At 50.4% G+C, this 143816-nt stretch overlaps 1 protein-coding gene and 1 long non-coding RNA gene across 4 annotated transcripts; one reads left to right on the plus strand and one right to left on the minus strand.

Annotated features, from left to right (window-relative positions):
* Window positions 1-5794: 5794 nt before the first annotated feature.
* On the minus strand, window positions 5795-103471 carry STOX2 (storkhead box 2). 3 transcript variants are annotated; one of them, XM_036011767.1, is made up of 6 exons: window positions 100459-100576; window positions 39551-39855; window positions 39325-39444; window positions 27647-27799; window positions 17712-19980; window positions 5795-12337 (listed from the first exon to the last, which is right to left on the minus strand). In XM_036011767.1, exons 3-6 carry the CDS (start codon window positions 39347-39349, stop codon window positions 12142-12144), a joined length of 2643 nt encoding a protein of 880 aa, XP_035867660.1. In that variant the 5' UTR covers window positions 39350-39444; window positions 39551-39855; window positions 100459-100576; the 3' UTR covers window positions 5795-12141. The 3 variants fall into 3 exon arrangements, with proteins under 3 accessions (XP_035867660.1, XP_035867659.1, XP_028382763.1); XM_036011766.1 differs by having other exon boundaries at window positions 39325-39855; XM_028526962.2 differs by lacking the exons at window positions 39325-39444; window positions 39551-39855 and having other exon boundaries at window positions 100459-103471.
* A 23467-nt stretch (window positions 103472-126938) lies between these two features.
* LOC118497457 lies at window positions 126939-128581 on the plus strand. The gene is made up of 2 exons (XR_004899983.1): window positions 126939-128270; window positions 128327-128581. It is a non-coding gene; the product is annotated as an uncharacterized LOC118497457 (long non-coding RNA).
* Window positions 128582-143816: the final 15235 nt, after the last annotated feature.

Genomic DNA, 143816 nt, shown 5'->3' on the forward strand with positions numbered 1-143816 from the left:
GTGTGTGACCACCAGCAAGCTGAGCCCCAGGGTCACTGCGGGAGGCTGGCTGCCAAACCCCACACCCGGTGAGCGGTGGGGAGAGTCCTGGGGCTGGCGGCCGCGCCCGGCAGGAGCCCTTTCCCACGCCATCTTCGGCACTTAGCATCCTGGCTGCATCGCTACTTTCCTGGGCACAGGTGTCACATTTCCCCTGGCGTCCCCTGGGGAACAATGAAGGTGACTTTTACTCTGTGTCCCCAGAACCTACCAGGATGCCGAACAGTCAGAAGCAGAGCACTCAACATTTACTGCCTAGAACACCTATTGCATCAGACGAATACCCACATGTACTACCGCCCGTGTGGGTGTAGGTGTGCATAATCTTTTCACTGACTTCAGTTCCTTGCTGGAAGGGTATGTCGCTAATTTCTGAATTTAGAAAAGCAGTAGTCCGGGTACTATCAAATTTAAACTTCATTTACTTATCTAGCTTTTTAAAAACCTAGTCTACAATAACAAGGTGTGAGCTTTTAAAAATGCATCACCTTTCATGGACTACCTTTTTGGGGTGATATTTTCTGAAGTCCATGATTTAGGCGTATTTATTGCAAATTGTGATAAAGATGAACTCACCACACTATGAACTGGCAAGCACTGGACTCCAGGGCACGGTAGGCTGTCCCTGAAGCTTCTCCGTTCAATTCGGAGGGGGACGGAGCTGGCTGTGATGAACGGTTTGGGAGGAATGGCTAAGCAACAAAGTAAGGAATAAGAAGACACCAAGCACCAGGTTGTCCTGGCTACAAGGGACTCATTTGTCTCCCACACGCTGGCGTTCGCTCTGCGCCTAAACAAGGAACCCATCCTTACCTGTAATCCTTTTCCCCTCTGAGTCCTGCCTCGCGTGACAAAACTCTGGACTGCACTGCGTTGAGACCAGGAGGACACCTTTGCTCTGGAAAGCAGGACGCATGCCGATCTGCAACTTTAAAAAAGGAACGAGGCTTTTTGTACTCAAGAGAGATCTGCGGACTTTGGAGTCCGGTCCCCGTCAGGGTGGAGTGGTCTGCAGGCGCCGCAGCGGAAGGCGGGGCTGACTCACCAGGGAGGATTCACACAGACCGCGTGCACCGTCACCTCTGTGGCCTTGCTTCTGTGAACTGTATTCATAAACTTTTTTCATAAATGGCGTTCGGAGTTTTCGGTAATACAGGCTTATTGTAAAAAAAAGTTGGCACATAGAGGAAGCTAAAAGGCATAGGTGTCTTTTCATGGAGCCAAGAATTTCAAGAAACGGGAATTTGGAAGCCCCTGTTCAGCTTACCTGCGACGCCCTGCCTCCCTTTGGGAACTTGACCTAGGGTCCATTCAGCTCACCCCCACCCACGGTCACACCCCAGGGCAGGACCCCGGCCCCGGTTTCTGAACCTTGCCGTCACGGAGAATAACTTCATTCTAGCGCTACTGCTGAATACAGCAGTCCCGACACCGCAGGTAAACCAGAGCTTTGCCGGCTCTGGGGGCATTACGTCAACCCAGAGCAAGGCTTGACCATTTTTTACTTTATTTTCTTATTTTATTTTTAGTGAACCTGAATATTTGGGTGTCATCGCAAGCAGCCCGTTAACTAGAACTCCCTGGTTACGCTTTTTAAATACTCACATCACAGCTCCAGAATGACCTAGCCGTAGCTGGCGACCCTGTTGTAGGAAGAGATGTAAAAAAACGGTTATCAGGAAATCAAAATCAAGAACTTGTTTTAACAGTGCGTGACGGGGCTGGGGAAGAGAAATGAGAACATTAAAATGAAAAATTAGCTGTAGCCAAAATCTCACAGATGCAAAAAGTGAAGGAGCAGGAGTTTGGGGGAAGAAATGACAAGAAACAGAAAGAAAAACATGTGGCTGAGATAGAGAGGGGAAAAAAAACCGAAATAGAGAGAGAGAGAAAGTAAATTTTTGGTTACACTGTTATGAAAAGTTTGCATAAATAATCATCAGCCTGTCTGTCGATTTCAGATACGGGTAAAAGGAAACACATTGTGATCTCGGGCACAGATGCTCCCACCACTGCGGGAAGAAGCCCCGGCTGCCGTGCCCTTCCCCACGCGTGAACCCCGCTCCCGCGCCCCCAGCTTCTCCTGACCCGGACCCAGCGGCCTGTGACCTCCATTTCCGTCGTCCGCCACCTCATGCCCCACACACGCCGAGGAGTCCTGAGCAGAAACCGGGTCCTGCCTGACCCAGGGACCCAGGGCTTCCTGTCTTCTTCTCTCTCAACCTTTTAACAACTTTCTGACATTCTCAAAGCCACGCCCGGGTCTCCGGCTTTCTTTTGTAATAAGGGAGGCACGTTTCCAGTGGTGTGGCGAGCACATCTCATAAACGGCGGGCTTATTGTAAAAAAATAAAAAAAAAATTGGCACATACAGAAAGCTAACAGGCGCCGGTGTCTTTTCATAGGTGGCTGCTTAGGTTAGAAGCGGGTGAAGGCTCCACCTGTTTGAAATCCGGCTCGTGGCCTTCCACCCAGGCCCCTTTCGAGACAGCGAGGAGAGGGAGTGCCCCCCGGAAACCCAGTGGGCAGAACAAAAGTGGTATAAGTTGTTTAGCCGAGGTCCTGGTCTCGGGCAGGAGTCCGCACTCTAGACTCTGAGACAAAAATGGCAAGCACAGTCGGAAACAACGGGGGTGAGGCAGGTAGAGGGACCTACCGTGCCAGGGCAGGAAAGTGGACAGGGGCGCCCAGAGAAGCCCCTGGGAGAGGAAGGCATGGGAGCTGGACCTTGAAACACGGCTAACATCCAGATATGCCGCAGTGGGAAGTGGGGAGGAGGAAAGGGGGCTCCCTAAAAACACGGTGTAGCACTCTGAAGTCGATATAGCACGTCCCAAGTGCCAGTAGTGTGACTCGAGGGCGGGTCACATTAGCTAATGTTCCTTGTGACCTCTTTCCTCTGAGCCTTACCACTCTTCAGCACAATCCAATTGGGATGGGATAAGTCCATTAACAAGTGTACGGTCTTCTCCATTCTGTCTCACTAAGTAAGCCGCCTGCTTGGGAGAAACTAGGAAATCTCTCCACTTTTTCCACTTCCCGTGCATCCCTATTTGTCTAGGCAGTTCTGTAAACTACAGGGGAGGCGGCACCACACGCGTGTGCTGCAGGGGAGCGTGAAGCACCTGCGTGGCAGGTGTCGGGAGCCACGTCTCTCGCTGCTGGACAGGGCGGCTACAGACACGCACGGGGGAGGAGGTTGGAATGATCCACGTGGTGTGGACTCTTGGGGGAGCCAGCAGCAGGAACTCACGTGGAGCTTAACCAGAGATGCAGGTGTTACCTGTGCAAATCCTTACAGGCAGGCATGTGTACTACGCAGGCCAGCGTACTCACATGTACGTCCGGGCTCTATCAGCTGAAGGGCTAGCAGTAACGGCTCTCCAGGAGCCGTGGGCTTACCAGCACCTAGGTCTCGGTGTCTAGCACCAAGGTGAGAGGAAGTAAGATCGAAGGAACATAGTGTTGTGGGCACAAAGAAGGCAAGGCAACAGAACTGTGAAACTTAAAGCACCAGTAACCAGTGGCAATTAGATACATAGTTACCGAGGATATAGATTATATAGCACATATTCCGATATTATTAATATGTATTAATATGGTAAGAAATATTATGTGTCATCATATATGTGTAACTGAGACCAGGAACAAGTCCAAGTATTATTCATAGACCAGACAGCATAACAACAAACAAACAAAAGTTGTTGGTTTTATGCAGACAAAAGAGTCAAGTAAAAAAAACAACCCTAGGTAACAGAAGGGAAAAATACTGCGCGGAACTTAACACAGAGAAGAAAGGGGGACGTGAAGGAAGGTGGCCCGGGAGGAACGGGGTGTGACAGAACCCGGAGGCTGCCCGACTGGTCACCCAGTGGTCACCCTGTGGTCCCCCAGTGGCCGCCCGGACAAGCCCATGCTGGCTCACCATGCAGGCCGTTCACGCGGCTGGACACTAGCCTCGCAGTCCTAGACCTGCCTGAGCAGGACAGACTGTCCCCTTCCCTGAGCACCCGTTCAAGTCCACCCTTTGCGCTCCAGCCTAGCCCGGGGGTGGGGGGGGGGCCCGCTGCTCTCCTCCAAGGCACCGAATCTCCCTCCCTGAGGCTCACCGTCACACGTCGGATGCCATGCTTTCACGGTCCACCAGGAACCCTGCCCAGCCTGACTGGAGAGCAGGTGCCTTGATCTGTCTTGAAATTCCTGCAGGGTGCGTGCGGCACGTGCTCTGTGAATATTCGTGACGCACACGTACCCCATGTGTCACGTGACTGACTATCTGCTTTGCAGGAGGAGTCTGGAGCCACGGAGCCCAAAGAGGGGGGCTGTCCCGAAATCCAAGTGTTCCCACAGTAGGGACAAGCTTTCGTACTTAAATGAACTCTTAGGGTCAGGCGAATAACTTCTTTTTATCCTTCAGTGGCTCTCAGTTTCCCGTCTGGAACAGGGTGGGGGCAAATACGGAGTCCTCTGCTTGGGTTGTCCTCATGGAAGAAAAAAACTCCCACCACTCCAAACACTGAAAAACAAGTTAAAGCCACGCCATTCCTTTGGAAAAAAAGATTTCTACCAACTGAGACCCTTCCGTCAAAGGAGTCAGAGCCTGCCTTCCATCCCCATCGTACGTAAGTCACCACATCCCGTCTCTGCGTCCAATGGTCTGGATCTTTCTGGAAGGCACACACTGTGAACTCTCTCCCCTGAGCACCGCAGCCCCTGAGCACCGCAGCGTTTGGTCCGAGCGTGAAACTCACGATACGCCCTCCCTGTCCTTGCCCGTCCTGACTCCATTCTGGAAAAACGGAGTGTCCGTATTGAGACAGTTTGGAGTATAGAGAGCAAGCTCTTTCCACTAAAACAAGCCCCGGCCTTCAGAGCTGTGGCTGTGGGCTCCACGCACGTGTCGGGACGACACTGCCGTCGTTCAGAGCAGCTCTGGGAAGTCTGCTCGCGGCATCGCCTTTCCGAGAAGGTCAGGCTCCACGTGAGAGCTCCATATTGGGTCTGGTTAAGAATGCTGTTTCCCTAGCCCTGGCTGGCGTAGCTCAGTGGATTGAGCTCAGGCTGCAAACCAAAGTGTCGCAGGTTCAATTCCCAGCCAGGGCACATGCCTGGGTTGCAGACCACGGCCCCCAGCAACCGCACATTGATGTTTCTCTCTCTTTCTCCCTCCCTTCCCTCTCTAAAAATAAATAAAAATCTTAAAGAAAAAAAGAATGCTGTTTCCTGGCTTAATCGTCTGAATAGGTCCTTTTGGGTTTGAGAAAACGGGAGTTCATTCTCCCAGGCCAAAGATTTGCAGCCACTGAGAAGTAAAAAGAACATGTGATAAATTCAGAAGAACTTCTGTACTTGTGCAAGTGCCTCATCAGAAGATTGAGTGTCACTGGAGGTTTACTGGAGAGGGGGTCACATCTATTTGGGGGTAGAAGTTGTGATGTGAGCACTAACAAAATAGAACAAAACAAGACCCAAAACAACCCCGTTTCTTTCTAATTTCATATAGAAAGCTTAATTATATGCAGCTCTAAGTCTCACTGTTTTAAATTTGAAGAACTAGCTAAAAACGTGATTTTTTCAACATTCCTGGAAAAAGATTTTGATCAGAAATGTCCATTTTTAGTTGTTTTCACTCAACAGCGCTAATCAAGAGTGTGCGCTAAAAATTTGTCCTGAAACTGTGTTAACTGGGGAGAGAAATAAATTGATCTCGCCTGAAGTATTCTCTCTCAGGTACCAAAAAAAATCCACTTAGACATATAACCAAATGTTATTTAATATCTTAAAAAGTAACACAATCCAAAATGGATATTTCACACAACACTACATAAACAACATGAACACAATATTACCATATGGAGGGACTTTCAAATATAGACTTACAAAAATCCCTGTGCTTTTTTTGTCTTTTAAGTTATTATACTAAGCATGACAAGTAATCATCATTTACAATATGGCACACTGACACGATAAAAACCATGTTACAAATGTGCTGTTATAAATCAGTAACATTAGGGAAGACATTTCATGAACTGTAATTATTTCATATGAAATACTATACAATATAAACAGAACATCCATCTTGGATGACCTTTACAGCAACCAGAGACCAAGTAATTTAAATTTTTTTTTCAGTGCAAACACATTTTTTTTCAAGGCAGTCTTGGCTGCAAAACTCCGTTCTAACATACAGTAAATCCCACTTGCACTTCTTAATTCATGTACCCTAATGCAATAGTCACATTCAGTCACTCAGAGAAAGATACCTGCAGAATTATGATCCCTTTAAACTGAACGCTGAAATTTAATTCTCTGCTAGAAAGTCGTATCTATGTCAACTACTCTAAGGACCTTAATTCGTAGCTGTCGATACTTACAGGAAGGCGGCCCGAGGTTAGCGCTGGGGCTAACCCAGCCCGTGTGCACAATACCTCACACTGTTTCGCCCTTCCAATGTGGAAACCACGGCGGTGGACCGGTATCTGGGCGGGGACACGGGGAGGAGGGGGCAGAGGCCTTGGAGGGCAGGAAGGCGAGGAGCTGCGGAGCGTGTCTTGTTCATGATAAGTTTCCAGGAACTGCAGAGGACTGATATCGGAGGAGATCTCGGATCTCAGATTTGGTACCCCTTTCGGGTGGGAGCCAAGGAACGGGGTGGGGGGGGTGCCAAGGTCAACCTTTGGACAGGGAGGTAGGCGGCGGTCTGTGGACCAGCCCAGCTTCTAGCCTTGCACGGGCTTTCTGTCGTCACTGCCTCACCTGGGAAGCAGCAGCCCCGTCCCTTGTTGGCAGGGTGTGTGCGTGTGTGTGTGTGTGTGTGTGTGTGTGTTCGCATTTGAAGCCAACAGGAGCAATTTAAAGCCCGGTAACTGATAACATACAGTCGTTAAGAAGGAGGCTGAGCCCCCCTTTGAGCCTTGGGGGATTCTGAACCTTGCAGATCAGCAACTGGGAGCCACAGACAACACGACTGTGCAAACTCGGGGTCTCGGGCCGGGGGCCCGCCCCCGGGGGCGCTCTGGGATGCGGCTGCAAGAGATGCGGAGCGGAACGCAACCCAGGAGATGCCGCCGTCTGTCTCAAACACACCAGGACATCTAATCATGAGTGTTTCATGTTATGAAATGTCTCCTATGCAAAAATCTCCGGGAAAATCTTGGGTGTTGCCTTAATACTGTACACCCTTCTGGGAGGGTCACAGAGTGACGGCGGACTCTTTTATCGTACTTGGCGAAGACCAGACCGACGGCGATCCCTTTCCTGCCCCTATCTCACTACCTCAAAGCGAAACAGTGTTTTCCGTGGTGTTTGCATTTGTGTCTCCCGTCCTCCTGCTTCTCTGGCACTAAATGCACACAGGAGAGTCACTGAGGAACAGAAGGGGACTGGCGGCCTTGACCGTGGGCAGGACGGGACTGGGGGCCGGGGAGAGGGAAGGAAAGGGCCACCTCTGCTGGGGTCCACTGTCGACCGCCAGCACGCCGCCAGCTGGTCCTATGGCTGGCCTGTGGCAAGACGGAAGGCCGCCCCTTGAGGATCTTCTATCTCCTAATTTGAGAAAATACGCAGGACCAGATCAGCTCCCTCGGAAACCCAGGTTCCTCAGCGCAGGGCTGGACAACGGCCCTGAGTTCCTGTCGCGCTAAGAAGCACTGTGAAGAGCACTCGTGAGAACGTCTGCCTCAGCACCTCCCACTGCCAGGAGCACTCGTGTTCCTGAAAGACGGTGTTTCAGCGCGGGGGTGACAGAAGCCCGATGTGAACCTGCGAACAGGGTGTAGGTCCAGATCTACTTCTGACCACCACCGCACGTGAGGGGACACGTTGCCCCTCCCACCCCCACTTCCTGAATCCACCCAGGGAGGGGCACCGGGGTGTGAAATTCCAAACACCCTGAACTTTTTGAATGAAAATGGACAAAGGTGTCAAGTTGTGTTTGTTTTCTTTGACTTTATTAGCACACATCAGAAAAAATAGCATCGTACTGAGTGATTTCTCACGAGATGGCCTATCAAACAGATAGAAAAGAGATCGTCGGTAGCTGCCGCTGTGTTCTGGGTAATCTTGTCACTCCTTCTGTTCATGCGTTTCAAGTTTGGGCATTACGAATCGGACCTGCTGGGTGGGTTGTTTGCGAATCTGAATGCTTTGGAAGCACTTTGAGGTCCCCCAATGAACTTGTAAAGTCATTACAGGTTGTCGTTGGTTTTGAACCAAGCGCCAAATACTGCCCACGTTATAAACAATGAGACTTTTCCAAATGTGATCACTATTGTATTGCGAGCAATAGGCCTATCACTGAAATTAAAAACTTTATTTTCAAGTACACTTTGTGGTGGTAAGTGGTTTATCCTGGGTAGAAATTTTGCAAAGCTGTGCCAACCTAAAAAAAAAAAAAAGGAACTTTTGTTTCCATTGAAGAGTTGTTTTCTTTTCTTTTCTTTTTTTTTTTTTTGTTCCCAAGGTGACTGCAATATAATTGAAACTCGCATTTTAGAAAAGCTGGCTGGGTTATGGAAAAGGGAGATTTGGGAACAGCTGGTGTTCAGATCATTGTTACTCCAGGTTCACTTTCAATTTCTGCTTCCTGACCTTGAGCTTCCCAAGGTCAGAGAAGCAATGGTTTGTTTTCTTTCTCCAGCTAGTCCCCTTTCCGCCCTCCGATTTATTTTCTCGATTTGCTAGCCTCCCCCGCCTTTTCACATGCTCACCAAGGTCCCCTGAGGTGTGCAAAAGACACAGAGTGGAACGCCAACTACGTAACAGGAGTTGCGACTACACAGCACAGCTCTGATCACTGGAGTGGGGTGCGGGTCTGCTGTGGGGGCACGCGCGTGGGGGCGGAGAGGACCAAAGTGCTCCACAGGGGGCAGTCCAGATTTCCTGTGTGTCGTCTGCTACTGAGATTCTAGGACTGACATCGGAGTTTTCCAGAAGCCAATAGCTCGCCAGGTTATGTCTACCAATTGGCTCTTCGCCAGGGGGAACTTTTGGCGGGAACCGGGATGGGGAGAGGGGGAGACAAGAAACTGAAACTCCCTATCACTCATAACGAAGTCAAGTGCGCCTCTGTGGGCAAGAGAGGGGAGACGGGTGTGCATCTGAAGGTGAAACAATGCCGTCAAAGGAAACCGTGGCCACGAAGAGGTCACAAGTCCACGCAGACAATCGCCGACACGCACGCAGCACGCCGTGGCCTAACGACACGCGAGCCTTAAACTTCGCTTTTCTGAACAACACACTTCAACGCACTGCGGCCACTTCATCGAATTTATGGAGGTAGTTATATGTAAAAATAAAAATTACCATAAAGTAATATGCTGTATCATAATAATACATAAGTGTGCAAAATGCTGACAGATGGGTTGACCCTTTCAAGTTGAACGCTACACAGAGATTCGTCCAGATTCAGTTCTGTAAACCTTTCAGGTGATACGCTCTAAGTGGGGGCCAGCTAAGCATCCGTGTAGCACAAGGCTCTCCTTTCACGGGAGGACAAGGATGTCGGCGAAGCTGGGAGTGGCCCGAGGGCTGGGTCACTGAGAACCTCACCACAGACCGTCTCGGGTGACGTTTGTGATGCACCTCCTGCCACCCTCCTTCCCCACTCGGGAACCCCAGATAGATCAGCGGAGGCTCTTTCTACAGGGAACGTCTGCTTACATGGTATCATCTTCGAAGTCCATTGTTTCTATGCTAATGGCTGCTGGTCTGAGGGAATTCTTTTTTTTTTTTTTCCTTCTTCAAATCACGTGCCCAATAGCATCAGGCAAACAGTGTACACGTTTCATTTGAATAACGTCTGTAAACCTACTTCTTGTGAAATATTGATGAATTCCTATTTTAAAGCTTCTAAAGGTAATGCTTTCCTTTCCTGTTCGCACAGCATTTGATTATTATAATGGCTACTTTCAGAGGATCAACTGGAGGCTGATGAGCTGTTTCAATGGTTATATTATTTATGAACTGATAGCATGATAAACACTCGAGAGCAGGTTTTGGGGGGGAGGGGAACGAATTTAGACAGAAGAATTTAGTAACTGTATGGTATACAACTCCCCAAGGAAACAGACTCTGAATCTAGTCTCTCAGATATGTTATCTAAGAGATGTTTAAGCAGATCTGGACATATTTGAGCAGTGAGACAATAGCGCATTTCTGAGCAATCAAGGCATGCCTTGGAGGAAATAAGGCATGACACTGCTCGCCAGCTGACTTACGCATTTCAGTGGTGTGGGAGTTTACCAAGCAGCGGGCCGCGGGGTCGCTCTAAGCACACGAAATGAGCCTGCCCCGAACTCCACACGTCCAGTCTCTCGTGCCCCTTCCAGATGTCTGATAAAGCAAAGGTACACGACTGCATTCTTTAAACAGGTCGCCAGGGCTGAACCTCATACAGGGGCAGAGGGGTTCCGCAGATTTTATGCCGTTGATCGAAATCTGAGGAAGGGACATTTCAGATTTATTTTTGGAGCTGTACTTTACGGTATATGGTTCCAAACGTCACGTGCCACGAAACTAAATAAACTTGTGGTCAGACCATCTACTCGTGTCCTAGGTAACCCTTTTGCGAATAGTTTTCCATTCTCTCCGGATTCATTCTGCTGTTCTCGTAAAGTGAAACAAGGGGACTTTGGAAAGTCTCTCTCCTAGAAGGCCGAAGCTGATTTGTCGTCCCTCCACTGCTGACTGGCTTCTTGGTATTCAATGTGACAGTGTGAAGTAAAGCCACATGTTAACAGGCCGTTTTGAAATACGTTGGGCTAATAACCATACAGCCACCTAAAAATGCCTCCTGAAATTGGTTACAAAGTATCTGTAAACATTACTCTGGCATAGTTCATGTATGCATAATTGTCATTCTGGTCAATTTTGGGGGAGTACAAGTTAGAATTATACCACTGCTTGCAGAATGAGCACATTCTGTTGTTAACTACACGGGCACGTGTCTATTTCTGGTCAAAAGTTACGTTAAAGTTTTCTCTATAGATATCTTCCCAGGAATAAAAGGCCTGAAGTTCAACTTTCCCTAAATCTGCTCTTTCCTCTAACCACTAAAAATTCTCTCCCACAGCCTAATTTAGGCATTCTATTTAAAACTACATAAAATAGATTTATGTCCTTCCATTAGAAAGAATAACATCCCCAGGCCGTACTCTTCATTTGTATCACAAAGAACATTTTGCTTTTCAACAAACTAATTACCGCATCTATTCTCGTAAGCTAGGATCTCTGCAAGTACCCCAAAGAGGAGGCACTCCCCCTTACATCTCTGACGGACACCGCTCAGAAGTCCGCACGACCTCTCCCGCCACTGAGCGCTGCGCCCCCGCCAGGCTGGGGGCCCCTTCCTTTTTATCCACTCCAGATTCAGAGGCCTATCTATTCCTGTGGGCAATGACGGAAGGTTCAAACTCAGACAAGCATCTGTGACCTTAAACACAAACTCCGGCACACACACACACACACACACACACTCCCGGCGCGGCCGTCACGGCCCTCCCGACACGCTCCCCCGTGCGCCCGCAGAGCCGCTTCACGCACACTCACAGTGACACATGACAGGTGCCTACACGCTTCACACACGGAGGGCTGGGGTCCCTTCCCGGCAGGGTGGCCCTGGCGGCCCTCGCGGTGGGCCCTTGCCTTGGACGTTTGGTGGTGGCTTAGTGTTGTTTTGCTGTTGCTGTTGTTGTGTTTGGGGGAAGTGTCAAGAATCAGTTCTGCGGCACCGTCTGCCCACGGACCCGGGCTACGCGCGCACCTGTGGCATCGAAACGTGGAACTGGCAAACTGCATGACATCGAAAATGCGCATCACACTGACAGCATCTAGACGCTCCTATGGGTGCTCGGGTACAGTTAGTGAAGCAAAAGTGTACACATCACCCCTACTGCTATTCTGCTGCTACAGAGCCATACATGTGAGAAGCAGTACTCTGAAAGAAAGACGTGTGTGTTCGCTCTAGCCTACTTAGCAGCACAGTTTAAGTAAACACGAAAACTGCGGTTGAGATGCTTGTCTTCCCGAAGATGTAAACATCAGTCCCAGTGTCGTAAACGTGGCTGCATCGGACGAGACAGGAGATCGGAGGCGGGACGGCCCTCACACGCTAGTCACCGAAGCCTGCAAGCAGCTGGAAGGCTTCTGCAGCTTCTCCGCGTCGCTGGTCGGGGCGTCTGTGCTCGCGCGGAAGCTGAAGGCCGGGCCGGCTCCACCGTGGGCCGGGCTCAAGGTGGGGTTCTGCCGACGGTTACTTTCCACAATGCTTGACGTGTTGGAAGCCAGGCTCTCCCGAGTGCTAGAAGAGTAAAAAGGTTGTGTTTTGTTTTGTTTGGAACATACGTGATCACAGAGTGCGTTCCAGGGGAAGAGCAAATGATGGAGGCAATGGGTTTGCTTTGTTGGCGCATAACGCCACACACAGACCCTCTCCTACTGACTGTTCACACACGGCTCCCGGAGTCTGTGTGACACACCCAGCTGCACACACGGCCCCGGGAGTGTGTGTGACACACCCAGCTGCACACACAGCTCCGGGAGCCCGAGTGACAGCCCAGCTGCACACACGGCTCCGGGAGCCCGAGAGATACACCCAGCTGGCAGCACCCCGAATAAAGGTTTTTTTTCACAGCTCAAGACCTTTCAAGGGCTCCCCCTCCACAAGGAAACTACTTCAAACTTGGATGTGATCTACAGCCACCACACCAGGTTTTAAACACACTCACTCACACACACACATATGGAATGGTTTCATGTCAGGCTGAAACCTCACTCAGGCTGAAAGTCTGCTCCTGAGTGAGGAAACTCAGTGAGCGTGTGCTAGCGATTCTGTTTTCACTCCTGATTAGCGGACTCTGACTGTGGCGGACGTCAGGCGCGCCGCTGGCTAATCCGCCACGCCGATGGGAAGGAAATCCTTTTCCAGACACCTGCACGCCTGTGTCCAACTCTGCCCCCTCAGTGGAAACACATCACACGTTGCAGTTTCAGGTGAGGAATCTTAGATGTTGCCCATTCAGCTGCGAAGTCTGCATTATCCGCACACCCCACCCGAAACACTCTCTGGTGGGAATTTTCAAGGGTTCTTATAGAGTAAAGAGGACTTAAAGACTTGAGTATTTTGATTTCTCTTAATTTTTCTAGGTTAGGAATACGGAAATCTAGTTTATTGCTCCAAGAGACTCAGCGCACTCCACATTTCAGATGTGTAGGGAAATAAAGAAATAAGATCGCTTGGCCGGACTGATAGGAGCTGAATGGGTTTCATGTTCAAGGTCCTCAAAATGGTACCAGCTTCCAGACAGCCTGAAGAGACCCCACTGATGCTCCAAACGCCCATCCTATTGGATAGAGTCAAGGCTTATAAAATGCTTGATGGCAGCTGGTCCCCATAACCGGTGCGAGCCTGCTGAAGCTGGTCTACCCAAGTACGACCGTGGACACCCTCACTGACCCTCAGTCCCATCCAAAAGTGATGACACTTTTGTCTGCACCCCGGACCCCGGCAGCCCTTACTAACGGTTTCTTCCATCCGAACCCCTTGTGGCCTTGAATCTGCTTCCCATCAAAGGGCCAAGGGTTCATTGTTCCGAAGAGAGTGTGTTTACTGACGACCAGAGAGACAACTGGACAGTTCCTGACAGCAGCGGGCACCTCCGGAAGGTCAACACCTCTACAGAAATAAGTCGAGCTCCTCCATTGTGCCCACGGTGCATCTGGGCACACCTACAGAACGTTCAATGCATCACCACGAACGGTGTGGGAAGGACCGGACTTACCTGCTTGCCTGACCTCTTCCCTAAGGAAAAGCGTCAGCGGCTGCCCAGCCCCACCACGGAGGGCTGGGAAGGTGAGGGAAGGAGAGAAAGGTGATAAATGCGCAGGCCCCAGAGACCCCGTGCCACGTTCCTTCCGTTTCACTCCTAATCCTGCCAGTACTTCTCCTCCCTGGTACGTGACTCCCTCCTTTTTAAAATCGGGATGGTCTCATGATTGACCTACTCACAGCGTGACTGTGAAGAAGAAACGGGTGTCGGTGAAGAATTTGTACACAGAGCAGCCGGGCAGATGTACATTATTTCTGTTCGAGATCTGGCACGTCATGAAGAGAGCAGTGACCCTGGGCTGGCTTGGGAATCTACACCTTCCTGATGTCATCTTTTCTACGGGAAAACACACGGGACCATCCCAGGAACCCACTTCTAAACCGGCTTTCAAGGCACGGGCTCCACACGGACCCGCCGAAGGCCAGGCGCTGGGCGGGGCGCTGCAGGCACACGCGGCTGCGAAGGGCGGTCTGTGCGGGCCCCTGTCGAAGCTCCTCTCTGCCACGGCCCCCGCAGTCACCGTGGAAAACGGGTGCGGGGCTCCGGTTTCCCCAAAGGATGCACTTCGTGACAGCGGTAACTCATCACGAGTGGGGGGGGTGACAGGGACAGTGAGGGCTCTGCGCGTGAGGGTGAAAAAGTTCATGTCGATGGAGGGTGAGCGGGAAAAATACCCCGAGAATGTAAACGTTCTTACTTTTTAAAGGAGAGTGCTGATGGGGTGCCGCCTTAAAAGGAAGACCTCGGGGTGTCATAGGCAGGAGGCCCGAACCCGGCTGCCCTGTGGTTCGTCCTCCCGGTGCCCGTGTTCCGTGCGGCCCCTGGCTTCACACGCTACACGCATCACACGGCACGGACAGCAGATGCGTCCCTGGCAGCCTCGGTCCCTCTGGTTTTCATATTAACGTTACCCACCGGTGTTGGCCTCAGACTTGGAACAGCAGGCTTTTAGGGTCAAGGAATTTCAGTTTCAATATTCGATCTATGGCAGAGCTCAAGTTTCTACCTTTTTTCCTTCTCCATACCCTTTAAGTTCCCCCAGAAAGGGACTGAAGAATTTTAGCAATGTGGCTGAACTTGACTCCTGAGCCAGCACTGAAAGCTGAGAGTGTGGGGATCACCATTTTTGGTCTTTTTTTTCAGAGTTGGATCTTAGTTGGTCAGTGAACTATTTACTGAGAGACCTGAACAAATGGCCCACTTAAGATTTCCGTATCTCACGTCCGTGGGGAGACGCCAGCAGGATGGTGCCATTTGGCTGCAACACTCCTCATGCTCGCCAGTGAAACTCCCTGCAACTCGCGTAGTCTCCTGTGTAGGCTCCCCCCATACACTGGTTAGGAAGGCAGCTTAGTGAATTCACCGAGGTATACAGAACACACAGCTCACATACAGGGATAGAAAGTGCATTCATCAAGAAGGGGGGAGGTAAGGAGTTGTTACATAAATCCTCCAACTGCATGGCATCTGTGGGTAAGCTCTGTATTCCTACGGAGACAACTCTGCCTAGTGCGCATGGACAGACACACAGCTGACCCGCGAAGGCTGTCTCCTCAGAACAACCTCCACCTTCTTCTACCATGACAAGACACTTCAAGACATGCAAACAAACTGACTTCAAAAAATAACCCCATTCACATCCTGTGTTCCGAACCCCCAGTTTAGAGATAACATATATCCTGTGGAGAGCTGGTTCAACTCGCTCATGAGTGTTTCTGTTTCTGTGCCCCCACACAAACCAAAAACCTCCAGTGTCATGCAGTGGTAGGTTCTCAAGGTAGAACCAGTAAGAACTCTCAACGTCTCCTTAGCAACCATCTCTGGAGCACTAAAGCCTTCTCTCAGCAGAGGCCCGGGGGCCCAGGGCAACACGAAGGGTCCAAGGCTGCTGTGTGGAAAGCATCCGGTGGGAGGAGTCTACGTTACACGGAACAGCAGAGCGCAAGGACGGGCAAATGAACCACACCTTCCATAAGCGGTGGTTCTGAACTTCCACCATCGGTGACAGACCTTCCATTTTGCCCACAAAGTATTCCCTGTAAGGACTTCAAGAGGAGAAAAAAGCACAGAAGAAAGAAATACAAAGGGAAGGAAACACAACAAAATACCTGGTAAACAAAGTTAAGATTTGATTTGCAAATTATGCAGGAAAAGTTATTTCTTAGAAAAGTCGTTTAAGAGGCTGGCAGTTTGCAGACCGAGTGCCATGCTCCTTGAGGCCCCGTAGGGCTCCTCAAGGGACAGGCAGCAAAGACCTGAGACCCCTTGTCTCTCACCCACTTGAACCGGAGTGCCAGCGCTCTAGTCTGTTTAGATACTGGACTTCTGCACACATTAACTTGGAAAAATGGTTACATGACAATGATGATGATGATGACGACGACGACAAAAGCCTAATAACGTGACAGACAGATTAACGATTCCCAGTTCTAACCTTGGGATGTTACGTTCCCAAATTATCTAGAGATACAGTGAAGTGATCACAATGGAACTGATGAGGATTCTTCATATTAAAATAAACATACGAAGTGCATAATTGTATCTGAACACTCGTTAAAATTATAAACACGGTAGAACCTTGGGAATCACAGCCAATGAGGATTGTCAGCCTCTCCACAGTATTTCTGCATCTCAGAGTCACCAATCTGGAGTAGAGTTCAGAAGGAAAATGAGGGCCAGAGTTGCTCTTTGAAGAGAAGGAGGAGGAAAGGAGGGAAAAAAGGAAGTTGTATGGATTCTCTTTTGCCTTCCTAACCCCCGAACCACTTCACTGCCCTGAGCGTGACCTTCGGGCCCTGCATGCTCCCAGCTGTCAGCCCTTTGCCGAATCGCCGGCACCCACTAGAAGGGAGGGACTGTGATTAGAGGACCCGGATTAGGTCGCGCCAGTCCTGCGGGGGGAGAGACGACAGCCCCGGCACAGGCTTTATCTAACGGAGCAGAGGCCCCCGATCTTCCCGTGGGCAGAACAGGGCCCACTTCTCTGCAGACACGCGAGTGGTGGGTGAGAGGAAGGCGCATGAGCAAGAAGGGGCGGGCCACACAGGAAGTCGGGGATATGATGGCAACTAGCCTCCAGGCCCACTGGGAAGGTTTTGAGATCCGCTTTTACAGTTGACCCTCGAACATCACAGGGGTTGGGGGTTTTGACCCACCCGCGGGCGGATGTCCACGGATGACTTTTGACTCCCCCGACACTTAACCAAGAATAGCCTACTGCTGACGGGAAGCATTACAGATAACATAATCAGTCAGTTACCACTTATTTGTGTATGTATTAATACTGTATTCTTACAATGAAGCACGTTAGAGAAAATCATGAGAGAGAATGCATTTACAGTATTTATTGGGGAAAAAATCTGTCCTTAATTGACCCGCACAGTTCAAACCTGTGTTGTTCAAGAGTCAACTGTACATCCTCACTAGAGGGACCGCAGTGCTTGGGTCAATCAATTCACCCCCAGCCCCTACCCCACCCCCACTACCTACTCAATGTTTGAAAGACTTAAAAAAAAAAACACCTTTCTTTATCAGTATGGTGGCAATATAAACGCAGGAAAAAATACTGGGAAATGTTGGTCTCATTTAGTGTGGACTGATGCGCGTTTGAGGGAGGGAGCCAACCCACCAGTCCAGATTGGTGATCTCTACAGCTGCAGAAACACGTTTCAATTCCTGAAAGAGAAGCCAGAAACAGGGGGTTAACAACGCCACTCACACAACGCGTAACCCTCGCTCACAGAACCGACACGGTGAAACCAGGAGCTCGTGGAGTTCTCTGCGTAAAGCCCCAGGCCCCGGTAGGTGTGTGTGTGTGTGTGTGTGCAGAACGACGCCTCTCCCTACCGTGGGGAGTTGAATCCGCTGTCCACAGTGATGCTGCTGCTGTCCATGCTGTCCAGGCGTGCCGAATGGGTGGTCCTCTGGTGGCTGCCGCTGTCGCTTTCTTTGGGGGCGAGGAGGGTGAGGTTCTTCTCGAATTTCCTCTGCAAGTCCCTTTCCTTCTCCCGCTCCAGGAGCCACTGCATGGTGCCCACGTCGTCCCTGTTCTTCTCCTCCTCGGCGGTCTTGTTGGCCCCTTCCTCGGAGTCGTCGTCGTCGGAGACGTTGTAATAGTCAAACGAGGCCTCCTGGTTCCCGCCGGGCTCCTGCTGGCGCTGGAGGGCCGGCAGCACTTGGGCCCCCGAGCTCCCCAGGGGTGACGGCTCCAGCTTCTCGCAGCGGCCTGGCAGTGCGTCGGCAGGTGTCTTCGGGTGAGATTTGAGGAGGGACAGGCTGGGCTTGTGATAGCTGTTGACAGACAGGGTGCTGTGGAGAGGCTTGAACAGCGTGTCTTTGCTGAATATCTCTTTCCTCTTGTCCAGGCTGCTGGGCTCGGCGCCGTGGTGCTGCAGGAGGCGCCCGTTGGCCATCCCTTCGGCCATGGCACCGGGGGTGGCCGGGCCCCCGCCGGGCCCCTTGGGCGACTCCTCCTTGTGCCCCACAGGCTCCCTGGAGGGGTGTGGGGCCGGCCTATCGGAGAGGGGCAGCTTCTTCACGCCTTCTGCCAGGGCCAGAGCGTCATGGTCCTCTTTGCTCTTCCCCAGAGGCGCCGGCGCCGTGAGCACTGTCTCGCCGGAGGTGTTGCACTGGAAATAGTCGTCCGTGGCTGCTTTCGTCGGACAGGAGTTGAGCTCGCCGAAGGGCGGCAGGCTCTCGGGCGGTTTGCCCGGCTCCAAGAGGCTACAGGCGCTGGAGGGTTCCTTGCCGCCACCGACTTTTTCTGGAAGACACACCTCTTTATAGCTGGTGGACAAAAGGTGAGCCCTTTGATGGCCGGCGGTCTGCGCAGGCCTCAGAGTACTGTCGTCGATGTAGGACTGGATGGGCGTCTGGTCGTCCTGGCTGCAGCCTTCGGCCAGGTCGTCCGGCGTCCCCAGGGAGGAGGCGCCCAGTGGGCCTTTGGAGTTGTCCATGGACCTGGACCGCTCCTTGGCTTTGCTGGACCTCTCGTTCCTGGACCGCCGGTCCTGGGTATGGCTGTGGCTTCGGTGCACTTTCGAGTGGGAGCTCCCCCTGGAAGGTTCGGGAAAAGGCATCTCAGTCCTCCTCTTGGCCAGCTCCCCCGACACGTCCCATTCCGGCGTCATGGGGAAGTGAGGCTCGATCACGTTGGCGTTGCTGTGCATGATGAAGTTCTCTCCTTTGTGTTCGATGATGAAGCAGCCCTCCCTGGGGGCCCTGGTGAGGGGGTCGCAGAAGTCATACTCTCTGTCGCCTGGGACGTCCAGGTGGGAGCCTTCCGACGGGTCCCCTTTAGAGACCCGCGTCTTGCTGTGCGACCGGGACTTCCCGTGGGACTTGCGGTGAGTCCTGCTCTTTTTACTCCTCCCGCTGTGGTGGGCGGAGGACCCGGCTTTGCTCCTGTGCGCCTTTTCCTCCTCCAGCTTCTTCATTAGTGCGGTGTGCCTCATGACGTTCTCCACGGTCAAGTCCGGGTTGATGCGCCGAATGATCTCCATCTCCACCTCCCGAGGGATGGTGGTCGGCGTGTCCTCGTCGCGCAGCGGCCACTCCTCGGGAGGGAACTGGGCGGAGAAATTGGCTAGCTGCTTGGTCTTGTCCTTCTTGAAGCTCAGCCGGAATAACTTGAGCCCAAACTTCTTGGACTGCTTTTCGCTGTCCTTCGGTTTGGAGAGAGTGTCTGTCTTGTAGGAGAAGTTTACAGTACTTTTGCTCTTTTCGGTGGGGGGCACCTGGCAGAGGGGAGGAGGGCAGTAGGGGTCTTTGCAGTCCTTGGCGGGCTTCCTCTGCAGAGTGGACGCGTGCATGCTGTGCATGTCTTCTCGGCAGCAGTGGCAGGAGTCGCAGTGGTTTCTGGGTAATGTCCTTTCCCTGACGCAGCCCGAGGCGGAGGGCGTGATGGTTCCGGGTTGTGGGGAGGTGCACTGAGACCTGTCAGGTATCCTCTCGTCCAAATGGTACCACTTACTGTTAGTTCTTATGAGGGAGGGCGTGATGAAGTAGGTCTGCGGGGTCACGATGAAGTAGCCGTCCGGGGTCGGGTAGATCTTCCTCTCCCGCACCAGCGTGCTCAGCGTGTGCCGCAGGATGTCCTGGCTTGGGGTGGGGACACCTGGAACCCAGAGAACACGCTCGTGAGCGGGGCGGGGGAACGGGCTTCCGGTCCCGATGGCTCAGGATCTGCCACGGTCTGAACGTTTGCGTTCCCCCAAGACTCACAGAGTCAAGCCCCAAGCCCCAGTACGACGGTATGGGGGGACGGGACCGTAGGGTTAGATGAGGTCATGAGACGGAGCCCTCAGGACGTGACTTTAGGAGACGAGGGGACCAGAGCCCTCCTGCTCTGCCAGGTGAGGGCACAGCAAGAGGATCCTCACTCGACACCCAATGTGCAGGCGCCTGGACCCGGGACCCACTTCCCAGCCCCCGGAACCGGGAGAAATAAACGTCCATTGTGGAAGCTCCCCTGCCTCCGGTCTCCTGTCACAGCAGCACAAACCGACTGCGACAAAACCCTGCTACTGCGGCCGAGCTTCAAAGTCTCGTCAAAGAGGGAGGGCACAGCAGTCTAAGGCGTTCCTTAGGCTCCGAGGGAATCCTAGCTTTCTCTGATGACGCTTACGAGCATTACCACCGGCAGAACGCGAACGTAGAAGGGGTGGGCAGAGAGAGGGGGGTGTGATGACGTTAGGTCCCTGCTGCTGTAACAAGCCTTCACTGAACTGAATCTTTAAAGATAGAATATTTTTAAATAAGGGGCGAAATGAAAGATGTTTTCCATGATACGATACACATGAACAAAAAAGACTTTTTTTTTTCCACCAAAGCAACTAGGGAAACAGGGTTGAGAAGCTTTTTGGGTATTGACCAATAAAGCTAAAACATGTAGAGTCTGCCTTATATGCTTGGAACTGCTCCATACATTTTTAAAGGTTAAGTTGACTTAATAAACGGAATTTTATAAATTATATAATAAAAGGGCAATTGGTCTTGACCATGGTTCACAATGCAGTGCTGGTCAACTGTCATGGTCCGTTTTGAATGTGAGGATGGCCCTGGGGGAATTCGGGGCAGATCCTTCTTGGCACAAGTCGGCAGGACAGGGGTGGTTTCCCCAACTCGTAACCAGGAGCCCTAAGAAACACGCTGATGAAAGCTTAGATGTTCTACATCTGTCTGGTCCCCGGTCCAAAGCTGCTGTATTTGCCAGAACAGAAATTTCAGAAGGAAGTCCTAGATCGCTCCTCTGTAGAGCAACGGACCCTGTTTCCAAAGGGTCCTGTGTGCACGTGTATGCCCTGGCTACCTTAAGAGACAGAATTAGGAGTATCCACACTTAAGGGAGTGCACCTTCTCCAGACTGTAGCGCATTTACTTTCGCTCTTGGGTGTTCTCCATCCGTCATTGCCAGGCACGCTGATGGTTACAATATTTATAACATTGACCTGAATGATACATGGTCACGTGTCACGTAACTACAAGGACACATCCAGAGAAATGTAGTTTAGGTGACCTGGACGCCGTGCGAACGTTTGTAGAGGGCACGCACTCAAACCTAGACGGTCTGGCCCCTCCACGCCTCGGCTAGACGGTAGACGTTGCCCATTGCTCCCAGGACACAGACCCGTACGGTCCGTTACTAAAGTGAACACTGCAGACAAGTGTAGCACAATGATAAGAATTCACTTACCCAAACACGGAGCAGGTACCGTAAAATTATCATATAAAAGATAGAGATGGGGAGGAGGCTGAGGGGCTGGGTGAGAGGTGGGTGGGGCTGGGGGAACGAGTGAATAAAATGAAGGCGTTGAGAAGTGTACAAACTGGCAGTTACAGAACAGTCACGGGGATGTAAAGTACGACATGGGGAATGCAGTCGAGAAAACTGTAATGACTATGCACGTCGTCCGATAGGTGCTAGACGCATCCAGGTGACCACTTAGGAAGATACATGATGTCCAATCACTGGGTTACGCACCTGAAACTAGTAGGATATTGAATGTCAACTATAACTGAAAAATAAAAAATTATTTAAAAACAACGGCACACCTGTACAGGACATTCCCCGGGAAGGGAGCTCACAGGACTCGCTGTCGCTCTGGGCGCGTCAGGGAGCCAGTGGCGAGCGGGTGTGAAGGCCTGGGACACTACTGTCCCCCACTGCAGGCTCTGTGAGCACTGCCCCCCAAGTCCCTCTGCCTGCTTCCTTCCCACGGGGTCGGAAAGAACATCGAAGCTGTCAACGCTGCTCCGTGAACAGGGCTGTGGGCCGGGCTGACTGGGGACACCGAGGAGCAAGGGGCTGGGTGGGGCAGAGATCACCAACACAGTGACAGTCAGGAGGGAGTGAGAGGTGGCCCGAGGGTCAGTAGGGATAGGAAATTGAGGAGGAGAGATAAAGGGACACGGGGGATCGTCCTGGCCATGCGGTTCTGCCTACTGCATGTCGGAGCAGTGTCAGACTGAGGAACTCGGTGGCAGTCATAAACAAAACAGCATGTAATGTGGAGAGGGTGTAGAACTGAGGGCTCCGTATTTTGACTCTGGAAATTTGTTTTCAGTTCCATTGACCCTCTGGCACTGAAGTGATAGAAGAAAGAAAGCTCATCTATGTTTTAGGTCATTACAATACTTCCCAAGTCCAGCGACAGGCCGGCCCCCCCCCAACCACAGAAAGCTTTTACTAAATTGGCAGTGGCCCTTAACACCCGTTCAGGTAGCTCCTGTGGGCCTGTGTCCTTGTACAGGGTCGTAGGTCCCCTGTGGCATGACTACAAGAACGTCCAACCATGGCCTCTGAGCCCGTCAGACGGGGTCTGGGGGGGCTGCGGCGCCCTCTGAGTGTGCGGTGCTGGGGGACGGGCTCCTCCCCACTGAGACGGGGGATGATGTACCGGGACATCACCTGTGCGCTCAACACGGAGGGGCTGGGAGTGAGAGGGATCTACTGCCAAGCCCCACAGATACCGACCCCGTCAGAGGAAAACAAATCCTCCCGAACCACACGTCCGTCCGTGTCTTACAGGAAAGCCAGTTCCATTAAAATCTCCTGGACCACCATCGTACACACGGTCTGTCGTCGAACAAAACGTCACGCAAGGTGCATGAGGGTAGTTTGGAAACAGGTCAGGTTGAATCACACGGCCAGTGCATGACCGTGTCCGACCCACGGAAACGACGGTCTCCGTGCAGACTGAAGGCGTGGGCTCCGGGGCCGGGTGCCGGGTGGAAACCCATCGCTGTTCCTGGATGTTGCTGGTGGGTTCACGCCCCTCTGTCCCCACCCCCCACCATTGTAGGCTCACGTCCCAGCCCTGGTGCCTCGGGACGTGACCTTAGGGGGAGGCAGAGTCTTTATAAAGGGAAGTGAGTTAAAAGGAGGTCATTAGGGGGGCCTAAGCTGATACGACTGGTGTCATTTTAAAGGGGGAAATTCGAACACAGAGATGGGCAGAGAGAGAAGACAGTGAGGAGAGACACCGGGAGAAGTCAGCCGTCTACCCGCCACGGAGACAGCCCTGGGACAGACTGGCCCTCAGAGCCTTCAGGAGGAGCCCGCCAACTCCAGGGGCACCTCGGCTTGGACTTCTAGCCTCCAGAACCGCAAGACGACACATTTCTGTTGTTTAAGCCACATGTACGATGGGATGGTTGCTCTAGAACACTTAACCCGGCTTGTATCATCTTAGGCAACCTACTTACCCTCCCTGAGCCTCTACTCACTGTCACCAAAATGTGGGTCTTCATAGCACCCACCCACACAGGGTTGCTGTGAGTTTAAATGAATTTAATGTATTGGGTTGGCCAAAAAGTTCATTTTTTCCCCATAAGATGACTCTAGTAGTGCTTAGTTGTCTTTAACTCGATTTGAAACAATTTTGTGAAGATTGTGTATTAGCGTGCATTTTTTAAAAAGTCGTCAAAATTGGTGAAGTTTTGTGTAGCCATTTTAATACTGAAGATGGAGGAAAATACACAATATTTAGGGCATATTATGCTTTATTATTTCAAGAAAGGTAAAAACACGACGGAAATGCAAAAACAAAATTGGGCAGTGTATGGAGAAGGAGCTGTGATTGACCAAATATGTCAAAAGGGGTTGAGAAGTTTCGTGCTGGAGATTTCTGGATGATGCTCCATGGTCAGGTAGACCAGTTGAAGTTGACAGCGATCAAATCGCGACATTAATTGAGAACAATCAATGTTCTACCACATGGGAGAGAGCTGAGGTGCTTAAAATACCCAAACCAATAGTTATTGGTAAAAATGAAAAACATGTGTTTTATTTTACAGAGAAAAACTAAATGGACTTTTTGGCCAACCCAGTGTGTACAACAGCGCCTAACACATCGTGAGGTCTCAATGCACAGTAGCTGTTAGTGGTCTCAGCTCTGAGCCGGGGCCCGTGGAAACCCAGGTCACCGTCAGAGAACACCGCGCAGCAACCTGGAACGGCTGGGTAGGCTCCCCCCATCCTTCCAAAACTGTGTAGGTGGGCTACGAAAGCACTGGAAACAGCTGGCAGTGCTCCAGCGAAACGAGGCCTTGACTATGGTGTGACACAGACACCCGTGTCACCTTCTCCAGGAGGCATCCTTGGTGACCAAGGCAGGAGAGGTGACATGGCCCGTGAAGAAGGTATTGCTGTACGTAATCACTCCGTGTTTGACCTGCGTGCTCTCCTCTCACTCTAAGCTCTGCTCTTGAGAGACAGGGAACCGGTTTTCACGCGAGGGACTTCAAGGCCAGGACAATCGCGATTTTTTTCCTTCAATTTTATGGGAGTTTCTACCCCAAATAAAAGCGAATTCCAATAGAATTAGTGACATAATCCAAACCATATCAATGCAATTCTTGAGAGATGGTATACAACAAAAAAATGCTTTCGACTTAAAACAGCTGCTGAGCCCTACGAACAACCTCCCGCTGAACCACCGCAGGGGGTGCTGTTCACACAGAACGCAACTCCCGAGAGGGGACACCACGCACAGCGCCCTCCCCCCCCCGCCCAGCCCCCGGAGCTGCGCAGCTCGGCCGTCCAGGTGACAAACCACACCTAAAACTCAGGGGGTCCTACACGGTAACATGCGTTCGGTCAAAATCAAAACAAACTTTTCCAAAAACGGTAAGGCTCATTTATAAGACTTCAGGGTTGAGGTTACTGTGCTGCTAGACTAAAAGAAAGGGCTCAATTCATTAAAAAATAGCTATTACTATATGATAAAAACTCAGCCATATTCTAGAGTCTGCTGACTGTGGGCCCTCCAGGTGATGACCTTAGAACCCTTACAAAACTGGGTAGAATCCTGACTCCACTGTAAGCATTCCTTACCTTTGAGACTAAGCTCTCTGATTATTCCCAAATGAAGGAATAAGAGCTTCCAGGGAAAATTTACATCTAAAGTGTTTATGTTTTGTATTTACAAGTATATCAACCAAATAATGTTTAATTTGGAAAAAAAAACAAAATAGAAACATTCCCTGTTCAACCCATTTTCCATCCTTCTACCCGTGCGTTTGCAAAAGCTTTATGTGATAGCCACTGATATCCATGATGATTATTTTATTAGGAAGCCCTAGTATAATAACTGATATTTTCAATTGTCTACAAAATTCAGGGTTCCACTAGAAATCCGTCGGGGTCGCCTAAAAGAGATGCGGTTGTGAATTTTAACATTTGCACATTCCGTCACTTCCAGATTCTACCCCCAGAGTTTGTTTATCACGGATTCAGATTTTAAGAGCTTCAAGAACACAGATAAACCTTCCACCCAAGCTGACCCTTCCCTTACCTGACTACTGAAAGGAAAAGGTTTGCCTGGAAGTTAACAAGGAGAGACAAACAATTAGTGAAGAACATTCAGAGAGCAGAAAATGTTATAAAACGTAAGGTGATTTGTAGGTTGCACGGGTGGGCTCCTATAGGGCAGGGGTGTCCAACCTTTTGGCGTCTCTGGGCCACACAAGAAGAAAAAGGGTTGTCTTCCACCACATGTTAAATACACAAACACTAACAAAAACTGATGAGCAAAAAAACCAAGGTTTTAAATAAATTTATGATTTTGTGTTGGGCCACATTTGTAGCCACCCTGTGCCTCATGCGGCCCGTGGGCCTCGGGTTGTACACCCCTGTTAGAGTACTCTAAACAGTACACATGACTTCAAACACATCAACTGGGAAATGGAAAGAGGAAAAATCACCAGGAAAAGTGGGGGGACTCAACATCGTACGTTACTGCTTAGTTTAGGAGCAGTCTCTCTGTCTTCTCCCCAGGCCGGGGGTGCATCTCCCCACACCATGACCTTGAGTTTGGCCAATGAAGTGTTAGTGGGTGTGGCCCTACCAAAGGGCTGCCGGGCCCTCGGGCAGCCGAGCTGGTCCTCTGGCGCCTTTGCCATCGCCACACCCGGAGCAGGACTCTGCGTGCCCCCTTTTCCAGAGGGGATGGCGTGCAGGTGACGCAGAGCCACCTGGCTAGGACCCATCTGAATCAGCTGAGTCCTGGAGAACCCACGACACCTGAGCTACGTAAATGTCTACTGGCGTGTGCCCCTGAGGTTCTGTATTGGCTTGTTACCCAGCGTTTCTGGAGCACACGCTAACTGATACAGCCAACAGCTTATGTTTACCAAGGTCTCCTCTTGGTTGAATGAACTATGGGACGCGCTGGTGTTCAACACAAGCTCTACTTCAACCCAGGTAGAGGCCGCATGCAGACCACGCTGGCAAACTGGGGCCTGAAAATGTGTTTTATTTGACCTGCGTGTCATTGGCATACTCATGTTAAATGCACATGCACAAACATACTCATGTTAAATTTTTCCAGATTCTCTTGGAAAAATAGGAGATTTTGGAACTCTGGCAGGGTCCTACTTTTGTTTGGAGAAAAGGAGTGGCAGACTGCAGCTGAGGAGGGCTGCCTCTCTTCCGACGGGGCGGGCACCCTTTAGCTCACCCCCCCACACCCCCACACCCCGTTCCTAGCAGCTTCCAGCATGGGGGGGTGTTCAAGGGCCTTTCGCACAGCAGCTGGGCTATTGTCTTCTTTTTATAACAGTTAAGAGAAAACATTTTATTGTTCTTAAACAATCTTTATTATATTTTATTGTTTTTACAGTGAGAGCTTCACTAATTTACCAAATATCATTTTTAAAAAATATTTTTTATCCTCACCTGAGAACATTATTTTCCTTGCTCTTAGAGAGAGAGGAAGGAAGAGAGGGGACCGAGAGAGGTGCTGATGTGAGAGAAACATCTAGCGGTTGCCTCCTGAGTGTGCCCCGACAGGGGACCAAACCCACACCCTGGGTGAGTGTCCTGACCGGGAATGGAACTCGTGACCTGTGGAAGGACGCTCCGACCAACTGAGCCACACTGGCCAGGGCCCAAACACCATATTCCTAACACTCCCTGGGCCATGACATAGGCATGCAAGACGTGTTCAGTTTGCTATCATCCTTTTTGTAGCTTAGCCCCGAAGGACTGAAATGGCCAGCTGGTTTCTGACTCGCGCCCCGGAACTGCGGCGCCGGCAAACTTAAAGAAAGCTGCGCAGCAGGGCTGGAAGGGAATCTCGTTGGTCTGGGCCAGAATTCTGCACGGATTCCAGTGTAATTTCTCTTTCTCAGTGCCAGTTTAAAATAAAGTCTTCCAGCCAAAGAAGGCACGCTATTATTGAAGTAACGCAGGCGCCTTCATGTTTAGTGACAAAACTAAGGGAAGTTTCTGGCCCATCGTGGCAGACACTGAACACGAGGGGAACCGCCCGTCCCGTTACCTGGGAAGCACGTGGTCAGGTGCTCCATCAGTGCTTCTTGGGTGACAGGTTTGCGCGCCGAGTTCATCGCTGAGATGGCCAAGCAAAGGATCTCCCCGAGCGGAATAAACTGAGACTGACTGATGGGAGACATACTGATGGGTGACACATCACCTGCAGAAAGACAATGGTCAAGTGAGCGGTTCAGGAAGAGGCCCGGCCGTGTGTCCCCCCCCGCCACACGCCCCTCGCATGTACACGACCCTCCCGTGACTCCCTCCGTGTCCCCGTGTTAGGTGTGTGGTCACCCCCCGACCCTGACCTCGTCCGCACAAGCACGGCCCATCCCTTCCGGGGCAGAGACGGCCCCCACAAACAAAACCTGCCTTCGGACCCCAGCGCCCGCTTAAACAGACACATTACGGAAAGGCCGCAACCACGGGACTTTGGGAAACGGTCTCTGTTCTGTCCACCTGGCGCTTACTGGTTTGTTCCCGGCCCTCTGCACCTTGACGGAGGCGCGTGTGGTCACTGGGGCGTTCATTCGTTCAAATGGGGGGGCTCGTGAGGGTCAGGTATCGGCTGGGGGCTGGGGGCCATGACTAAGGAAGGCCCTTTCCCCAGAACATCTCTGCTCTCAAGGAATTTCTATTCAAGTGGGGGAAACAGACAAGGAGACCCAAGTTCATGGTGCCCCAGAGAGGGCAGAGTACCCGGGGCAGAGCAGGGAGGTGGGGTGGGGCTGAGAGGCAGGGAGTCAGTGCCGTAGGAGGGTGTGTGTGTGTGTGTGTGTGTCTGTGTCAGTGGCTGGGATGCTTGGGAGGTGGGGCTGTGAGGAAGGGGGTGGTAGGGCCCACCAGCAAGGGGTTCTGGGGAGGAGCAGGGAAGGCCCACAGGTTACGCAGGCGCAGCGGGAGAAAAGAGCTGTGGGGTCAAGGCCTTCGTCCTAGGAGGGAGGGTGAGCCATAGGGGGAACCTGAGGAATGACAAAGTCAGAAGTGAATGCAGAAAGAGGGCTGTTGCCCACGGAAGGAATGGGCTGGAGGAACTGGAGGAGCAGGAGAGGGCGCACGGGGGACTTCCAGGAGGGGCTGAGCCCTCCCGCACAGATTTGCATCTAAAAGGGCGGTGGAGGGGGTGGCAGGGGTGGGGGTGGAGGGGGTGGGGGTGGAGAGGCAGGTGGGGGGGGCCGGAGGCCTGCAGGCAGGAGGCCTGCAGGCAGGAGAGGCTGAAGACCCAGCAGCCTGGGGGCCAACTGGCTGTGGCTCTGGGGGTGGTGTCAAGAGGCAATGCAAATACACCTTCTTTACATCACAGTGTGGTGATTTTCAAGTTCAAGTTCTGCTCTGAGAATCCCCAGCCCCCAACACAGGGCGAGTCTGGGAAAGCAGGAAAGTCCGCTCCTGACACCTGGTGCCCCTTGTTTCGCTGGAAAAAAAAAAAAAGGCCCCATCGAAAGAGGGTGCAAGCTCTCAGCAGAGGGGAATCCCGGTGAGCATTTTCTAAGTTTACTTCCCACTTGTGCTCACATCACCATCTTTCCTGTCTCGTTTCCTAGGCACGATTTCTCTCTCATGATAAGTACCACGGCCCGCGGAACCGAGACTCGGGTCTGCCAGTGGCATGAAGCAACACCTTCCTGGGAGGTGCCTAGGGGCGCGGGAGTGGACCTGCCTCCTCACTGCCGGGCACTTGGAGCTGTGCCCAGAGCAGCCCTAGTCCGGTGGGAGTCCGGCGTCCCTCTGGGAAAGAACTTGAACCTGGGTTGATGGACTGAATGGGAAAGAGCTGGATGGATGAAACCAGGCAGCAGGGCTTGGGAATGAAAACCACCGGATGAGGGGTGAGTCTAACAGGAGAGCCAGATGGAGCAGCAGGACCCTGGGGTCAAAGGCCTGACGCCCCCTGTAAGCCCAGATCTGCTCAATGCTCCCCTCTCGCCTGCACCCCTTGGGGTTCCTTCCAATCAGCGCTGCTCAGGTGCCATTCCCTGCGAGACGGCTATGAGGAGAGTAAGACATTTCCCCCAAAACCGGAGAGAGCGAGGAGCACTCAGATCTGGGCCAGGATAAAGGCCCGCGGAGATAGAAATCAGCAGGAACCAGGAACTGACCCAACTTAAAACCCACGAACTCCTGGGGCCCACAGGATGTAAGTGCCAGAGAGAGACGGCCTCTGAGGGGTTCTTGCAAATCCTGGAGGGGGTCTCAGGGGCGGAAGCTAGAACATGGAATTTTGGGCTGTTATTGTGGACGCGAGCTTCCCTCACTGGCTGGGGATGCTCAGCTCATGTTGGGGACCTAAAAAATGGCAGAATTCTGCGGGCTGGGACCACCTCAGGGGGCAAGAATGCTACTTCCTGGAAGAGGAGATTTAAATCTTTTAAAACACAAAATGTTGTACCCCTACATTCGAATGAAATCTTATTCTAAAGCCTAGTGTGTAAAAGATGAACCGGGGTGCTAATGAGTGAGTGGAGGTGAGAGTTTGGAGCTACACCTGGTCACTCTCCCCTCCCCTCCCCTCGGCGTGGGGTAGCTCAGCCACAGCCACCCCCCCCCCCCCCCCCCCCGAGGTGCCCCCTGGGGTTCCTTCTCCCCCTCTGCCTCCCACAGGAGAGGACAAGGACTCTGAGGCCCGGTTTCTTGATGTGTCTAGGTTGGCCACGTGGACCTCAACGTCACCTGGAAGGGTTTTGTAAATCAGATGAACAGAAAGGCGAGGTCAGCTGGCGGGGGGTGGGGGGGGGGGGAGTCGGAGGATTCCTCAGTGCCTTCCGCCTGTGTGCCCCTGGGAAGGTGGCACCTTCTAATGTTTGCCCGTCGTAACTCAGGGCTGCTCAGATCAAAAAATATAAAATGACTAAAGATGATTTTCTTAAATGCAGGCCTGTTTTCTGATTTTTGTATATGTTACAGACGACTTGATCTCTCTGTAGAAAAGAAATAACTATTAGCAAAATAAACTAATTTAGGCCGTGCTTCTCCTTGTGCTTTTAGCTGAAAGTATTTGTTTAGTTTAAATGCCATCTTCTAAGCTAATTCCTTTTCATCCACCGCAGCCAAATATAAGAGGCAGCATACTTTAAGTGTCTGAACTGCATTTGCTTCCAAAAAGCTCAGTTCCACTACAATAAAGACTGTGTGCAGTAACTTTTAACTCGGGATAGAGGACAAAATGGAATTTGGAGGCTCTAAGCGACTATCTCCACGTCATCTTACTTTTCTTCTGCACTAAAATATATTAATCTCCCACTTTCTTCCCACCCCAAGCCGCACTGGCAGTCCTGGGGAGCCGGGACCTTTCCCTTCCCCTCTGCCCCTACCCTAAACCGCCGTCACCTCTCACCTGGCCCATCAGAGTGGCCGGATGACTGAGATCTCCCTCCTGCCCCAACGCTCCCTTCTTCACAGAGCGACCTGGCCTTCTCGGGAAAGCATAAAGCACACCACGCCCCTGCGTAAAATGCAGCAGTGACCGCCAGTGGGCACCTGGGAGATCAGAACTCCTCACCAGGCCTGCAATGACCCCCAGGGTCTGAGCCTGTCAGCGCCCCCTTGTGGCCGCCCCCCCCCCCCCCCCCCCCCCGCTGCTCACCACCTGGTGTCAGCGAGGGTGACACAGGTGGGAAGGAAGCAGCACACCCGTGTCTACCACGGGGACCCGACTCTGACCCAGCCCCTGTCTTCCCTGTCTGAGCGTGTCTGTGTGCGGCCTGGTGTGCGGTCTGCCTCCCCCACGGGAACACAAGCTCCTGGACAGAAGGATGCGTGAACACCAGGTTCCCGCCACATTTCCAGTGCCTGGAATAATCCAGAGCTTACTCCAGGCACCCAGTAACTGTTTGTTGAGTGAATGAATATCCCTTTATAACATGATAATCCAAGGGGTTTCTCAGGGTAGTAAAGGGTTGTGATTTCATTCATACTTTTTGCTCAATAATTACAAAGCAAATTTAACAAGGGACTGAATAGACCTAATTCATATGCAATTTCTAAGGCTCCCCTATTAATAATAATAATCATCATCATCATCCCCCCAAATGTAGCAGTTACCATAGCAAAATAATCACCTATAAGTGATAGTTAGGACATGCATTTCACATCTACACTAAAGAAACCACAGGTATCTCTCAAACAACATAACACAGTACTCAAGTTTACTACGATTTTCCATGGATCTTATATTGGACCTGCTTAATGAGTCAACTAGTCATTGTTAAAATGTATTACTAGAAAATTCTTCCAACTGGACCACATTTGTGGTAAAAAAAAACAAAAAACAAGGAATGTGAATACCACTAAAATACTGCTGGTCATCATCATCTACAGAATCTGCCCCTTTTCGCATAAACCCCGAATCGCTACATGTCGATAATTTATACGTTCAATTTTTCTACCGTCAGAAGTGGTTCTGAACATATTCATAAAGACGACTCATCTAAACACTCACAGCTACTTTGTAGGCCCACAAATTCTTTCTGAGCTGCGATAATTCTGTCCTGTTGTTCCAACAAGAAGGGGTAAACAGGTTTCGTTTCAGCTTTATTTTCTTACAAACATCCATGCAGGTGCAGCCCTCAGGGAAGATTCGTCAAGTCCAGGACGATTCAGACCAAGCCAAGCTCAGTGCCTTGGACAGAGGAAGCATTCAACAAATTTCCGGTAAGCGAACTTAAGATGGGAGAAGACATGAAAATATTACCATTGTAAGGAAACGTCTTTGATTTTAAGAGCATTTAACATCCAATTTAAAACACCTCGGTGAACGTTTGGACATTGCTTTCATCTAAGGGACTAATCAGCTGAGAAGCGTGAGGACAAAGGAATCTGCCTGGTGGTGACGATGGGGTGGAGGCTGGAGACCACGCCAGAGGCGGGAGGAGCGCGCATGCGCGGAGCACCGTGCTGGAGGCGGGAGGATCGCGCATGTGCGGAGCACCAAGCAGCGTGCTGAGCTGGGGGAGCTGGGCCTAGTGGGGCGCGCTGGGCCGGGCTGGGGGTGAGAGGGGGAGGAAAGTAGAAGCCAGATGGTGGTTGACCAGAAGGCTTCAGACCCATTGTTGATCCTATTGAGGAGCCACTGCTTGCATTTACATGGAGGAACTACAGGACACAGTTGTGCTAGAAAATCGCTGTCTGCACGTGTGGAGAGGGCACGGGTGACGAGGACAGCCAGCCAGGCCACTGACAAGGAGGGTCTGGGCGACATCACACACATGCTGACGTTCTCTGTCTTACTGTCTACGGCTAGCTACCACCTCAGAACGAACTTTATCATGCACACGTATTTTTACTACTTAAACTCCTCTATCTGTTCTCTCATCCAACTCTTGGCCAGTTACTTTAGCTAGAATTAGTTCAAAACATCCTCTCTCACGTAATTCATCCTTTCAAGAAATATACCTGAGTGCCTACTCTATACCCAATGCCCTCGGGTACTCGAGTTCCGAAACTGTTCCTACCTAGGTTCTGTTTGAGGCGGGAACCCCACGAACCACAGTGCAGTAAAGCTCTGTCCTTCACAAACGCCACTTCCTTTCCCAGTCATTAACCTGGGCTCCCTGTACCCAACCGTTGCACACGAGGGAGGACAATACAACTCCTAGGAAGATGTGACTTTTCTGACAACTTACACTCATCCCCTCCCAGAAGATACCGTAGCTTTCCACAAGTACCTACTAGAAAACAAACACACATCCATTTTCTTCCACCGCAAGTGCCTGTCCTCGTACTCATGCATAAGGAAGAGAAAGCCGTGATTTTCCCGGGTGAACCACGTCATAATCAACTACAAGCCTGGAAGTACCCCGAAGTCCGTCACCTATTTTAACCTTCTTTAAATAATATATTTTTTTCAAGCACCAGCATTCCTGTTTACTTTTAAATACTATTTGTTATCATAAATGTCAAGGTTTATTCTCTCCTCTGGATTGAACAGTTACTTTGACCCTAATGAAGTTCATAAACCAAAGCAGCTTTCCTGGACTTGCACACAGAGTTCTGAAACTGTGCTGACTTGTAACCGGGAAACTCCCCACGCAAAGAGGCACGCAGGGGTGCCAGTCTCTTACAGCAAAACACGATGACCGCTCTGCGTCTGGCTCCTTATCTGGAAGATGACAGTCTGGATGACATGATTTCAAAAATGCCATCAGGCTCTCAAATGCTCAGATTCTGCATCAGGGCCGCAGAGTTTTGGCATAAAAACACAACATGGAATTCTTGTCTAGCTGTATTTCTGCCTTGCTAGAGAAGCTATTTTAATGGTCATCCAATCAGAGAAAGTAGGTGTTAATTTTTACAACAATAGCAAAATGTATTGGCTATTAATTTCCCCCCTTTAATAAAAGGCTTTATAATTCACTCTAATTCAAAATCTTGCTCCGCTTTGCTCCTCGGGACCAAAGTGAGGCTGTTTTTGTTCTCCGAACTGCCAAAATTAACACTAAAATTAAAATTATAGGTGCCAATAAAATTACCACGTGCAGTAGATACTGCGACTCATAAAAATGGTCCAACTTCCCTGTAAAATGTATAGGGGCACGGCGATAATGCAACTCTGTTCCCTTAAAAAAACCGTCACCGAACTAGTCACGGGCCAAGCGTTACCTTTAATACCCTTGGGCCTGGGGAAGCCACAAGCTCTTTGAGGTTAAGAAAACACCTTCTCTGAAGCAAAGCATCAGACAAAGCTTGTGTTTTACAATGTAGTTCAGTTTTTATTAACCCCAAATTTATGTATCAGTGTTGCTCGGCTCCTTTAGCAGATGGTCTACTGCAATATATTTTTTAAGTTGTTCTGAGGAACACACACACGCCCTCCCTATGCGGCGCCCTGCAAGGAGGCGGGGCGGACAGAGCCCATTGGCCCACGTGTCGCCAGGTGGCACTCGGCTCTCCTGTGAAACCACATGACTGGGCCTGACTTTCACAGGTTCGTATCTGAGATGTAAAAGAAAACTGTTGTTGGAAAAAAGGCACTTTCACCAGTTTACGGTATTCGGTTTAAACGCCACTGATTTCAGAAATGCAAGTCTGAGCCCTCCTTGCGGCAGTCCAGCAGGGGAGAGTGGACACAAAAAGGGACTTTAGAACATTGAGAAGTTCTCTAAGAGCTTTTCTAAAGTTTGTGGATGTGTTATTTCAACATTTGATGGGTCTCCTAAAAGCAGGGCCAATTCCTAAGCCATTATTTGCATACATTATTTTAATTCAAAGGAGAATGTAAATAGGAAGCTCTTGTTAATAATACTCCGGTTGATGACATCTGTCCTTAGCTCTGACTTACTGAGAAACTTCTGATGAGGGTGGGGTGAAAGAAGAGCCAGCAAGGCGGCTCTCACACACACGGGCAATGCCCTCCGAATCCCCCGAATCCTTCTGCTTATCCGCCTGTCTGATGCAGAGAGGTGTCTCACGCAGCCAGGTGACAAGACAGGTCAGTTGGCTCATCGGTTTACAAAAGAAACCCATCATCTTCCGCACTCCACAAGTTTCCATGAGTCCTATTAGCTGTTGCTGTTGTTTCTGTGATTTGACCCCTGATACGCAGCTGTCATGGATAAGCAGAGACCGACGAGCCAGAACGAGTGGAGGCTCAGGTAGACGGGGCAGTCCGTGGCCAGTGACGCGTGCAACCTCCTTACCGGAGCACCTGCTCCACCCCCCACCCCCGGGAGGATGCCTGACATCTTCTCCAATCAACTGCTGACACTACTGGACCATTCCGCTACTGCAGTTGACTGGTAGCTTCAAAGTTAGAATGGAAAGAGGGGCCGCCAGGCCAATGACGTGCTTCAAACTTTGGCTGAGGTTCCACATTTAAAGCCAAGCGGGGGGTTGCGGTAGGCACTATGGGATCAAACCCAGCAGAGTGCTGGGCACAAAGCAGACACTCACGTCTCATGAATAAATGGCACTGCACACGCAGACGAGGCGGGCTGAAGCCTTGCTACCTGTCAAGGTGTTTGTCCATCACCAGCTGCCACTTTGCTCTCTAGTCTCTCATCCAGGACCAAGTGAAAGTCATTTACAACCAAGGTAAAATCGTGATGAAATACCAGTCCTCGTTGACAACAATTAATAAGATCTCTCAGATACCACACCACTCTGTAAGGCACTGGCTAACGAGTTCCTATGTAGTGTGGTGTCTTCCTCCACTATGTTCAAAGTACACCGTGTAGAAGGAAATCTGAATTCCTGCTTTACTTCTCTTCCATCTCCTTTGGATGTCAGAACCCAGCCTAGCACTAGGGACACGTGAGATGCTCCAGTTCCCGGGGATGGTGTTTCTCCGCTATAGTTTAACAAATCAGTTTAGAATCTCCAGGGTCATTCACGTCCCCTCTTAATAAGTACGAATCGCCACGGCTGTTTCTCAAAATTGTGTTCTTTGCTTCATCGGTTTAGGGATCACAAGTTTACTGTGAATGATTTCTGTAAAATGCAGCCGGAACACAACGAGAAGGCCTCATTAAACGCAGTTCGAATGTGTCTATGGTGACGGCTCCCAAATGACAACAAAATTATACTGAATGGCTGCGGCCGACTCCTCAACAACTGAACACCCTCCCGCCCCTTCCCAAGCACCGCGGAGGCTGGCGAGAAAGAGCTGTGCGGGGAGCTCAGGGGGTGTGCAGGTGGAAGGGGCGGAGGGCGGAGCAGGCGTGCAGAGGGCGCGCCCGACGCCCTGCACGGGAAGCGCCTTTTCTCGCCAAAGCCCGGCGCCGTGAGACCGTGGTACAGGCCGCGGACTTTGCCTCCAAACCCTTAGGTTCAAAGCCGGGCTCTGCTCCTCATGAGTTGTGTGAATTGAGGCAAATGATTTAATGTTTTGAGCCTCAATTTCTTCTTTTACTAAGTATACATAGTAATGTTCATCTCATAGAGTTATCGAGGGGGTTAAGTGCTTACACTGTCCCTGAGACCTAGTAAACGGTTAGTGAATAGGGGGTTAGGATTAAAATTGTCTTTCCCAAGCCTATCTGAACTTATTCGATACACTTGTTTATGGTGTTTGAATTTCTATCAATAGGAAAATCATCTGGTTCTAAACAGAAACCTTAAAAAAAAACCAGCTGTGGGAAGGCTAAGGGGAAAATGGTCTTTCTTACACTAGAATTAACGGGCTTAGTCCGATTGCTCGCCTCTGGATTCTTACCTGTGAGCCTGCGCACTGAGTGAACGGAACATTCGGACTGGGGGGCAGCGAAGTATACAGATGGCATTTGGGCTGTTTGCCGGGCAGGGAGAGGGTGGTCTCAAAGCAAGGGAGAGACCTGCACTCTATGGCAACTTTGGGGAGAGAAGGGCACCCGGAGATGGGAAAAATGTGAATAAAGGGGTACAAGACTGTCAAAAATATCAAAGAGAGTTGTCCTCTTTCAAAATTTTGGCTGGCTCACTCCTTCACCTGAAAAAGCAAAAGGAAACTCGGCACTTAGGTGGGGACCCTTCGTGCTAAAAGTCAGTGCACCAGGAGTTACCATATTTTGCCGCGTATACTGTGCATCCACATTTTTGGCCCAAACTTTCAGGAAAAAAAATCTTGCATTTTGATTTTTTCATTCAATGTTTTATTTATATATAAAACCAATTATTGTATTCCAGGGCATTATTTTGCATATGGATATCATTATTGCTTTCTAGAGTTACACTTTTAACCCATAAGCAAAATAAAAGAATGAAAAACATTTCTACAGATACTGAATTAGTACTACCCATGAATAATGCGCATCCTTATTTTTTCCAAAAAAATTTGGGCAAAAAAGGGCGCATTATACATGGCAAAATACGGTCATTTCCACTGGACCCTGGGATGCTAATTGCCACTGTGGTTCTCTCTTCTAAGGAAAACATTCTGTGTGGGAAATCTCCCACACAAAATTTTGGAACTTCACATATTCCTTACTTAAGGGTGGTTTGTCCAATAATATTATTATGCCTCCTCATTAAGAAAACCATAATCAATGTTCATAGTTAAGGGCTCACCTTTGTATTTTTCTCAACCATAACAATGCTGTAGAGGCGGAGGGGGGCACCGCCTGGGACCCCGTCTCAGGGTAGAACACGCTGCATCTCGACAGTCACGTGCGCAACCCCTGAGGTCTACCCTAGCATCCGTCTACCGGCGAAGACGCTTGAAACGAACACGATAGACCAGGCTCACCCTTCATGACAACCCAGCACTTTTTAAGTGGCCTCTCTTCTCACTCAGCTATTTACAAGCGGCTTCCATGGGCAGGGAACTCTGGATGTGAATTGCAGAGAAAGGCATACATCCTGATGCCTGCCCTCGGCGAGTTTACGACTTGGGTGGGGAAATGGGATATCCGTGTGTGAGAACAGAAGCAATTGTACCATGTGTGAATTACTGTTTGAAATACCTTGAGAGGAGATACCACAAGAGAGTACATGAATGACTAGCAAGTTAATTCTGTCATAGGAATTTATTAATATAGAATTATATATATATATATGCGCATACACACAGGGAAAGAAATTAATAGCGTAAGAGGGCTGAAAAAGGACCTTCAGTTGGGAGTAGTCAAGGAGAGCTTTGTGTGGGAAGGAGACTTTGAGTAGGGTCATTAAGGGTGAGTAGCATGGATGGGTACGGGGCCATTATATAATTACATGTTCAGCATACTATGCTTATATCCTCCTGACCAAACATCCTTGCAAACTGACTCAGCATCTTCCACTTTGCTTCGAAGATGCCGAGCGCTGGACCCCCAGACGAGCCGCCATGGACAGTGAGGGAGGGAGGGCACAGGCCTTCTTTCCTTCCTTCCCTCCGTGAAAGGGTGAATTATGGGATGGGTGTGGGTGGAGAGAGAAAAGAGATGATCACGGAGCTCAGTACACAGTCGGCATTATTTTTAAATGGCCTCGTTATGATTAGACATCACATAAGGGATTTAACACTCTCAGAAATGTCTACTGAAAAGGCGCCAAAGCTATAAACCTGATAAAGTGGTAAAACCATGCTTTTCGATGTGCCAAGTTTCACTTTGGAAATGGAGCCTGTAATCTACTTTTGAGGACCAAACTTGAGCACCTCCCTATTTTTTAAGAAAAAATTTGTAAATGTTTTAAAAAGGCTCTTACAGGAAAAGCACATGGATGTTGTAAGAGAACAGCCGTGGCCTCATCTGAATCCTCCAGCAGACGAGGGCACAAAACACAAAACACGCCCACTTCCTCTGTGGTTAACAGCAGCCTCCAAGCGAGGGGAGTAATGTCGGACACAGCCTCGAGCAGATAAATCAGGCTTTCTTGGATTTCAGTGCGCTGCGTGTAAGTCCACGGGCCAAATAACACACTGAGTTCCAGAGGCTAGATTAATGGAGAAGAAAAAGTTTCCAATAATATTTACGGAATGCCTCCCTCAGAGGAGCGAAGAGACAGAGGCTAGCCAATGGGAATCCGAGGCAGTTTGTCTCCGATTCGAACATCCTACGGCTGTCCGACTTTGCAGTTTCGAGGTGACGCTTGGGGACGACTCTCGCTGGCAAGGTGGCATCTGGAGGGCAGCCAACAGGGGGCGCTGGGGCTGCTCCAGATGGAGGCCACTGGAGGTGACAGGAGCGAGACCACTTTTCAGAGGGTGGGGTGCCGCATCCAAGGGGGCGTGGGCAACGTTACCGTATTTCTTCGCACACAACAACTCTTGAAAGAAAAGCAGGGGCAACCTACCTGACCCTTTCTGGACTGGCTCCATCCCTCAGGTAGCTTTGGCGCTAAAGCCTGGTGCATGCTAGGGGTTTGCATCCAGGCACAAGAAGGAGCCAGTAACAGAAACGGACGTCCTAGAATCTGGAATAAGAAGACAGAGTAAACTTTCGAGTAACAACACCCACAATGAGCATCTCAGATCGGCTGCTGAGGGCACGGGGAACACGACAGGAATCTGGTACTTTACCTTGGCGGGTCTACTTCTAAAAACGAGTCCCAGAACTCTCAGTTCTTCTCACAAGTCAGGGCTTGAGGGACGGGTACCAGGCCAGGTCAAAAGCACCTTTAAAAGGGCTCTGAGCATGGACTTGGCTGGTGGCAGTGTTAGGGGAGAAAACAGTCCTCTTGGCCGTTCTCTTTATCCTATTTGCACGCACGGAACAGCGGGAGTCCTGTCCCGCGCCTACGCCACAGACCACAGCCACTCGCACGAGCCACCATCCCACTGCAGAGCCTCGGGAGTCTGCAGTCACTCCTCTTCTGCCTGGTTCTCTGCAAAGTGAAGTCACAGGGACGGATCAGCCAACCTGGCTCCTCACTACCCTGCCCAGAATCCTTTGTGAACTGAAATGAGTCATCGCTCCCAGAAAAGCTCCAGCCTCTGGTGTGTGCAGGCTCCTTTGTCTGCACGCTGCTGCGGTGAAGGCGCTGCTGGGCTGGGAGCGCACCCCGGGCCCAGGGCCGCCAGGGACCCATCCTCCTGTCCAGGGCGCCAGGGTCCCCCTCGCATGCATTAGCACCAACGCTGACTGTTTTAATCACAAAAACAGGAAGAAGGGCACATACCTCTGGATGCTTGAAGAAAAAAGACACATTAAAATTGATCTAGCGTCATATACTCACCAGTCCATAATTATAAACCTGACACATTCTCTCTCTCTCTCTCTTTTTTTTTGTTTAAGGCTGTCTTTTCATTGTGATGAAGGACAAATCTCCCTCCTGTGTGTACCAGGCCGTTCTACCGCACCCCGGATCAAAGTTTAGCTGCAGTGAGCTACTGGTCCTAAATTCCAGCTGCATGCAAGTCCTTGCAAGCCTGGGTCTCATCACAGCCGACAGAGCCGGCCGGCAGGCTCCAGCACAGGCAGCCCGCAGCCCGCCGGCAGGGCAGCTTCCGCTGCCGCCCAGAGAGAGAGAGGAAGAGAGAGAGAGAGGGAGAGAGAGAGAGAGAGGGAGAGAGAGGGAGAGGGAGAGAGAGGGGGAGAGAGAGGGAGAGAGAGAGAGAGAGAGAGAGAGAGAGAGAGAGAGAGAGAGAGGGAGAGAGAGGGAGAGGGAGAGAGAGGGGGAGAGAGAGGCAGCGTTGGGAATGAGGTCACTATGTCAGGAACTCGTTCGCAGCGTGAGGCTCTCCTGAGCTCACAACACAACTGAAGTCCACAGTGGTATGATTCATAGGATTTTTTTATATCACTGCTTCACCGGCCTTAAAAAAAAGGTCTCTAAGATCCATAAGGTAAAACAAAGCATCACATATCTGTAAAAACGTCCCTTCTCTGCACTGTTTGTACCACGCCGCACTCATTATTTCCTCCACAGTGAAAAACTCCTGCACACACACGTGCACACATATTTACACACACACATCGACACATGTACACATGGGGGAGTCTACGTCAGCCAAACCACGGAGAAAATCATTTGTCTCCATTGAGAGTACAAGAATCACACAAACGTCTCAAGAGGAAAGAGGGGGTGGGGGTTGGAGAGAACACCAGAGACCTCAGCAATCGCATTAGAACTGGGGAAAACGGAGTCCGGGAGGGAGAGAGTCGTCCAGAAAACAGTGAATGCTGCTGGGGCACTAGTAACACTGCCCCGACTGCCCCCAAGAAACGGCACCAAAGCAGGCGGCTCTCGCCGTCTCCACTCAGGAACCAAGAGATGCTGGTAACTTAGCCCACACTCGGAGACCAAACCCATCTGGGCAGCAGACGATATTTATGCAGCCAGTTCTCTCACGTCCTCAGGATGCAGTAGCAAAGTTCCAAGGAGTACAAAGCGCAGGGCACAGCCGGAGCTGGGAAGAGCACAAATTACCGGACCTCTTATCCTAAGACCACCCCAAACCTCCCTCGGGGTGAAATCCCACCGGAACCCCATCTTCCGTCAACTCCCGGGACCCAGCCGGTCTCAGGCACCTCCTCCCGCAGAGCACTCTGGCCTTACCCGAGCCAGCGCCCAGCCTCTGGTGTGGTCCTACACGGTGAGTCCCATGCTATCCCCAGAAAACTGAAAAATGTGTAACTCTCTCCTGGTCACAACTCACCCAGTACCCATGAATACTAGCCCAGTCCCTCCGTTCCAAATCGCCTCTTCCATAGTTGAACACGGTTTGGGACCCTTACTCAGCATGCACCCTCTGTGTTCATTCACTGATCATTGATACCTTGGGTCTCAGCATTACTGATAAAGCTTCTTCAGCGCCTGCAACCGTCTGACACTTTCAACGCCTCTGCCCTCGTGGTTTCCACGGCTGGCTCCCGCTCTGGCGCGTCAACTCCCCTCTTCAAATGCTGTATGAAGAGCCATGGGGACTCCAGCTGAGTTCTACCAGCGGCCCTGCCCCCTCCCTGGCTCTGGACTCTACAGCCACGAGGTCTAAGACAACAGTAGGTTATAGGCTATCGTGCCGAACTGTCAGACCCCTGGGGAACTTCTTCACAAGAACTGCTGAAGCCCTGGCTGGCGTAGCTCAGTGGATTGAGCACGGGCTGCGAACCAAAGTGTTGCAGGTTCGATTCCCAGTCAGGGTACATGCCTGGGTTGCAGGCCACAGCCCCCAGCAACCGCACATTGATGTTTCTCTCTCTCTCTCCCTCCCTCTCTCTCTCTCTCTTTCTCCCTCCATTCCCTCTCTAAAAATAAATAAAATCTTCAAAAATGTATATATTAAAAAAAGAACTGCTGTGAGATCAGGTCTCGACGCACTTAAAACAGAAAAACCTCATCAACCATGCCTTGTATATTTTATCAGAAATGGTTTGTTTTTTTATTTTCCCTGCGGACATATGATTTTCTCTCCTTTGCCGGGCCACCCCGGTTCCTGTCCATTCCATACACTGAGGTTCCTGTCCATTCTGTACCCTGAGCCTGTGGCCCAGCACCCAGGCCTCCCACCCCGGCAGCTCACTGTGACCCCGCTCTCTCTGAGTTCGGGTGTGTTGTTAGTTGTAACTCCACCTAACTCAGCCCGCCCCTGCCAGGCACAGCCTGGCGGCTCTCAGGCCAGGAAGCATGCCTCACAGACACCGGCACCTCCAGAACACAGTGATGCGACCACATAACAAACGGACTCAAAACGGACGTCTAACTGGAGATACCTCGGGCTCTAGCGATGCAAGGGCCTCTGGGAAACTCTAGGTTACTAGGCCACGTCTCAACAGCTAAAAACTAAAGTTCCCTCTGTGATATAGAAAAGGTTAGTTAAGTGGATAAAGAAAAAAAAACAAAGAAAGATGGAAAGATACAAAGAAAAATGCATTCAGATTTTCTAATATCCAAACATGTAGGCTATTTATGGGCCTCCCGTGCCCATGCACAGAAACTCATCTGTGTCTGACAAGGACCCCTTAAGGGAGGTACAGTCATTAGTCCCACTTTGAAATGAGATTCACTGCCTTCTCAGGCTCCCACGGCTGGTAAGTGGCAGGATTTGAATCTGGGGCAGGAGGCCCTTAATAAAACCCTTAATAAAATACATACCCTTAAATCCATTAAAATTACCCACTGGGTGCTTTTAACCACCATACACTCTGCCTTTGAACTAAAATCTGCCTTATGATAAAACAGCCATTAGAAACGATTTTGGGGGGAAAACCCTGTAGCTCAGTTTTTACGTTTAGGTTGAAGCCCATTCACCTCGCTGGTGTCTGAGGTCTGTGAGCTTCGGTTCACAGGCCCTGTCCCTGTAGTGGCAGCTTACCCAGTTCCACACCCCCCGGTGGGCTGCCCTCCAGCCCCAGGCTACAGACCACGGCTGAACGACCATGCATCTGAGTGAGACTGATGGTCAACACTGTATCCATAAGCTCACGGTGTGGTCCTACCAACACCGAGATGGATTTGATGATGGACACCCATCAGCCTCAACACAGCCGTAAAGGTGAGAACGATACTCTGAAATTGTAGATATCGGTCTTTGATGGAGAGATAAATCCAAGAATCAATGACGGACGTAATTAGCAGTCCTCCTCCTCTCCCCGGTGCCTCGTGCTCCTTTTGACAACAGCTTCCGTGTGACCGTAAAGATTTACAAACATCACGCAGCGTATCGCGGGGGTGATCTGCTCAGTTGACGAGGTGTGGGCAGCGGTTGTGCTTGGCACTTGGCTGGTCCCTCGGCAAAAGGTTAAAGAGTAGCACCACACAGTGACACGGCTGTCCTGGGCCCTTTAAAAAAATGCTTTGATGACTAATGCCATAGCACAATCTCAGAGCTGCTGTACTTGATAAAGCAGAAGGCAATACGTACTCTTAAATCAATTAAAATACTCACTGGGTGCCTAACTGCACGTGTGTAAGGTAGTCTGGATAATGCAGAGCATGTGCACTGGTACATACAAACTGTCCCGTGAACCAGTGATGCACACGGTCTCTACTGCCATGAAGCTTACACTGCGAGTGAGGAGATAAGATATTCACCACTGAAAAGCACAAAGAATACAAGACGGATGTTTCTCAAAAGAGAGAATCGGGTAACAGGCACCCCTAAGAATTCAGGAGAGAGAACCTGGGCTGGAACAGTGAGGAGCGGCTTCCAGGGAAAGGCACACTTGACCTAGAACCTGGAGAGGTGAGAGAAAAGAGTAAAGGCGTGCCCTAGGTTAGAACAGGAGAGAAGCGAAAGGTTTTTGCATGCTCTGTGTTTACACAGGTGTTCCTGACAAGTGCCTGGCCCGTGGTAGGCACCAAATAAATACATACAGAATGAATGAATGAGTGAATGAGCGAACTGGACAAAGAAAGAATGAACCCAGGTATGGGGGTACTGATGCGAGGGAGGTGAGGAAGCAGGAGGTGGGCCTGCCTGGGGCAGAGGGTTCATACTGGGGAGTGGAGGGAAAGGAGGTAAGAAGGGTGGTTTAATAGCGGATCACGAACAGTGTTCAATGGATAAGAAAAGGACCCACCTCATATGTGCAATGAGTTTCACGTGGCATTTGTGATAGCCATTAGTAAGTCCCCTCCCTAAGAAGCATTACCCCCCATGAACCCCATGTTCTCCAAAAGCAAGTATTTATAAACTCATGGAAGCTCACGTTGACTGTATGGTCAGATGCTCTTTCACCAGGGATTTCTCTGCCCCCCATCAGCATGCACAAGTCTGCAATGCCAAGACCCTCTCTCTCCTCTGCAAAACTATTAGCAATAGAGGAGGGGAAAAAACCCTACTCTGTAGCAATCTTATGCTAAACCACCCTCATTCAATGCAGTTCAAGTCAACAAACACGAACTAAATGCAACGCTGAAGACGCTCTGCTTGCTGCTGAGGTCAGAGCAGAGATGAGGACGTTACAGCATCTCTCCTCCGTTTTGCATCAGCGTCTGAGCCATCGTGTGAGTCATTCGAGGGAAAGACAGCATGAGGACAACCACCAAAAAAAGATGATGATTTCTCCTGTAAGAGAGAGATGGTGAGGAAGCGTGGCAGGAACTGGCCAGTGCTCCAGGGAGGACGCGGCAGTGAGTGAGTACAGGAGGAAGGAGAGAAAAGGAGGGGATGTCGTTCCCGCCGGCGAAGCAGTGTGCACAGAGACCACGTGGGTTAGAGTGCGGACGCTCTGGAGACTGCCCGGCAGCCACCCAGACTGGCTAGCGTGGTAAGACACACGAGGGAGATGGGTAGAGATTAAGCCAAAGAGTCAGGCAGGCTGACAGGAGATTTGGGACCAGATGCAATGATAGGAGAAAGGCATTTGGGGTTTTTACAGGGGCGTTTACCGCTGAGGCCGAAAGTTCAGGTCGCTCTGGCAACAGGGTATAGGATGCATCCAGAGGGAGGAGAGAAGTAATTACTGGGACGAGGAAAGGGCCTATTGTGAGATCCTTATCAAGGTGCGGCGGGAGAGCTTCAACCAGAACGGAGAGGGGTGCAGAGACAGGAAGTCCATTTCTGTTTCACAGAGGAACTGTCCAAAATTTCCAGCATGCTAGGACACTGTCAGAAATCCACTTGCAGAAGTATCCCGTACCCCTAACGCTACTTGCCCGCAATCCATCCAAAAGACTGTCTGTGCTCTGGGGACAGTCTGACATTCAGAGTAGCGCCCGGGGTAGAACAGCAGTTCAAGGGAAGAAATCAGAGGAGGAGAAGTCCTCTGAACAGAACCCCTGGGCCCCAGTAACAGACCAGACTTCCCCCGTTGCACGAAAGCTGATAAAAAGACACAAATTAAAAATTCAAGCCCTGGCTGGCGTAGCTCAGTGGATTGAGCGCGGGCTGGGAACCAAAGTGTCCCAGGTTCGATTCCTAGCCAGGGTACATTCCTGGGTTGCAGGCCATAATCCCCAGCAACCGCACATTGATGTTTCTCTCTATCTCTCTCTCTCTGTCTCTATCTTCCTCCCTTCCCTCCCTAAAAAATAAATACATAAAATCTTTAAAAAAAAATTCAACGGAAGTGGTTTAAAAAAAAAACCCCAGAAAGTTCCAAAGTTTGCAAGACCCATAGAGCCCAGGATTTACGCAGTTCAGTGCTTTTCTGTTATGGTGGAAGAAACAGCTTCAATTAGTTGAGTGAGACGCAACAGGATAGGCCAGGAAACTACATATGCGAAGACCGAATACCGTGGTGTCCCTACAAGCATGAGGGAGCATCCGTAGGAACCCGGAGTGAAGACCTGGGCTGTTCTGTGTCACTCCCTAAAGTTCTCAACAGAAGTCTTTAGCTCAGGCCAACTCTCGTAGATCAAGGAACATAGAGTAACGACATTTCAGAGCTGCAGGGGACACCGGAAGTCATCTAGTGTGTTATTGTCCAACTGAAGATAACCCTAGGGTCCAAGTGAGGAAGATGACTTGCCCAAGGCTCCAAGGAGCTGTCGCAAAGCCAGAACTGGCACCCAGGTCTCCAGGGTCTCAGCGCAGACACCTCTCTGCCACTCCACAACACCTTGTCGAGTCTCCTGGGAGAACATGAAACTCAAGGCCTCCCCAGACGCACGGTGGGTGAGATACTACAAATGGAGTAGGCAGGTGTCCAAGTTCCCATGCTGTCCTCACCACAGTATACATTCTTTTCTGCTCTTAGTTCTTCTAATCCGTGTCCGAAGAAGACAAGGAAGGGAAAGGTGAAAGGGGGAGCCCGTTGAGTTTTCATTTAAAAAGACAGATTTTAAATGTGAAGTTTTGATGGTGACTGGTGAGGAAACCGTGGGAAAGCACAGGAGAATGAGATGTTACTCGTCTCCATTATAATTTCACTGCAGCAGCATTCGGGTTTGTGGACTGGTCATTTCTGACCTGCTGGCCGAAAACACAGCTGCGCATTTCTGAGACGTTTCTCCTTAGTACTTTCCACCGCGGAGGGTGGTGAGGTGTGTCCACGGAAGCCCATGACAGGCAAGAGGAAAAAAGATTCTATCTTAAAGGGTCCCTGAAATTCCTGCAGCTATGTATCTTCTGCAATACACTGCTTTTTGTCTTAACAGCAAAAATTTTAAAAACTGTTGAACATCGTTCAACATTCCTCTCCAAATTTTCCAAGTGAACCAACCCTCCAGGTGGACCGTCCTCATTGAGTGTGAGGTTGTGTAAATGAACCTACAGTATGGGCCCTGGTCCCGGGGGGCAAATATGCCCCCAGTGTGTCAAGCAACGCTACATCTGAAAACACACCTGAAAGTGGCATTTCCCAATTAGCTCTCCAAGTTACTCTCAGTGTTGCTGCAGCTTTAAAGATATATATCACTACGGAGTCCTATGAGCTGTTCTAGCTGGAATTAGTTAGAAAGCCAAAGGCCCGAGAAAGGGAATTACTTTATCACCGGCTTATTTAATTATGGCCAAGTGACCCTCTCTGTGGCTTGCATTCCTCCTCTGTGAGATGAAATCAAGAAAAAAAATATGAAAGTTGCCAAGGCTGCCATATTTTTATGAAGGAGACCTACCTATAGAACTAACCTCTGACCTCAAGGTGCTTCCAATTAACTAAGGGATGAAAAGTAAACATACATGAAAAGGCAGTATCACAATATTTTCCCAAAAAAACGGTGAGTAAGGGGGGAAACTCACTGCAGACCAAGTCCAGACGGAGTGTAAAGCGAAGGAACACCGGCGGAACACTTACTTCCAGCACAGCGCGGCGTGCCTGGGCTGCCCCCGCAGTGCCCGGTAGGAGGGGCGAGCGGCCCGACTCACGCTTCGGGGACGCCGGGGGCCTTCCACCTGCCGCGCCCCGGACCGTCCCATTGACCTGGACGGACTCCAAACGTCCCCTCTGTTTCCATTTCCACGGACCGGAAAGTGACCAGGGTCCAGACTCTATTTTCAGTACCCAAAACAGTGGTTTCAGCACGCACACGGTCAAAGGAGGGTTGACTCCAAAGACCCGCATCAGCGGGGCTTTAGTGTCCTCCGCACATTCGCCGTCAGGAGCGTCCACTCCTCCGCGGCCTTCCGCAGCCACGTGACGTCAGCCTGCGGAGGGGGGACCGTCCCCCTGTGCTCACAGAGTGCTTGCAAAACCAGGGGCGGGGCGGGGCGGGGGGGGGGGTGGGAATCATGACATCCGCATGTCAAAGAATACAAAGCAGTCACATTGTCTTTCATCTCTCTATAGTAAATGGGTGAAACTGAACTTTCCGTGCTGTCCAGGATCACAGTGATTACACAACCACCAATATGTGCTCTATCCAATACAGTAGCTCTTGGCCACTCGTGGCTATTCAACTTGCAGTTAATGTACATCAAATCCAATTAAAAATTTGGTTCCTCTGTTTCAAGTGCTCAGTAGCTACCCAGGTATTCACCACAATGGGCACCGCATATACAGGGTGGGGCAAAAGTAGGCTTACAGTTTTATTTCTATGGAAAATAATACAATCACTAAAAATTAATGCAAGAATAAACTGCTTTGTGTACTCACAACTGTAAACCTACTTCTGCCCCACCCAGTGTGGACCATTCCCATCACCCCAGAAAGTTCTGTTGGACAGCACTGAACTAGTTCATCAATAAGCAATCACAAGAACCTCCGACACCACTTTCACCTTGAAAACCTATCACTTTTCAGCGTAATTTTAGAAATTAGCATGTACAAAATCAAGGCCTTGCTGGGTGCACAAGCTCTGTGAGTTTTAACATGTATGTAGGCTTGTGTGACCACCATCTCGATCAGGGAAGGGTGAGAGAGAACACTTCCCCGCCCCCAGGAGTGCATGGCACTCCTTACACACCCTAACCCCCACAGGTGCATGGCACTCCTTACACACCCTAACCCGAGGAGAAAACCCAGACGTTCCTCGTCCCTGCTGTTTCGTCTTTTCCAGAGCGTCATGTAAATGGAATCATGCAGTATGTAACCTTTGGAGACTGGCTCCTTTCACTGAGCACGAAGCTACTGAAACTCATCATGTTGCACATACTTGGAGCAGGACAGCTGGGTCATACATACAGTACAGGTAGGCTTACCATTATATACCTTTAGAAATTAAATGTATTTAAAAGATACAGGACTATTCAGGCACTCTATCTCTTCTTGAGTGAGTTTTGATAGGATGTTTTCTCTAGGATTTGGTCCATTTGATCTGAATCGCTGAATTTATGTGCATAGGACTGTTTGTGGCGGACACTTATTATACTTTTAATCTCTGTGGAGTCTATAGAGACATGCCCTTTTTTACACCTAATATTTATAATTTGCATCTTCTTATTTCCTGGTCAATTTGGCTACAGGTTTATCAATTTTCTTGCTATTTTTAAAGAACCAGCTTTTGACTTCATTGGTTTTCTGCATTGATTTTGTTTCCAAGTTCACTGATATCTACTCTTTATTATTTCATTCCTCCTGCTTGCTTTGGATTTATTTTGTGCTTCTTTCTCTAGTTCCTTTCGATGAAAGCTTACTATTCATTACAGATCTCTTTCCCCTTTCTAACATAAGTGTTTAATCTATATATTTCCCTCTAAGCCCGGCTTTGTCTGCTTCATCCGAGTTGTGGGGGGTTGTATTTCCATTTTTGTCCACCTCACAATACTTTCTACTTTCCCTGAGACTTCCTCTTTGATCCATGGATTACTTAGAAACACACTGTCTAATTTCTTGGTATTTGGGGATTTATTGGCTATCTTTCTGTTGTTGATTTCCAGATAAATTCCACTGTGGTGAAATAACATACTTTGGATTATTTCAATTCTTTTAACCGCTTTTAGGTTTGTTTGATGTCTCAGGCTCTCATCTGTCTTTGAGAATGATCTCTGAGGATTTGAAAGGAATGTATATTCTGCTATTTTGAGGAGGAATATTTTATAAAGGCCAATTAGATCTCTTTGAGAGTCTTGTTCAGTTCTTTATCTTTATGGTTTTCTCCTGCTTGTTCTATCGATGACTAAGAGAGACGTGTCGAAGTCCGCAACCATAATTACCCATTTCTCCTTTCAGTTCTATGTTTACCTCATATACTTTGAAGCTTTGTTGTTAGGTACACACATTTTTAATAGTCTCCTTTTGAAAAAAAAGTATTTTTATAAGAGCACTCAACATGAGGTCTATCCTCTTAACAGATCTTTAAGTATGCAGTAAATACAGCACTGTTATCTGTAGGTACGACGTCGGATATCAGAACTCCAGAGCTCATTCAACTCGTATGACTGAAAGTTGATGCATGTTGATTAGCAACTGACTTCCCTCTCCCCCCAGCCTCTGGCGACCACCACTCTGTTCTTGGCCTCCACGAGTCTGACCTTCTAGCCGTCTCATATAGACAGAATCCTGCAGTATTCCTCTTTGTGTGACTGGCTTATTTCACTTAGCATGATATCCTCCAGGTTCATCCATGGTGCCGCCTATTTATTGCAAGATTTCTCTCTGTTTTAAGGCTCAACAGACTCCACGGTATGCACATACCATGTTTTCTTTACCCATTTAGCTGCCAAAAGACTACTGTGGATGGTGCTGCAGGGAACACGGGAATGTGGACAGCTCTCAAAGGTCCTGCTTCCAACTCTTCCAGATCAATACCCGGGAGTGGGATTTCTGGCTCAGAGTGTAGCTCTACGTTTAATTTTTTGAGAAACTTTCACTCTGTTTTCCATAGCTGCTGCACCATTTTGCATTCCCAGTGACAGTGCACAAGAATTTTAATTTCTCCACATCCTTGCCAACCCTTGACTTTCTTTCTTTCTCTCTTGTTCCTTCCTTTCTTTCTCTTTCTTCTTTCTTTCTTTCATTCTTTCTTTCTTTCTTTTCTTTCTTTTTTCTCTCTCTCTCTTTCTAGAGCTACCCTAACAAGTACAAGGTGATAACTCATTGTGGTTTTGATTTGCATTTCCTTGACATGGAGCATCTTTTCAAATACCTATGGGCCATTTGTCTATGTCTATTCACATCAGCCCATTTTTTAATCAGGTTATTACCTTTGGGGTTTTATTTTGTTTTGGTGTCTTTTTGCTATTGAGTTATAGGAATCCTTTATATTTTGGAAGTTAACCCCCCTTACCAGATACATGGTTTACATAGATTTTCTCCCACTCTGTAGGTTGCCGTTTCACTCTGTTGATTTATTTCTTTCTCTGTGTGGAAGCTTTTTAGTTCTATTTAGTCCAACTTGTCTAATTTCGCTTTCGCTGTCACCTGTGCTTTCAGTGTCATAGCCAATGACAGTCACTGAAGTCACTGCCAAGACCAACGTCACGAAGCTTTTCCTCTACATTTTCTTCTCAGAGTTTTAGAGTTCTGGGTCTTACGTTTTCATCTTTCATTCCGTTTTCTGTACAACATCAGAGGTACGTACACATTTTAAGTGTCACCTTGCTGAACTTACCCACTGATTTTGATGAATGCTCCTCTTTATCCCTGGTCATCTTTCTTGCTCCGAAGTCTACTTTTTCTGACATTGATATGGCCCCTCAAGCTTTCTTTTAATTAGTGATGGTGTGGTATATCTTTTTATCTTTTACTTTTAACCTACACATGTCACTGTACTTAAAATGTATTACTTGCAGACAATGTATCTTTTTGCCATTTTTTAAAAATCCTCACCCGAGGACATGTTTTTATTTTAGAGAGTGAGGAAGGGAAAGAGAGAGAGAAACATAAATATGGGAGAGAAACATCAAAAGGTTGCCTTCAACCAACGATCAAACCAGCAACCTAGGTATGTGCCCTGACCAGGATTCAAACCCCCACTTTATGGTGTATGAGACGACACTCCAGCCAACTGACCCACCCAGCCAGGGCCTTTTGCCATTTTTAAAAACTCCATTCTGACAATCTGTTATTTGTCATGTTTAGATGACTTATATTCAATGTACTTTTAAGATGTTGGGCTTTAGAGTGACCACTCTATTATTTGTTTTATGTTTCTGCCATCATTTTGTTCTTCTGTCTTCTTTTCCTACTTTCCCTTGGACTAACTGAATGTTTTTAATATTCTATCTGATTTATTGAGCCTTTAACATATTTCTTTATATAGTGTTTTCAGCATTTCAGCATACATACATCTTCACAATCTACTTAGAATTAATACTTTACTACCTCAAGTGATTAACCTTATATTATATTGGCCCTTTACCCTCCTCTTTCTTTATGCTATAGTTGTCATACGTGTTGTTCTACATACACTGAAAACTCCCTTACATCACGTGTGTTTGCCATCGTTACACACGAAGAGGAGAATGGTTAATCATATGGATTGAGATCTTCCCCATTCTCGCTTCCCTCTCACTCCCGATGCCCTAAGTGTTCCTCTGCCCATCATCTTCTGTCCGTCCGCATTCCTTTGGGGACAGATCTGGCAGCGCACGTTTTTGTTTCATTTTATCTGAAATTGTCATTACTTCGCCTTCTTATCTGAAAGATATATTCACTGGATACTTTAAAAATACTGTTCCACGTCACAGTGGCTTTTGGGGTTTCTAATTAAAAATCTGCATTCAACCTGCTCTACTGTGTGGTATGTACACCGTTTCTTCTCCAGCTGCTTTCGAGATTTTTCTCCTTTTAGTTTTCAGCAGCTTATGATGTGTCTGAGTATGAATTTCTTTGTTATCCTGCTTAGGAATAGTAGGCTTCTTGGGCCTAAAAGTTTGTATCTTTTGCCAAATTTAGGAAGTTTTAGCCATTACTTCTTCATACTTTTTCAAATCACGCCAGAGCTTTTGATGACACAAATGTGAGACATTTTTGGTGTTGTCTCATACACCCTGAGGCTCTGTTTACTATATTTTTTCAATCTTCTATTCTCTGTTGTCGATATTAGATAATTTCTATTGATCTATCTTCAAGTCCACTGACTTCATTCTGTGACTGAGCCCACCCATACCCTTTAAATTTTGGTTACTGTGTATTTCAGCTCCAAAATTCCAACTTGGCTGTACATTATATCCTCTGTTTCATTCCAGTCTACGTTCCCATTCTTTTCACTAGTGTTTAAGCACACTTCTTGGTCCATAATGGTAACAGCTGATTTAAAGTCTTTCTAGTAATCCCAGCACATGGCATCTCAGCATTGTCCGCTGGTGACTGACTGTGCTTTTCCCTACGCAAATGGAGATCATCCTGGTCCTTTATATGCTGAGTAATTTGGCATGATGTTGGTTATGTTTCAAAAATCCGGGTTTTTATATCCTAAGGAAAATACTGATTTTTTTTCCCTTTGAAGGAGGCCATCCACTTGGCGAACGAAGTGCAACAGCTCCGATTTCCAAATCACCTGCCATCAGGTGTGACTGGCGTGGCCCTGGGCTCGGAGCCTCCGCAATGCCGTCCAGACCCGTCCCCGGCGTGTGCCGTTCCGGGCTCAGTCCGAGGCCCCTGTGGTGTCTGGTTCGTGTTTCAGATCTCAGAGCGTCTGAAATGCAGCTCGGGGGCAGGTGCGCACGGGCGCGGCTCAGAAGAGGGCTGTGTCTCCCGGGCTCCCCCCCTCTGTGATCCCGGCACTTTTCAGGTCCCTGGGGCCTCCTTTCACGGTCCTTCCGCCAGACAACTGGGGCTTCGGTTTCCTCGCTCAGCCTCCTACTTCCAGCAAAGATGTTCCAGCCTGCTGCCAAGTGGTATGAGCACAGCGACAAAGGGAGAAAATGGAACAGGAATTCACCCGATACACCTGGGACCACAGTTCCTGGCATCAGAGAGGAGGCTCCCCCACCTTCACGGTCTGGGACGACTGCGCGGACCGGATGCCACTGCACGCTGCAGACCTGGACCTGGACGGGAGGGGATGCAAAAAGAGGACACAGGACGGGACTTCCCCACACACAGTGAGTGCCGGATGCCGCTTCCCTGCTCCTCGGGCCAGAGGGTGAGCAATTCTCTCCGAGATCCTCCTGGCCACACCAGTGGGCCCTGCTGCGTCTGGGTCCGTGCCAGGTGACCCCAGAGCGGGGAGAACCAGGACATCCCAACCAAAGTGCAGGTGCTTTGATTTCCGGTCTCCTTGCCCAACCTGCCGGCCTCCACCTACTTCCCAGTGTCCTTGGACGGCCGCTCCGTGCCTTCCGTCCGGGGCTCTGCCTACGTTCAGGGGTCAGGACAGGGCGGATGCAGTGCGCTTACTTCATCTCGCTCGGAAGTGGAAACTTCTCTTTATTGCCATTACTTTTCAGTGTTCAAATAACCGTAATAATAATAGTTAGTAAATAATAAACAAGTGCTTTTGATAACAGAAGGGAATATGTTAAGGTTGTTCTTTGCTTTCCTCTTGTAAAGACTTCGTTTTATTTTAGCGAGTATTTCATGGAGATTTAGATTTTTTTATTTTAGTCTCAAAACGATACCATTTCAGTCCACCGCCTTCCCACACACCAAGCCCTGCCCCCTTCCCCATGTCCATTGACGATGGCAGACAGACGCGGTTAGCTAGGGCTTACTTCCTTTTTTGTGGTCCTGGCCTCTTTGGCACTGAGCCTCTGTCTCATCCCCCACCTCCCCAGCCCGCCCTCCGGCGCTCGGACGAACGAGCTTGGTCATCAGCGTTAGATGAACCAGAAACAGGAGGCACCACAGGACCCACAAACCAGACCGCTGGCATTAAGTGTAATTCCGTGTTCAAGGCTTCTTTTCTTGACCCTCCCTCTCTCGTCCACAGTAAACATCGAGGAGCGACCGGTGGAGGACCCCTCCTTAGGCTTGGCTGAGGCCACTACACCTGCGAGGAAAGACAAATGTGGCCTGTGGCTCAGGTACGGCCACTCCTCCCACTTGCACTTCCAACTGTTGGCGCTTGTGGTCCCAGAGATGCATCACTCAAGTATGCTCCGTACTGGAGCGGGACTAACTTCTGTACTCCATTAGCTCCAAAAATCCCACCGAAAGCCAAACTCTCAAACGTTACATCTCAACAGTGACGCTCGCCTCCATCAGTAACTTGACCCCAAGATTCTCATGACCATTTCATGTAGAGGACCATGACCATTATCATTTCGATGATAAACGTATCATCTAAAAACTGCAAACCCTGCAAGTTATAAAACCAGATTAATATACCAGGATAAGTAAATATCAGACTAATTTTCACAAGTAAATGTTTCTGAATGTTACGCTGTTACTATAAAACAATTCTAAATTTATAAAATGTATCAGTAAGTTATTTGTAAGCTTCTTTATAATAATAGAATCATGATGTATTTTTTCTTCCACATTTTAACTTTTATCCTTGTTGACAAATCTCTGCCAAGCCTTTAAAATTTACCATCTTTTTTTTTGTTAATGTCTGTTCTTAAGTAACACATACATTGATAAAGGAGAGTGTACTCTTACTGATCTGTTCAGATTAGGCAATTTTTCTGTTAACAAAACAAATCAGTATGCCCACCATGGTCACATTTTAAATAACGGAGTTGATTCTCAGAAGAATAGCAAACTTGTCCCCTTTCAAGTCCCACACCCCATAAAATGCTTATTTTAAGACCAAACGACTGACGAAGACAGACATCATACTCACGGTGGTACTGTACGCTGCTCACTTGAGGCTGGAATCTAACTCTGGCCCCAGTGGCTTCAAGTCATACGCAGTCCACTGCTGTCAAATGTCACCGGCATCTGCTGGACTACACGCTTCTCCTCCCTCCCTCCCACGCTCGCCGCTCCCCAGCCCGATCTAGTCTCCGTCTCCGGAAAGAAAAACTTCCTCATTCCTCGGCAACAAAGATCCTTTTGTTAGATCGGCTGGGGGGGGGGGGGGGGTGTCACACGGTGGTCTAGGAAAGGCGTCAGTCTTTGGCTCCGCCGAGTTTGTAGCAGAAGTGGCAGGATTTCTGTCTCCCAAGCTGCCCTGGGCTGGTCCCCGGGAAGAGGACAGATGAACCAGCCCTTTGCAAACTCTGATCTCACACATGTGCTCGGGTGAGCAGCTGTTTCAACCGGTCCATGCTGGACCGGCTGATTCTAGCATAAAGGGCAAACATAGAAAAGTTTTCATAAAGATAACTTCGCTTGATTAGAAAAATAACTTTTATTTATATTTTTCCTTTTATTTGTATGTGTGCATGCGTGTGCATGCATGTGTCTGTGTGAAATGTCCTTGCTTTTAATGTTCATAGTCCCCTCTTTTATGATATAGATAGTATTTTTTTAAAATCCTTACTTGCCAGAACTAAAAGTTGGCGATCTTAGGCCGGCCCACACAGACATTATAGAAGTGTTTTGGTTTGTGCAATCCCAGCGTCTGAGAAGCCTTGAACTTGATTTCAGGCAGGCAAGAGGAGGGAGGGCAGCAGTATCTGTAGTCCTGACCCACGTCCCGCAAGCAGCCCCACCCTCTTGGCGAGGTCCAGGGTTTTGAAAGCCTTACTGACCCTGATGACTTCCTGATTAATGAAAGGCATTGTTTTAAGCTATTTCATCAGTACGTACCAATCAATTTATATTTTAACTGGATCGCCTCATTATTTTTCCTTAGGCCGTGTCTTGTTCATTTTATCTTCTGCTTTTGAAAAAATGAACTTTCATATTTCAGTTCCGAAGAGTTACTTTCCTAAGTCACTGTCTTATCAGTTTTAATGTTCCATACCTTTTTTTTTTAGCCTGAATCCTATATAATCCAATGTGGACGGTCTTTTTAATCCAAGACAGGGTTCTAACTACTTTTCTTCTTAGTACCACGGTGTCACCCTACCCTACCACCCAACTGTCTCTGATTTCGGTAAACCAAAAGGAAACAGACAAACCCATCAGCACACCGGGAAACCAATGATGGTTTCCCAATGATGTACCTGTGTCAAGTACAGGCACGCCCCTCGGGTGGCCAGGCTGTGTTCCAGCGTCCTTCCCACCCTTCACTCAAAGGCCATCATGTCCCCTGTTCTTCCTCTTGTGCCACTTACTTTTCCAGTGATGCCACTGTGAGCATTTTCCCTGTGTGCACCCCCTCCACCCCATTAGCTTCACCGCCTTCCTCTCATTATCCATGTCTACCCAGCACCTCTGGCTACTTCCCCCTCCCCACCCCATGAAGAGCAGCGTGTACCCTGTCTGCAGTGCCTGCCTGCACCGAGCATTATCAAAGGGTCTTCAGACGTGCCTCCTCACTTGTTGTCACAAGAACTTTCTGAAACAGGTCCTACTTACTATCTCTGTGATCTGGACGAAATCCAGGACAGTCGGGTAACGCGCCCAAGGACACAGTTAATGACGGAGAATCATAAATAACTCTGATAGTGGTGGAGGTACCCCGAGAGAAGGAAAGTTTTGAAGCAAGTTTTAACAGAGCAGAGAACAATTTGCTTGATGTAATCGCTCTCGAGAGTACTTGGAAGACTAAGTCACAATTTCCACAGGAGTCCTCGGTCATCCCCTCTAATTATGAACTTACGCAGTCCCTCTGAAGGTGGAGAAAACCCTTTTCATCCTCTGCCCCTGTTCTGGAGTTCGGCATCTTCTCTTTTCCACGCTGCCTGTCGCACTCCCACTCCGCGGGAGTCAGAGGGGTGGGTGGGTGGCCTGAGCTCACGGACAGGAGCGAGGCTGCTGCAGAAAGTGAGCTGTGTCACGGGAGGGTTTGGGGTGGTCAAACAGCAAGGTCCCCTGCCTGCTCCGAGACCCACCGGCCTGTCCGTCAAATGCAGATGAGCGGAGCGAGATGACTGAGCTTCTCTCCTGCCTCGGCTTCTTGGTTCCAAACAGTAAACTCATCAGTTTCTCTGGGGAGCCCAGTCATGTGCAAACCATTAAGAGGAAATCTGGATTCCAAATTCTCTGGGAGGGTCTGAGTTTCCGCCACTGGCTTCCGGGGGGGAGAGCTCGGCAAGGGCTCGGACCTTGGTCTCCTCTCTCCTCCGCTCGGTCCCAGTCCCAGCGCAGGCTCGCCCAGCCCCCTCGGCCCCCACCCCCCGGACTTCCAGACCCACCCTTCTCTCCTCACAGACAACTCCATCCAGCTGTCCCCGGGGCCTCAGACTCCCCAGGCCCAAAACGGAATTGCTTAGCTTTCACAGAAGTCCTGCTCTCTCTTGTATCTCTGAGTTGTATTACACCCCGCCATCTAGGCAGCCAGCAACCAGCCACTGTGTCAGCTTCCTGTCTTTTCTTCTCTGTTCACCCCCAACCCCATAATCCACAGAGTCAACAAAGCCAGCCTACTCATTGTCTGAATGTTGCTGCTGGGCTGGTCTCTGCCTCTGGGGTCTTCCTGGACCACTCGGAGACCCCTGCTGGTCCCTTCCACCCACCCTGATCCCTTCCGCCCGCTCTGGTCCCTTCCACCCACCCTAGTCCCTTCCACCCACCATAAGCACGATGCCTGAACAGGCCTCCTGTCTGATGCTCCTACATTGATGTAACAGCCTCAATTTCATCTACTTGAAAATGGGGATGTAATTGATAGCAAATGCTCTAAATACGTTGCTATCAATTACATCCCTATTTTCAAGCAGATACAACCAAGAATATTACATAAACACAAGTGATAAACATGTCTCATTGTATCCGAAAGGTATCTCTCTAAGAACAACGTACCAAAGTTGAAAACAAATCATTTTTCTCCTATCCCAACAGGAGAGCTACCCCATGAAGGCTAGAAGAATATGGTCACTGTAGGAATTCCATGCACACAGAAAATAAAGGGTGCTAACATTTATCGAGCACCCACTGCCTGGCAGGTGTTATACGGCGGACACGTTCGTTGTGCAGGCTACCTTCATCGACGCAAGCCTGCGACGGAGGGTGCACCTCGCTTCACTGGCTGCGACTCAGGAAGTGGTCCCTGTCCCCCAGTGAGTCAGCAGCACATCCGGGACTCGGACGTGATTCTGTTCAGCATCCCAGACCGTCCCCTGTCCCCGCTCTCGGGAAGAAAATGCAGACGCCTACAGGAGCCACGAGTGGCCACAAGGTCCATCTGCACAGTGTGAGGTTTCATTTAAATTCAGCCACATTTCCTTTTTTGTGGTTTAAATTTCAAATTTTTAAAATATTTATTTATTTATTTAGAGAGAGGGGGAGAGAGGGAAAAAGAGAGGGACAGAAACATCAAATGTGTGGCTGCCTCTCATGTGTCAACTGAGGACATGGCCCACAACCCAGGCATGTGCCCTGATTGGGAATCGAACCGGCAACCCTTTGGTTCTCAGGTCCACGCTCCATCCACTGAGCTACACCAGTCAGGGCTCAAATTTTAAGAATATAAGACTTTTGTGTTAAATAAAAGGGGAACTGGGTAAAGATGAGAAACTCTGTTTGATAATAAGAAAATGCAACTGGCAACATAAATAAGATTGCATAGAACCCTCCCATTTCCTGAGGTCAAGAGTCACATTTCCATGTAAAAACCCGCCAGTTCCTTTTTAACAACTAGGTAAGATACCTGTTCTATGGTTAGCACTGGGCAAGGTGCTGTGAGGGAAACAAAGGCCCAGCACCATCCTACAAGTAAACTATCAACTCCGGTTGCCGAGATAAGGAGATAAGGATGTAATAACTGCTAAAGGCAGCATTTGCTACTCCAACGTTACACATTACATACAACCTCACCATACATCTTCACTCTACGCAGTAACAGTTCCACACATAACAGGATCTGACGTATGTTAAAGCACACGCACATGTAAATTACACCATAATAAAGGAGATTCTACATCCTGAAGATCTGAAAAAGATCTCAACATACCATTTGAGTATCAATCAGTGACCCATGGGTACCCAAGGAGACTTGCCAAGGTTATCCTCTGGAGCAGACACTCTGCCCCGTACACGCGTGTGCTCGGGCTTTAGCTCCGCTGGAGGGCCCTGTCCCCGTGACCGGGAGAGGAGTCCGCTTCAGCCCCGCCCCCCCTCAGCTGCGACGTTCTGAATGAGTGCGCTGTGGGTTTGGAAGGTTTTATGTTTATCACATGGGAAACATGGGTGAAATCGACATCCAGCATTGAGTTCCCTAGTCCAAAAAGTTGGGCCACTCACAAAAATTATTTTAAGAGCACCTCACGAATGAAGTTAGGTGTCGTGCCAGGGCGACACACTGACGTCATGAGGAGGCCCCTGAGAACAGAGACCACGTGGAGTTCCCAGGTTTTCCCAGTCGGGGGTAACAATGATCCCTGCTCCTCATGTTTCCACGTGAAGGAGCTCCCCTCGAATAAAGAGCCAGGTGCGTGCCTCACCCCCTCGCTCCCACCCCCAAGGGGCAGCGACTTTTGTGACTGGTGAATGCAGGGAGGGGTCAGCTTAGAGGGGGCACGTGACCAGCAGTTCCACTGGAGGAACCTGGAACAACTAGGGTTTTGTCTTGTTTCAAAGCCTTAGTACCTGGGGTGTTCCACCTCTCAGAGCTCCTAACCGGATTCCCCTTTCACAGTGTTGCTTTTCCTGCAACAACTTCTGCCTCTACTGCTCAATCAACCCCACGTTCTCAGCGTGGGGGGCTTGTGATGTGCTTGTCCAGGGTGAATTTTTAAAGAAAGTATTCTTTACATTTCTTGAATGTCTAAATCTCAAAGCATATCTTTTCCTCTAGACGTCTCCAAAGGGTCAAATCTTTAGAGAACTTTACAAACCATCAGGATTATCAATTGCATGTTATTATCGAGCAAAGCCCTTCACCAAGCTGCGGGCTTCGCTTGGTAACACCAGCGGTGGCAGTGGCCCCGGGCAGCACCGTATCTGCCATTAATCTCTGGGCACGTCAATCAGAAGCCATTTACGGTGGAGCCTGCCACGGCGTATAATAACTCATACTAGTTGGAACTTGCAATTCCTCCTCTTCAAGAGGGCGTTTGAACTAGTAAGAAGCTCGTGAAAGAGTAAATTAAAGAGAAAGTTTCTATACTCTTCATTTTACTTAATCTTTAGCGTGTTAATTTGGCATGTGTTAAAATGCTCCGAAATAACTTAATAATGAAGATTTGGGGAGATTGTAATCAGATCCACGGGGGCGTATTAAATCCCCTCATAAAAGATGAGAATTCTGCTCCTCCATTAAAGGAAACAAGTTAGCGTACAGTTACACGCACAAAATAAAGATCCCTTCCCACAAGGATTAAGAAATAAGATTTCTAAATTTTAAAGTGAGGACCTTTCACAGCCCGCAAGACAACAAAGGTGACCAATCCTGCCAGTGGCAAGTGGACTGTCTTCCCAAGGAGCCAGCCTTACGAAACCAAATCATTCATGGACCTGAACACTGCTTGAATTAGCAAAGTGTGCCCAAGATGTGAAAGCACACCATTAATTTCTCCCCGGAGAAATGAAGGTAACAGAACATCAGATTTTCCATGGAGAAAAAGTGCCTGACTTATCAACAGGTGGATCTTTCCTGCCTTCTTCGCGGGCTGCTGCACCCTGCTTTGTTTCAGACAAAGGACTCTGGCCTCCTCTCCATGCTCCCCCACTCACGGAGCCAGCGCAGCCTGCTGGCCCTGGCGTTCGGGCCACTAGACAGCATCGACAGGGGCGTGGAGAGTCACACCGGAAGATCCTATTTGTGCCCCAAGTCTCTGGACCCGGTCATTGAAAACCTACACACACTATCACATATATTTATCCTCGGCAAGGTCTTCCTTTAGAAAGGCGAATCAACAGACACCACATCAACGAGCCCAATTAAAGCAGCCTGGAAAATCTTTACACCAGCCAGTCAAGCAAACGCGGTCCGCAGCAAGAGCAGGCACAGATGCCAGCTGCGTGGTCCTGTGTTCTGCGATGGTCCCCACCGCACACCCGTGGCCTGACCTCCCGGGGAGCCAGGGAGCGGGCAGAGCTCCCTGGACTGTGCAGCAGCCGCGGCGGGCGGAAACCGTTCGTCATCGTTCGAGGTGTTTTTATTCTCGGTTTATCCATGTAAAGCCTTATAAATGTTTACGAGCTCTCTGCGAGGGAAATACAACAGGGTGGCACGGTGACGGCTCGCGGGCGAGCTCCGTCCGAGGGCCCGCTCACATGCTCTCCCTGGGTGACATGATGACCCGGGTCACCCCCTCGGCTTCGGCCCCGGTGATGCAAACAGCACTCAGAGAGGCTGCCCCGACCTCTCCAGGGCACTAGGTTGCTGCTCACGAATGTGATGACACATCCTCTAGCCACCTGAGAGAGCCCTGGAGAGCAGCCACGTCACCGTCACCGGATCTCAGAGGACCAGCGTCGGGGCTCGGGGCTGAGCTCGTCACACCGGTACCTTGATGCATTTGCTTCATGGACAGCCCATCAACATCCCTAGATCTCTGAATCTGTAAATACAACGTCCCTTTAGAGCTTTAAGTTCTAACTGTCAAATCCATTATTCAGCATATGGTTTCGGAGCAGTCAAATATTATGTTCGATTAATGAACAACTATATCAGATCGATAATAGGATATAAACCAGCCCACTTCAAAGAATCTAAAATGAAATAAACCTCCTGACCAAGCAAATCTGACACTCTTTACAACCCCCTTTCTAGCTATTCAAAGACATCATAAATAAAAGACTTTAGAAAGTAATCAATGGCAAAATAGTCTCTAAAAATGAACGAGTTTGCTTACCCAACACAAATGCCCTTTAATACATCAGTTATCCACCAACAGCTATTGTCACTGATGTCAGCAGTCAAAAGAAATGTTGACTCTGAGCAGAATGACTAATATGGAGGGTTATCTCTTTTTTTAGAATACGCTTGAGATTCTATATGCCACATACACACGTGTTAAGTTGTCTATCATATATACACATGCACGGATAGAGAAGAATGAATACAAGCAGCGGTAAAACTTCTTAACATGTTATAGTCAGTAATTAATGCACACAGGAATGAAAACACTCCAGACTGCAGTCTTTTGGAGGCAGGAGCTCATAATCCCCAAAGATTCAGAAGCATTACCTCATTGCAGCCTTGAGACAAGCTGAGCATTCACTCTAGGTCTTACCCAGCATCCTCCGGTTCACACAAAGACAACAGAGGCGTGACCAATCACATTGTGGCTAGCAGGCACTGTTTCAAAGCCTTCTCCCAGTATTACCCATTGACATGCTCGCTGGCAGCCTGCTGAACTTGTTGTCATGGCAACACATCCCAGCTGCTCACCGAGGCTTGTTATATTACTTTTCCTTTTCATCACTCATTTAGCTAATTAAAAATTTAGGACCATGTTTTGCATGTTGGACGCAAACCGAAACAACGGAAACAATGCGGGGTCCTTTTCCTCTTTTCTTTTCTTTCTTTTTTTTTTCAATGGAGCTTTAAAAAATGCTGGGAAAAGAGATTTGAAGGACACTCCCATGAAGTCCCAATATAACCAATCAATGGAGAGACTGCATGTAGCTCCAGCCAGATAGAATGTGTCGCTAAACCTAATCTGTAGCAAAGCAAAACCAAACCGTGGGCATCGCTAGAGATGTTCTTCCTGTTTTGAAACCTCAAAGCCAATCAGCAGAGGTGATTTATGTCGAACTAGTCGCATTATTCCCGGCCACAACATTCTCTAAATATTTTTTATTTAACGTGATTCAGATGTAAAGCAGCTTTACCCATAATTCCACAATGCAAGCAGAGTAAATAAATAAATAAAAGCTCCCGTAAGACCCGCCAATATGGCAAGTGCTAAAAGGGGTTCCGGCAAAAGGCTCATGTCCGTGAACCTGTCATGTGTTTTCGATTCAAGCACCAAAACGGACCGCTGCGGGGGTGGGAAGAAAATGCCAGCTGTTGTTTACCAAGGCGCAGCGAAATCAATGAACACCTCCCCGGCTGCTTCCAGGATGATGGCGGCCTCGCGTACACCGCCCGGTAGAAACTGCCCCCTTGTCTCCCTAGTGATGCTTGTAACTGGAGTGGGCACCAAAGGCATTCTTAGGATTCGCAGGTGAAAAATTCCTCTCTGGGTTTTTTTTTTTTTAGCTTTCCACTTAACCTATTTCATAGAGTAGAAAGAAAATTAAAATTTAAAACTATGTTCATTGTGAATAAGCAGAGCTGGCCGACATCAAAGGGGTTTTGAGAATCCAAGGGTTGCAGGTGATGGGAAAAGTCTGTGCTGCTTTCAATGAGGTGGGGAAAGCAAGACATCAAAAACGGGCTTGGAGGGGCAGCTTAGCTCCTGCTCCTGCAGGTGGGTCTTCGGAGTCTTCTACCCAAAGACATCCACGACCCAGGAGAGCCTCACTTGTAGCATTCAGTCCTCAGACCCCGTGAAAATACATAATTAGACCGGTGGGCCCTATGCTCGCCAGCACTGCCCACACCTCTGCACTTGCAGGTTTATCACCAAACACCCCTGAAAAGGACCCCCGCCCCTGAGGTGGCTAGAAGTAGAAATGTCACGGAAGTGTATAGAATTCCAACTTGCCCGCGAGGCTGAAGGAGAGGCATGCCAGCCTCCAAAAGCAAAGCAGAGGTGACAGGCAGCGCTACTGGGCGTGTTGGAGGGAAACAGCATGTACTTGGTCCCTGTCTTCTCACTTCATGTCACCCAGAGCTGGAACCTCAATGGTGAGGCTCTCGGGGAATCCTGGGGGATTGTAAACAGTATCCTGACTCCCACAGAAATGGCAGCAAGAGGAAGAGGAGGAGAGAAAGGAGGAAAGCAGAGGAGCCACCAAATAACTCTGGAAGGTGGAAAAGCAGGTGGATGGGAGGGAGCTGAACAAAGAGAGTGAAGAAAGTCAACTGCACATACAAGAGGCAAAGCGAGCCACAGAGGGTGGTGTGGGCAGTGCTTCGGAAACACTTAGGTGCCAGCGGTGAGATCGAGGACACTGGTAAATACGCTGTAGGAGAAGGAATATTCAGATGCACGGGGAAAGGAGACAGAGCCCTTTGACGTCAGCAGGACCTCCTGGCTTGCAGCTCTGTCCACCGAAAAGCTCTGGAAGCAATGGTACCCCGGTGGCCATGGGCCCACACAGCAGACATGACCCTGGGTTCTCAACATTCCTCCTTAGAGAAATTACTGATTCCAGGTCTGACGCACGCAACGCCTAAGTGGGCCAGGCACATCGTTTTGTGCCAGCAAGTAAGAAAAGGCTCGAAACCTGACGGGACACCTCAAAACACGCAGGGACCTGATTTCCGTGGCCAAATCAGGAACAAGTTGACCATCCCACAGCATGGAGGCACAATACTGGAGCACATCAATTAGAAAAAGAGTCCATGAGTGCATCGTGGTACAAAAACAGGGCGCACAGAAAAGGGTAGTGCCTCCCCCCCCACAAACAAACCCCAATTTATAACTTGAGAAGAAAGTGTAGAATCAGAATTCACACTTGTAACCGACATTGCAACAAAAGGGATTTGAACAAGAATTACTGAAGTATGATAAAACACAGGGTAAAAGAGTGTGTCGGCAAACACGCTCCTCGTACATTTCTCAGAATATCAGTAAGAAGATCAGCCTACAGTTACGAAAGGGGGAAGACAGGGGTACAACACAGAACCCAGTGACCACTCAGCCTCACCACTGAGTCCGCGTGCCACCCTGCACCTCCTACTGTCATCCGCTGGAAACAACACAACATACCCTGCGTTTCATCTGAATCTAATCGCAAAGAAATGAACAAACTTCAAAGTGAGGAGTATTTTGCAAAAACAAACAAACAAACAAACAAACAAAAACCCCAGCCTGTACTGCTCAGGGAAGGTTTACATCATAAAAGACGAAACGGAGCCGGGAAACCATCCTGGTGAAAGGAGGCTGCGGACACCCAGCCTGGGGCGCCAGGTCAGAGCTTGGGAGTTACAAATCAGAGTTTAAAAAACAGGGCGTTATTGGGATCATGAAAAAGTTTACACCTGAGCTGTACGCTGCAGAAGAGCATTACATCCACGTTCAACTTTCTGAACCCGGTGATTCTGGCTTCACGATGTAAAACAGTGTCCTGGTCTTGGGATGCCCTTAAAAGTGAAGTGCCGTGACTTGTACCTCCTCTCAGACGGTGCAGAAGACAGACATGTGACGGGTGGACAGATGGATGGATGGAACAAATGTACCAAATGTTGTATATCTAGGTGAAGGACACACCGGTGTTCACTTCATTTACTTTCTCCCTTTTACGTCACAGAAATAAATTAAGAGCCAGAGAGGAGAAAGGAACCTGGCAAGTCTCTGGAACACAGGTGTTGTTAAAGGCGAGGGACGGAACAGCCCGAAAGAGGACTATCGCCTGCAAAACTTCACAAGGAGAAGGCAGGCGGTCAGTCCCGCGCCTCCGTCTGGCGTAGTCACCTCTCAACCCAGGCGGACGACAGAAACTCTACTTTCTGGAGAGGTTAAACCAGACGGCTTTTTAACCTGGGGGCCCAAGCATGGCTGGGAGAGGTAGCCAGATCCTGAATAAACGGGGTTAGGTGAAAAATGCCATGCCACGCTCAGCTTCCAGGGCGCCAGTGGCCGGTCTGCAGGCTGGCATGCCTCCTGGGGGTGCTGCTGGCGGAAGACGAAGACCCGCGGCAGCCCCTCCGGTCTCTCTGCAGGGAGGCCCCGAGGAAGACGAGCTCTAACCCCCAGAGAGCTTCCAAACGGCACCCAGTGCCTCAAGACCTCACAACAGAACAAAAACTAAAGCCCTGGCTGGCGTAGCTCAGTGGATTGAGCGCGGGCTGCGAACCAAAGTGTCACAGGTTCGATTCCCAGTCAGGGCACATGCCTGGGTTGCAGGCCATGGCCCCCAGTGACCGCACATTGATGTTTCTCTCTCTCTTTCTCCCTCCCTTCCCTCTCTAAAAATAAATAAATAAAATCTTTAAAAAAAAAAAAAAGAACAAAAACTAGAAAGGGAACTTTAAAGCAACAGAGACACAAAGCGCCAAGAAGAAGGACCCTCCCAAAGCCCTAACACTAACCTTCCCAGGAAGCTACGGGAGACGTGGCCCAGCAAGACAAGGAAGTCAACCGGGACACGAAGATGCGGAGCCTGGGAACAGTGGGTCCCGCACGGCAGCGGCCAGCCAGCCTGGGAAGCAGCCCGTCTGGGTCGGAGGGGCAAGGGGGCGGCAGAGGAAACACCAAGAAAATAGGAGACTGGACCAGCTATTGGAGACACCAGGCCACTCTGAGAAAGGGAACACTGCTGGGCGTCTTGTACATCCGATGGAGCATTTGGAGAAAGGAGTTAAACAGAGACATATAAAAAGCTACGGAATTTCAACATAAGACAATCACCAACTCCAGGTAAAGCAAACGGTGGTGTAAGAAAGTCAATGTGCTCGTAATACAACACTAGGTCCTTTAAGAGATAAAAGTTATTATATAGTCATCATGATATGAACACTGATTATCAATTTACGTTTAAATTCTTAGGTAGCGACACTGAGAAAATGCGGAGGGGGGAGTGAGTATATAAGAAAAGCTAAGTTTTCATTATTTATCTTACCAGAAAGACAAAAGATGAAGTCCAGAATTAGTAAGTCAGGATACAGCATCACAAGTGCATTGTTTGGAAACTAAGTAAACACCAAAGAAACAAGGAGGAGGGTCTTCAAGGCCTGCTCTGGGAAGTGGGAAGTGGCGGGAGCCACATGGTGACGGGTGACCAGCATTTTCACCACACTAGAGGGGAGAAAGAGCGTGTGTGTGTGTGCACTCGTGTGTGTGTGTAGGTGTGCTCACTGTGAGAGTTGTCTCTCTTCACTTCTTGCAGTATAAACGTGATTACCTCCAAAAACGTAATCTTAACTTATAAGAACAAAACTATGACGAAGAGCACAGGCGGGGGCAGGGCAGAAATCAACCCCTTAGCCCCGCCTTTCCTGAGCCCCGCCTGTGGGCCCAGCACTGACTGGCTTGTGACTCTGGGCAAGTTTCCCACCTGCCGGTGTCTCAGTTTTCCCATCTGTACAAGGGGTTTGATAACAACACACACCTCATTCATAGCACATGGCACAGAGCAAACGCTCAATGAAGCAAACTACTAAACGATTATGAGTAGGGCCCAGGGCTCGTCACTGTGGGACAAGAGGCACAAGAGACAGCCCTGCCTCCCAGGACCCTGGGGAAGGCGACAATAAATAGGCGATCACGACTCGAGGCCCTAAATGGGGAAAGGCACTTGGGGCTGGGAGAGGAGTTCACGCACCCCACTTCCGCTCCGCACCCCGCAGGAAAAGGCCAGCATTTCCAAAGCAAAGTCAGTCCCAGACACTAGTCCCAGTACGCATTTCTCAGAAAAAAGTTTTGTGGTCAAATCAGCCTGGGAAACTATTAGTTATACATCCTTTGGGAGAGCGGCCGCTCATATTAGCATATTTATAGCTCTAAGCTTCCTACAGCAAAGAGAAATGATTTATCTTCGTTTCTCCCCAGCAAATGTGACCGGAGAACGCTTTTTCATTCCAGAGACCCAAGGGCCACAAAGCCGGGCCTCCACTGATACAGGTCCCAGGAGCCTTGGCCGACGATCGTGAAAGGGTCAGGCTGGAGAAATCTCTCCCCCGCCCCTCCCAGCTCGGAGCCTTTCCGTGACCTTGTCAGCTGCCCCGATTACTGCGGCCACTTGAAAAGTTTCCAGATTTTTAAAGCAGTGAAACTGTTATTTAACAGAAGCTCCCCTAACTACGTTACTTTTGTGAAAAGGGTTCTAATTGTGCTGATGAGCTCTCTCTATACATTTAGAAAATGATCATGTAGTTGATTCCAAATCATTCAGAGTCAAGGAAAAGCTCCAATGAAGTTTCTGGAACAAAGGTAAAATCAGTAAGCAATTCCTGACTCTCATGTCTAGAAGAAGAGTATGAATCGTGGGTAATTTGTGAAGCGGAGCGTGCTACAGCTTCTCAAGTACATGTCACGATTCTGTGTCTTCAGGCCTCCGTTAAGACACTTAAAAAAAAAAAGCAGCATGTGGGATCCGCAGCGACATTTCCTGCTTTAAAATATGCATGACTTAGATCACTTCACATCCACTTGATTCTCGAGCCTCTTGGGAAACCTCAGTCCTGAAGTTTCCTGGGGAAGAGCGGCCGGAGACCCAGGGCTGTTTGTCTCCCCGAAAACGAACCTGCTGCCACGAGGGGACAGGCGAGGAGCTCTGGAAGCACTGGACAGCCAGGCGGTCCACCGCCTGCCTTTAAAAAACCGGATGAGAGACCGTCTCCCTCCGAGTCACCGATGGGAACCCGGCGGACTACCGCATGGAACTTCAGCTGGCAGATGCCGCGTGCGTTATTTTCCTCATGACCTCTGAGGGTTAGGGCGTTATTTCCGCAGCACATCAGCTGGGAGAGAGCAGAGATCTGAGACTGACTGAGTGCCACCGTCAGGGACCAGGGACAGCACTCCTCCTGGTCTCCCGTTTCATGGCAACGGCAACCCAGGGACTTACCGTATTTTGCTGTGCATAATGAGCTTCCGCGCACCCATGTTTTTGGCCCAAACTTTCAGGGAAAAAAAAACAACTTCTGTTTTAATTTTTTAATTCAATTATCTATTTATTTGTATCTAGAAACAAAACTGATTATCGTATCCCAGAGTATTATTTTGCAAACAGATATTGTCATTGCTTTCTAGAGTTACAATTTTAATGTATGAGCATTAATAAAAGAATTAGAAACATTCATATAGATACAGCATCAGTACTACCCATGTATAATGTGCTTCCTTATTTTTCCCCTCAAAAGTTTGAGCAAAAAGTGAGCATTAAACGTGGCAAAATACGGTAAGTCTCAGCATCTCCATTTTAAGAGTAAAGCAATACCAAGTTAATGGCTCGTCCAGGGGCACCGGGGTCCCTGCCCAGTGACCAGTCCCCAAACTGTGCTGAACTGACTCATGAAGGTGACGCCAACCTGGAAAACACATAACCTGCCAACCTTAAAATTCTACGTATCAGGTCAAGGGCAAATAATAAATGTGCATCCTAAACACAGTCTATCTACTGGCTTCTACTCTTGAAAGGAAATAAGGCTTGTTAAACATCACTCTTTATTTACCCCAAAATGTAGGCTGTTAACGGCAGAGCCTTGTCATAGCAACTTAGGACAGCAAAGAATCAAGTCAAAAGCCAACGAATGACAATATAGCTAACACACCGGCTGCTATGACATTAGTATGTACAAAGTGGTACCGAGACACGAGAGGGAACATTCAACCCTGCTTGGAAGAACCCTAAAAAAACAAAAACAAAAACAAAAAATGCCACAGAGAAGATACCAACTGAGGTGTCTTTGGGAAGGTTTAGGGGAAAAGGCATTTCAAGCAAAGAGTGTGTGATGCAAAAACGCACCAAGGCAACGATGACTTTATTTCAACCTCACCACAAGCCAGTGCAGGGGTATGCTTATTCCTCACTTTTTTTTAAAGATTTTATTCATTTATTTTTAGAGAGGGAAGGGAGGGAGAAAGAGAGAGAGAGAGAGAGAAACATCAATGTGTGGTTGTTGGGGGCCGTGGCCTGCAACCCAGGCATGTGCCCTGACTGGGAATTGAACCTGCGACACTTTGGTTCGCAGCCCGCGCTCAATCCACTGAGCTATGCCAGCCAGGGCTATTCCTCACTTTTTACAGACTGGGAACAGAAGCACGGAGACAGCAGATAACGCACACAGCCGGTGGACAGCAGGGTTCTGTGTATCCCCACACATCGCAGACAACGGGCCATGTTGGGGGATGTGTAGCGTATGGGACGCAGAGGGCGGGCCTGTCCCGTCGATCCCGCAACGAGCGCACGGGTGAACGCTGAGCCTGGCGGCCCGGCGTTACTGGTTAAGCTCCTGCTCTGTGCTTGGCGCTGCCCACAGAATCTTCCTGAGCCCTCGCAACAGCACTAACCTCTGCAGCAGCACGTCTCACCGCAGTTACCCTACAACGAGGAAATCAAGGCGAAGAGGAGGCACGGAATTTGCCTGCGGTCACACAGCCAGTGAATGCCCGAGTCAGGACCTGCGACCCCACCTGCCTAGAAAGCCCGGTGGTTCTCACCACGGGGCCATCCTGCTGTTTCATCAAACCCTGTGACGCCGTTCCGTATCTCCTATCTGCACGCATGTGCTGCCTCGAGTCCAGCCCACACCTCCACGTGTTTTAGAACAAGACCAGTCATACCTAGGAAACATGACTACGTTCGCACCCAAATCATTTACCCAGAGTGCCCATTTACATAGAAAATATTTTAAATTGTTCCATTAAAAAAAACACACAAAACTATAGTCCTGAGGGAGCAGTGCAGCCGCGTTCAAAACGTAGTATTCGGATTTAGAACGCCGAGCGTTTCACGACTGGAGGTTTTTAAAGAGCTGAGAGAAATGCCTTCTGAGACAGGACCCGCTGGCCACAGCTCTCCGCACGCAGAGGGGGACGACGTGTCCAGCCGAGACGGACCACAGGCACAGGAACCCACCGCCGGCCGGCCGAGCACAGAGGTCACCCCCACGTCTGGACCCGGCTCGGCCGTGCCCGCGAGTCGCCCCGCAGCGCTGCGCTCTGACTCCAGGGGGGCAAAGCAACAGTGCCGCCCCACATGACGTGGTTTTCCTCAGTCCTCCGAGACACTCAGAACCCCCCAAGAAAATTGCACCTTCTCTGTTCTCACAAAACGTACCCCCATCCCCCGCAGAAACGCAATGGGTGTCGTGTTGAACGTGGGCGTACGGGCCCCTTGTGCGCGTCACAACTCACTGGAGCACAAAAGACTTTGGCTCAAAGTACAGGTGCAACCTGGAAATGATCTATGAAAGTTAAAGATAAAATTGCTGCTTATGGTTCTAAATAAATAAAAGGTGTTCTGGTCAATAAATCATCCAAAGGTCACATGGCTTTTGCCTTCTCGCCGATGCAGGGCTGCGCTGCACTAGCGCTCTCCTCGGCCAAGATGGAGTGCCCCCTGTCTCCCCATTTCTACCCCCCAATTCTGCAGAGAGCGCTCCCCTGTGTTTCCCCCTTTTGGAAATACAAAGTGTTTACGTATTCTCCTTTTTTTAAGTTAAAAATACAAGATAATATTTTTTAATCCTCACCTGAGGATGTTTTATTGCTTTTAAAGAGAGAGAGAGGGGTAGAAACATCGACTGGTTGCCTCCTGTATGCACGGGGAATTGAACCTGCAGCCTGGGTATGTGCCCCGACGGGGAATCAACCCCGCAACCTTTTGGTGGACGGCACAATGTTCCACCCACTGGGCCATGCAGCCAGGACCAGAGAAGTTTTTAAAAATAACAAACACCCAGATAGTCACCACCTCAAATTGGCCATTGTTGAAATTTTGTCATCATCCTTTCTATAGAAGGAATTAGAACTTCCAGGTAAAGGTGATGCATTCACTGCGTCCATGCCCAGAGGAACACGTGCTCGTGAACTTGATGTCCATCTTTCCGGTGTACTTAAAACACCTTTACCTGTGCGGATGAATGCTCAGATGACGTTTGGTGTTTTTAGGTGCAAAGTAACAACTGAACGAAACTGCATCATATTGCATCTTGTTCTGCAACCGTGTCCAGCTTCTCTCCTGATGTTCCCAGTATCTGGTAGGAGCTCTCGGCGTGGTCGCTATCAGACAGATATTCACTGAGTGAATGAAGCGCAGGCGTATAATAGACCAGTTCCATTATTTGCTGAGTACGCAAATTCTTCCAAACACTCTTTATTAGCAGACATCTTGGTGCTTAAATGCGAATGAAGAATTCATACTTAAATGACTTTTTCACCCATTCTAAGGGCACGTTCAAGATGCTCCACATCACTAATCATCAGGGAAATGCAGATCAAACCCCACTGGGATGTCACCCCGCACCTGTCGGAACGTGAGGACAGGAGGTAAGTCCGGGCGAGGATGTGGCGAAAAGAGCGCCCTCATGCATTGTTGGTGGGAATGAGGCGCAGCCCCTGCGGAAAGCAGTGTGGGGGCTCCCCAAACGATGGAAAATGGAACCGCCACGTGATCTAGCAACCCCACCTCTAGGTATCTATCGGAGGAAAGCAAACGCACTAATTTAGAAAGATCTCCGTACCTCATTTCCCTGCAGCATTATTCCTGATGGCCACAACCTGGAGACAGTCTAAGTGGCCCATCAGTGAATGCAGGAATAGAGAAAATGCAATATATATGTGTTATTCAGCCATCACAAATAATTACATACTGCCATTGGTGACAACACGGGTGGATCTTGAGGACATTTCGCTAAGGGAAAAGTCACAGAGAAAGACAAATGAGATACGATCTCCCTTATCCGCAAAACCTGAAAAGCCAAGCAAAGGAAACCAAGCTCAAAGATACGGAGAACAGAGCGAGGGACCAGGAGGGGACGAAAGGGTGGGAGAGGGCCACACTTCCAGTAATAAAGTAACCAAGTCACGGGGAAGGGAACGCACAGCGTGGTGACGACAGTTCACGGTGCCGTATCGCATGTCTGAACGTTGCTGAGAGACCCTTTTGCAATGTATGCCCACAGCAAATCACGCTGTACACCTGAAACTAATATAATGTGAGCGCCACTTACACATTCATACAAATAAATGCATTTTAAAAATGAGAAAAATAAATGCACGCTCAGTGAGTAGCTGGCGAGGAAGGAGATCACCTTAAGTGAGCACGCACTCGAGTCGGGAGGGCTCACGGATTAGTGCCACGTGCACTGTTCCGGCCACACGCTGGCGCCCGACGGCCCGTTGGCGGAACGGCAGGGAGGGCCTGTCCTCACCACGCACAGCCTGGCCGAGACTTGGCAGCCGGGATGGGCTCCCACAGGACCGCTGCTTTTCTCTGGTTTAATATTGCCGGCTATCCTTTCATGCCTTCCTCCCACTGCCAGGAAGGTTTAGTTCCCCCCTCTGTGTACACTCCACAGGAGCAGTTTGCACACGAAAGACACAATGCCACTGTCTGTCTTCTGTCCACCAAGCCGGGGGGTTCTCGAGGGTGGCACCGGCGTCTTCGAAGGCAGAGCGTGCCGCTCCCCGCTCAGGAGAGGCCGCAGGCCAGTGAGTCTCCCGGGGAGACTCTCACGGTACCATAAAACTCAGGAACGATCCTGCGCTTCCATTTCTCCTCATCTGCTCTAAATTCCTGATCGTTTTATTTCTCTACATTTTTATTTTAAAAACGCTTTCAGTGTGAAGAATTCCAAACACTTGGAAGTTGGAAGAATGGTACACTGAGGGCCACAGACCCATCGCCCAACTTTGGTAATGGACACGTTTCACTCCTCTCTACGGAAACAAAACCTGGAAATCAGAGATGATGTCTTACAGGTATGATTTAATTCAAGAAAAACCATACAAGTTCACATGCAAAGAAGAGTCCTCAGCCCTACATCAAAATAGCTTTTCAGTTACAATATTTTTTAAGATTTTATTTATTTCTTTTTAGAGAGAGGGGAAGAGACGGAGAAAGAGAGGGAGAGAAACCTCAGTGTGCAAGAGAAATATCGATCAGTTGCCTCTCGCACACCGCCAACTGGGGACCTAGGCATGTGCCCTGACCAGGAATTGAACCGGTGACCCTTTGGTTCTCAGGCCAGCACTCAGTCCACTCAGCCACACCAGCCAGGGCTAAAATAAAATATTTAAATCTTTAAGAGGAAATGACTCCCTGCTTTAGCTAAATTCATCAGTTGAACAACCAGCAGCTGGCCCTGTCCATGAAGAGAGCGTTCTGCATTATCAGCCTGGCCAACCCGGTGTCACTGTCCCGTAATATCCCACACCAACAATTAATGCTGGTTAAGTGACTAAGTACGTTTAATGACGAGAGTTCATTATTCCCTTCCAGCCTCAACTTTCATCTGGAATAATGAGTTGTATTAAATTTGGAATCTCACAGTTTATTTTGTATGTCATTCTGAAAGCTGAATGCATCACAGAGTTTTTTTTCCTAGAAGTTTTTTTCTATAAGCTCTAACTCACCGCTGCCAGAAATGGGATTCATAGCCCCCACACATTAGATGAACTGATGAGTAATGCTCATCAAAAGACAAAGAAAGAGGCCTATTTCTTTAGGAAATAAAAATACATGACTAAGGTAGTAATGATAACTAATTTCAGGTCTATAAGGACTGCTTTCAAAAGGTAACTATTTAGCCCTGGCTGGGTGTTCAGCTGGTTAGCGCACCATCCCAATGCACCAGGGTCACAGGTTCGATCCCCAGTCAGGGCACAGACGAGAATCAACCAGTAAATGCATCAATAAGTGGAACAAGTCAATGTCTCTCTCTCTCTCTCTCTCTCTTTCTTTTCTTCTCTCCCTTTTCCTCTCTCTCTAAAGTCAATGAAAATATTTTTTTAAAAGTTAACTATTTAAAAAGCATTTTCAGAAAACCACATGATAGAGAAAGTTCTTGTCCTCTGTCTCGCCAGTCACACCTGGACCAGCCCTGCAGTTCCGCCAACAGCTGACCTCCCCTTCCCTCCGGTTAAAACAGGAGTCGGCCCACGTTGTACAATGAAGAGCATCCACCCCTCTTTTTGGAATCCCTAAAAAGTCAATATCCAAATGTAAATTATGCAAGACGGATTTTTTTAAGAAGGGTAGAAATAGAATTGAAGGGGTGCTAGAGGAGCAGAGGGGTGTGTGTGGGGGTTACAAAACCGAAGAGTGGGGTGTTAAGCATCTCCTCGGCACGCGGAGGGACCCGTCACTAGGATCTAACAACCCGAATCCGGCCTGATGGAGTGAGTCGTGAGCATTCTGTTCACCATGATCGACCTCTTTTGTTGCTGGTTGTTTGGTTTTTTTTAAAGCAGGAAGCTTTGCACATATGTATATCACAAACAGGTGAGAAGTGTGTTTTACAGATGTCTGACCTACGAGGAAATTAGCCGGTAGATCAATCAATGGTAAATTGGATTGTGCCTGTGTTGACACGTCTGCTCCCAGGGTCAAAGTTTATTTAACTGGTGGCTGCTGATCTGTTAACATCAAAATTACATTGATTGAACCAAATCAGAGTCCTGTGCTGTTTACACATCAGGCATGAAGAACAGCTAATTACTTACTAATCCTTGAGGGCTTTTAACACTTTCAATGCACCGAACATCCCTGAGGGCCATACGTGTTCTTTAATGGGTTCAGGACAGATCCTTCCACACGTGTGCAAGCCAGTAACAGAAGAGCCGTGCTGGTTTCCAGGCATGGCGATTGGACAATAGCAACAAGGGAATCGTTGTCTTGTCCTACAGGCCTCGCTTTCCCTCTCTGGCCCGAGTTGGCAATCAAATATTCACGATCCACTGATTGATGTTTCATCCCCATGTGCCTTCTAGGGGAGCTTCTTAATCCATACAACATAAACTTAATAATACTAGCTCAGCCCTGGCCAGTGTGGCTCAGGCAGTTGGAGCATTGTCCTGTAACCAAAGGTTGAGGGTTCCATCCCTGGTCAGGGCACATACCTAGGTTGCAGGTTAGATTCCCTGGTCCAGGCATATACAGAAGACAACCAGTCGGTGGTTCTCTCTCACATCAATGTCTCTCTGTCTCCCTTCCTCCCTCCATTCCTCTCTCTCTAAGAGTAATGAAAAAATGTCCTTGGATGAGGAAGACAATAGTCATAATAATACTAGTTGCATTTGCTGATGACTTTACTATGTGGCAGGCAACGTGCTAAGTACCTTAAGTGCATCATGTGATCTCCGTCTTGCTTATCGCCACATGCTCCGTCTACTCAGCATGCCAGAGTCCCCAGTGCACAAACACGGGGGTGCTCAAGGAATACTTTTTGAAACAATGAACGCACGGAAGATACCCAGAAGGCTGGGTGAGAGTGATTATTATGACCATATCACTAACGACTCTATCGGTACCTTGAATCCATGGTCCAGTACAGTCACCTAAAAAACAATTAATTTGGTTCATGAAAAGATGAACTAAAGATGATCTAGTGTTTTTTTACTAACTCATCCTCCCTATCTCTGGCCTACGTGAAAAAGAGCCAGATCAGAGCCTGTTCCGTAAAAAGTGGGCTGGTCAGCCACCCCAGACGAGCAAACACAGCCAGCTTTGTGCCCCTGAATGTTTGCTCTCTGTTAGCCTGAGCGAAACGGCATCTCTCTGACACGGTACTCACCAACGAGCACTTATGGAACAACTGTCTTATGCAGGAATGATGAAACAAAATTTTTCAACAAACGGGGTTGGAAATTTATAAGAAGCAGTAAGTTCAGAACACAATGTTATGTGTAAATCACTTGGGGTAACGAGGACAAGGAAACTCTTAAGAACAGAGAGTCAGACCCCTACACGGCTGATCGGGGAGTCAGTTTAGTCCAACCAAGTCAGAAAGCCCTGACTCCGTCCACCATCACGCCCACAAGCCGCTGGGGTGATCGTGGCTCCAGATGCGATTGTGCTGCATCCCCGGTGATGGCCACGTCCCCAGGGAGCTGGCCTTTCGGGGGCCGCTGTGATGAAGGGCAGGGCTGTGTAAAACTCGGTGTGGGACATGAATCCAGGAGCAGTGTCCAACCCCATCCCAGGTTTGAGACGTGGTGCCCAGCACGCGCCCACACCCCCTCAGCCCCGGAGTTCCTGCAGAACAGGCCGGCACTTGAGTCATTTGGGCCTGACTAACCGCTGACTAGTAAACACAACAACAGAAGGTTTGTGGGGATTTGTTGCCCTTCTTTTTGTTTTGCTTTTCTTTGCTTTTCTCTGCTTTTTTTTGCTTTAGGGGTGCCATGAAAAACTCACTGAGGCACGAAAGGGACCCTGAATCCACCAAGTCGGGGAACTAGCGGTTGATTGCAAGGGGCACCTGGCTTTCAGAAATGACAAAAGTGTCCACCTGCAAATGCGGGAATGCCGTGATTGTGATCTCCCGTGACACATCTGTCACACCGTTCGGCCTTCTCAGGAATGGGACCTCTCCTCACCATGTCATTTTGCATATGAGGAAGCTGGGAGGCCGAGCTGGTCGGACACACGTCCGGGAGAACACCGGACCCGAACTCCCACCCCCGGCCGTCCGCCCCACACCGGCCGTCTTCACCCTCCCAGAGCTCACGCTCCTCCCTCTGCAACCACCATCGCCCCTGAGCTACAACACTCAAGAGATGCTCAGTAATTATTAAAAAAAAATCACAACTGTTACGAGCTGTGGTGGATTGGCCCCTAAAAGGGTATGTCTAACACCCAGAACCAGTGGATGCGATCTTATTTTGAAAAGAGTCTTGGTAGATTAAGGATCTTGAGATGAGAAGATCATCCTGGATTTGCCGTGTGAACCACAAATCCAGGGACAAGCGTCCTGGGAAAGACAGAAGAGGAGAACACACCCAGGGAGGAGGCCGTGTGAGCACAGGCGGAGACCAGAGGGGTGCAGCCACGAGCCAAGGCACGCCTGGGGCCACCGGAAGCCGCTAGAGGCAAGAAGGACTCACCCAATGGCCTTCGGAGGGGGTACAACCCTGCCGATACCTTGATTGTAGACTTCTGGCCCCCCAAACTTGAAGAGAATAAAGTGGCTTCATACTGACTTCTGTGGTTGTAAGCCAGCCACTTTATGGTACTTTGCTAGAGAAACGCTAGGAAACTAATCTGTAGGTCCAAGTCACCAAATAACTACGTTTGTTATAGGCCACTTGAAAATCCTTATTACTGTTAGCTTTTACAAGCCCAGAATTTGAAAACAGACTTCCACCCCGCATACACCCCCAGGAGCTGACTCTTTTCATCAATGTTATCACATGGCTCTCGTTTTAAAAAGAATGCATTTAAAGAAAAATATTTATAACTAGTAGCCTATCAAAAGTCCAGTATTCTTCATCAGAGCTGATACAGTATGATGAGTGATACTACAACCCGAAGGCTAGAACATCTAAAATGCATATCCAAACAAACACCCTAAATTTAGGCAGAATGTTGTCTCCAAGGTGATGGTGAACTGCGGAAACTGAAGTTATCATACGGAAGCCACGGCATTTGAAAGAGCAAGCTCTGGGAATGAGATAGGTCCTCACCATCAGCAAACTGATGGGAAAATAATGCGAAAGAAAACCATCCTTTAAAAAACAACAGAAGCCAGGGTGGGGACCCTCTATGTCAGAGCAAACCCACAGGGCGCGGGCATCCCCGAAAAACTGGAAGAAGGAATGCTTGTAAGACGAGGTGCACCAGCACCCCTGAAACAACAAGGGATGGTGTCAGCTGGGAACTGCACTTTGTGGGGGGATCATTTCATAAGTTATAGAAATGTCTGACCACTGTACTGTACTCCCGAAACTAATGTAATACTGAATGTCAGCTGTAATTGAACAAAGGACTTTTTTATGTGCTTATAAACCGAATGAGCGCTCACTCCCTCACCTGCAGGGGGTTCGCTGTGCTAGTGCTTCTCGCGCCGCCTGTGGCAAAGGGTGCTTGTGCCAAAGACAATACAAATGGACGACTGCGGGGATCGATGAGATGAACACCATCAAAAGCAAGCCTCTGTTTTTTCACTCTCCAAACTTTTGTTACATGCAGAGATAAATCACATTTTGGTAAATAAAGTCAGAACAAATCAAACACGGGAGAAGAGAAAAGGCTAATATTACACGCTGTTCATTGAAAGTGTGTCTGTGGCCAGTTCATTTACGGAAATGCTATTGTACTCATAATCCTGTGTCTTTTGTAATTGTAATGAAACAAAATTTATGGGAGAAATCGTAATCCCCGTATTAACTGTCTATGCTCACAACCTGGACAAACTAAGTATATCAATAAAGTTTTTAGTGTGACAAACACGCATGTTGCATGTTTGTTAATTTACTCATTTAACCCGGGCGGGGGGGGTGCAATGTCATCTGTAGGCACAATGTGTGTCTACAATGTCCAGTGTTTTATTTTAGTAACAGTCATGTTTGAGACACCAGTCTCACAAAAGCTGTGTTCACCGGGATAGAAGAAGATGTTGAAGCAATTTCAGCAAGCTTGCAATATTTCTCCTAACTTTTACTCAAAATACAGCCAGGGACGCTCTAGTTTCGAAATTCATTTTTAATCTTTCATCAGTTGTCAATGCCAACACAATTTATCCAGATAAGCCAGAGCTGAGTTTAAATCATCTACTGATGAGATACGTGGCATCCAGATTCCATAGCCTTTGGGGTTACGGAAAGAAATCTAAAAAGGGGCGTGTCCTGATGATGTCCCACGACCTCAGCTGACCCACACCCTGCGTGGACCCGCAAGAGTGTCCACCAACACCGTGTGCAGACGCTGCTCCAACACCAAACTGCTGTCAGCTTTCAGGTGACTCCTTCCACATTCTTCACTATGTTCAATGACTCGATTGAGGTGTGTTAACATACAAAGGCTGCACATATTCATGTGTACACCTTGATGACTTGGGCCTTCAGTATATACTCATGAAACAGAATATTATCTACAGTTAACAACGCTGTTGTTGCAGCTCCAAATGTGCCAGTAGGATAGATCCGACGCTGTGTTTCTGCATCCCCCTCCCCGCCCCCCCCACAAACACTAACGAATAAAGAGGGCCAGAAGGGACGGGTGTTGTTACATTTGTGTAACTTTGATTTCAAGTCTACAGGCAGGTCAGTCACAAGCTAAGGAGTAAAAAAACTTAGGTATGTGGCAAGGGGCAAGATTAGGTTTCAGATGTGACCTTGATAACACAATTTCTAGCCCCGCCTTCAAAGGAAGACTATTTCTTTTTATTCTGTTTCAGCTTTTTTGCGGGGTAATTGACACACATACTCTCGGTGTTTGGATGAAGTCCCCGGGGACCTGTCCCCCAACCCTGAGTGGCTCTCAGCCCAGCACCGACATCCCTAAGCAAGCACCACGGCCTCCCCCGTGGGGGGTGTGGGGGGCTGTGGCTTCCTGTGTTGAAAGTAAGACAAGGAGCCCCTTCTCCCCACTGGAAACTCTCACCTTCGATCAGAGGAAGAGTTTATTACAGCCTCTCAAGAAAGCTGTGTCTACATGGGGAACTGAAATGAACAAGGAGCATTCTGGATTAATAACCTTTTTTAAATGACAGGTTTTTATCTCAGCTGAAGCATCCCACAGGTTAAACAGTGTCAACATATTTGGGATTTTCCTTGCATGTGCTTTCTCTTAGGCAGAGCATGTTTCAGAGAAGAAAACAGCCAATGACTGTCCATCGGGTGGAACCAAGTTCACCTCGGTCCCCTGCAAGGAGGTCTTAACTGTGCGTGAAAGACGCCACGCACCGCTCTGGGTGCATGAAAACACACGCACACGCTCCCTCGAGATGCTGTGGTCATGATTTCCCTCCTCACTCGTGATGCCCACTTCGAAGTTTGTTAAAAGTAATAACATAGCCCCGATCGGTGCGGTTTGGTTGGACATCATCCCGCAAAGCCAAGAGCCAGGGCACAAGCCTGGGTGGCGGGTTAGGTCCCAGTCAGGGCGCGTACAACAGATTGATGTATCTCTCGCACATCAATGTTTCTCTCCCCTTCTTTCTCCCTCCCGTCCCCTCTCTCTAAAAATAAATAAATACAATCTCTAGAACATAGTGAATAATATAATGCTTTTGTAAAGAAAACTCGTAACGCATAAAAACGTCAGTCCTGTGTCCACAACATTACATCTCCCATGGCTGTGAGAACGGCTCACGCTTACAAAGCTCCTGCGGTCCTTGGTTACAATGGGCACAGGCGACAGCGTTAATAAGACACGTCAGTGGTTCCAGGAGATACAACCGCACGACATGATGGCGTAAGACAAACTGTCACGCAGCCCGCAGCCGTCCAACCTGTACCTCCGGCAATATGAGCGGGCTGGTAATTCTGAGCATTAAAGACAGCCACACACCTGTACTTCTTCTTTAAATAAACTTATTTCGGGTTAAGTGCGCTCAGAAAGGTCCTTATTTCTCATCATCTGGTTTCCCCACTCGTGGTCTTCAGACACAGCGTTGCCTCCAAAGACATCACATATAACCACAGTTTCAACACTCCGGTCCAGACTGTCCATTTTTGAGCAACTTTCTTATACCAAAACAAAAAAAAAAAACAGAAGGGCTTCAAATAAAGTAAGACAGTTTATTACAATGAAGCATAACCATTTATTTCATAAACTCACAATCCACTGTGAAAGAAAAAAACATGCCAAACCCTTCCCAGAGAAACATAAAGTGCAGGCACTGGTCCCAGCGCTACGACAAAGAGCCACGCTGGGGCTCATCAGCACGAGTGGAATCAGGTGGGTGTGTGATCCCCGGACGCTTCGGCGGGACAGACGGACGGACAAGAAATGTTCACAGACACAGGGCCGGGGGGATGCAGGTGGAAGGGCCGCCTCTGCCAAGGCCAAGGCCAAGGGGAAGATGGCGGGAGTCCTCCCGTTTACAACCTACTGGCAGTCGGCTCCCCTGAGGCAGCTGGATGGGAGGGGCGAGGGTTTCAGGTTTAATCTTACTGACAAGTGTATTGTTTGAAATTCTTACAACAAACTAAATCTTTTATAATTTTTTTTAAAAAAACAACTTTTTTTCTTCCAAGGAATGCTCTGATGTGTAAATCCAAATCTGAAACTCAGAGGGTTCATGTCAATGAAACCTCAAGATGCTTCCAGGCCCACACAGGATCATACATCAGGTTGTCTATCTTAAAAGATTAAGAACCTAGAAAAAGTTTCACCTAAGGATTAGTGGTGCCCCCCTCCTGGAAATGCCAAGGCCATCATTAGAAACAGAGGGAGCCGACAGTTCTGAAGTCTGTCCCGGGTCCCAGGCACAATGTCAGTTACTGTAATCGGTGACCGACTTGTCAGTCCCCACCACAGCCCTACCCACGAGGCACAGGTGGTGTGTGGCCGGTGAAGAAAGAGGCTCAGACTTTAAAAGGGTTTTTCCAAACCACCAATCTCCCAAGTGCCAGGGCCCGAATTCAGCTTGGTTTGATGGCCCTGAGCCGCCGAACCGCCCTGCCCTTGTGCCCTGCCTCCGGCCACTCACCCCACTTTTTGTCCCTCTCGTCTCAGTTTTCCTTCTATTTTTTTTCTGCAGCAGGGACACAAACTCATCCGCCCTGATCATTCCCTCAGGAGCCGATCCCCAAATGCTGCATTTCGGGCCTCTGGGAAAGATGACCCTACAGATGAACTTGAAATTGCTTCTTTTCATCTTCCTCTTCTTCTCTCTCAGCAGGGTGATCCCAATTAGAGACGTTTTGAACATCTGTGAGGCAATTCCGCTCGCCACGGCGCTGAAGACGGTGCCACTGGACCGCACGGGGACGGCTCGGGGACGCTGCGGGCGCTGCAGGGCAGGGGGCGGACCCCGGCGTGCGCGCACCTGCCTCCCGGTGCCCCGACGGGCATCTGCTCTGGGAAGGACGGATCCGTAATCCCTCTCACTCTGGGAGGAACTCCGTTTCACAGGTGAACACAAGCCCGTTCTGCCCAGCTTTGGAAACACTGCGTTTTCCAGGATCACGGCTGCGCAGGGGACAAACTTCCCTGTGTTGAAAGGTTGCCTGCAGTGGGTGCTCATTTCAGAATGCCGTGTCACCACCGATGGCCGTGGCGGCCCCCGTCGGGGCTCCCCATGCAGCACGCTGGAGCAGCCGTGTCTGCACCTGGTGGGGACGCCCGGACAGGTGCAGGCCTCTGGCCACCCCCGTCTTCTCATGAAGCCCCACCTCACATGCGCTGCTAAAATGCACATTCCTTTATGATAAGTCACGTTCTTCTTCGTTCCCACTTATTTTACAACTAGGTAACACATGGATTTGTTTTTTAATTAGGTGTGCAGGTCAGATTCCATTTCTGGGTGGGAAAGGAAGCATGCCCGGGGTACTTGTTCCTGAACACAGACAGGAGGCCTGCTGAGGCCAAGGCGGTTGCCAAGTACGGCTCTGAATCGAGGTGCTGTTGCATAAAAGAATTCGGATGCTGTATGTGTTTTAATTAACTAATTGCTAATTGCTGTGGAACCACGTAAATCAGTAAAGGAGACGGAAATAAAAGGCAGGCTATCTAAGAAATAAAAGATAATTACATCCTTACATCAACGTGCTTGAATAACGCTTGTGCTGATGTCAGAGAATGGGGTTGGGGCAGCCCACGCAGGACAGGGGAGCAGATCACTCAGCTAAGGATCATAGTTACATTTTCACCTTTGCATGGGTTGGAGTCCGGTTCGGATTTCTCCTCGCTTCCAGCACTGTATCCTCTTCCTGTGAATTCCGAAACACCCTGCCCTCAGGCTACTGTCTCCCTTTTATTCTCCCTCTGTCCATCTTTCCACTTATTTAACTTTTAAAATTATATCACATTTTAAATATCTAGGTAAGACGTCTCAAATCCTGTGTGGGGGGAGGTGGAGGAGGTGTCATACAAATAAATACCAAACGCTTTGCCAGACATGAGATACCCCAAGTTTAACGACAGAAACAAAACAGAAACCGTTATGACACCCAAGTCGGGCGCCATGTGTTATGAACGAAAACTCCCCCGTTTTTTGCACAGATTTTTAGGTAGTCACTTTAATTTCAATAAGATTAAATACCGAAGAAAAGTCGTTCCCAGTGATGTCTTCTGCGAAACCGACAGTATTGGTTCTCACATTAGTCATTTAAAATACGTTGGGGAAAGCTGCACTATTTGTATTTGTCCACAAAGTCAAATACAAATGTGGAAAGATCCGGATAATCTGGATCCGGATAATCTGCTGCTGAAATTACCCAGGAGCTCAAGGAGAAACCTCAACCGATGCACCTAAACAATGTGAAATACCGAACAATACCAACATTAGCCAGGAAAGCGTTCAGAAAGCACTGTCACGGTTGTCACTTTTTTCATTGTCGTTTAGAGTGTCGACCTGCCTCCTGCCACCTCCACGTGTGTGTGCTAGGGCTCCGTGGGAACACACGGGGAAGCTCTCTAGCATAAGAACCTTCCAAATGCGAGGTATGTCTGAGGTCGTGTTCTGCAGGAGGCTGTAAATATTGTTTAGGTGAGGAGCTCTCGTGCGGGACGTTTCTTTAGTTCGAAGGCTGCAAAGACACCCGCGTGTTCTCCCGTCCCGACAGGCAGCTGGGAGACACCTGTTGGAGGGAGCTGGCTTCCCCACGTCCCTGCTAAGTTCACGTCGCTGCAAGGGGAGTGGCCACCCTGTTCTGCACAAGGCTCGGAACAGGAACTGGGTTACTCGAGACGGACGTGAGCCCTCGAGTGAAACAGAGCAAATCTCTGCACGTACGGTCTTTGCGGGGAACTGAAGCCATAAGCAACAATACCAGTCCTGGATTGTGTAGGCTGGTCTTCAGGTAACGCATAAAGGGGAAAATTATCAAACATCTCCACTTGCCGATCTGCGTCAATACCTCAAAGGCAACATATCCAATAGGGAACTCAGGGGCGCCCCGTACCCCAAACCTTCTCCTCCCCCTGCATGCCAACCTCAGTAAATCAGCCCACCTGCGGCCCAGAACAGCACTGACTTGGTCTCCACGCCGCTCCTTTTGCTTTTACAACGCAAAGTTTTATTACATCACTTTCTAGATTAAACGCTTCCCGTGGCTCATTTCCTGCCTCTTGAATAACATGCCAGTCAGTGTCTTACTGGTAGGAGTAGGGTCACCACGTGTCTCAGTTTGGCTGGGGCCGTTGCAGCTGACGGCTGCGAGCCAGGTGGACCGATCAGTAGTGCCCCTTTCACTGGCCCAGGTGACCCCTCTGGATGAAACACGGTGCGTCCCCCCCGCCTGCGAAGCCTCGCTCCCCAGACTCCGTTCTCGCTTCCCCTCGCCTTGCACAGCGCCTCCCAGGCACGGAGAATGTCTCCCGGCTCCCGCCTCTCCCCGCAGCCTGTGACTCTGTGGGGACGGCAGCCTGTGTCCGTCGCTGCCCCGAGACGCCTGGCGCTGCCTGCTGCTGGCAGCCAGACCCCGGAGGTCCCTGAATAAAAGCCAACAGAAGAGGACGCCGGGAACACGGCAGCTCCGTAATAAATACGTTGTAGTCGATGATGCACGGAGGTCTTTTGGTAACTTTGAAGAAAAAGTTACTCCGCAAGCTAGAGTTTGGGTTTAATGCAGTCATTTCCACAGCAAACTCTAGTTTCTAGATGAGTATGTTTAAGGGTTGTTTTGATACTAATCAAGACACTTTCATTACCCCCGACAGAATGTTCTGTTACAGCCGAGGCTCAGTCCCTTTGACCTCAGACATCTACCGAAGCCACATATGTCTCTTAGAATATCACGCGAGAAAAAAAGAAAACACCATAGATCGGAATCAGTATTTGAACCAGATTTTCAGAAATACTGAGTGATGGCATCAGAAGAAAATACGGTTTTTCCTCCATAAAGAACAAGAAATACAGCTTCCTGATATTCTATTACGCTTTAAACTCTTATGTTGAAAACCAATTTCCCTTTTAACAATGAAAGTTCTGTCCCCCGGATAACTCCTCGTAAACGGAGGTGCAAAAACAATCGGAGCGCGGTGCACCTCATGCCGACAGGACAGCCCCTGTCTGGGACACGCATCTAACCGCCAGCTCGCCAGAGCCGCCGGTTCCCGCCGTCAGTCCGCTGCTGCACACGGGGCTCTTTTCTGGGCGCGCGGGGCGGTGGAGCGAGAAGTGAGGGCTACGAATCCGGAGCGAGAGTTTCTTCGTGCAGTCAGTGCTAATGTGTACAAGGGGCTCAGAAGAACCCGGCGCGATCTCAGAAGATCGGTGTTACAGAAGAGCCTTCCCATTGCCTTCTGAGTCTCACCCCGTGTGCTCGAAGTGGGCCCACCCGATGATCGCCAGCCAAGGATTGACACGGGTTGTATCTCAGAGTTACACTCACGGAGGCAATGGCCCGACGTATCTGCACTTGATGTAGTAGAAGGAGGGAATATATTTATACGTCTTCTTCCCAACCCACCATGCTTCTTCTGGAATTCTCATGCCATTTGTATGTAAGTTATAGACCAGATCGTTCCAGAAAAGGCAAATGTCACCAGAGTCAAAAAAAAAAAAAAAAAACAGCACAAAGTATCCGACCTCACTAGAGCTCGTTACTCGACACACGGGTGCGGCTCTATAATCGTATGGTCTCGCCCTCTGCGCTGCACAAAAGAAACCCATCGTTAGTGATGGACAGGCCCCCGACTTCAGCAAATCTCTGCATTTTCAAACACGACTACATGCCACATGATCTTCCAAAGAGCTAAACATTTTAAGTTACCTCTTTAAAGATTATGTGCATGAAACCCAAGACAGCAATTAAAGTATATTTACCTGAGTACCTGTCGAGCCAGTTCCAGGGGCTACTTTTTCTGGGCTTGGGTTACGTCACAGGCCCAAACCGTCGCCCAGTTTGCATTTCACGTGTCAACCCAAACCTGCTTTTTCTCTGGATGAAAGATGGCTTCCTCAGACATCTTCATTTCCTTCAAGCTCCCGTCACTCCAAGGCAGCGGTGGGTGTCCTTGTCAGGACCGTTTCCAAGAAGACACCCAGTCTGCAATTCCCTCCTGCCTCCAGAACTTTGAGAATAGACCCCCAAGGGCCACACGAGCTTGCGCGCCGCTGGGTCAGTGCCCACGCCGCCTTCCTGACCACCCCCCACCAAGAACCAACGTCTCTCATAAACCTCTGAAGACCAAAGCTCTCCTCTAGAAAGCTAGTGCCTCTCCATAGTATTCTCCACCAGAAATACACATTTCTCCCCAGTCTTGAGAGGGCACTGAAGGAGCCTTAGGTGCATGCATTGCTAATCCCAAGAGTTTTTCTTCTGCAAATGAAGGCAGCCACCCAGGCTGTTGGCATTCGGTGGACGGCTGGGGAGACGCAGGGATGAGCAGCAGGGCGACGCCTCCTCCTCGCTCCCGCGGCCCCCTTCCTAGCCCAGGTCAAAGGAGCAAGTGCACCGAGGACAGGCGGCCGGAATTGGAAACCCGCCTGTTAGGAGAAGCCACCACAGAGCCGGGAGGCAAGCAGTGCACACGGAACCCTAAAATAACACACGGCGGCTCCTCGGGTCCTGTCTGTGCAGCCGGAAACAAACCCGTGCTTTCGTCCTCTCTGGGGAGGACCGTGACCGCCAGGCAGGGCCGGTCACACCCTCTGCAGGACAGTCCACCGACAGCAAGAGGAGGCCCAGAGCCATGGGCATTTCTGGGAGACCTGCTGGGAGGCCTGGGTCCCTCGGAGGGTCCCCGACGGGAGCCCCGGGTCAGTCCCAGAAAGGGCAGAAGGAGGCAACAAGGAGGATGTCACACCAGCACATGCCCACACTCCCCGCTCCCTCTCAAAAACATCAGTTGGCAACATCATGACAATTATGTCCTGATTGCTGCTTCCATCTATATTTATTATCATATTCACCAAAATCCCTACCTTATTAACTTCTTGATAACCTGGGACTTAGTCCTATTTTACATCATGCAGGCCCATATGAGTCATCCTTCTTTGCCCCTGACACCACTATTTTAAATTACTGTGCTGGGGCCCTGACCATAGCTCAGTTGGTTGGATATCGCCCCACAAGGCAAAAGGTCACCGGTTCGTTTCCAGTCAGGGCTCACGCCTGGGTAACAGGTTCGGTCCCCAGTTGGGGCACTGCAAGAGGCAAGCAATCAATGTTTCTCTCTCACACTGATGTCTCTCTCCCTCTCTATCTCCCTCCCTCCCCCTCTCTCTAAAATAAATACATTTCTTTTTTTTAGATTTTATTTATTTATTTTTAGAGAGGGAAGGGAAGGAGAAAGAGAGAGAGAGAGAGAGAGAGAGAGCAAGACATCAATGTGCGGTTGCTGGGGGCCGTGGCCTGCAACCCAGGAACGTACCCTGGCTGGGAATCGAACCTGCAATACCTGGTTCCCAGCCCGCGCTCAATCCACTGAGCTATGCCAGCCAGGGCAAATAAACACATTTCTTAAAAAATGTTTAGAACACTGTGTTGGGTGCTGCCGCATTCAGTGATTCGGATCCTGCCCTATTCTTAACTCGGAATACTGTTCCGTCCACACTGCAGCGGGAACAGATGGCGAACGACAGGCTGCACGGAACGGAGCGTCTCCTCCGCGACTTCCCAGAAGGAGAGAGGAGGGCGAGAAAGTGAGTCAGCAGAAGATGACGGTTCACAAATGAATGAGATGATGTGTGTGCGGGGGGGGGGGGGGGGGCTTCTGTCCATTGGAAGTTCCAGATTTTGTTGTCTGCGCCCCGTGCGCCCAACAAGTGAGGCCTTAGGAGCTGGACGACCCCAACGACTTCCACTCCGCAACGAGCCAGCGATGCTCGGGGCGTGACTGACAGCTTCTGAGAACACGGGGCCAGTGAGGACAGCTGAGGGGCTCCAAGGGACAGAGAAGAAACCCACTCTAAGCCCTGGTTGGTGTAGCTCAGTGGATTGAGTGCGGGCTGCAAACCAAAGTGTCGCAGGTTCGATTCCCAGTCAGGGCACATGCCTGGGTTGCAGGCCATGGCCCCCAGCAACCGCACATTGATGTTTCCCTCTCTCTCTATCTCCCTCCCTTCCCTCTCTAAAAATAAATAAATAAAATACTAAAAAAAGAAAGAAAGAAACCCAGTCTAAGGTCACGGAAAGGGAGCAAGAGGCGGTGCAGGGAAACAGCCTAGCAGTTACTCCCCCGATCCTCTGCCAGCTTTAGGGGGCCCCGCTGTTCTGTGGGCAAAGCACGGTGATGCTCAGGGCTTCAGCAGGCGGGGTGCAGGTTATTTCAAGTAAAGCACACGAACATGTGAGGGTAGGCTCGTCAGAACACGCAGGGAGCTCTGCCACCCTTCCTCTCAGTACAACAGGGGCCTCTCCTCCGGGGCCCCCGGAGAAAGTGCCAGACGGACCTCTGGAGCAGTGAAAGGTAATACTGAATCATTTCTTAAAAGTCAGAAGTGAATTTGACTAACGTGTAACAGACAGACGCCAAATACACACACGGTTTAAAGTGCGTGTGTATGTGGCCCTCGCCAGTGTGGCTCAGGGGCTGGGCATCGTCCCACAAAGCAGAAGGCCGCAGGTTCGATTCCTGGCCAGGGCACACACCTACAGCAGGTGGTGAGGCAACAGATCGGCGTTTCTCTCTCTCATCCATGTTTCTCTCCCTCTCTTTCTCCCTCCCTCCCCCTCTGTCTAAATATAAACAAGTAAAACCTTTTTAAAAAAAAATTAAGTAAGTACGGGTGTGTGTGTGAATAAAATCTCAGCTTTGTCATCTGTGCTGCTTAAAACATTAATTAGTGGCTGCCTCCAGGATTGTCCTGAGACTACGTGAGGTGACTCTTAGGCACGGACTGGTACCAAGTACATGCTCAGTCACCATGGTGTCCGTCCTTGGGGGAAAGGGAATTGAGGGTCAAAGGGCACCCTCTCAGCATCCACCTCTCCGGAGCCCTCGGGAACTCCGTTGTCTTGCTCAGAAGCACGTTCTCCAACCAAGAGAGGAGCCTGTGCCTAGGCCCCAGGCCCTCTGACCCGGTTCCCACCCCCACGCAGAGCAGCAGCCCTGCAGGACCTGACGACACTGCACAACGACACTGCGTGGCCGCGAGCCACACCTCTCGGGAGCCCGCGGCCTCAACCCCAGCCTAACGACCCGCGCCAGGGCAGCACTGACAGAATGTGCTTTCTCGTCTCCGTCCACCTGACCACTGAGGTCTCCACTTCTGGCCCCGAAGATCAAGGGGATACACCACCGCTTCTTAGGCCGTTTGCATCCCAAACAAACGTTCTCTGACATCCTCCACACGTGTGAGTCACCTGCACCAAGCAGGGAACAGCGTGCTGGAAAAGCAGAGCGGGGGTCTCCCAAAGAACTGTGCTGTAAGCAACCTAAGCCAGAGCTTTTGTTGTATTTTGAAATTATGATTAGAGGATGCCTTTTTACTTTTTAGCCTCACCTGAGGACATTGTTTTCTTGCTTTCAGAGAGAGAGAAAGAGAGAGAGAGATGAGAGAGAAACATTGATAGGTTGCCTCCCGTATGTGCCCCAAGTGGGGATCTAACCCACAACCTAGGCATGTGCCCTGACCTGGAATCGAACCCTCAACCTCTTGGTTACTGGATGGCACTCCAACTAACTGAGCCACATGGGCCAAGGCTAGAGGGCGCTTTTGAAGTTCAATTAGTTGGCTATAACCACGTAAAGCAAGCTGCTCAGTACCCTTAAGTTCTTCTTTAGGTATTTTCCCTGGACCTGAAGGAAGGGACATTTGGGCGGGGGCACGCAGAGTGGTGAAAACTAATGGGGGGATGGGGAACTCGGGAGTGCACCCAGGAACAGTGGGAAGCACCATGTTCCCAGAGTCTGGATCCTGGCCGGCAGTAGTCCCCATGTCTGCCAGGAAAGTGAGGGGAGGGGGAGGGGGTGGCAGCTTTGAAAGCTCCTCCCCCAGCTCAGGTTGTCCCCATGGAACCCCAGGTCCCGCTACCAAACCCACGGCTCTCGGGGAAGCTGCTGATTTAGTGACGCGCAGAAAACGGAGCCTTCCCCCACCCGGCCAGCCCAGCCCAGAGGACATTCCGACCCGAGATGCCACGGCACTGTCACTACGAGGAGGAAAAGGCACTCAGCTTGAGAGGCCACTGGGTGCTTCTCCTTTCCAAACGGGCCCCGAACGATAACCTTGGCTTCACGGCTTTTCTTTCCCATACTGCCTTGTGGTGACGTCATTTATACTGCACACGCAAACACACGCAAACACACAGCTCAACCCTCCGCTCCAATGAGGTTTTCCCTTCTTTACCTTCAACTGAAAAGCCAACATAGTAAACCATGTCTGATGATACAGAGCACCAGTTCACTGACTTTAGAAGAAGCCAAATTCTCTTAGATTTATAGCCCACGGGAATAATGAGTACACCACGATTCTCTGCCATTTTTCCTAAGTTGGAAATTCAGAGACAAGCAAACCTACTTAGGTAAATGAAGGATTCTGGAGACTTCTTAGATCTCATACCCAAATCTATAAGGAATGGAATATCTGATTTCCAGTGAACTGAGTACCAAGTCTAGGACTCAGATTTCACTCGACTGGTTTTCAACTCTACTGGACCCCCGACAAGGTGCCTGTTGCCCCCCTTCTTCTGCATCCCCGGGTGTGAAACTTTTAGAAACGAGTCCGTCCTGCAGAGTGATGCCCCAAAACAAATAATAGCCTAGTAGCAAAAGTGTTCTAAGTTCTTACTGTCAGGCACTGTGCTGATTATTTTGCATAGACTTGCTCATTTCCTCCACATAACAACTGCAAGTCAGATATAATTTTATCCTCCTCTTACACATAAGAAACAGGATGAATTGATCACATAAAATGCCAGGACACCCAATCACCTGACTTCATGCTGTAAGTCACAACGCCCTGCTCTGTGAAATCATTCATGAGCCCACGATGGAGCCACCGTGACACCTGCAGAAAAACCCATCCGACATCGCGCCCACACTCGCTGTCCGACTCCTCTGGGCGTGTCCACCGCCTGGCAAAACAGGCCTTCCCAAAGCAGTGTTTTAAAGTGTACCAACAGCTGTCTGTTGTCTCCCCTATAAATAACCAGTCAGCGAGGATGAGGAAAATGTGTCTGAGTGTTCTTTTCAATTATTCTACAGCAACTCAGAATGAAATTTCAACTGTGCTCACTGGGTCAACAGGAAGACTCCGTGTAATGATGAGCCCCGGCACCTGATCTCGAGTGACGCTTTACCTTAGAAGTTTAGTGGATTCAAAAAAGCCGTATTGTTCTGTAATTTCACCAAAGACTCATCTTGGAATTTTCAAAATCCCAAGACGGAAGTCTACATAGGTACCACCGGGGGATGGATTTCCAAACTGCCCCAGCGCACTGCCTTGGCCCAGGAGGAGTGGATCGAGATGACCGATCCCACCATGACTACTCCCCTGGGGGCACCAGCTAGGGCCAGGGTTAAAGCCGGAAGCGAAGCCCAGAGGCCCAAGACGTCACCGTCACCACTGGGACTGTCAGCACGACAGTGGGCCTCCAGCTGTCGCAGAAACTCCTGCTGCATGCCAACGACACGCCTGGAACTTGCTGGAACAACACCCAGAGAGCCAGGAGCCAAGTGCTCGAAGAGCTTGCAGTCTAGAGGGAGGATCAGACGAGGGAAAGACACCCGGCCTGTCAATCATCTGATGTGTAAATTATCTCAGATGCGCAAAGCAGCAGCTCAGTCACTCCATCGGCCGAAGGGGCCTCCGCCAGAGCCGGCTGGTGAGCAGGGTCTGAAACACCAGGAGGCGGCCGGGTGCAAAGTGGAGGGAAACGGGCATTTCCGGAGGGGGCCCTGGCCCCAAGGGCTCTGGAGGCCTCGCACAGAGTGAAGGTGACGTGGTTGCAAAGCCAAGTGCAACCGTACTTCCTTACGTGGCTTACATGTGATTTCCTCTTTATGTCATACTTGGGAGGGACAGCTGCTGAGATCCTGTTGATGTGTCCTTCAAGATTCTTAGTGACGTAGGAGAGAACCCGGTGCCGGCTCTTTTAATAACACTAACGACAAATCTTACAGATAGAACGTTTCCTATGTGCCACGCCTGGCTCTGAGTATTTTCCGTGAAGTATTAATTCACCAAACCCAGTGGGCGCATGCTGTTATCATTCCCATGTCAAGGCCCCGGGGAGAGGATAAGTTCTCCAGGTGGGCGCAGTCAGGGGCAGAAGGTACCGTTGGGAAGCCGTCTGGCCTGCGTCTCTGCTCTAAATCACGGCCGTTCACTCACTGAAATGTCCTGGGTCATTCAGAGGACCGAGGGAGGCATGGAGACCCAGGCTCGGAACCCCACCGCCACAGCTGCGTCAGTGGGGACTCCCGGGCAAGCACAGACGCTGCACCTGGCGTCACACTGGACACCGCCTGCCCGCTGTCCGCACTGCCTCCAGAGTGCCATCTTCCTGCAACGCCACTGCCACCCCAGGGGATGTGGCTCCCAGCCCCAATGCCCCGCCCCGTGCAACAGCTTCCAAGTCCGGAAGGGGCTGCGACATCGGTGAGGCCGGGCTGGCGCCGTGCCCCGGGTGCCAGGTAGTACAGCAAAGCAAGCCCACAGCAAGGTGAGCATCGACATAGAGAACTGAGGTTTCCGTCTGTCCAAGGGTCATGCGGCAGGTGCATGTGCTCCCTCCGTCTGCTGAAACCAAATGCCACCACTGGGTGGCTGGAAACAATAGAAATAAATGTACCTCCTCCCCCAGAGCCAGGAGGCTGGGCGCCAGGAGCCCGGGTGCTGCCCTCTGGAGGGCGGCAGGGGGAATCCACCGCCTGCCTCTCCCCTGAGTCCTGGTGGCGACCAGCAACCCCTGGCCAACCTTGGCTTGTGGACACGCCACTAAATCTCTGCCTCCGTCTTCACATGGCCTTCCCCCCGAATCTGTGCCTCTCTTCCTCCCATACGGACACCAGTTGTATAGGATTTCAGGCCCGCCCTACTCGGGTATAATCCCATCTTAACTTAATTCCACCTACAAAGACCCTATTCCCAAAGAAGGCCATACTCACAGGTACCAGAAGTCAGGGCTTGAACGTATCCTTTTGGAGGACATAGTCAACCCTTGACAACGGGAAATTACAGACACGGGAAGGGAGTTCAGAGGATGGGCAGCCAAAAAAAAACGAGAAATGTCCCATGCACCTCGATCGCTATGGGGGCCGTCATGTCCTCTAATAATGAAAGGATTTCAAAGCAAAAGCTGGATATGCCGAAAGCAATGAAAGGCCTAATAGCTCTTCTGGGGGAGTCAGCCAGACAGGAGCCCGCAGCCAGGGTGCACGGGGCTGTGAAGTGTGGAGCGCGACGGTGCCCCTCCCTGAAACCGTGCGGACAGGCCTCCCCCCCCCACCCACCCAGTGCCCGGCGGGCGGCTGCTGAACAGCTCCCTTTCATCTTCAAAAAGAGAGGAGACTTGGCCTGGAGGGGCCATCACGGATTTAAGCAGAAAGATAAATGGAGACTTTAACTGTGAGTACGAGTTACCTAAGCCATAATTTTTCAATTGACTAGGTATATGATGGATGTTTAAAATACACGTTATTTACAGGGCGGGTCCGGTCTTTTGTGCTGCTTCTTGTATTGTTCTAACTCTTTTCAAACCTGACTATAGATATCAAAAAGTATATCCCCTTGACCAACAATGCAACAGCTTCTGCATAAAGGCAAACACAAGTAAAAACAGATCCAAAATTAAAAAGCACTTTGCTTGCAGAAAGAGCAGAGCGGCCGATCTCCAAGAAACCCTAACCTGGACGGTCCAGATTTTCAGAAACCCAAGCAGGGCTCTAAGTTAAGGGGGTGCAGCTGACCATCTGCTGGAAATGAAAAGAAGTCCGTCATCTGCTCCCCTCTAAGAGGCAGAACACGAGGTACAAAAAGCTGAGCTACTCTCAGGTTCCCAACTCATGTGGCTAAGGGGGTGACCCCCAGCTGTGCCCCTGACCTCCAGGGGTGCGCCTCGGGACTGAGTCTCTGCTGGGACAGTCCGCCCATGCTGTCCCAAACGGCACTCATCACCTGCGCCACCTCCCCCGGCTTTCTGGCCATGGGCGGCGTTCTTCCGGCAAAACTCTGATTCACCTTGTACTTTCTGCACCTCTTAATCGAGTCAGCCACCAAAACCAGTCAGCTCTGTGGTCCTCCTGGAGCCCCCTCTCCTCTTCGTTGCCCCCCCCCCCCGTGGCTGATACGGGCTGCCTTGATGGGCATGACTCCCCCTCGGCCACGTGAGGTCGTTTTAAGTGACACCTACTTGATTTTTTTAAGTAAAAGAGTGATATACTAACTCTAATGGGGGTTAGGAAACTGTAATTATCCAATGGTACCCATACTTTCCCATGAAATACAAACTTTTCTTTTCACTCATTTAAATTAAAAAAATAGGTCAAGTTAAAGGAGAATGTGAAGTAAACAACAGGACAATCTTGAGGGGGCGTGCTCGTGCCTGGCAGGGCCGGGAGACCTGCTCTGTGGGGACCCCCATCGTCTACTGCTCGACCACATCACCCCTCAACCGCCTCCCAGTCTCCTGGCCTGGAGACTCTCTTCCACCTCTCCTGCAGACCACGGCCAGGTGGGACTTCCAAAACGCCCCTGCCGTCATCTGTCTCCCAGACCCACCGACCTCTCCCTACCCCACGGACTCTGAACTCCACCTGCGTGTCCAGATGCCCAGGGCCGAGCTGCACATGGTCCTGCTCACTCCGGAGGTCGCAGCACAGCCGGCCTCCCCAAGGTGTGCTCACATCCAGCGCCGAGCCCGGGCCCCCTCCCCCGCTTCCGCAGCCCTCCCCCTCCTCTGGCTCTTCGGAACCCGCCCCGTCCTTCACGACACCGGCCAGCCCTCCCTCCAGGCAGCCTCTCCTAACCCACAGCCTCCCGTCCTCTGACCTGCTCCTCATTCTGCACTTACACGCGCCGTGTGGACCGTCCTCCTCTGCTTTCCAACGGCCGGCTGCCCGAGCGCCGGCCCCGTCTACCACTACGACGCGAAGCCCTGGAGGAGCCGAATCTTAGGTCTCTGTGCATATTTATGCACATGAATTATTCCATAGTTGTGAGAGAGTAACTCACATTAGGGGCTCAAAACAATCTCTTCATCCAACTTTTTAAGGGAAGCCATGTTTTATTCATCCACCCGACAAACATTTACTGAGCGCCGACACATGCCAGGCCGTGACGAAAACACGGACTGCTGCGGGAGGCGCACACGTCGGCTCCTGACACCTCACAGCATGACGGTGCTGCCATTGCACCGGCGCTAACACGGGCCATGTGAGCGATCCCCCGCAGAGGGGACCTGGAGGAAGACCAAGAGCGAAGGGGAGTGTGACTGGTTCTGGACGGTGACCAGTTTCCAGAGCCCGGATGGAGCACAGGGTGGTGGGGGAAGGCACGGGAGGGGCACTAAACAAGGCCGACTGGCCATCCCATGAAGAGCTTGGTCTAGAACTTCTTAGTCTAGAATGTCATCCACAGGTAGGAGAGGCGGTAAAAAGAGATGGAACACAGCCAGCTTTGCTGTAGGAGAGATTTAAACACACACACACACACACACACCCCCTCTGAGGACACACGGAAGATGAACCGGACGGTGAGCAGGGTCAGTGTGGAAGACAGTGCAACCAAACAGAAGATGTAAACAACAGAGATGAAGAGGGGGGGCAGGCCTTAGAAACATCTGGGAGGGAGAAATCAGCAGGATTTTCGGACCAACGAGTGGTGCCTTCCGCTGCCAAAGGAAAATAGTCTAGGGATTGACTACTTCAAGAAAAGTTTATCATCTACTTAAAAAACCACCCATGGCATCTCTCTCTTGTGTTACTGTGGCTAAGTTTCCTAGAGAGCTGACTCCAGTCTCCGTTCTTACAAACTACAAGAACCTCTGCTTTGCACCGCATAGATTAGACACACATGGTTTCTGAGACTGATCTACAAAACCTGTCCTAAATGCAAAAGTCAGCAGCACACTGCCCCGCCCACAAGGACCTAACCAGACTCCGCTCCACGGTCCCACCTGCACTAAGCACAAGCCCCCTCGCACCACAGAGCACCACCTTTCGTCTGAGCCGTCCCAACCCTCCGGGGCACAGGAAACTCAAGCCAGAATTGCTCTCGGGGTGTAAAAATGCTAAGGGTTTTACACAATATACTCATATGCCTTTTTTTTCATATAACAACATTCGCAAGAGTGTAAAGGATATTGAAATACCAAGAGAGGTGACCTTTCGTAAGCACATTCGTGTTCTCCTGGGAAATAAAGAATAAAGTCATCCACCGCCAAGCGCAATGTTCCTCACTTGCGCTCGCCTGGTGAAAGGACTCCCCCACACAGGTAGTTTCAAAGTAACACAGTTGGAGCGGGAGGCTGGAAACGGAAGTCTGCAAACGGGGGGCGGGGGGGGGGGGAGGAGGCAACCGGATGCTGTTTATTGAAACGTGTCTACGATTAGAACTCGCCAGGGCTTTATCCATCATCTCCCCACCGCCGCCCTTCCTCCGGTTGCCAAGGCGAGCCCCGAGAGGCAGGCATTTCATGTACCATTTGGGGGCGTCAGGAAACAGGATGCCCTTGCAAAAGGAGCGCTTTTCCCCACATGCCTCACATACGGAGGCACATGACTCCAATAAGCGGAAAGGGCAAAGGTTACTGCTAACGTTTTCCGTGTCAGTGCTCGGAAATCCTGTGCTGGCTCATTACAGAGCCACTGCCCAGCCCGAATCCGTAATGCAAGCGTGGACCGGGAGGGCCCCTTCCAGATGGGGCAGGCGTCCTGTTACTCGCCGGGGACACGGCTGGTTCGTGGCAGGCCCAGATGAAACCTCGAGGGTCCATTCTCCGCCCCCAGGAAACCCCTGTCTCTTAAAATGATAGAACACGAGGAACTGGGACACCATCCCCTGCGCCCCAGAATTAGTTTCTGTGAAACGAAAACTAATAAACGAACGAAGGTGGTGATGCACAGGCCTGTCCTCCCCTCTGCTTACATTAGTTAGCTGGGCAGGAGGGAAAAACTGATTGAAACTGTCTTAAGATGTCAACTGAGGGGCTTCTGTTTTATCTTTCTTTTCAAATCCTTTAAAACTCTATTATTACAAGTGTTTGCTTTCGCGGCCTTTAAGGTGGCAACTATCAAACGCAAAGTACCATGATTTGGGGGATGTCGCCCTCATGAGCAACATCTTTTACGAACATGCTCTGTGGAAACTTTCTAGTGGAAAAATTACCTTCCAATCTCCATCAGTGGATGGAATGCCCCAAATGTGGTGGCGCTACCTGTGAACTAGAAAGAAGCACTCACCCCCAGGGCTGGGGAGGGGAGAGGGGGCAGAATTAAGAGTTAAGGGCATCGTTTGTGCGAAGAGGTCGCAGTTCACACGGTGCACCCAGAGGAGGCTCCAACAGCCTCACCAGCAAGAGGGCTGGGGCCCTGGAAACCATCGCACACTTGCATGTACAAGGCAGCTAGGATTATGGACGTTTCCCTCTTGGTGGGGAGCTTTACTTTTTCTCCAGTTTTAGACAAGGAGGAACAAGGATCCCCTCATCCACTGGGTCTAACTCCAGATCATACGTGCACGTTTTATTATTCACCTTGATCTGAACAACGGCAACATCCTCCTTCTGCCCAGAAACTCTCACCGGAAAACTAATATGCAGGATGAAGGATGGACACATCTCACAGTGTGTGAGCCTATGAACTGGCTGGGTGCCAGGAGGCCTGGGGACTCTTAGGGTTATTTTAGGCTTGGTGGCATCCGCTGGGGAGCCTGCATGGGCATCTTGGTGGTCAAGATTGAAAGTTTCGGAATTCTCTATCTCTAACTGTCCTTTTGCGGGATATTTTTAAGTTTTCAATGTGCCTACTCGCACCTCTTGAGCTTAAGTGCAGTTTATTCTGAAGGTGTGCAAAACAGCAGGCTCCATGTCGAGGGTACCGCTGTAAATCACATTTCAAACCGAGACAACATCCTTATGTCACCAGATTTTGCAATAAAAAAGATGGTTATTTTATTAGGCTTTATATTCGTGGAAATGTGGTCACGAGACATTTTTAAAGCATGAGATACGGGCCCCCGGGTGTTAAAACTTGCTGTTTGAGGAGGAAGACAGCAGTGTCAGCCCGGAAGCACCAACCGCAAGCTGTAAGCAGTTTTCCCAGTTAAGACGGGACTTACAGAGATGGGCTAGAGATGTGCTCTCAGATATCATCCCGGCCCTGCCCTTACACTGTGTCTAGGAGAGAATTAATTCTTCCAGGGTGAAAAACAAACAAAAATTGACGTCCTGCACATGATCACACACAAATGGTCAACAACAAGTAAGGCGAAAACCAGGAAAGTGAGCCTGCATCCCCTTCCTTCCGCATCTCCTCCAGGATTTTAGCCCTGGATTCCCAAGTCGCACACCAAAGCCATTCCATCCCATCTCCAAGGGGAACTGGCCCGTTCAGACACGGCACTGCATTTCCAGAGGAACCCTTTTTCCGAGCCTTCATTTCCATGTACCGTTTTTTGCTTGTCCTTCCCGTCTGACGGGCAGACACCCGATGCCGCCTCCATTCTTTCCACACAACCGAACCCAAAGCAACATATGTTAAACCCACACCGAATCATGTGAGCATTCAATCCGCATACACACCATTACCCCACAGAATGCATTCAATGAGCTCCAACAGAGCTCGCTGCGTGCACATCGGAGCAGCCGGGGACGTGTGCGGGGCTCTTCCCCGACTCAAACCGTCCAGAACGGGGCAGGGAACCTGTTCCCTTTGCCGAAAAGGGGAGCTGTTTAAATGCCCACTGGGATCCCTGGCCACGATGCAGGCGCCAGCAGGCCGGGTACTGCAGGCGACACCGGACGCGGGCTCTGCCACAAAGCTCAGGGAGGCTGCTGCGCGGGGCTTGCAGTCGCTCGCTCCCCGCAGCCCGAGCGCGCGGCGCGGCGCGGCCCCCTCCCGCACCTCACCTAACTAACAGCTCCCAAACCCCATATTGAGAGGGCCTGCTGTGGATCTTGCGGAGGTACAAAATGGTGGATGCGAGCTAATTTTCTCCCGCTTTCCCCGTAACTTATCGCATCCCTCGGCGCCCGGCCTCGCCTGCCAGCACCCCGGCGGCGGTGCGGGGAGCCCGCGGCAGTCCGCGGCCCCGGCCCGGGGCGGCGACGCGGTTACCAACCTGATGTCATGTAGCCCCGCGAAGCCTGGGGCGCGAAGGCCGCGGGGAAGCGTTTGTGCAGGCGGTAGTCCTTCTCGCTGCGGGACCTCATGCGGTCCGAGGCCCGGTCCGAGAAATCCGAGCTAGGCCAGGCTCGCCGCAAGGTTGTGCTCCGGGTCTTCTTCATGGTGGGGAGGGCGACCTGCTGCCCCGATCCTCGGGCCTCAGCGCCGGGGCGCAGTGCGCGGCTTCATCCGTCTACGGTGGGCACGACCTGGGCGCACTCTGCGCGCATTTTCCCAGCCCCTCCTCGTCGGCGTCTACACCGCCAGCGGCGGGTCCGGCCCTCCCCACGCCCCCACACCCCACCACAGCGAAGGCTCCGATTTTACACACGTCCCACAATGCATTACACTTCATTTGCAATCCGCCCGGCTTATAGCTTCCAGATTCCTGGGGGGAAAGGCACGTTAGGAGGCTCCCCGGCCAGGAGGAGGCGGGGAGGGGAGGGCGGGGTGGGGGCGCCGAGACTTGCAGTGTGAAAGCAATGGGAGCGCAGACAATGGCCCGATTCAGCGCAGGAGTGCTTAGCCAACTGTGAGCCCCGGCACAAAAGACCCAAACAAATGAGGGAGCCGAGGCCTCTGGGGCTGACCCGGGATCAGGCACCCGGGAAGCCGGAGGGGCGGCTCAGCGCAAGGCGTGGGGATGACAGCGTCCAAGTCGGGTCCCCCTGGGCCTACCAGCCGCGCGGCCCGCAGTCCCGGGCGCAGGCGGGCCCTGCCTCCCCTGCAGTCCCTGGGAGGCAGTCTTCATTACAGAGGCAGGAAGGGGGGACGCGTGTGCACGGAGATCCGAGCAAGCTCTGCGGACAGCAGCTGCGGCGGGCGGGCTCTGCCGGATCCAAGGAGCGGGAGTCGTCCTCGCGGCTGCAGCGTCTAGTCAATCTTGCTCCTTCCCAGGCTTAAGGTGGTGTGCGTGCCTGCGCGCGCGCGTGTATGAGTGCGCGCGCGCGCATGTATGCCCCGACACGCATGTGCCCCCTGCACATGCATGCTCCTACTTACTGGCCGAGGCGGCGACGGGAGCCATGGCTGCCAAGGATGATGCGGAGCCTGACGGTCGATCGACACCGCGCGGCGGCACCGCCGCCTGGTAGCCAGCGCGCGGAATGGCTATTGAAGGGCAGGAAGCAGGGCAGCCGCCCAGGCTCGCCAATCACCAAGCTGCCTCGCGTTAGAGCACAGATCCCGGCAGGCTTCTCCTTGTCTTGTGAAACACCCTGCGGCGGCGCTGGGACCTTGGCAGGCGCCACGGCCTGGAGCCAGCGCTTGGATATTTACATATTTTCAGGATGGTCCCTCCCCCTCACAGAGAGGGAGAGAAATCCCTCTGTGGGAACGGACAGATCTGCGGTGCCCCGCTCTGCCCACCTGCGCCAAGCCCGCAGTCGGCGAGGGCCCGGGCAGGGGGCGCCACCCGGAGCTCCTCCAAAAGCCTCAAACGCCTGGGTACCCGGTCTGTGCCGCTGGCAAGCGCAGTGGAGGTGGCCTGGCTCTTCCTCTCTCCTGGAGCCCCTGGTGAGCGTCACTACCCTCCCGCCAACCTGCATTCGGGTCCACGGCTCGGCTACATACAGAGCTCGGCTCGGCACAGCTGTTTCTGGTCCAACAGCCAATCACTAAAGGACAACAATGCGCGGCGCAGGGGGGCGGGGGGCGGCGCGGGGCGCGGGAGGAGCGGAGGGGGCGCTGCATAGTCCCAGCCGAGGCACCGGGCCCTGGCGGGATGCGGCCTAGGATGCGGAGGTCACGGGAGTTAAAAGCGAGCGGCCACGGGCTGCGAATCGCCGCGACGCTGCGCTGCTACGGGTTCTTCAGAAACACTTCTCTCCCCGTTTGGGTTTCCAAAAATGCTTTGGTGGTATAAACAACAACAATTTTTTTAAACTGGTTTTTCTTTTTCGAAATCGCATTTTATTTGTCATCTTTGGGCTTTTTTTTTTCCCCATTGGTGACAATGCAACATACAAAATCATCATCTTTTTGCTGTTGTGTCTTGCTCACAGGCGCCAAGGGGCGCAGGCAAGGGGATCCGAAGTGCATGGGGCTATGATTCTGAGCCGATATTGGAAAAACCCACACAGTCAAAAAGCCAGCGGGTCCTAAATGGTTAAGATTCAGTTCTAGCACAATTGAGTGGTATTCCAAGGCTTGAATTCTTTGGGGGGTTAGGAAGGTTTTTGGAGAACCTTGCCGAGCGGGGCGGGGTGTAAGCCCCAAACGTTATAGAATCCAGAACCCGAGCTTCCACTCAGTATTTCAAGGCTGCCCTCTGTAACCTGAGGCTGGTGTAACTAATCTATCCCTGGGGATACCAAGTATACAAAACAACTAAAAATCACTGAGTATCCTATGGAACTTATATTGACACTGATCAGAATTTATTACTAGCTGTAAACCAGTGAACTAATGTTCAGTGACATTTTTAAGTTAGAAAAGGGGAATCCCCCCAAAAGACACATTTTGGTAAAATGTCTTTGTTGTTGTGAGAGGACTAATAAGAACAGAAAGACTACAGGTCTGAAAGCCACAGAGGACTACATGTGTAAAGAAACATAAAGGTAATAAAAAATAATTGTATGAATGAATGAATGCTTAAGATATTGACATTTAGATATCTCAATTCAATTCAAAAAAACAGTTACTCAGTACCTCCCAGGAGCCTAAAGTGGTTACATGAATGATCAGAGTCGTTACCACGGAGAGCTGATGGCGATCGCCGTGGCAACTGTGAGATTTACTCACTCCGCCCGTCATCGTGGACCGTCTGGTGTCTGCCAGTGCTGGGATGGCTGCCGGGCACACAGAACACCACACGGCCCCAGGCGGCTTATGGTCTAAGTAGTAGGCAAATAAATGCACAGATCGAGTGCACTCTACAAAGAAGAATAACCTCTCTGAAAAACACGACAGTTCATCCTAGACCTACAGGATGCGGGGCCGTCCCAGCGAAGACTGGGGACAGCGGTGTTTCGGAAAGAGGGCGCAGCACCCACACAGGCCCAGAGGCGGGAAAGAACAGAGGCTTCTGTGGGAGGAGGCGGACTCGGGGTGGTGTGACTGGGATGGGCGCACCAGGGGGAGGTGTGCGGGGAGGGCGTGCAGGAAGGACAGAGCCAGGTCCTGCGAGGACTTGTGGGGCCATCCTAAGGGTTTTGTAGTCTACGTCAAGTGTGATGTGAACCACAGAAGGGTTTTAAGGAAAAATAAAAAAGCAATGTTGTAGAATTTTGGCATAGAAGGGGCTGGAGTGGGGGAGTCTGTTTGAAGCTCAGGAAAGTAAGTTTGAACCACGCTGGACTTAAAACAGAAAATATCCATTGTTCCTGTGAAAGAAAGGGAGGGGTGGTGGATGTTTTGGAGGAAGAGCGAGACCTTCACTCGGGCACCTCTGAATGTGGTCTTTGTGGGGGGACATCATCCAGTGTCCGCACTTTCCACAGATGCCCTTGGAGCCAAGGCCGCGAGCCGGACACGGCAGGGTCAGGCCGTAAATAGTAAGGGCGGCGGAATCAGACCCGAGGGTAAAGGACAGAGGAAGGGGCAGTTCAGCAACTTATCAGTCATGTGACAACATAAAGAACGGTCATGAAGGTAAGGCTTGAATCCAAGCAAACAGCATACTGTGAGACCAGTCTATCTCAAGAAAGTGGATGTGGAATTCTGGTTATTACAGCCGCTGTTACAGTCAACCTCCATGTGTCCATCTGTCCTACGGGAAGATTCACTGGCACGTGCAAGCCTGGTGTCACATCCTTGGACCAGCTGGAGGCGATCTGGGTCATGAACTTCCCATCAAGGAAGTTCAGGTGCGTCACCTCAGTATCCGCTACTAGAAGAGTTGAGAATTAAATACGAAATGACAAAGCACATCAATTTTTTAGCATTAGTACTTTTTTAAAAATCAGGCTTAAGAATAAATTGTGCATTTGGCATTTCCATATCAGATAGATTAGAGACACTAATTAGACACACTTGGCTTTGTGATTTTAATTCGAATGTATAATTGATTTTAGACTTGCAGTTTTGAGCTGAAAAGTGTAAGAATTTTGACTTTGAAATTGTCTTCATTTAAAACTTTGGTTTATTGGATGCACAAGAGTGGAAGGAACTCAAGGGCTATACAGGTGCAAACTCCCTGAGGGCAAGGGGCCTTTTCCGTTTTCCACGTGGTCATCCATCCCTTTCTGTGTTCACACTGGCGTCTCGAACGGCTGGCAATGCCTGCGTGTCTCTGGTGACTTCCAGGGCCTGATTAGGTACTGTACAAGACTCGGTCTGAGTCCTTCCCGGTCACGTACGCTAAGTGCTTTTAAAAAACGAAGGGTACTAAACCTGTACATGCAATGCAAGTCTGTAAGGGACGGTACCTCACTGCGTCTGAATGGGGCAGCCTGTTGACTCGGGAGACTTCAGTCTTCAGTGTGAGTTGACCGAGTGTTTTTCAAAGCCTCCCCTGAGAGCTACAGTTTTTACTTTATTATTTAAAAATTTCCAAATTAGCCCTGGCTGGAGTAGCTCAGTGGACTGAGCGTGGGCTGCAAACCAAAGTGTCGCAGGTTCGATTCCCAGCCAGGGCACATGCTTGGGTTGCAGGCCAGAACCCCCAGCAACCGCACATTGATGTTTCTCTCTCTCTCTTTCTCCCTCCCTTCCCTCTCTAAAAATAAATAAATAAATCTTTTAAAAATATATATTAAAAATTAAAATAAAGTTTATGTAACCCTATTCCTGATTTATTTGCTTAAATCCATACTTCAAAATAAAGTTTTCCAATTTAAAAAAATGGAAATTGAGCATCTGTACTTTGGTTCAATGTTAAATAGTTAAGGGCAGACATCAGACCATATAGTAACTGCATTACATGTTTCGGTCTTTATGCTAAGCAGCATGGAGAAGTCCCGATTCGCCTGCGAAGGCAGCCAGAAATCATAAACATACTGAACGCCTTTCTCCGATCAGATTTCAACCCTGGCCGCGAAGCAGCTGATTCTGTCCCACAAACGTCGCTGGCTGAGGTATAAGCCTCGGAATCTGTTCTTATTTTGAACGGGCCACATATTCAGTCATACCTACCGCCCTCCTCTTGGGGAAGGATATCCACGAGGCTCTCTCGTCCAGCTTCCCAGGCTGTCTTCAAGAGGCTTAAACTAGTGCCAGGAAAATCAGAAGTTTCAGTCGGGCAGCTCAGTCCCCCGAGAGAGCCCAGTGCCCCATGACCCTGAGGTGCTGCCCGTGAGGCCCAGCTTCCCCATCACCTCTTGTCATCTGCCTCGCCCCGAAAACCTGCCTTTGCAAACCGGCCCACGTTGCCCCTGCATCGGTCCGTTCCCCCGGAGAATCTAAAGTCACACGGAGCAAGCTCCCAGTAACTACAGCGAGCACCAAAATCGGGTCATTTCCAAAGCCGGGAGCGGGCAGGCACACTCACAGAGAACAGGTTTCCTTCACAAAGATACAAGGTTTTTCCGAAACCCAAATGGATGAAGAATAGGCTTTCACACACGAAACCCATCCAGGGTCAGATTAGGCAAGAAAGAGTTAATCTGTTCGGTTTGAGTCACCGCACTTCCCGAGTTGAAGGGGAAAAGACAGAACACAGCTGCCTGATTCACGTGAGTGACGGTGTTACCAAATCACTGAGTGATTCTTTCCATTTTCCGCGTGCACCTCCGGCTGAGCCTGGGTACACGACGGTGAGTGAGCGGGACATCTGCTTGTGCTGCCCAGCTCCACTAGGTGGAGGAATTCCCTCCTGGACCACCCAAGGCTTCAGCCACAACTGAGCACAACGTTGTGAACATCTTTGTTCGGCTCAGAATGACCTGCAAAAGTCCAGCCGAAGTCCCAGTATCGGGGGGCCCCTCAGGTTGCAGTGAGCCCCATCAGCCTCGCCGTATTCAGAAAAGGTCAGCCGAATTGTAGGGAATTATGCAGAAGATGAAATAACGAGTAGAATGGAAGAAAAGAATGCAGGGGGGAAGAGTAAGACTGGAGGTTCTGATTCAGAATGGGGTGGCCAGGCAATACGCCACTGGGTATGAGGTCTGTCCAGAAGGTATCCCGCCATGTACCATGAAAAACAGAGACATTCACTGAAGAAGATACAAGATGCCAGAAACATTGTACACAGGACAATGACGTCTCAGTTCCCTTCAAGGTAGGTTCCCTGGGACATTGCACAGTTCTCCCAATCACCATCAGCTGCCCTGTCACATTTCCCTGAATCTCATCCACGGTCTGGAATCTCTTCCCTTTGAAAGGTGATTTTAGTTTTGAGAAAAACCAAAAGTCATAGGGCGTCAAATCTGGGCTGTGGTGGGGCTGAGTCATATGGCTGATTTGACGTTTTGCCAAGAAAACTGCATGAGACGTGACGTGACGCATGAGCAGACACATTGTTGTGACGAAGCTGCCAATCACCAGGTGCCCACAGCTGCGGCCTCCTGAATCATCTGAATAGTCTAGTCGGAGGAATGTCCAAGCTCAACACAAGCTTAAATGTGATGCGGATTCACTGCTCTGCTCACTCAGTCATTTTGACCATGACAGCCACACAGAACACAGGCTCACTCAACAGTGTCTACCACCCCCACTGACGAGTACAGTGAAGTCGTCATTGTTCACACATGCGCATTCCAGTCCACTCTCCCTGGCTGCCAGGTTACACCGATGTCACACAAACTGATCTCATTACGTTAACAGTGGCTGGGCTTTTTCCGGACAGACCTCGCACGTGCACCGGACCTTCTTTGCCCACCGGTCTCTGCTGACGGGCACTTAGGCTGCGTCCCTATCTCGGTTATTGCAAGTAATGCTGCAACGAACGTGGGCGTGCAAATACCTTGTCTAATTATAATTAGTGTTTCGGATTTTTTCAAGTATATGCCCAGATGTGGAATTGCTGGGGCATAAGGTAGTTCTATTTTTAACTTTTTTGAGGAACCTCCCTACTGTTTCCCATAGTGGCTCCACCAATTCGCCAGATGAGCATTAGAGTTGGGCGGGGGGAGGGAATCACTTATTAAATTATATAAATGTCTGACCACTATGCTGTATATCTGAAACTGATACAAGAAATATTGAATGTCAACAGCAATTGAAAAAAACAATAAAATAAAACAATAAATAAATAAACAGGGTGGCCAGGGAAGACTTCACTTTATTAATCGTTTGATGCCCTGCACCTGTCCAGAAGCAGGTCCTCGGTCCCCGTGTGCAATGTGCTCACCTGAGGCCGTCTGTGGTGCCGTGTTCTTAGCAGAAGTGCCACAGGTGTCCATGGCTTTATAAAGTGGACTTGGGATGGTAAAGAAACTAATGTTATGTCCACTTCCTTTTCCCTCAGCCACATGCGCAGCTAAGGAATCACAAATAATGCCTCAGGTCTGCCCAGCCCTTTACAGTTTGTGGAGTCTCCTAAGGCCTGAGGTGAGCCAGGCAGGAGGTATCGTGGCTAAAGATGAAAAACACGAAGGCACAAAGGTTGTTAAGTGATTTGCCCAAAGTCACGGTCCAGCGTGGCTTTCTGCACCACCGTGCTTTCTGTGTCATGGCTGATGTCAGCAGATTTGAGGTTATTTGTTCATTGCTTCTGTGTAAAATGAACAAAGTTTATCTACATCTTTATATGGCTAGCATGGTCCCCAAATTTCTAAGTTATCTTATGAGGTGTTTTATGAGAATCTGTGCAAGTGAAGAGAAGACAAATTTCTTCAGATGACGCAGGTGACCCTCTGCATGGGTTTCTACAGAGGGTGCCTGAGATTTAGGCTTAAACCCACACACATCCTTCAGGCTCATCCATCTCAAAAGTTCTCTTTTCCCAATTCTGTTTGCAGGTCACCCCAGACCTGCTTCCCAAGCGAGTGAAAACCACACTGTAACAGAGATGGGTTTCCAAGGATGGTTCGCTCTTCCAACATGGGGCTCCCTGTAATTTTAGGAACTGCTATGTGTGAACAATTAAAATCATATATCAGGAAAGAAGCAAAGCTCCAGTTGTCCCCTAGTCCATCAAATTGTAACATTTGCAATTCCAGACTCTATTTAAGAATGACTACTTTAAGTCCCAGTGAATAATAGAACTTTTATGTGATATCACTTAATAATTACTATCATTTTCACTTTCACAAAGAATGAAAAATACACGGATGTAATTATTTAATAATTTCTAAGTCCATCTGAACAATTTTTTAAAACTTTCAATATTTAGGAGTGATTAGGCTTATAGATAATGATCTTTAATCTTTCTATTATTGTTCATTCGGTGTATTAAAGGTGCTCTGCAAATCAATTCAAACACAGAGGAATTAGCTACTCATCATCCTTCCAGTAGTTTTCATTAGGGTCACCTTATTAATTGTTATTCGACTAAGGACATTTTTTTTAATTTAGAAAGATGCTATTGATACACAAGCACAAAGCGCTTAAAGCAGTGCCCTCCTGGGCCAACAGGGACACGCGGCGGCCCAACCTTCAGCGACAGGAGGCCGGTCACAAATGCAAGCGCTGCTTTACAAGAGGAGCACGTAAGTGTAGGTGCAGAGACAGGAAAAACTACCAGTGAGACCAGACATTTCTAAATGCAAAGCCGTGCTCTTTGGGGGTGTCTCTGTCCACTCTCCCCTTCCCCCTGACTCTAAGGGTAAAGATTCGAAGATCGATGGCAAAAGTTTCATTTGCTGCGAGACATAGTGAACTGGTTCTGTCACGCCCCCTGCCTGCATGGAAATGGTCCAGGGAATTGCACGTGATGGCAAAGGCTGCTGGGACCAAGAATACAAACTCCGGTATAACGTGTTTCACCCAGGCTTTTCTTCCCTCTCGCGTTCCCGGCTCCCACGGGGAGAGAGGGAGTGTGTTCACAAGGAGCCAGTGGTGGCTCCTGCCGGTCACTGGCAGCAGAGGGCAGGGACAAGTGCCAGTCCTAACACAGTACGTGTGGAACGCACTTCTGAACACAGGCTACACTAGATCTGACAGTCCCCCGCCCCAGTCTCAGGCTGCAGTTGGGTTTCCTGTGACACCCCTCCGTGCCGGTCGGGAAAACGCTACCTATCTGTCTCTGAAGCGTCTCAGAAGAAGGGAGGGAAAATATCCTGGAAGTAGGAAAAGGCCCAACCCAGTAAGAAGCTACAAGGAAGAGAGAGAAGGCAATAAAGAGAAAGTTGAACTCCAAGGTAAAGTGGGGACACTGTTTGAGAAACAGTTTTCTTCCGAGATCTCAGAGACTGACTTCCCCCGGACATGGGACCTGGCTCCCCGGACACCGTGTTTGGACATCCGCGAGTCCTTGGGGGCACACTTCCCACACACTTTCCCAGAGTCACCATATGTTCAGAAACCCAAGTTATTTAAGTTTTAGGCACAAGGACATTCACCCATGTGTGTTACTGGCAAAGCGATGCATTCACAGACTCATCAGCCGCGTGCTAACAAAGAGGTAGCGTGGCTAGTGTGGTATTTTAAACGCAGCTCCTGTAACAGGTGACACATGACTGACCTGGATACAAGGCTAACTATGTCCTACATGTGCAGGAGTCGTGAAAACATCCCCTTCGCTTTTACATGTCATTTCAGACCGTCACAATACCACCCCACCTCGAGAGAAAGCGATTTTATGCGCTTGTCAGAGTTCGAGAACGGCCGTGTTGGGCTGTGCCCATGAAGTCGGGGCACAGGGTCCCCTACTGTTCCTGCTCAGACCGGAGAATGGAGGGGAGAGGCCTTGAGCCGTCTACGAGGGGCCCAGTTCTCCCAGTGACCCCCCAGAATTTGGCCAAGGCAAGGATTCCCTCGCAAGGATTTTGCTCAGGTGGTGGAGTGTAGGAGTTAAGAGTGAATGCTGTGAGATGCCATCCATCAGCATCTGTATCCCAGCTGGGGGGGCCGTGACCATGACCTAGAAACACTCTTTTCCTCAGTTCTCCCTCTGTAACACGGGCAAACCACCAGTCCAATAGGGTTGTTCTGGGATTCAATGAGATGCAGGGGAAGAGCTTAGCACAGCTCCTGGCAATCCGTTAGTCCTCAGTGAATGTCAACTGAACTGTTTTAATGAACGCCCTACACCTGCCCCAGGGCGGGACGCACAGAAAAAAACTCCCGGCCGCCAAGTCAGGTGGACAGCCCCTGGGAAACTCAAAAAGGCTTTTGTATTGAATTTATCAGGGTGACACTGGTTAATACAATTATACAGGTTTCAGGTGTACAATTCTACACCACGTCATCTGTATGTTGTATTGTGTGTTCACCATCCCCAGTCAAAATAGGTTTGTTATGCCACCTTAACTAGTTTAAGCTCTCTCTTTCTCTCTTAATTCCAGCTCTTCCTCTATATTCCTTCAGTGATTACCCTAATAGTGTAGCATTCTTCATTTTTTTTTATCTAAAGTTAATCACTATTTCCACAGCTTCCCAAACTACACAGAGGCCCTGGGGCGAGTCAGCCCCACACCGGCCAGCACTGGCTCCCCAGGAAGGAAGGAGGGAATTGTCTCCTCCTCCAGCTTCTCCTCCCTCTGTCGCCGCCTCTTTCTCCCTTTCCTTCACAACTGCTGTCAATGGCCGAAACCTGTAGCGATTCACCCCGTTCACCAGCGACCTTGCTCAGCACGAGGGGCCCCTCCTTGGGCTGTGAGTTGGGAGCTTAATGGGACTGGAAGGGGGTGGAGCTGGGTGTGTATTTGACGAGATGGAAGAGTCAAGAAACACTATGAAATATTTCACCTGGAAATTTGCAGGGTTTTTTTTCAGTCTGGGTTTTTTTTAGGATATCTAGTCTGCTCTATTGCTAAAAAGTAAAAGCAAGTGCGGGCTGCGAACCAAAGCATCGCAGGTTCGATTCCCAGTCAGAGCACATGCCTGGGTTGCAGGCCACAGCCCCCAGCAACCGCACATTGATGTTTCTCTCTCTCTCTTTCTCCGTCCCTTTCCTCTCTAAAAACAAATAAATAAAATCTTAAAAAAAAAACAAAAACATTTAAAAAAAATAAAAATAAAAGCAAACAGCTCACTTTTTCTTTTTGGGCCTCTACACAGGAAGAATGCCTTAGCAATCAATTATAAAATCTGATCTTTTTCACCAAAAAAGGAAAGAAAAGCAGACAACACTAAAAGAAACGCACACGCTCTGGCACTCGTGGAACAAGAGTCCCAGCCGTCTCCTGGCATTTTCACAGCCAGTCGTCTGTGCTATGGTTATGAGCCCATCTCCCCTCCCGCGTCCACGCTCCCTCCCTCATCCATGGGCTGAAGGCCACAGGGCCACCCTGAGACCTGGCGGGGGCGGTCTCTCGCAGGCACAGAGGGGCAGGGCTTCAGAGATGGGGGCGGGGCTTGGGGTTGAGCGCTGCCCAAAAGGCTGCGAGGGGATGGGGTAGGGGGAAGTTGCACTTGTGATGTTTCATTCTCGTTGACCGGAGCAGGAACCATCTGGCTCCTGGCAGGCTGGGAGGCCCTGTGGCCCCTCCTGTGCCAGGCCCTAGGCCCACAAATAACGAGGAGTCACGGGATTGGCGGAGAGCAGGCGAGACAGCACCTCCAGGCCCCGACCGGCCTTGCTGTCTCCGGCCCCGCAGCCGGCCCTCACAAGGGCCTCCTCGTCCAGGCGCCTTCGGGGCCAGGAGGAAACAAGCAGCCGGAACCCACCACGACCTGGGACTGGTGGGGCCGTGGGCACACGACAGAGAGCCAGCCTGCCCAGGAGAAAGGCACGGGGCCGCCAATCATCCCTGTGCCCCGATTCCTGAACTGTAAAGTGGGGGTAATGACAGAACTCTTAGGGATGCTGTAAGGCTCAAGTAAATCCCTACACATGAACTTGTGTCTTTAGAACAAGGACCGGTGTAATTGTTAGCTACTATTATTACTGTTTGAGGGGCGTAGTCCAAGGCGGGTGGGTCTTGCTTGGGGCCTTGAATCCCCACCTTTTGAAAAATGAAGCTGTCTTGGGAATAATAGAGAAGCGGAGGTCTCCAACACCTTACTTTTCTCCCACGGGGTAGGAGGGTACAGATGGGTCAAAAATGCTTGCCTACCATTCCAAGGTATTAAAAGGGCTTGGGAGCCTGGATCTAACATTTATTAGCTGCATAACCTTGAGCATCAAAACCCCAAATCTCTGCTAAGCCATCATGTGCCCAAGGTAAAATGGGGAAAATAGCTTTCTCCCAGTGTTACATGGAGAATAAACATGAAAACGGATGTAGATGTAGCAGGGTGCCTGCTCACAGCTGCATACGTGTTCGACCACCAGCGGCCACGCATCTGATAGAAAGGGCGGAAAGCAGGTAGGTTCTGGGCCTCTGGGAGCTCACACGGCACCGCTGTGACAACCAAGGGAAAGAAGGAGTTTCCTTTCTGAGGACACATTATGTCACCTCTTCGAGAGCTGTCCTGCAGGGGTGTAAACCCCCGGGGTGAGTGCTGTCCTCTGGGGATGCCATCCCTGCGCAGGGCAGAGCTGTGTGCCACGGTCCTGAGGTCACCTGCCATAGCAAAGGTCTCAACACAGACAGAAACGTGTCCTTCAAACACCTAGCGGGACTTCCGCACATGGAAGGTATGGGAAGAACAGTTGTCGGAGGAAGGGAGGGAGAGAAGGAAGGAGGCGGGAGGGGGCTGTCAGGAGGGACTGTTTGCTCTTCTTTCTCCCGATGAGATGCCGGTGCTTGGGGGCAGTGCAGTTCGGAGCTCAGAGAAGGGCGGCTGGACGAGGCAGACGCAGCTGCTGCCGCTCCTTTTCCACGCAGCTTGCCCTGCGGAGCCTGGCCTCATTCGGGCTGGTTCTGCCTTCAGTCTGCACCCGGGAAGCACAGTGACGTGTGCCTAGACCTGCAGACACGCAACAACTGCCCAAGCGTTAGCTCTTGTCCCCCTTCTCTCGTGTCCCTACTGTCTGCAGTGGACACACACCTGCAGGCGGGATTTATTCTCAAAGTTTGTGTTGTTGAAAACCCCAGAGAGTCCCCTAGTTGGAAACGCTGCATTGACAAAGCATCTGTGAGGCTCGAGGCCCCTCTGCAAGGATGCCTTGTGTATTCCAGCCTCTGTGCTTTGCAACAAACAACCCTAATGGCCCCTGTCTTGAATCCGTCTACACCACCCAGCAACTGTCTGAAACTCCACCACGGCCTGACGGCCTTCACACCCTGTAGATCCCTCTGCTTCTGCCCTCCCAGAATCCTCTGCGTCCACTTTGTCACCTTGGCCCCAATTTGGGGGGCCAGGGAAGTCCACTCCCTCTGGCCATTAGTCCAAGAGGACAGGCTGAGGAGACACACGACCCTGGAACTCGTGAAGTCCTTTTCCAGGTAAATATTGTTATAAAGAGGCCACAGTTCCCCTCTGTTGGGATCTCTCTATTGGTTCGGGCCCTCAGGTATTGGCCAATTGCAATAAACGAACTTTCAAGCAATATGCAGTTTTAAAGGTGGGCTTCCTGCACATCCCATAGCCCGACAGCGACCCACCCACAGGTGGAAGAGCAGGACTTTGGCTGAAGGGACTACTAGTGAGGGACACACGGAAACTCTCCTCATGCCTCAGCCTGGGTACCCACATCTTTTAGCTTCCAGAAGCTGAGGTGCTTCCTCTTCCCCCCTCAGCACCACTAGCAAAGCCAACGGGAGGCCGCCAGCCCACGCAGCCCCCACAGCGGAGAAGCCTCACTGGTCTCCTCACGCAAAACTGGAATCCCCGTGGGTCACGCTCGGCAAGGAGGCCGCACACGGGGGGAGGGGGCCGTGACCGCAGAAAGCCGGCCTTCGGAGATCCGTGTGCAACCCTCGTCCCCGAGCCACTGTTCCAACCACCAGATTTAGCAGCTGCGTCACGCCACTTTCTTCTTGTTTAAAAACATATTTGTGCTTCTTGGACCAGCCAAGACCAGTGGCAGAGGGAAAAGGTTAAACAAACCAACATTACAACAACCACGAACATACAACCACCAACATGCAACAACTACAACCACCAACACACAACTACTATAACAACCACCAACATACAACTATAACAGCCTACATGTAACAACTACACCCACATACAAAACTACAGCCACCAACATACAACGACTACAACAACCGACATGGGCCCACAACAAGCACTACATGAAAGGTGAGGAAGAAGGACCTTTCCCAAATTCAGACGGGCCTGAGGCAACAACTAATGCCTTGGACGGGGGAGTAGGAGGAAACTTCTGAAGCAAATCCCAAGCTGTGCCTGTGGCCCGGTGAGCACCGGACGCTGGTTTTTGTGACACCCTGAAGTCAGTCCGGTGCAGACAGAACAGCCGTCGGCTACTCTCAGCCCACACGTCGCTCCGCTGCCTGTCCCGGGTGGGCTGTGAGCACCGGGCTGTGCGCCCACGGCTGGGTCTGATCGTCCTTTTCCACTGTCCGGCTCATCCCCGGGGCGGGGGCTCCCTCGGATGACGGCTGCTTTCCTGAACACCCTGCTCCCTGCCCGTCCCTCCCAGGACCCCCTCCCTAACCCTTCTCTAAGGAAGAAAAGGTCCCCGGGGACCAGTCCTGGCTGCAGCCACCTTGACCAAAGCCACAGCACTCTCAGGACGGCAGTCAAACAAGGAGGAAACTTTCACTTTGTCCCCGGTGCCCTGCGACATGAAGCTCCCTGCTGATCTGGGTGCATTAATCAGATGCAGCATTCGTTGAAAGCCTGCTCTTGGCTTCCATCACTAAAGAAACTGAAAAGAAGCTAAAGAAATAAACGCCTAACCAACCATGCCCCCCCAAATCAACCCATCTCCCCTAAAACGCTCTTCCTGGAATACAACCTGTCGTGAGCAGAAGACGTCTGTCCCGACAGAACACTCTCTGTCCCGACAGAACACTCTCCGTGCCGCGCTGGTGGACGAGCGTGCCAGGAGCCCAGGGCGCTCACACCTGCTGACACTCGGGGGAAACCAGTTCCAGACCTGCCACCAAAGGTAACCGTGACGTTCTCCTTTTCTGTGGTGACAAGTTTCTTCAACACACCGACACTTGACTTAAAGGGACATGAAAGCTAACAGCCGTGATGTCTTTGAAGAACCTCCTACTGAAGTTTACTGGTTTAGGTAGAAAGGAGAAGTAAAGCACTCCAAAATCAAGTGACAGCCCAGTAAACCCCTCAGCATCTGAAAGTCCTGGAGTGTTTGGCAGTGAGACTCCTCTGCCGTTTCTTTTTTTTTAAGATTATTTATTTATTTATTTTTAGGCAGAGGGGAAGGGGGAGAGAGAGGGACAGAAACATCAATGCATGGTTGCCTCTCGCATGCCCCTCGCCGGGGACCTGGCCCGCAACCCAGGCGTGTGCCCTGACTGGGAATGGAATGGGCGACCCTTCGGTTTGCAGCCCTCACTCAATCCACTGAGCCCCACCGGCCAGGGCCGCTCCTCTCTCTCTTCCTTCACCTGAAACACCCGCTGTTCACAGCGTCTATGTCTCCCTTGGGGGGAAAACTATCTGAAAATAAAATGCTCATCTAATATTTATCACAGAGGTTTTAAAAGACTATGGGCCATTGACAAGACTAAGGAATCATGATCATTTATTTAGATTAATAGGGTCACACTTATATTTTTTAAAAAGTCTTCATCTTCGGGGGAGACATACTGAAATACTGGTGGGTGAAATAGTACGGTGGCTGGGTTTGCTCCACAGTGATCTGGGCTGGGAGAGGAGGTGAGGATGGAAGGTGAAATGAGAGGAACCAACATTGATCACGGTTGACGCTGGCTATCGGCTTTGTGCTCCTGTTCTCTCCGCTTTTGCACACGTTAGAGATTGTGCATGATAAAAACGGGGACAGCTCTATAAAATCACCTAAGTTTTAAGTTTTGAACTATTATTAACATTCCATGTGACATTACTTTCGGGGGTACAGTAGAGTGGTGAGACATTTATACAACTTACACACTGATCCTCCCGATAAGTTTAGTGCTGCAATGATCTGAGATTTGAATCTCCAACAGTAACATGCGTTCCTTGGAAAGTTTTCCTCCTGGCTCTGGACCGAGGTGAAAGTACCACTGAATTCTATTCAGCAACAAGTGACCAAAAACCCTGGCCCTGGCCCTGGCTCCGTCACTTGCTGGCCTTGGGACCGTAAGCAAGCCTCTTCGCGCTTAAGTTCTTGCTTGGTTTCCACGGGCTTCGTCGCTCCGTTTCTAAAGCAAATGGGCCGGACCAGAAGTTTTCCAGGGTCTCTTCCAGCTGTAAGGTTCTACGAAATATGAAGCCTCCTCACAAATCAGCAGCAAAGGATGTCGGACGAGCCGTTTAAAGTGCAACCCCGGCACAGCAAGCCCTAACCGCCGCCAAAACTCTGCCGTCCACTTGTTCAACTACCACAACTAACCATCCAACCTAAACGTTGGAACGAAGGTATTTTTCTGACATCAGCCATAGCCTTGGCTTTGTCCATGATTCATGCAGCCCGAGGTCCACCCCAGAACTGGGACAGTGAGGGGATAGAATTTAACTGAAACAGGCTTCCCAGAACTCTCCCTAGAGCTCAGGATTAACTGACCCACTGGGAAATGAGAGTTTTATGTCTGGGAAATGCCCTGTTTTCTTTTCTGTAATTGCTTTAAAAGGGGGGAACCCAGCACTCAGGAACCTGTAAAAATCGGTGCGCATGCAGAGCAAAGGGCCAATGGACAGAAAACTTGAGACACAGAAAAACAAGGCAGGTCCAACTGGGGTGAAGCACGTGGCATTTCATCTCAGGGGTTCGGTTTCCCAAATTCCACTCCAGGAGTCCCCGTAAGGAAAGAACAGGCTGAAACTGGTTTTAGGACAAACATTTTCCCTGCAATTTTTCACAAGAGCGAGTGGGGGGTTTATGTGCACTAGACCTGAACTCCTAACATCCGCCACGTCCCCACCCTTCTCCCATAGCGCTGCTCGCCATAAAGCACGGCACTGACTGGTACTTTAGCTGGAGCCCTCGTGACATGTCATTAATTCAGTTCTAGGTCAGTTCAAGTTCACGCCAGTCGAAATTAGTTACTTTAAAAGATGCTTGTTCAAACTAAGCTCCACCTCTAGAAGGAAGGATGCCCGTATTGTCTCAATCTAGAATAACTCTGGTCATTACGTGTGAATGCCACAAAGCTACATGTTCAGTGGCCCGCACGCCACAAACAATGAGGTCGGAGGGAAAATTTAATCTGCAGAATGAAATAGGCTGGGCTGGGGGTGAGAGCAGCAGAATTAAACCAAAAATTAATTTTTTCTATGCATATTCTTTCTGCACATTTCTGCCCAAGAATCATCTTACACAGAGATTTCAATATGTCTACTGAGTTTTTCTATACACCCTGGGTAATCAATTCATGTTGAATTCTAGTTTTCAAACAACAATCTCATTTAGTTATTTAACAAGTACTTTGTCTAAAACGTGCCGTAGTGATGTCCTTTCGATTCGTGGGCTCAGTGGTTCTTCTTCTACACGATTAGGCCTAAGATTGTCTCTCCCTCTTGCTGCTTGAGGTTGTACTTCTTTCCCAGACGGTCTCCGAGCTTACAGGTAACTTACGCAGCTCTCAGGGTGCGGGTCAGACAGGTCGCTCAGTCGCAGTGAAGCCAGAGCGGATCTCAGAGAGGCCCGCGGCACCGCACAGTCCCGTCTGTTGTGTTTAGGGAACGTCCCACCACACCTCCCACTAAGTATCTGAGGCGTGCAACCCCACCAGCCAGACAAAGTGACTGCCGCATACAGGGTCCCAATTTCAAATATTCCACAAAACACGACTTCCTTAGAAAAACTTCTGCCTGAGAGTCTGTACAGAGGTGGAAAACAATCGCTAACTCCTACTTAGAAAGAAGTTACCAGACAGTCCAAATCCTTACCCTATGGTGTTTTTTCCTTATCGGTTGGAGGTAAAACACTAAAATTTCACATTTTGGTTGTTCAAATTTTTAACTGAGGGGAAAATAACGAGGAGAGACGCTGTCAGATCTCTCCGTTGCCTCCTTCACCGTCTGCCCTGGACCGCCCCCCACCCCCGCCCGCCTTCCTCTCTCGTCTCCACGGGCACAGAGGGTCAGCGCGGTCATTCTGACCTCACATTTCAGCCCCCACTTCTGCACTTTCCTGGCCCCACGCATACATTTTCTGATCACGTTTGATGTAGACAACAGGACGGTCTCCGTTCCTGATCTGGCCGTGGCGTGCTCCTTTAAAACTCTCACGGCATCCTTTGAGTCCTCTGCAAAGTGAGCACGCTATTCTGTCCTCCACGTCCAGACTTCTGGCTGCTTGGGCAGGCTGGCCGACTGGCTTGTGCCTGGATTCCTTCGTGGAGAGTCTCCTCATCCGACAGCTGGGAGGGAAGAGTGTGAAAGCTCTCTGCTCCCGCACGTGCACTCCGGTGGGGGAGGGGGGAGAAACTGAGGCGCAGAATGACTTTGCCAAGGCCACACAGACAGCTGACTGCAGTGTAGACGGGACACCAGGTCTCTGACTTCCCATCGGTGCCGCCACTTTCCACAGCCCGCGTTCCCAGCCTCCTGTCCCCCATGCTTCTCTGGTTGAATGGGTCCCTGTGCTTGGTTATCACGCCTCCTCCCCTGAGCCTCCTGGGAGGCTGGCCATATGCCTACCACGGTTCCCACTGACTTCTCCATCAGCTCAGCAGCAGCTGCCCAGAGACACCACTCACTGCCTTTGAAGTCACCCAGGCCCCTGCAGGAAGATGACACTGGCAGCTGTCTGCGGGAAAATGGCAGGAAGCACTGCACCAACGCGAGGGGTCCGCCACTGCCCATGGTAGAGGAAGGGGCCGCCACGGAGCGCCCTTTAACTCACGGCCACACAAGCCCTGCTGACACTGGGTCAGTGTTAGAAAACTACGGCGTGTGTCCCGCTGTCCGGCCACCTTCCAGACTCACAGGAGTTGTGCAAGAGCTTTCGAAACATCCCGGAGAGCTGAGAGTCTGTGGTTCCCTCCACGATAAGGTTCTGGGAGTCTTTACTCTGCGGGGACACTGTGACGTGATTGCAGTTGGTGTCTTAGCTGAGAGTAGGAAAGCGTGTGGGTGGGGTGCGCGGGTCCTGCAGGTGGGGACGGCAGGGGGACAGGGAGTGCAGCAGCAGCTGCCACCCCAGGGGTCCCTTGGGCAAAGCGACAGTGGAGGCTGGGCTGAGACTGCTTGAGGTCCCACAGTGAGTTCCCAGCAGACCCTCCCCCAACCAACATGCCCTGCAGACACTGAGGTTATGCCACCTGCGAGACAATTTTAGGACTTCCGGCCTGTTACCTCTCATGCCAACAGGTGTGCACACCACGGTTGATCTGAGAAACCCTTCGGTTGTCCCAGCTATTATCTGAACGGCAGGTGTCATTGTGAAGAATTCATCATGATTTAGAGCTAAAAGTATCAGGCATCATTGTGCAGATTTCATCATGATTTAGAGGTAAAAAAGTATCTATCTATCTATCTATGTATCTATCTATCTCTGAGTACAGAACAATTCCAGAGAGTGGAGCTTTCTTTTTAATTCTTCGGAGAGAAGAAAAACAATGCAAGAAAAAATTTTTTTTGGCTCCTCCCTGACGGGCTATCTTTTCTGTTCTTAATCTCAGCACAAAGGTTAGGATTAGAAGCGCCCGCACGAAGATGGCCCGCCGTCTGGGCTTTTGAAGTGGGATGATGACAACAGCTGAAACCGCTGGCATCTTTTCCCGAAGGCACGGTCCCTCGCGATCCTTTGAAATGTTAAACACAAGCCTGAAGGGGTCGTTGCAGAGGGGAATTTTTCATAGGAGGCGCACAACAAACATGCTTTTTAAATTCACGCCCGTCAGGTCTCCCTTCAACGCCAGGACCCCGGGTATGTTCCCAATTTGCCCTCGTCTGCAATTCTAATTCGAAACCCAGATGAGGAACCCACTTCCTGGATTAGGCTCAGGAAACAACTGTTAAAACAGAATAATTGGTCCTTATGAAGTGACAAATACTGCTCATTTTGGAGCTGCTCTCACTTTCTATGGGGCAAACCCGCCAGTGAAGATCGAAGAACCAACCCTTCCCCGCAACAACCAAAAATTAAAATAATGTGAACAAATGTGAAGCAGCGTTGCAAGGCCTAAACTTTCTGTCCTGCTTCCCCTCCCTGGAAACCCTACACGTGGCCCCTCTAGGAGCCAGGGTCACTGCACCTGCAAGTGCCTCCGGCAAGGCCAGGCCACGGCAAAGTCACAGAAAAGAAGCTTCCGTGGGACAGGTCTCTGGGGCCCCAGCGGACCTGGGTGCAAATCACAGCTCCCCCTCCTGCTGGCGAGTGGCCCTGCGTGACCCTCACGCTTCTGCCGCTCGGTTTCCTCATCTGACACGTTCAGGTGATCGACTTCTTGCCTCAAAATCCTGTTGGCAGAACTTAATAAGATCCATTGTGGAAAAGTGTGAAACACAGCGTGACATCAGGCAGGTGTAGAACTTTTTTAGGTTTAAAAAAACAAAACAAGCCCTGGCTGGTGTAGCTCAGTAGATTGAGCGCGGGATGGGAACCAAAGTGTCGCAGGTTCGATTCCCAGCCAGGGTACATTCCTGGGTTGCAGGCCATGGCCCCCGGCGGCCGCACATTGATGTTTCTCTCTCTCTCTCTATCTCCCTCTCTTCCCTCTCTAAAAATAAATAAGTAAAATTAAAAAAAACACCTTTATCCTCAAACAGGAGCTCAGAGCGTCTTATTAAGCCTCCCAGAGAAGGCAAAACAAATGTCGACCGAAGTCACAGGCCTTATTTTTCTCCTTTCATCCAAACGAATCTTCATATGTTTGGGCCCATTCATTCTTTCGGTCAGTGATTTAATCTAAAGACTGGATTCATGGGAACACACCGGTGAGCGTTCACATTTCCCCTGCTTCAAAACATTTGAGCACGGCCTGGCCAGGCGGCTCAGGTGGTTAGGTCACGGGTTCAAATCTTGGTCAGGGCACATACCCAAATTGAGGGTTCAGTCCCTGGTCAGGATGTTATGGAAGGCAACCAATAGATGTTCTCACATCAATGTTTTTTTTTTCTCTCTCTCCCATTCCTCTCTCTAAAAATAATAAGCATGTCCTCAGATTAAAAAAATTTTTTTGAGCAGAAACATTGCTGCAATGATATAGTCTGGCGCTTCTCAAACTAATGCTTAGGGTCTTGTCTGAAATGCAGACCCTGCAGGTCTGGGGCAGACTCTGAGAAGCTTCATTCTGCCCGAGCTCCCGGGAGAGGCGTCTGTCCTGGTCCACGGACCACACTGTGGGGAGCAGGGTTCGAAGTCCAGGGTAAACACATGTCAAAGCCCCACCAGAACTTGGAGCTAAAAAGGAACTTAGAGATTGTTTTTTATGCAAAGATGGACAATGGGTCAATTCAGCTCATGCATAGTTTTATTAATATTATTTTTTTTTGGTCCTCATAGTGTCTTTAGAAAACTGGGAGATTTTTACAGGTGTACCGAAAAAATCAAAGAAAGAAAATCTGAATAGACCACAGCGAAGGGCCTTTCCTTCCCTGAACAGCCAGGAATGCTGGAGCTGAGCAGCGACCCCACAGGTGGGCCACGCACTCTCCCAGACCCCACAGCTCCACGGTGCCCCCCAACACAAAGGCCACAACGTCCGTGGCTGCACAGCGTGGGGCGCGTGCTGTTGCAAGCTTTCTCGTACTAAAGAGAGGCGTATCTCCTCGATCCCCAAGTCACAGTGGTACTCGGAGCCAATGTGTTCAAGAAAGAAGCGATAGACTAGATGCCATTTGGCGCTTTATAATGTGCATTACCTTCCTGGCAGCCCCTGATGCACCCCACCACTCTGAGACAAGAAAGTGCGGGGGCACAGTGGTTGAGCAACTTGGCCTCAGGCCAGCAGAGAGAAGGGGAGGGTCCCGGGTCCCCGCCAGGGCACAGAGATTGCTACAGCTGGGCAGCAGGCCCGAGGGGCTGCACTCCACGCAGGTTGGGCCTTTTAGCACCTCTCAAATCACTTCGTGTTGGCAACCTCTCCTCCTCGTCCCAGCCTAAGTGACTACTTTCGTTTAAAAAAAAAAAAAATCCCCTCTCGGTGGAGCTCCATTTCTGGTGCATTAATGTCACAAACAAGGAATACCAAGAAGCCTCTTTGTCATCCACGTGCAGGTCAGGGCCAGCCAGGACGGCTGCTGAGACACAGATGGTGTTCCCCGAAGCAGACAAAGGCTCCCAGGCTCCCAGGCTGCCACGCGCTCCTCTGAAGGGCCAACGGCATGGCCCCTGCACGCCTGCAGGGGGCGCTGCCAAGAGCTTGGGGGCCTCGCCACCTGGGGAGCAGTGACTCAGGCAGCTGGAATGTCCCTTTCACGTTCAAATTAAAGACAAGGTCACTGTCAAAGGCAGTGTGCGTTGGGGACAGGGCTCTGGTGTCCCCCAGAAACAGAACTTGAGTCAAGAGCACGTTTTAGGCAGCTCTTGGAGTTCAAGGTGAGCATCGGCACAATGTTCCTGTAAACTTCTAGCCGACATGGGGTCTCTGGGTCAACGCTCTCTAAGTATCGACGTAACACTAAAGTACACAAAACTCCCTCCCTCCGACGCGTGGGTTTGAAGATGAGCCTCTCAACATCCTCTCTTGGAAAACGCCTGCTGTCGCTCAAGTTTCTCAGCGGGTTTCGTAGGGAAGCCCCAGATCCTGCTGCAGGAAATGCGAGGGGACAGCCCACCAGGTGGGGAGGCGGAAGGCCCGCTCCCAGGCCAAGGGCTCTAGCCACACGTGAGCGACGACCCTCCAGCAACAACGGCCCTGCAGTGCCCAGTCCCGGCTCTTCTCCCCCACAGGGAGACCAGCAGATGGAGCGAAAGCAGAGACACGCTAGAAAAGCCACTCCCCCGGGGAAGTGCTGTCCAGACAGTGAGGACAGAACCACGGGGCCTCCCCCTGTGTTTCTGCTGACCACGGGACTCACCTCCACCTCGGGTGTGAAAACCTACAGCAAGTGGAGGAGGGAAGAGAAAGACAGGAAGACAGAGCCTCGGGTTTCGAAGCGAGGAAGACCGAAAAGCAGAATTGGGGCTCGGGCGCTCCCCAATCCCTGTCACCCGGGGCCCCTCCCAGAGCCCTCGCTGCTGAACACCTGTGGCCGAACATTGTGAAAGAGACAGCAGAGCGCCACTCGGGGCCTAAGGACTGGGAGCTCTGGACACGTCTGTGCTTCTCCTCTTGAAGCCAAAGACAGCCCGCGGCATGCCGGTTCAATTAGCCTGCAAGCTGCAAGATGCATGTGCAGTCTCCGCGTACGGGCAGGCACAGCTCTGCAAATCGGGGGAAAATGCTATTAGAAAGAGCTCCGTACAATTGCTTAAAATAAGTACATTTTAAAACACTCAACAGAGTGATAAAAGCCCCGAAGATTAATAATCTTCAGTCCTCCGAAGACTGAGCTTTCCAGGAGTTCATCCGAGATCACAGCTGCTTAAAAAGAGGATTCTGGAAGGCGAAGCCCGGACCGCATGGCTCGCGCCCTGCTTGCTCTGAGGGGCGAGCACACACAGAAAGACTTCCTCGTTCAGTCCGACTGCAGGGGGCTGGGGCGAAGAGAGGAGAGGAACACGCAGGCGCAGTCAGAGGAAAGCGACTTACAGAGTGTCACTTTCCCAGGGGGACGAAAACTTCCCCACGATGTCACTGATAAGGAAATAGTCCAACCGGAGGTGTCGCTCCGAACGTGGGTTGGATGCATGCAGACCATTTTTTTCCTGCAAGTCTCTGCCATCTGTCTCTTGCCATCTGCCAGGATACCGGTACCCCACGTCTCCGTCGAGCACCCTTCTCCAAGGAGGGTGCAACGGGTGCCCGCTCACCACGGACTTGATAGGGGCTGCCAGTGAACTGCCTCACCTACCCAGACCTCGTGGGAGGAGGGTCGGGTCACCGTGCAACCAGAGGCACGGCCTGGGCTTTAGCTGAAGGGGACAGCGAGTCTGAAAACAGAGTTCACGCACACGCTCCGAGGGGAGAAGGTGTCATTGCAAACCCACGGCAGAGCACGGGAGGAAGAAGCCAGCCTGGGGAAAGAAGCCATTTCCACGCCAGGCAGTCACTGCGTTACGGCGGGGTATTCCCGGGCAATGTTTGGGGGAAACGCCGATGATAATGGTGATGGAACTAATTCTGTGCCTGGTTCAAATAACTCGCTTCCGAGGAACTCCAAGCCTGTTCACACACACTGTCCCTTCAACACAATACCTGTGGAGTAGTACAGGGAGGTGGTACATGCCCAGGGGCTCTGACAACAACCCCCAAATCACAGAGTGTCAGAAGAAAGCGTGCACGCCGTGGGTGCTAGGAGCACGTCGCGGTGTAACACTGTCCAGGCAGTCTCCAACAGCCTCCTGGAAACCCGCAACGGAGCACCGCCCCCTCCCCACCCCTTACCAGCCCCCACCCCCCCCACCCCCGCCAAAAGTAAACCAATCCTCTGAATTTTCACACGTGCACCGTACAACATGCTTATAGACGAAGCTGAACGTGCCAACAGGACACAACCAGCAAAGAAAAGCACCTAGGATTCCCTTCATATTAAAATGAAAAGGCAGCTTCTGAAAAAAAAAATAAGCAACACTTTACAAGTCTGAGAAGCAACACTCATAGCTTAGACGCAAGTCTCAGAATGCCAACTTTCTGACACTTTGTATGTCTTTTCGTGGGTCTTCAAACTTCCCCCGGGACAGCCAGCCGCCGAGCCAGCCACCCAGGATGGCTGCCTCGTCGCATTGTCGCAGATATGAATTCCAAGGCGTCGGATGCACAGACGTGGCGGCGGCGAGAACACGCAGGATCGAAAAGTGAACACACAGATGGTCAACGAGTTACGAGGACCAGAGCCACCAGTTGATGCGGTTTATCCTGCTGTGTTTACTGGGCTTTCGGCAACAGCCGGCCACGGCTCTCCCCACGCCTCCTGCTTTACCATGGAGCCAGCTTCTTGTTTTAAAAACCCCCCGCACAATCTGCAAGACACCCCTTTCGCGATCAATGTTAAATATGCATTTTCAGGCTCTCGTCCAGAGCCTTTGCATTTCTCCCTGATATTTAAAGTTTTTCAATGCACCTGTGTTTTTTTAAAGTCTATATAACGTTTATACATCTTCTGGAATCTGCCCATAACTCTTCCTTGGGAGTATGCTTCAGTATAAGCCTGAACTGAAGATATTTCTAATAAATAAGTCACCTTGAACAAGAGCCAAATGGCTCCCCTGGATGCCATGGGGTCTTGGTACACGTTAGAGTTTGTCCACGTGATAGGGTTTTTTTTTCATCCTGCAACACTTCATAATACATTATTATATTAATATATGAGGTACAAATTTTCATCTTTACAAAAGTAACTAACGTGGGTCCATAAGATCTACTATCTTTCCATTATAAACCCATATTTCTGTAGTGAATTACAGCTGCACTTTTTTGCCTATTGAATGTTTCATAAGAAGAGCTCACGGTCTGTCAGAGAAATTTTCCAAACGATAACTTATTACATAAGGAATTCATTTTCCCCCCTAAAAAGCACTGGGCCTGAGGTGGTAGTTACAAGGCACAGTAATCACAAGCAGATGTAAAAATACTCGTGTGAAGTAAGAAAATAAAATAAATAATAGAATAAACTTCATATGTTTTGCTCCTTTAAAGAAATGTCAGATACGGCAGGCAGTAAGTTGGCCCCTGATTGTCATTAATTGCATTATTATGTGCTGCTGATGGCTCCTAACGGCACTGTTTTTTCTGAGCAATGGTTTTATATTATTTTTCTGGCACCAAAGCCTGCTCACAAATATCACCGTGTTCTCATACCAAAACTGAAGTGACTGGGAGATTAAATGCAGTTAGTGTAATTTTACTCACTGGCACTAGTACTGAAAGAGATCAGGATACACATTTTTTCAAGATTCAAAAACTTTTTCAAGCTTGGCAAGATTTGAACGCAGAACAGAAAGCGCGTATCAGAAGCCCTAAGAAAAGACACGCTCTCTGAAGGGCAGCCGAGCAGAGGGCACAGAATTCTTGGGACCCGAAGAGATGTCGCCAGCGTTAAAGGAAGATGGTTGAAATGTAAAAACCGGCCCTGGCGGGCGTGGCTCCGTCGGAGTGTCATCCTGTAACTGAGAGGTTGCGGGCTGGATTCCCGGCTGGTGGTCAGGGCACACATACCCAGGCTGTGGGTTGCGTCCCTAGTCCAGGTGTGCACCATCCCTGGTCCAGGTGGCCGTACCTCCCCCGTTCTGGGCACACATGACAGGCAACCAATCCAATCGATGCTGTCTTTCACATTGATGTTTCTCTCCCTTCCTCTCTCCCTTCCTCTCTCCCTGAAAAGCAATGAGAAGAATGTCCCTGGGTGAGGGAAGGAGGGAAGGAAGGGGAGGGAGGAAGAGAGGGAGGGAGGGAGGGAGGAAGGAAGGAAGGAAAGGAAGGAAAGGGAGGGAGGGAGGGAGGGAGGAAGGAGAGAGGGGAAAAGAACCAAATCCAAAAGACCCAGATGTGGGCATATCTGGTACAGATCTGACTCCAAGGTCTAAGGGCTGAGGTCCCCACAAAGGGACCCCTCTCACACCCAGCTAGGAACGGTGCCCGCTCTCCAGAATAATCACGTCCGCTACAGCAGATAAGCGAATCAAAGGACTGAAAAGCTCATAAATAAGGTTAGGCAACCATCCGTAAGCCCCATATTACCAATATCTGCATGATTTCTAGGTATCTTCAGTCCTTCAAGACGAAATCATGTAAGATTCCCAGCAATAACATTTCGCATTTAGTAAACTTGCACGGAATGTGGGCTTGCTAGGAGAATATGGCTGGAACTCACAAAATCTGTGAAATTAAGGATAAAGTCCTGTCGACAAATAAGAATCTAGTAACCAGCACCTTCCCCTTCGAAACAGTCAGAAGTGCAACTCTTACTACCCTGCTCAGGGTAACAATGGAAACTCATAATGATGATGTAGAAAGACCTTGTAACAATAGAAAGGCTATGAGAATCATTAAGTTTTAAATCTAAAGCTTCTTATTATTAAACAGCATTTATTCTCGTTCTCATAATTCAAATATGTACACAGGTGTTCCACGACTTAAAAAAATGTATAAACCGCAATCCACTATAGAATATATTGTCCCGAGAAACAATATTGTAAATGGTAATTCACATCACAGCTCCGAGTACAAAAGGCCAACATGATCCATAATGTCGATGAAGTAACTACAAACGCCATCCCTACCATTGTTCTAGTTCTAGCAGACTGCACAAGAGCACTCCAGCTCAGAGATACCAGTACTATAATCTCACAGCTGCGTACAGGATGGATTGGGCACTGGTGGGCTAGTCTCAACACTCACTATTGGAAACAATCCCCCCCCCTTTGGAAACACCAGTTCTGAACTGATCCAAACCAACCCACGAACAAATCCTGAGGAAGATCCACGTGGCACCCTGTGAGGTTCCCGTCCACCGGAAGCCTATTCTCTGGCCTCGCTGTAATGAAGTTTGGGATTGAGACGTCACCCCAAAAAGCAGCACAGATTCCCTTAGAGGGAGAGGAGTGATTTTTAAATAGCATGTCAATGATTTCAGATATAGGAGAACTTCCAAAAACGGTCTCTTCGGTAGTTTTAAACAGTCACTGATGTTTTCTGTTTACACGATTATATAATCTAACAAGCCTTCCGAACATCCCCCAAAGGTAGGCCTCAGCCAACTATTACCAAATTATCACAGAATTTAAAATGAGTGAGGCCAAAGTTAATAAAGGTCAATTCTGCGTTACCAAGTTCATAGTGCCAGGGAGTGAGGCCAAGTTAATAAAGGTCAATTCTGCGTTACCAAGTTCATAGTGCCAGGACGCAATCCACTGAGCCACACCAGCCAGGATAAACGCCTATTCTAAGCTTTCTGACAGTTACTAAGGAATAAAAACAGTTCCTGTGTTCGAACCGTGCAATCACGTGGTAGGGAGATACATTAATGCCAAACTACCTCCCACGATGAAAATATAACTTAGCAAGCTAGAAAGGTGATCCGTTATCGTTTTTAACCTTTCCGTGGGAGTCCTCTGGCTACAGGGAGAGAGAGCCTAGAAAGACCCTGAGGACTGGCTCTGCCCATCAATCCGCACACACCGCCGGACAACGCACACAGACCCTGACAGCTTCCAGCGAGGCCGGGCGGCCCCCCGCCCCATCGGATGGCTGTCTGCGGTGGTTTCTGTTTTCTTCATTGTCTGTTCCTTCCCTCCGGTGGCCCAACGGTGGTGTCGGGTGACAGAGCTCGCTCCCCGTGTGTCCTGTGGGCTAGAACCCTCACGCTGCACTGGCGGACTCCAATCTCAGTGGCCGGAGCCTGCACACAGCTGATGCAGCCAGGATCGGCGCTTCTCCCGTCGAGCAAGGTTACAGACGATACTCTGCATTCACAGGACCTGCCTGCTCACGTCTTACGTGAGGACGGCACCCAGTCCAGGGAACCCGGGAAACTCTTCCAAACACCCAGTAAACCGAACAAGAGTTTAGGGTATTCACTGCATTGTACAAAAGACATATTTTCATGGACAAGTGCAGAGAAGGGAAAAAATGTATTTTTTAATATATTATTTATGTATTTTTAGAGAGGGGAAAGGACGGAGAGAGAGGGAAACATCAACCTGTGGTTGCCTCTCATGCGCCCCCTGTTGGGGAGCTGACCCAAAACCCAAGCATGTGCCTGACTGGGACTCAAACCAGCGTCCCTTTGGTTCACAGGCTGGGATGCAATTCCACTGAGCCGCACCAGCCAGGATTAAAAAAAAAGATTTCAAATAAAAGAATTTTTATTCTTTTAATGAAGAAAAATTACCCTTTTTTATTTACTCTTTCTTAAAATAAAAGGGTTTACTCTTAACAAGCCAGGACATTCACTTGAGCCCAGCCCCTTTTTCCCTCTCCGTTGAGCCATGGCTGCCTTCCCGGGGGTCTGGGCCTGGACTGAAAGACGGCACTGTCGCCTTCAGAAGAGCTGAGCATCCGAGTGCTCGGCAATGAGGGCCTCGGCACAGCTGCAACACGCCCCTGGTCAACAGCATTGACCTTGGGGGGAAGGTCTGCCACCCACCAGCACTCCCAGACGACCGAGTAAGATTCAGACGGGTCTTCCACGATCCCACCTGTAGCATAATGCAGGTACAGGAAGGACTTCAAGAAATGACCGTCTGGGATTCTAGTGTCTTCTTTAACAATGTCACCGCAGTTTATCGGCAAAACCATTTCTCTGATTATTGGCCCGATGTCCAAATGTGTTCCTGACATTTCACCTCTGGTGCCACCCGGGGGCTGCCGTCACGGCGATGACACAAAGGGAGACGTTTAGGGAGAGCCAGGCTTGACTCCGTGTCACACAAACGCGAAACTCCGTGAGGAAAAAACGCTGAAGAAGTGCTCGCTCTCCCAGGGGCAGGGAGCCGCACCCCCAGCGCGCCGTGGGTGCTCCGCTCGAACTCGGCACTCGGGTCCTCGCCTCCTCGTCCGTCTCCCTCCGTGGGGCTCGGAGGCATCCTTGAGGAGAAGCTGCTGGATCTCCTGAGCCCAGCAGGGAGTCTGGGCCGGCGAAGGGGCTCAGTGAACAGCAGCAGACTGAAGGAATTGCACGCGCCCAGGACGAGCTGCCTGGGACAAGAGCCCGGACGGGAGACGTTCCCGAGGTACTAAAGGGAAAGCCCTTCTCCTTCTCAGGAGGACGAAGGACAGAGGCCACCGGTCCCACCCTGAAGCAGGATCACGACTAGACAGGCCCCTGCTCTGAGCGACGATGACCTTTTTATGTGCTTCAATGACCACCTGACCAAGGGGAAAACGAGCTTCAGCGTTCACCGTCAGCGCGCTTGACCACATCGGCCCTCGGTTCTGTCCGGTTCTGTCCACGGAGTGATGTGCGGCCCCTTCCTCCCGTCGTGGCCTTTGCTTCTGGGGCTCTTGGTCTCATTGACGAGTTCTGTCCTTTCCCCCTCTCCTCCCCTGTCATGTTTCTTGGAAATCTCTGCTTTCAACCCTCGGTGAATAGTCTTCGTAAGCTTAAAAGGCCATCTGGGAATTTCAAAATTTTGGTGGCTTTTCTTAAAGCACTGTCAGTAAATGAAAACGGAGGCTTTGAGAAAAACCGTTTTCTAAGCACTCGGGCCCGGCACACGAATCCGTGTGGATGGTGAACACACGCCCGGCTTGATCCTCTCGAGGGCATCCAGTTGTCCATAGGCAGCCCCAGAGCTCAAACACAGTGGCAGAATGTTTAGCCACCTGGACCCACAGAACAGCCCTCATCCACGAAAAGAACTGTCTAAAGCCCAAACTGCTCTTTTCTCTCTCCTCTGATTTGTGCACAGATATCAAATGTGAGGACGGCTTGCTTCAACTTCTAGTCGTGTTGATCCTCGAAATAAACCCACCGATCGGTCGAATGCTGCCTTCAGGCCTGTTCTCCCCCCCCACCCCCCCCACAGCTGTTCTCACCCACCGTTTTCTACCCTTTGACCAGAGAGCTCACTCGAGTCCATCAGCTCAGCCACGGAAAAAGCTTCATTTACAACCAGATTGGCAGCTCAGAGATACTGGCCATAAGACAACACACTTCAAAGACTTGTCCTGAAATTATCAGGCCCACGTAATGAAAGGTTTACCTATGCTTAAATTTTACTCTATTCCTGGATCTCTCAAGTAATGTTAGACAAAACTTAAACTTAGAGCAATAAGAAGGCAACCCAAAAAGGTGTGATGTGCCATACACCAAAATGAGCATTTCGGGTGCAATAACATATCTAAGGCACTGTGATGGTGTGTCTCCGTGGGCAGGCCGCGACCTTAGACTGCGGACCTAGACGGCCTGGGTTCAGATCCCAGCGGAACCACTCCTATGACCACAGCCTCCTCCCCTTCCAGGTCCCTGGCCACAGACCCGGTCACAGTACTGAGAACACGGTCTCCATCTGGTGGGTTACCAGCAGAATGAGGCGGGTCTGTGTGTGTCTGCAACAACAAGTCCTTGCACGTGGTCAGGTGCTATTACACGGTTCACTGTTTTTACCTTGTAAGGCGGTGGTGTGTGCATAGCATAAATACTGTCAGGAAGACTCAATTTTGTGTAAAAAAAAAAAAAAAAGCTCGAGAGTTCCAAAAATACAAGTTGTTGCAGGAGCTTTGAAACTTTTAGCTAAAGAGCAATTAAAAGAAAAACAACGACATCAAATAATACAAGACGCGTCTTTGCTCGGGCCTCTGGCACTTACACAGTAATTCTGATCTCACTAGGGGAGAATACAGTCGATTCCAGCTCCCTCCCCCGACACCGCCCTCTTCTCCGTAAATCACACAAAACGCCCGATTCTAGCAGACGGCTCTTCACCCATGCCCTGAAGCCCGAACCGGCCCACTCGTCGCGCCAGGAGAAACAGGATCTTCGGTGTCCGAACGGGTTCTCCACGGAGAGCATCCCTTCCCCGCCGGCTGTGCTGGGCTGTCCCAGAGGCTGCCGGTTAGAGAGAGCGGGAGAGGGACGGTGAGGGCAGCCAGCCCCCGGGTGCTCAGGCGAGTGAAGGACACTCTCAGCATGTCTTCTTGGTGAGGCTGAGCACTGGTCGTGAGAGCGCCTGCAAAGGTGCGGCCACCAGAAGGTGGACAGCAGCAGCTGAAGGTGCCTGCGCGATCAGCCTCACCAAAGGAACCGAAATCCCCTTTGAAAGGGCCTGAGTGCACCGTCTCTCCCGCACCCACCCAGGCCGGGAGTTGCCTGCACTATTTACACCCAGGGCTGCAGGGGGACAACAGGACAACAGGACCCACGCCGTCTCAGTTGGGCCCTCCTTCTCACCTACAGCCAGTTCCCTAAAGCATATCCTTGATCGCATCACTTACTGGCTTAAAATGTGCTCTCACGGCCACGGCCCTGCCTAGGTGGTTAAAAAGCCTCCCCCAACCTGACCTCTCAAAATGCCAGCTTGCCTCCAGGACGCTTCCCCAGGCAGCCTCACTGCGAGGTCTTCTTGCCTTCGGGTCTTCCTTCCTGCCAGGTCGCTCCCGCGCCTGGCGTCTCCTTCCCCTCCTCGCTGCCTCCGAACTCCCAGTGCCTCCTAGGGCTTCCTCCTAAATCAGACCTCCTCTTTGGTAAGCCTTGTCCTTGACGCCCCTTGCATCCCTGGTACGTGCCTTCGAGAGGCCCTGCTCACCCGACATCAAGCATCCTTGGCGCTCTGTTCCCGTAATGGATTCGGTCCAGCCAGCATCTTTATTAAATTGTACATCTCCCCCGACCAACGGTGAGCTCCCTTAGGGAAACGAACGGTGCTGGCCATCCACAGAGTGTGGCACCCTCTACGCACAGTGTGTGTGTGTTTGTTGCCATTTCCACAGCAGTCGTCCATGCCTGCTCTGCGGCCTCTGTCCACCTCGAGGGCCAGAAGTGGGTAAACCAACAACCCCACTCCCCCGAACTCCAAGTACCAAGAGAGAGGAGGAATTGTCAGTCTTCAAAACACAGTGCAAGCTGTCCTTTCCGGCCTGTGGGGAGATTCAACGCACACCCCTGTGTGGTTGTAGCCTCCCTCCGGGGACACGGAGTGCACACAGGTGATGAGGCAGCCGACACAGCCCAGCGCTCACCGAGGGTGCGGCGCAGGCAGGGATGGCTCCCGGGGAGGCTCCTGGGACGCTGGTCAGGAAAGCCTTCCCAGAGGAGCTAGGGTTTGGAGGGCTGGGCCCTGTCACACAGGCGCGGGGGGCGCTGGGGGGGGATCAAAGGCCTCCAGGTTTTGGAGGAAGCATCACCAGGTTCATGGACAAGAGGCTGGGAATATCACAGGAAGACACTAAGAACGGAGGCACGCAAAGTGTGTCAGGAGATTACGAAATGATTCGCTCGCTTTGCTGGGACAGATCATCGAAGCGGTCCTGGAACATCGTGCTGGGGGAGTGGTTACAGGAAACGCAGGGCGCGGGGCCGCGTGGGTCTGAACCCTCCGACCGCATTCTTCCAAAGTGCGGTCTACAGAATAACATCCCTGCAGGCACTGCTATTCGAGGGCTGGGGTGGGGTTCGGGAGCTAGCGAGTTTGGAAAATGCCATCCCGCCTCCCTGCTGGAGAGGAGCTGGGTGTTATAGAACAGTAAGGGCTCTGGCGAGCCTGCAGGAAAGAGCCCCGTTTACCTCTGCCTCCTCCTGTCTCAAACACCGTGTTCTGAGACCCTAACTTAAGAAAGGCTGAACTCCAGGCGAATGCGGAGCATGAGAACAAAGTAACATTCACATTTTAAAAGTGCAGAGCACAGAGTTCACAGGGTGAAGAAGGCAGATCTGTGGAGGGAGCCAGGGAGCGAGGACAGGGAGAGAAGCCACAACGGTGTGAAAGAGACAAGAGACAAGAAAGAGACGAGAAACCCTGTGAGGCCCTGCGGAGTGGAAGGCAGGCAGGCAGGCGGGGATCAGGCACTTTCCCACAGACGTTGCCAGGGTTCAGTGGGGGCGTCTGTGCACATCTATCCGAAGCATTTCCTGCAAGTTCAGCTACGGTTTTGTAAATCCCTAGGTAAGAGCAGAGGGCGGGGGGGGGGGGGGGGGGGGGAGAACAGGAATGTGTGTGAACACAGAAGACTGCAAGAATCTATAAATAGACTATTTTCTATGTAAATATATCTCCTTGTAGATAACCACCTAAAATCAAAGCCCTGCGAGGTTTTGGAGAATTTATCTTTTAAACCAGATAAGACCAGTTCCTGCGTCAACATGGAGAATCCAGGAGCGCAAAAAGGATGGAAATGCTGCGAGTTCAAGGGGCAAAGTAATTAACATTTGTGTCCAAAACAGGAGTGGATTTATGATTTTCAACACTTTGAATCTCCGTTTATCCAGGTTCTTCACGCTAAGCATATGGAAGCACTTTATGAATGTGGTTTCTAACTCTTTTACAAGAGACGGGCGTCTCAGGCTCAGATAATAAGGTAATTCTTTCAGGAGACCATTCAGTAAACACTCAATAGCAGCTCCCTGGGCTGGTATTTTCCAAACGGCATCTGCACAACCTGCGTTCCTCCAGTCGTCGAGGGCCGCCGCAGGGGAAGAGAGGCTCGCTCGCTGGCGAGAGGCGGGGGACCAAACAACGGGGCTCATGCAGCTCGTGACCGCAGAGCCTCTCGGAGCCTGGGCGCATTTTACGGTGGGGACGGCAGGGGCCCGTGCGTGGGCCCACATCCACTGGATCGGACCCTTCCGGCCTGAGGGTTGTGTGCGACGGAGGCTGCACAGACAACCCTCGGAGGACACAGGCTGCCTGCCCCGCCTCCGGCCCCGGCCCCGGGGGTATTAGCCCGCTTCACCGGCGGAAGGTTCTGAGCCACTGGGACATCAATGACTTCAATGTGGGAAGCGTGGGCTCCCTGGTCCGGTATAAAGGAATCGACGACAAGCCTGAAGCCCCTCCCCTCGGACAGGAAACACACACCATCGCACCTTCCTTGTGGACCTGGCTCGCCGGTCACCAGGACCGAGGGCACGCTGCGTAGGAGCGCACTTTGTACCGGGAAGACACTTGTTGGAAGGAAGAGGCACGCACGCACGCAACCTCTGCCCCGTCTAACCTCCACGGGGCTTTGACTCTCTCACGGCACGGACGCCAGTGGGCCCCAAAGCCACTGCAAAGAGAGCAAACCCGGTTCCCCACCCCCGCCCCCACTGTGGTGCATCAGCCGCTCGCGCGGGCTCACCTGCTCCAGCACCGACCGCTCCGTCACGCCATTCGTCTTGCCCACTGTCCCTGCCCCGCGCTCCCCCGACGTCCCTGCTGCAGAAGGACCCTCCCTGACCACCCTTCGGGAGGCACCCCCTGAGGGCCGATCCCCAGCCCGTGAACCTACCCTACTGCCTTACTCGTGTCCGTCCTGTGGTCTGGCTGCTGCCTCCAGACTGGGACTCTGGCTGCCCCGGGAGGGGGGCGGGGGGTGGGGGCTGTGACGCAGGGCAGGGGGGAAGGAGACCGGCCCTGTCCTGAAGCACCCACTGAGCACCGGACATGGGGGGGGGGGGGGGGGACTCAGCAGGAGGCGGGGTGGGGGTCGGGGCCATGCGGCTGGGGAGGGGCACGGCTAATACTCTCGTTTTCATCCAGACAGCGGTTACAAGGGTGCATTCGCTCAGTTCATCAAGCTGTAAATCTGTATTTCGGCTCCCTTTGGGGTCTGGCTGCAAACTAAAACGGTTTTTGACAGATCGGTGTTTACAGAACCACGAGTGCAGGAATCATGACCGTTGCTCCCGAGTCTGAGGTCTAGGGCGAGCCTCACGCTCTGCAGGGCCCTGCACCTGCACTGCCTCACAGAACCCTCAGAAACACCCGGCGGGCCCCAGCACAGCCCACTTTCCCGAGGAAGGGGCCACGGCGCACGGAGAATGAGTAACGCATGTGGTCACGCAGCTCGTGAGCAAACCTGGGATCCCAAACCAGCTTGGTCCGATTCTAAAATTCTCATGTGCGAACCCTCCTTAAAAGTCACTTCCAAGCTCAGGGCTGGCATCTTGAGGCGTCTTTGTCTCTCCCCACGACCTTTTCTAGCAGGGACAGCTAACCCACGGCCCGCAGGACACAGGTGGCTCAGGGTGGCTGTGAACGCGGCCCAGCACAAGACGGTAAATTTACTTAAAACCTTTCCTTTTTGTTCATCAGTTTTCCTTACTGTTTGTGAATTTAACGTGGGATCCACGACAACTCTTCTTCTTCCAGGGTGGCCCAGAGACGCCAAGAGGCTGGACACCCCTGCTGGAGGCCGTCACAGGCTAAGAGTAGCCGGATGCTCCCCGCACTGGAACCTCCCCAGGTTCCCCACACACCGCAGCTGCACAAGCTTCACTTTGCAGCAGACACAGCAGAAGCAGTCTAGTCCGGCACAGATGCAGGCATTGGGCGGGGCGGGCCCCCACCGCCCGGAGTGGCAGTGGGGAGGACCTGCCACGGTCACCAGACAGCCAGCCGCTTTCACCTGGCAGCTCTCTGGACACTCGGAGTGGGTGGCTCTGCATGTGATCTAGGGCCTCCTGGCTGCTCCTGGGTTTGAAATCTGCCCGAGTTCCGGTATTTTCCCCCATGTCCCTTAGAACGCCTTCGGGCGCATTAGCATTGCGAGAGTTAGGCTACATCTGCGGAAATAAGCCGGAGTGGGGAGAAAAATACTCCCACTGACCGCTCGCATCGTGGGACCAGGGCGCCATGACAGCGGCTGAAAGGGATTTGTCCCTCCACACAGAGGGTCACCTTGGAGTGAGTAGCACGGCTGCCAGCCCTCGATCCCTCTGCCAGCGACGCGCGGTGGCACGGACAGGAGACGTTTGGCCGGCGAGCACCGCGGGCGAGGCCAGGACTCACACCCGTGGAAACTCAGATGGAAATGAAACTGTTTGCTTTTCTTTCCCTGTGTCTGACAGACTCCCCCGTTTCTGTGGGGGCGCATGACAAAGGTGCCAGACCCCATCAGAAATTCGATGGCAGCCACACACTATCGAATAGGCAAAGAGAACCCCCTTTTGTCCTCCCTTTGAAGTCTCCTCCGGTGGCTCTGAACAGCCTCTCCCTCTGCCAAGGTTCCTGTGTCTTGCATAATGAGAGGCTTTCTAATTAGCATATCACAAATATTCCTGATCTTCTTTACAGGTCCAGATACATTTTTAAATGTTTCTTTTAAAGTGCATCAGGATTTTTCACACTCTGTAAAGAGAGAGGAGAACTAAAGCGATGTGTTGGCTAGATTCTCCAACTTTTTTTCTCTTCTTGGCTTTTTTCTTTTCCTTCTCCTTGCTTTTTCTTCTCTTCGTTTTTGTCACTGGGATGGCGGCAGGGACTGGTTGGAGAGGTCACGGGACCAGAAAGCCGGAGTCCTGGACTTGGTTTCAGCCCAGCTGCTAATTAGCTGTGCCACTTTAGGCAAATTTTGTGAAACTTGAATAATTTCTCCTTATTAAAAAAACTGGAGCAAGTTATGTTCCTTGATTTAAAAATTCACAGTGAACGAAACACAAAAAAGGGTCGAGACACCAGCCAAAGGGGGGTGTGCTTTTAAAGGGACACCGACCTTTAACTGTAGAATTATATGTGTTACCTTTGAACTTCTTCAAGAAGCAAAAATTTTGCTTCTTCCCTAGAGAGGTACGGTTAAATTGTTGCTTATTGTTACTATGTTGACAAGGATGTAAATACACACACACACACAAGCACATTCTAATCTGCCTTTATATCAATGCATAGAAGTAACACAAATGAATTCTAACAGAAGTAATATTAGGAGAATGGAAACAAAGTCTTGGATATTAAAAAAAAAAAGGCTTTCTTGTTTTTTGGTATAGTAGGAAAAAACCCAGCAGGTCAATAAAATAACTTGAATTGCCCAGCCCCATCTGGGTTCCAGGATCTAACCTGCACGATCAAAATCCTGTGAACACAGAACTCCCTCTTGGTTCTGATCACAAGCCGTGAGGGGGGCAGGGCCCACGCTGGCACCGCCTGCTTCGCCACTTGATCAGCCTGCTCCAACTGTCTGTGGGGCAGGCGGGGGCGTCCCCCCACAGACCCTCATCCCTGGACCTGCCACCTCGTCCTTGTCATGGCCACACCAACACCCTCCATCTGGCCCCCACCTGCCTCCACGGGCGGCCCATCGCACCCCGTTTTGTGGACTCCCCACCCGTGTCCTCTCTGATCACCGCCCACATAACTCGGTGAGTGCCTGTCCGACTCCCAGGCTAGCTCCGCTGTCACCCAAAGCGCCGCCGGCTGTATCATGTCTGCCTGTTTACACAGCTGCCTGCCCGCTCCCCTGAAGCACAGACCAGAGCTGGGAGGGGCCTGGTCCCACCTGCCTCTCAGGACACTGCACGGCAACGAGAGACAGGGAACGGGACGGAGGGAAAGCAAGGCGCCGTGCACAGCCCGGGAACTGTCCTCCCGCCAGCCCGAGGGACAGCTCAAATGACCCCAAATCGCACTGCAGTCATGAAAAACCATTACAAATAATTACATTTATAGACGCGGAAAAGCAGTCTTATAGGTTAAATATGAAAAGTGGCTGCAAAACAATAGAGATAATAAAATCACAATCTGTAAGATATTTTTACATGTGCGAATATTTGGATATATAGATGGGTCGCTATACAGAGAAAAGTTCAGGAGAGTAAATATTAGAGCATTCACAGGGATGTTAAATAAGTGCTAAATATGTGGTTTTTCCTTTCTCCCCTCCTCTTTATCTGTATTTTCTAATTTTTTCCACCACGCACGTAAACCACTTGGGTGATTTTTAAATACCTCCTCTGAATCGGTAAATCGCCCCTTTATGAATATTAACCAGCACAGCGAGGAGGTGCTGAGGGTTTGGCCGCGGGCAGTGGCGATGGGGATGGGGAGCAGGAAGCGGAGTTGCGAGCAATTACGGAGCCCGAGCTGTCAGAAGTGGGGAGCTGCCAGGGGAGGCATTTAGAGGAAATCCGACATCCAGTGTGATTCCCAGATTCTCCGCCCCCACAGCGGAGGCGAACAGTGGTTCGGCTGCCAGAAACGGGGCAGCGTGCAGGACAGCTAGCCTGCAGGGAAAGGTCATTGCCTCCTAGCCATGGTTTACCTGTGGTGCTGACAGGTCCTCCACGGGCAACTGAAGTTCAAGGTTAGGGCCGAGGTGGCTATGGGTTTAAGAGTCACCCCCACCCAGGCCAGGCTAGCTGCCCGCCATGGGCTCCCACAGGAGCCATATTCCTCCTTGGGGCTCGGCTTTCGGGGGTGCAGAGGTGGCCTGCACACTTGTGTCTCCCTGTCCCGTGGCCACAGACCCCAGGAGGCAGACACGCCTGTCTGTCAACATTCCACCCTCAAGGCCTACAACCCTACAGCTGTGCCTGGGGGTGCATAGTAGGGACTCAGCGACCGGCTGGGAAGTGGGTTACTGAGTCCTCTAAGGGGCAGCCGACACAGGAGGAGGAGCAGAACGAGGAGCAGGGGCTGAGCAAGGAGCAGGGCGTGACTGACACCTGGGAAAGGCAGAAGCCAGGAGGGAGCAGTACAGCCAGTGAAACCAATGCAAAACAGGACGAGGCACCTTTCCAGAGAGCAAGGAGGCGCGGAGGCCAAGAGCTGGAAGACGCAGGACTGAAACAAGTCCGTTGCTGGCGAGGATGCTGACGATTCCGGGGAGAATAAGTTTGGGAGGAGAACACGACTGAGAGCAGGACATGAGAGTGGGACGGTTGTCCCTACTGGGTGGTCAAGACCCAAAATAACACAGCTCCGGGGGAGCCGAGTCAGGGCACACCCTCGGGATCAGAGAGGGGGCCCGCCTGAGCTGGCCTGCGGGGGCAGAGGCGCAGCACAGAGGGACCGGTGGATGCAGCAGGCCTCCGCCTGGCGGGGATGGCAGCTTGGGGTGGGGGTGCAGAGCCTCACCCCTGAGGAGGAGGGGGAGGCTCCTTGGGCCCCCCAGGCCCTAGCCCAGCAGCACTCGGGCCCGCACTGCACGCTTCCGCTCTGACCACACACTCACACACTGCTGCCTCGTGTGTCCGTTCCCCGCATGTGGAAGGCACAGCCCAAACCTTCGGGACTTGGCATAGCAAACTCTCCACGAGAGCTGGTAGTTGTGCAAATCCCATAGGATAAGTGCCGCAGAGAATGCAGCTACCAACGTGAATGCACATGCAATAACTTCTGAACAGACACTACTGCAAAATAGACTGTTTTTAAAGTAACACCTCGACATCTTCCTTCTCTCCTTCCCCAACAGCAAATCACCCCATTGCATTCGGGTGAGGGCACTACCATTCCCCAGGATCTGCGTCAATTCACTGCAAGGTCACGGTCATGTGGGCCACCCTGCCGCCAGGCGTGAGTCAGCTGGGGACCAGGGGTGAGAACAAGGCCTTTGCAGGCAGATGTCTGGGCTGCGCTGTGGTTTGGACGGAGACGGATCTGTGACCGGGGAGGGAGGTGCATCCCGGCAGCAGGACTCTCCCCAGAGCCCCAGAGAGGCCGGGAATGAACCCCTAACCGGGGAGCTGACTCAGCCTTGATGCCCAGCCCCCGACCCACGCTGGAGCAGCTGAGGCCAGCGCACGCTCCACATTCCTACAGAGCGGGCACCACTAGGCAGCTAAAATGCCAAACATCGCTTCGAAAACAAGGCGGGGTGGAGGTGAAGAGCCCACATTTGCCCCTATTCGCATGCTTGCAGACGAACCACTAAAGTTCCAAGCAGGCCTTCAGCTGAATCACATCTGGGTGCTCGCTCATGTGCAGTCTGCAATAGACGATCGACTGTGGCTATTTAGCACTGTTTTCTTACGCTGGAAGATACTTAATGTAAACATTAAAAAGTGCATTTATTATAAACACACTCATAATAAACGTTACCAAAGATTTTCCCACACTGAGATAGTTCCAAAATGTATGCTAAACATCTGACCATGAGTTTTTTCTTCAATAATGAGCTCAGGTTTCCCAGCTACTCCTGCCATCAGTTACACTTTCTAGCGAGAAAAAAGCAAACATGTGGGAATTGTATGAATATTTTTGGGACACTGGGGTCCCTTTAACATTCTGAAGCAATAATTTATCAAATAGGACCACAGCATCCAGAAAGTCTCATGGCCCCCTTCCTATTTGCTACATTACTCCCCCAAGACTAAGCTGAGAACTAAGACCCCGCATCATTAATTAAAGAAGTAGAAGGGCCCTGACCGGGTGGCTTGGTTGCTTGGAGCTTCCTCCCAGACACCAAAAAGTTGCAGGTTCAATTCCCAGTCACGGCACATAGCTAGGCTGCAGAGGCAGCGAATCTCTCTCTCTCTCTCTCTCTCTCTCTCTCTCTCTCTCTCTCTCCCCCCCTCCCTCTCACTGGTCAATAAACATATCTCCAGATGAGGGCTTTAAAAAGAAGAAGAGCAGTGGGATGGCCCATGCTAACAGGAGAGAGCACCTGCAGGGGGAGAGACTCGAATTTTCGCTTTAATTACAAAGTGAAGAGTTAGGGTGAGTAATTTTCAGAATGAAACTCTTAAACTAGTGTGTGCGATTCAACCTCCCTGCTAACCTAGTGTTCAACAGCTGTGGGGATTCATACAGTTATTTCCACCTTCCCTCCTTTCAATGGAGCCAAGTGCTCCATATGGGATGACTCTGAGAACTTTAGGTTACCAAAGAAAAAACTGGGGCGAAGGGTTTCTGGCTAAATACTAAGATCTTAGGGCTTGCAAGGAAAGAACGAATCCACCCGTGAAACACTCCCTATCCTGGAGACCCGTCTAAGTCTCAAAGAGCTGAGATTTCAGTGTTGCTGAACCAGCCAAGATTTGCCAAGTGTGAAACCAAATTCATATGCACATTTAAAAAATAGTCCCTATTTGTAAACAGTCTTTCATACGCGTTGGACAGAAATGCACTGAGTGACAGTTAATTGGCTGACTTCTGCAATCTGTCGCTAATTGCTATTTTCAAGTTAAAATCATCCCATTCCATTTTCGTTTCTGTGCTCTATACCAAACCCATTTACAAGAAAGTTTCTATTTCTCAATGAGATTTCAAATATTGTACTTAATGGTCCCATTTACTCTTTTTATGTAACCATTTTAGGTAAGTGGGCTTCTCCTTTGCCACTTATTATTTTAAAACATATATTCATTTTTTACAGTAAAAAAAATCTCATCTCCCCTCTTCCCAGCCACCCCCCTAAATCCCCAGTAAATCTAGTTTTCCAAGGGCTAGCACTGATCATTTCGGGTGCAAGGTCCCGGAACAAACATGAGTCCTGATTAAAGGACATACAACATAAAACTTTAAAAAAATAAACCAAAGATATTTACTTAATATGGGTTCATCCAAAAGGGCCTTGTTTTGGATAATGAATAGAGAAGTCCGAAGTAAGTCATCTGTGACCACGACAAACCAACTCATCATTCAGAACACCGAAATGTGCTTCAGGACGACCCCCTCCCCACAGTTTCTGGAAAGCACGCAAAGACGCGTTGTCTAAGAACAATCGAACGGCAGATAATTCTGCGTTCACAGAGACGTGGCGGAAGGGTGAAGGCCTGATCCAGGAAAGGTTTACAGCAATGGTGTTTCCCACGCGAGGCACAAACACAACTCCGCCGGATGCTCCAGATTCTAGGCAAATAGACTATTAGTACCTCTGTCGCCAGGGGAAAAAAAAAAGTCATCAGGTTTTACGTAGTATTGCATGTAAACCTTCAGAGCAGTTTCTTCCGTCTAACAACATACCCCAGACTTCAATATACTTACCCTCCAGTCTGGGTCCTGGCTTTCTGGTGTTGCAAAGGTCCGTACAATGTGCAGATGGCAATGATCTGCGGCTTACTCCAAATCCTGACGACCGACCGCTGCCTTTACTCTCCCGACCGCCCTCGGTGCCAGGGATGTCGCTCGGCTCCGGCGCCACCGCGCCCGCAGTCAGTGAAACGGCTGTCAACGTTTCATGACATTCGGCATTTCCGGTTTCCCGGTCGCGAACTCCAGCATTAAAGAGAGCTGTGCTCTGTGCATTTTTCAGTCGTCTTTTTCTTTTCTCCCTCCACGGGAGGGTGTTGGGCTGTCCCTCCGCGGCCCAGAGGTTTGGAGTTGTACGTGGACAGACTGCATTAAAGGAAACACTAATGCAAGTCCTTCCCACCACCAGACACTCCTTGGCTTCCCTGGCTGCTCGGGCAGTGTTAACTTTCCCACACTCCCCGGCAGCGGGGCAGGGCTTGTCTGGGCAGGTAAGATAACATTTGGGCAAGAGATTAAAACCCACACTGGAGTCATTAAGCACCACCGACAGGGCTGGGCCCCGAATCCATTCAGCAGTCTCCAAACGCCTTCCCCCGCCTTGAAAACCAAGCAGAAGAGCCGAACACCCAGCCCAGTCCCAGCCCGGCGTTGCCAGTCCCTCGGGCCACCTGCCTGGTAACAGAACAAAACAGCGCCTCCACTCTGGGGCCAGCACAGGGAGGGGACGCCGTACCCTCCTTGCCTTCCAGCCGGAACCACAGGAACTGAGATCACACCGCCGAGGTGTGGAGTCGGGGTGACTTCATTTCTGTCTGCCCAGAACGGTTCCAGGCTGTAATTATTCCTGACACCGTCTTTCACTCTCGCAAGTGTCCTCGTTTCCTTATCTCTACCTGCGACCTCATTTCTGGAAACTTCTTTACATGTGCCCTGTTTGAAAAAGGAGTCGACACCTCTACCCCCCAAATCACAGGTTCCAATAACGATTTCACCATTCCGTCAAGAACGTAAAGCCCATGAATTACTTATGC

Source organism: Phyllostomus discolor, chromosome 11 (assembly GCF_004126475.2).
Source record: "Phyllostomus discolor isolate MPI-MPIP mPhyDis1 chromosome 11, mPhyDis1.pri.v3, whole genome shotgun sequence".
Classification (NCBI taxonomy): domain Eukaryota; kingdom Metazoa; phylum Chordata; class Mammalia; order Chiroptera; family Phyllostomidae; genus Phyllostomus; species Phyllostomus discolor.

What these genes read in the sequence shown, in the direction of transcription:
- STOX2 (XM_028526962.2), bottom strand. Translation starts at nt 100,624, where the DNA reads ATGAAGAAGACCCGGAGCACAACCTTGCGGCGAGCCTGGCCTAGCTCG. An exon ending in CCTGACCACGTGCTTCCCAG is followed by an intron (nt 19,981 to 27,646) that starts GTAACGGGACGG and finishes TCTGGGTTCCAG; the next exon opens with GTGTCCCCACCCCAAGCCAG. An exon ending in AGCGGATTCAACTCCCCACG is followed by an intron (nt 12,338 to 17,711) that starts GTAGGGAGAGGC and finishes TTACTCTTCTAG; the next exon opens with CACTCGGGAGAGCCTGGCTT.